General features: G+C 39.9%; 5 protein-coding genes across 11 annotated transcripts; 3 read left to right on the top strand and 2 right to left on the bottom strand.

The window, feature by feature from the left end:
• The first annotated feature begins 27,043 nt into the window (after nucleotides 1-27,043).
• cct8 (chaperonin containing TCP1 subunit 8) lies at nucleotides 27,044-41,001 on the top strand. 2 transcript variants are annotated; one of them, XM_008107624.3, is made up of 16 exons: nucleotides 27,044-27,222; nucleotides 29,517-29,607; nucleotides 29,886-29,965; nucleotides 32,509-32,658; nucleotides 34,152-34,332; nucleotides 34,721-34,782; nucleotides 35,431-35,568; nucleotides 35,840-36,018; nucleotides 36,619-36,685; nucleotides 36,764-36,851; nucleotides 36,953-37,068; nucleotides 37,614-37,685; nucleotides 38,944-39,108; nucleotides 39,373-39,492; nucleotides 39,774-39,873; nucleotides 40,796-41,001. In XM_008107624.3, the coding sequence occupies exons 1-15, from the start codon at nucleotides 27,163-27,165 to the stop codon at nucleotides 39,858-39,860; spliced, it is 1,656 nt and encodes a 551-aa protein (XP_008105831.1). In that variant the 5' UTR covers nucleotides 27,044-27,162; the 3' UTR covers nucleotides 39,861-39,873; nucleotides 40,796-41,001. The 2 variants fall into 2 exon arrangements, with proteins under 2 accessions (XP_008105831.1, XP_003219112.1); XM_003219064.4 differs by lacking the exon at nucleotides 39,774-39,873 and having other exon boundaries at nucleotides 27,046-27,222.
• A 1,810-nt stretch (nucleotides 41,002-42,811) lies between these two features.
• Nucleotides 42,812-63,964, bottom strand: usp16 (ubiquitin specific peptidase 16). 2 transcript variants are annotated; one of them, XM_008107626.3, is made up of 18 exons: nucleotides 63,828-63,964; nucleotides 59,754-59,856; nucleotides 58,835-59,016; nucleotides 57,819-57,922; nucleotides 56,580-56,683; nucleotides 55,703-55,908; nucleotides 55,041-55,136; nucleotides 54,151-54,281; nucleotides 52,615-52,702; nucleotides 51,550-51,628; nucleotides 50,501-50,592; nucleotides 49,756-49,812; nucleotides 48,922-49,095; nucleotides 46,914-47,604; nucleotides 44,491-44,585; nucleotides 43,970-44,056; nucleotides 43,170-43,326; nucleotides 42,812-43,085 (listed from the first exon to the last, which is right to left on the bottom strand). In XM_008107626.3, exons 2-18 carry the CDS (start codon nucleotides 59,812-59,814, stop codon nucleotides 42,958-42,960), a joined length of 2,532 nt encoding a protein of 843 aa, XP_008105833.1. In that variant the 5' UTR covers nucleotides 59,815-59,856; nucleotides 63,828-63,964; the 3' UTR covers nucleotides 42,812-42,957. The 2 variants fall into 2 exon arrangements, with proteins under 2 accessions (XP_008105833.1, XP_016847994.1); XM_016992505.2 differs by having other exon boundaries at nucleotides 42,812-43,082.
• rwdd2b (RWD domain containing 2B) lies at nucleotides 63,846-72,848 on the top strand. 3 transcript variants are annotated; one of them, XM_008107627.3, is made up of 5 exons: nucleotides 63,846-63,984; nucleotides 66,825-67,044; nucleotides 67,142-67,209; nucleotides 68,914-69,276; nucleotides 72,546-72,848. In XM_008107627.3, exons 2-5 carry the CDS (start codon nucleotides 66,838-66,840, stop codon nucleotides 72,778-72,780), a joined length of 873 nt encoding a protein of 290 aa, XP_008105834.1. In that variant the 5' UTR covers nucleotides 63,846-63,984; nucleotides 66,825-66,837; the 3' UTR covers nucleotides 72,781-72,848. The 3 variants fall into 3 exon arrangements, with proteins under 3 accessions (XP_008105834.1, XP_003219116.2, XP_016847995.1); XM_003219068.4 differs by lacking the exon at nucleotides 63,846-63,984 and adding an exon at nucleotides 64,008-64,114; XM_016992506.2 differs by lacking the exon at nucleotides 63,846-63,984 and adding an exon at nucleotides 64,024-64,110.
• Nucleotides 72,849-80,786: 7,938 nt separating this feature from the next.
• Nucleotides 80,787-113,283, top strand: ltn1 (listerin E3 ubiquitin protein ligase 1). Its single transcript, XM_003219069.4, has 30 exons — nucleotides 80,787-80,937; nucleotides 83,689-83,892; nucleotides 84,710-84,808; nucleotides 85,111-85,341; nucleotides 86,254-86,306; nucleotides 87,233-87,413; nucleotides 89,244-89,417; nucleotides 90,094-90,284; nucleotides 91,066-91,213; nucleotides 91,970-92,743; nucleotides 93,230-93,271; nucleotides 94,661-94,853; nucleotides 95,104-95,343; nucleotides 95,745-95,898; nucleotides 97,606-97,756; nucleotides 98,613-98,814; nucleotides 99,987-100,146; nucleotides 100,524-100,628; nucleotides 100,963-101,105; nucleotides 102,034-102,169; nucleotides 102,915-103,056; nucleotides 103,709-103,922; nucleotides 104,261-104,498; nucleotides 106,041-106,115; nucleotides 108,210-108,396; nucleotides 109,474-109,645; nucleotides 109,895-110,115; nucleotides 111,321-111,515; nucleotides 112,412-112,579; nucleotides 113,099-113,283. Exons 1-30 carry the CDS (start codon nucleotides 80,896-80,898, stop codon nucleotides 113,159-113,161), a joined length of 5,298 nt encoding a protein of 1,765 aa, XP_003219117.1. The 5' UTR covers nucleotides 80,787-80,895; the 3' UTR covers nucleotides 113,162-113,283.
• On the bottom strand, nucleotides 112,735-123,109 carry n6amt1 (N-6 adenine-specific DNA methyltransferase 1). Of its 3 annotated transcripts, none has more exons than XM_062975037.1 (6): nucleotides 122,852-123,109; nucleotides 120,622-120,708; nucleotides 118,169-118,259; nucleotides 116,522-116,605; nucleotides 116,177-116,318; nucleotides 112,735-114,788 (listed from the first exon to the last, which is right to left on the bottom strand). In XM_062975037.1, the coding sequence occupies exons 1-6, from the start codon at nucleotides 122,980-122,982 to the stop codon at nucleotides 114,682-114,684; spliced, it is 642 nt and encodes a 213-aa protein (XP_062831107.1). In that variant the 5' UTR covers nucleotides 122,983-123,109; the 3' UTR covers nucleotides 112,735-114,681. The 3 variants fall into 3 exon arrangements, with proteins under 3 accessions (XP_062831107.1, XP_062831110.1, XP_062831109.1); XM_062975040.1 differs by lacking the exon at nucleotides 122,852-123,109 and adding an exon at nucleotides 122,612-122,795; XM_062975039.1 differs by lacking the exon at nucleotides 120,622-120,708 and having other exon boundaries at nucleotides 122,852-123,106.
• Nucleotides 123,110-144,179: the final 21,070 nt, after the last annotated feature.

Genomic DNA, 144,179 nt, shown 5'->3' with positions numbered 1-144,179 from the left:
GCGCACCACTTTGCAGGCAAAGTTGCTCAGATACGCCATGAGTTGGACTCCAGCTTAATTGTAGTTCCAGCGGAGGTAACCGAGGCACCTGTCTGTCCGATTTTGTGGGATTCTTTCCGGCTTGTTCTTCCGGATGACGTGGAGGGGATTCTTGGGTCTGTGAGGGCGACCACTTGTGCTCTGGATCCTTGTCCCTCTTGGCTGGTTAAGCAGGCCAAAGAGGGGTTGTTGGATTGGTTTGTGGCTATAATAAATGCCTCCCTGGGTCAGGGGTCATTTCCATCTTGTTTTAAGCAAGCGGTGGTAAAACCGTTACTAAAAAAGACCTCGCTAGACCCATCTGTATGTAACAACTACAGACCAATTTCCAACCTCCCGTTTTTGGGCAAGGTTCTGGAGCGGGTGGTGGCCACGCAGCTCCAGGAGTTCCTCGATGACACTGATTTTCTGGACCGCTCGCAGTCTGGCTTCAGGCCTGGGCACAGCACTGAGACGGCTTTGGTCGCCTTGGTGGATGACCTCCGCAGGGAACTGGACAGGGGGAGTGTGACCCTGCTGGTTCTCCTGGACATCTCTGCGGCTTTCGATACCATCGACCATGGTATCCTTCTGGGGAGGCTCTCCGGGATGGGACTCGGTGGCACTGTTTTGCAGTGGCTCCAGTCCTTCCTGGAGGGCCGTTCCCAGATGGTGAAGCTGGGGGACACCTGCTCGGACCCCTGGCCTTTGACCTGTGGGGTCCCGCAAGGGTCTATTTTATCCCCCATGCTTTTTAACATCTACATGAAACCGCTGGGAGAGGTCATCCGGAGTTTTGGAGGGTGTTGCCATCTCTACGCAGATGACACACAAATCCACTACTCGTTCCCACCTGACTCCAAGGAAGCCCCTCGGGTGCTGATCCAGTGCCTGGCCGCTGTGGCGGACTGGATGAGGAGGAACAAGCTGAGGATCAATCCTGAGAAGACAGAGGCCCTCCTGGTCAGTCGCTCGTCGGATCGGGGTATTGGGTGGCAACCTGTGCTGGACGGGGTTGCACTCCCCCTGAAATCACAGGTCCGCAGTTTGGGGATCCTCCTGGATTCAGCGCTGACGCTTGAAGCGCAGGTGTCGGCGGTGGCCGGGAGGGCTTTTGCACAACTCAAACTTGTGCGCCAACTGCGACCATACCTCGTGAAGTCTGACTTGACCACGGTGGTGCATGCATTAGTTACCTCTAGACTGGACTACTGTAATGCGCTCTACGTGGGGCTTCCCTTGAAGACGGCCCGGAAGTTACAGCTGGTCCAACGTTCGGCCGCCAGACTAATAACGGGGGCGAGTTACAGGGAGAGATCTACTCCCCTGTTTAAGGAGCTCCACTGGCTGCCGTTCATCTTCCGGTCCCAATTCAAGGTGCAGACCATCATTTATAAAGCCCTAAACGGTTTGGGACCCGCCTACCTTCGTGACCGTATCTCCTATCATAAACCTGCCCGACCTCTCCGATCATCGGGGGAGGCCCTCCTGTCGCCACTACCTATATCTCAGGCTCGCCTTGTAGGAACAAGGGAGAGGGCCTTCTCTGCGGTGGCCCCTCGCTTGTGGAACTCGCTGCCCATTGAAATCAGGCAAGCCCCCACCCTTTTAGCCTTCAGGAAAGATTTAAAAACATGGCTCTTCCGGTGTGCTTTCGGAGAGTAAATGTTCTATGCTACTCCCCCCCGATATTTATCCTCTAGACTGGTTCACTATCTGATGTCCCGTCCCTCGAGGTTTTATTCTGATCCCTTTCTCACCCAGAGTTTTAATTTTTAATCTAGTTTTTAAATGTAGTATTCATGCGGCCCACTCGTGTTATATTGCTGTTTTGATCTTATGTTGTACTGTTTATTTTATGTAATGTATTATTTAATTGTATTATGTTATGGTTTATTGTATTGTCTTGGGCATGGCCCCATGTAAGCCGCCCCGAGTCCCCGTTGGGGAGATGGTGGCGGGGTATAAATAAAGTTTTATTATTATTATTATTATTATTTTAGTATGTAACAGTCGTAAGGTAACCTAATTATAGTAAAAAAAGGATTACTGTAATTGGGAAATTCGCAATTTTGTAAAGAACAACTTCCAAGCTCTGTTTGAGGGTAGTAGGGTGGTAACATGGCACACACAGCCCTGTCTTCTATCACCACATTGTTGTTTAACCCCTATTATCTACTGCCTGACAACCCACCCACAGTACAGAATTATAGTAGTTTGACATGACTTTAACTGCCTTGGCTCCATCCTATGGAATCCTAGCATTTGTAGTTTGTTGTGGAATTTGATCTATCTGTCAGAGAAGGGTAAATATGTCACAAAACTACAAATCCCAGAATAGAATAGCATTGAGCAATGGCAATTAATGTAGTGTCAAAATGCTGTAGTGTGAATACAGCCTGAGATAGTTTCCCATTTTCATTCTGACTATATTATTCATTAATAGTACCTTGTGATCAGAGCTTTGAAACAATACTTTTAGGGACTACACCTCTCCAAATCCTCAGCCAGCATGATTTGGAGATTCTGAGACTTGCATTAAAAGGAGAGCAATGTTTCCGAGCTCCGATTTTCAGTTTAGGGGGAATCCTTGAATGTATTGTAGAAAGCTTTCCTGGCCGGAATCACTGGAGTGTTGTGTGGCTGTGTTCTAGCAGCATCCTTTAATGTATTTTAATATAGTCACAGTTGTGGGGGATGGACTGTGTTCATCTATCAGTATTGCAAACATTTAAATAGAAAAGCACATGATGTTCTCTGCAGTTCCTCATCTGGATGTTTAACATGAGCTACATACTTCCTTATAAACAGCTTTCCATCAGGGTCCTTCCTCAGTACTATGAGAAGGGCAGAATGCTGATAATTGCCTTTGTTTTGCCTTTCGAAATAAGGGCACCAGTACTGTGTCCTGTTTCCTGCCAAAATGATCCAGTCATCCAACGCTTGGTACCCAAGCAATTTTTTAAAAAGTCAGGGATCATATTATGAAATGTAAGCTCATCTTCAAGGATGACATACAACCTATCATGTTTTGGTCATAATCCATTCTGAAGTTATCATCTCCTAAATTAGAAACATTACAACATATTGACACTGGGACTTAAGCAAGCTTGTAATTTTATTCATTTATTAATTTAGCCTGAAGGATTCGATGTCTTGCATATGTACATAAAGGCTAGAATCTTCTCACTAACAGAACACCTGTCCCCTTCTATTTTTTCACTGCATTACTTTCACCTCATTAGAGTCTCTTCGCAGGAATATCATCTGGGTAGTGTATGACTTCACTGAAGCTGAAATGGTGTCTGCGGGTTTTAGTCAGCCTATAAAAATAACTTTTTAGAAGTAGTCTGACACATGGATGATAACGTTTCAAGGAAACAGGAGAAAACACTCGCCCAGAGCCTGGAGAAATAACTTCTTGGACTACAAGTCCTAGAACTCTTCAGGCCAGTGTGGCTAGCTGGCTGGGGAAGTCTGGGATCTGTTCTCAAATTTAGTTTTTCCGGATTGTATTATTCATAGTCATACACATTAAAAAAGAGTATGTACTCAAGAGTCTGATAGATGTTTATGTGGAAGTGCCTCCTATAAGCACTATTCACATGTACATTTTGTATGCATATGAAGCAATGGAATGGGCCAAGGGGCAAGTCCTCATGTGGAACATCATTTCACACATGCACAAGACTACAAAAATGGACAGGGTCTGTCCTACTATTAGGCAGAGTAAGACATCTATCTTAGGGTGCATCTACACTATAGAATAATGCGGTTTGGCACCTTTTTAACTGCCATGGCTCGATGTTATGGAATCAAGGGAGCCATAGTTTTACAAGGCCTTTTGACTTCTCTGATAAATAGTGCTGGCATCTCACCAAACTACCTACAAATACCATGATTCCATAGCATTGAGTCATGCCAATTAAAGTGGTGTCAAATTGGATTAATTCTAAGGATAGATGCATTCTTAGGTAACAAACACTGCATTACACAGAAGGGCAAAAATTCTTAGTTACTTCCTTTGTTGCAATTGCACTTTATTGCCAGACAAGGAGAAAAGTGCTTTGTGGGATTTTCTACCTTGTGTGCCTTGGCTGTTTTGGGGTACTTTGCGTCTTGACTAGGTGACTGGGGAATGCCATTTACTGGTCTGCCTCAGACACCAAAAATGTTGGACTGGCCTCAGAAATCTATAAGTCACTGGCAGGAATGGTAATTCAGACTGTTATAGGGAATAATGTTGAGGCCTTCATTGAAGATCCTTAACATCTAAATGGTGGCACATGAGGCATATGTGTTTCTGTGTGTGTGTGTGTGTGTGTGTGTGTGTGTAATGTGCACCACCATTCCTCAATCTTAAGCCAAACACTATTTTCTGCACATGGAGAATCTTTATGAGAGAGTGGGGCTATAAAGCTCCTCCTCTACACATACTTTATTCCTATTCCAAATGCCTGAACAAGGTGAAGGTGCATCTAAATAATCCAATTTATGTGTAAAATAATAATCTTCATACAGTGAGATCCTAACAATGTAGTATCATATTTTAGATTGCAGTTGAGCGGACAGAATCCCACACAAAGGGTGCATCTACACTATGTAATTAATGTAGTTTGACACCAAATCAACTGCCATAGCTGAATGCTATGGAATCAAGAAAGAGTTTGGTGAGGTACCAACACTCTGTGGCAGAGAAGGCTAAAGACCTTGTACAACTACAGCTCCCATGATTCCATAGCATTGAACCATGGCAGTTTAGTGGTGTCAAATGGCATTAATTCTATAGTGTACATACCCCAAATTACATTTGGCTTAAACACATTAACATGATATAATTTTTTAAAAGCGTCACATAAAAGGATATATAAACAAATTGTATCTGTTCTGCATAGGTCATAACAGCCATATTTCATTGTTGCCATGTCTATTTGTGTTGTACTTCTCTATGGTATAAGCACATTCAAAGTCGCTTATAGCTGTATTTGAGAAATTACAAAATGAAAACAAGATTTTCAAATTAATAGAACAATTATTGCAACTCACACCCTAAAGTCATACAAGCTAGATAGCCCACAGTGATATAAAAACTTGTATATTAAAATTTAAAAGTCCACTAAGGATTCATACTGTCAGGACCCAGGCTGCAGAGCACCAATAACCATGCGCAGAGACCAGAATCTATCTAATATCTTTATTAAAGGAATATATAAAGTCAATAAAAACAAGTGAAGAATATAGTTCAGAAGTAGACCTTTCAGGAAAGGTCAAATATAGTCCAGGAAAACAATGTCCAATATGTGATATTAGAATCCAAAGTTATAATCCAATAACCGAAACACACACTTTGCCAGGCAAAGTGTGGGAAAATGACAGGGTCCTTTAGTCCAATGAAGCTTGACAACAAGGCTGGAAGCAAACTAGATTCTTGGCAACAAGGCTTGATACGTGGCAACAAGAGACAAGAAACAAGGACAAGGTCCGTGGCGAGGTCCGTGGAAACAAGGAAAGCTGGATGCAAGAACGAGGTCCGTGAAACAAGGCTTAGAACTTGGTCCTGGAGGCAAGGGACTGGAGTAGCGTAGTCCACACACGATCTCACTCCACAAGGTGACGAATTGACTCCGCAAGGATTTCTTTGCGGGTAAACACCTATATAGGATCTTGTTTTCCCGCCAAGGAACACTTTCCCTGGGGAACAAGAAACGAAACCCATACTGTGTCCAGATGCATGACTCCTTAAGATTTCCCAAGGGAAACAGGCTTAATCAGCTAATTGTCTGGCAGCAATCCTGGCGCTTCTGCGAATCGCCTCCCTAGCGCCTCTATCTCGATTATAATAATCCCGGCGAGAAAAAGGGGGAGATTTCTGCTCAAGGCTTGTTTGGCTGACTTCTTGTGGGCAAACATCTTGCAGGTGCAAGGGCTCCAATTCAGGCTGAAACGGTGGGAAACCCAAGTTTTCCTCTTCATCTGCCACAATAGTACTAGGAACGGGACTACATGGCCCATGAGTCATCACACTATCCCCCTCCTCAAGGCCCCTCTCCAAAATGGGCCCTCTTCCCGAGGTGTGGGGCCGCGGCTTGGCAGGGTAGGCCTGATGGAAGCGGCGGACTAAATCGGGGGCATGGACTGTGGAAGCGTCTTCCCAAGAGCGTTCTTCGGGGCCAAAACCCACCCAGTCAATGAGATACTGAAGGCGGCGGCGGTGGAAGCGAGAATCCAAAATGTCCTGAACCTCGAATTCCTCCTCCCCATCCACCAAAACAGGAGTGGGTGCCGGCCGGTCTGCATCGGGGCGGACACCATCCGCCGGAAGGAGCAGGGAGCGATGAAACACTGGATGGATACGCATAGAGCGCGGAAGTTGGAGTTTGAAAGTCACGGGGTTAAGTTGCGCCACCACTGGGTAGGGACCAATGAAACGGGCATCTAGCTTCCGGCAGGGACGGTGGGAGGGCAAAAAGCGAGTGGACAGCAGAACCCGATCTCCTACCTTGATTTCGGGGCCCAGCTGGCGATGGCTGTCAGCGTGGCGTTTATAGTCCTCCTTGGCTTGGTCCAGTTGCTGGAGCAATAGTTGTTGCACCGCTGTGAGTTCCTGCAGCCAGTCCTCCGCTGCAGGGACTTCTGAGGTTTCAATGACAGGAGGAAAGAAACGTGGATGGAAGCCGTAGTTTGCAAAGAACGGGGTTTCCTTGGTTGAACACCGTTGTTGTAGGCAAACTCTGACAGAGGTAATAGGGAAGCCCAATTGTCCTGTTGATAGTTTACATAACAGCGAAGGTATTGTTCCAAAGTGGCATTGGTGCGCTCCGTTTGCCCATCTGTTTGGGGATGATGAGCTGAGGATAAACGAGAGTCTATGCCCAATAGTTTTTGTAGTGCCTTCCAGAATCGAGAGGTGAATTGAGATCCACGGTCAGTGACTAAACTCTTGGGCAATCCATGTAGTCGGAAAACATGCTGAAGGAATAAATCTGCAGTCTCTTTGGCCGTGGGAAGGCCATCACAAGGAATGAAGTGGGCCAACTTGGTGAAAAGGTCCACCACCACTATCCAAGGGAGGGTGGTAGGTCGGTGATAAAATCCGCAGAAATTATCTCCCATGGACGAGATGGAGTAGGAAGGGGATGCAGTAGCCCTGAGGGCTTCTCCCTTCTTGTCTTGGAACGCTGGCATACCGGGCAGGTATTGACGTATTTTTCTACATCCTTGCGGATCTTGGGCCACCAAAAATCTCGTAGGATCAAATGCATGGTTTTAAATAGTCCAAAATGCCCTGCTGGCTTGCAGTCATGACATAGGTGAAGTGCCTTTTCTCTGCCTGGTCCTGGAGGGATGTAGACATGGTTTCTGTAGCATAGTAACCCATCCTTAAGTGAGAAAGGGAAACGTAGTCCTTGGCATGGTTTTAAATAGTCCAAAATGCCCCGCTGGCTTGCAGTCATGACATAGGTGAAGTGCCTTTTCTCTGCCTGGTCCTGGAGGGATGTAGACATGGTTTCTGTAGCATAGTAACCCATCCTTAAGTGAGAAAGGGAAACGTAGTCCTTGGCGAATTTGGTCTTGAGCCCAGGCATTCACCTGTTGACTGGCTCTAATTTCTTGAGCACAAAGGGGTCCTGGAGTAGAGGGAGTTGGTTCAACTGCAGTGGATTTGGTGTTTCCCACTGTGAGCGTGGCAAAGTTCTCGGGCTGCAGCAATTGGGATTCGAAGGTCTCTCTGCGCCCTGCAGCATACTCTGGTTTCCGTGATAGAGCATCTGCTTGCTTGGTCTGAGCTGGGGTTACATAATGGATCTGGAAGTCAAAGCGCTCAAAAAATAAAGCCCAGCGCTGCTGCCTCTGATTTAACTTGCGGGCAGTTCTTAGGTGTTCCAAATTACGATGGTCAGTATGGACCTCAATGGGAAATTTGGCCCCTTCTAACCAATGTCTCCAATTTTCAAAGGCTGCCTTTATGGCCAAAAGTTCCTTCTCCCAAATAGTGTAATTTCTCTCTGGGGCTGTTAGTTGACGGGAATAAAAGGCACAAGGATGAAGATGTTCTCCCACTGGTTGCATGAGTACAGCCCCAATTGCCACATCGGAGGCGTCAGCCTGCACAACAAAAGGGGTTTTAGGATCAGGGTGCTGTAGAATTGGCTGGGACGTGAATAACTTCTTTAGTTGCTGGAACCCTTTCTCTGCTTGCTCCGTCCAGCGGAAAGGCTGTTTTCCACGGATGCAGCTGGTGATTGGGTCAGACCAGCGGGCAAAGTATGGAATGAACTTGCGGTAGTAGTTCGCGAACCCCAAGAAACGTTGCACCTCTTTCTTGTTGGTTGGCGCCCGCCATTCCAATACTGCTGAAACCTTTGCCGGGTCCATGGAGAGCCCTAGTGGCGAGACACGGTATCCCAGGAAATCTACCTCTTGTAGATCAAAAGCGCATTTTTCCAACTTGGCATATAGTCCATGATCCCGCAATCGTTGTAACACCATTCTGACGTGTTTCTCATGTTCTGATTGTGATCTAGAAAACACCAAAAAATCGTCCAGGTATATGATCAAGAACCGATCTAGATAATCCTGAAAAATATCATTGACAAAGTGCTGGAACGTTGCGGGAGCTCCGGATAAACCGAAATTCATGACTAGGGACTCGAATAATCCGAATTTAGTCTGGAAGGTGGTTTTCCACTCGTCCCCCTCCCTGATGCGAACTAGATTGTAAGCCCCCCGAAGATCCAGCTTGGTGTAAACCTTGGCCCCTCGAAGCCGGTCTAATAGGTCCGAGATCAAAGGCAGGGGGTAGCAGTTCCGCTTCGTGATATTGTTCAATGCTCTATAGTCCACAACCAAGCGTAGGTCCCCTGACTTCTTTTTCACAAACATCACTGGGGAAGCGGCTGGGGATTGAGAGGGTCTGATGAACCCCTTGCGAAGGTTTGACTCTATGAACTCCCTGAGAGCTTCTTGCTCTGGTTCAGTCAGGGAGTAGAGATGTCCTCGCGGGATCGGGGCCCCCTCCACCAGGTCAATGGCACAATCGTAGGGTCTATGCGGGGGTAGTTTCTCGGCTTCCTTTTCATTGAACACATCCCAAAAGTCTGAGTATTTCTTGGGCAAGGTGATGATGGGTTCAGCGTCTGTGGCATGACAGACCTTGGCTACAAGACAATGGTTTTGGCAATATTTAGAAGCAAACTGCAGTTCTCTGTTGGTCCAGGAGATGTTGGGGTCGTGGAGTGTCAGCCATGGAATTCCCAAAATCACAGGCAAGTGAGGGACCTCGGTAACAAAGAAGGAAATCTCTTCCATGTGTTCCCTTATCCACATTCTGGTGGGTTCAGTCCATTGGCTTACTGGACCTGTCTTTAGGGGACGGCCATCTATGGCTTGCACCACCCGGGCGTTCTTGAAATCGTGATATTGTAATCCCAGAGAGTCGGCATACTCCCTGTCGATGAAATTGTTTGTTGCTCCTGAGTCTATCATGGCATGGATCATGACGGGTCCTTTTTTCGCTGACCACAAAGTGACCACTAGGAGGAATAGGACCCCGGTTTGCGGCTCTTGAGTGGGGTTTTTGACCGGGTTGGCGAGCCTCTCTACGCCCGGTCGCTGGCTTCCCCCGCCGGCTTTGCGCCAGCAGCCTCGGCCGTCTCCGTCTCCGCGGAGGACGCCGCCGCCAAGCGAGCGGCGGGCTTTCTTTTGGCTGGACATTCTCTGGCAAAGTGGCCCCCATTCCCGCAGTACCAACAGAGGTTTAGACGTTGGCGGCGGGCCTTCTCGGCAACATCTAATCTGGGACGCATATTGCCCAACTGCATCGGCTCCAATAATCCAATAACCGAAACACACACTTTGCCAGGCAAAGTGTGGGAAAATGACAGGGTCCTTTAGTCCAATGAAGCTTGACAACAAGGCTGGAAGCAAACTAGATTCTTGGCAACAAGGCTTGATACGTGGCAACAAGAGACAAGAAACAAGGACAAGGTCCATGGCGAGGTCCGTGGAAACAAGGAAAGCTGGATGCAAGAACGAGGTCCGTGAAACAAGGCTTAGAACTTGGTCCTGGAGGCAAGGGACTGGAGTAGCGTAGTCCACACACGATCTCACTCCACTCCAGAAAAGTGTGAGAACTCTATCTTTCACTGTCGCTAATAAATTGCCTCTTTGTGTTAAGCAGATGGGCAATTTTTGGTCCTTTTAGCAGCAACTGAAGTTGATTAGGTCTCCTCAATGGCAGGCAGATGAGTTTACACTAGAGATATAATTCTTCGTTAAATTTCTTCCTGAAGGAAGTGATGAGTAATTTTACCAATTTTCTTCCTGCTGCGATAAAGTTTTCAAAACCGGTGCAGTTTACAAAGCTTCTCTGCAATTTGGAACTCAGTATGCACAATATTTGAATAGGGATGTTTTGGGGCAGGAAATGTATTTTCTGACTTTAGCAGGAGTGTTAATAATATAGTTTTCTGGAGGTCTCTTATTCATAGAGCCACCATAAATTGAAGCTCATTTGATGGGAAATAACAAGAAATCATAAGATGCAAGAGAGTGAAAACAGGATTCCCACCTTCCCTGTAAAACGAAAGGCAATGAGAAAATAAGCATTTCTCTGCCCAGGGTGAAAGGTAGTGTGAACATGAATCAAGCATAAACACATTTTTTAAATCAAGAGCATATTAAACTTTCCACTCAGGACCCCTTTTGGTTTGAGATTTTTTTATGTGACTCTGGGTATACAGATATATAAAAAAATATAAAAATCAAACATTTACTGATAACAGATCAGCATTTGCAAGGCTTGCTAAATATGCTGATTTTCCTTTTTATGAAGTACAACTAAAGTATCTTCTACAGAGTCTGCTGTAAACACTGCACAACAGATTCCTGTAAATGTCTAAAACAGCCACTAGTTGATGTTCAGAAAACTTTTACTGTTGCTAAATTTTTCGGGACCCCAATATGAGCTATAGGGACCTCATTTGGGGTTAGAACCCATAGTTTAAGAAGCAGTATTTTAGAAAAGTTAGCTGTCCTTGAACAACAACAACAACAACAACAACAACAACAACTTTATTTTTCTATCCTGCTTCCATCTTTCCATAGGGACTCAGAGGGGCTAACACAGGGTGAAACCCAAAAACAATAGAACAGAGTAAAACAGATAAAAACAGTATCTTCAAATAAGTAAAACAACATAAAATCAGGCATAAATACAAATGCAAAACAGTAACAGTAAGAATACTGTTTCAGAATGTCATAGGGCCCTTCCACACAGCCATATAATCCAGAATATCAAGGCAGAAAATCCCACAATATTTGCTTTGAACTGGGTTATCTAACTCCACACTGCCATATATTCCAGTTCAAAGCAGATAATGTGGGATTTTATTCGGCTGTGTGGAAGGGGCCTTATTCTAGTCTTGTTATCCTTGCTGTAATTTGGGGAGAAGCAAAGTGTCTCCATGTGACCTCCAAGGCTGCTTTTGTTACCCTGGCTCCCAAGAGTGACATTTTTTTTCTGGCAAAAATAGTGAAGTACACCTCTTGAAAGTATCTGGGAGTGGCAATTTACCTTTGAAATTGAATGCAAGATTACTCGGCCGTGTTTAATTGCTGAAAACAATGCTTTGCACTGAAGAGTGAGGAATGCTTCACTGTGTGCAGTAGTAATAGGTTAGATAGTTGAAGTGTATTCTAACATTAATATCAGAAATACCCATTATTTTCAAAACCAAAAGTGAACTTCTGGACATTTTAGTCCCTCACCCCCACTACATTTTCACCAGTTCTGTTAGCCTGTACAGGGACAAAAGGTTCAACTCTGGATCTACAGTTTTTGCCCATCCCTTCTCTGTGAATGCCTACACAATTTGGAAGTGTTATTCCTGTTTAATTGTGTGGTACTTATTTTGAAAGTAGTTGCTATACTCCAGAAACTTCATTTTTTTGGCTGCCACAAACTATGTTGAATTGGTTGAGACTCTATGAGATACTCATTGAAAAACTATAGCAAAATGTGCTGCAGGATGTCTTGCAAAATTGTTTTTTCAGTTTAATACACTTTTTCCTTGGACCGCAAAAAGATCCAACCAGTCCATCCTCCAGGAAATAATGCCCAGCTGCTCACTGGAGGGAAGAATACTAGAGGCAAAGTTGAAGTATTTTGGCCACATTATGAGAAGACAGGAAAGCTTGGAAAAGATCACGATGCTGGGGGAAATGGAAGGAAAAAGGAAGAGAGGCCGACCAAGGGCAAGATGGATGGACGGTATCCTTGAAGGGACTGGCTTGACCTTGAAGGAACTGGGGGCGGCGACGGCCGACAGGGATCTCTGTCGTGGACTGATCCATGAGGTCACAAAGAGTCGGAAATGACTATGCGACTGAGCAGCAGCAGCAGCAAACTTTTTCCATATTTTATGACAGAACCAATTACGAAATAACATTTATAACCCATGAACAAAAATCGTATTATATAGTGTTTATTTATTTATTATTTAATATGCTGCCACTCCCCTAGGGCTTGGGGCGGCTTACAAGAAAGGCTAAAATCTAACAATTTAAAAACATCTTTAAAATATCTTTAAAGAAAAAAAATCTTAAAAACATGTTGTAAGAGGTGAAGGCAGCATGATTTGCTCAGAAATATACTACTGTTTTCATTGTGTATTCCTGCATGGCAAAGTGACCCTTGTGGTCTCTTCCAACTCTGTTTCTATACTTCTACTAATTTAAGGTCTTGTTCTTCCAGGCAGAAAACCAAGACTTCATTTCAATCTTTACTGTTATAGCTTAAAGCAAATTATATTTCCCCTCAAATGACATTTGAAACTGCATTTATAAATTCATTAAAATACATTTTTAAATAAAATTCTACAGTAAGCATTTATAATACTAGATGTAAAGTTCTGAGCTTTAATAGGAAAGGGGTGTCAGAATTATGACTATTGGAATCACATGAAGCTTGGACCAGAAGCTCAGGCCAAAGTGATGATTGGAGGTGCTCAAAGGTGGGCTGTTATTTCATTTTCAAGTTCTCGTACCAGAAGCTGGAATCACAAACACTGCTCAATGGCAATATGTATTAACCATCTGGTAGTAGTCAAGCATATAAAGCTACTCTCATAAATAGTTTTCAAGAGGACATTGGTGCTGCCAGGCCAGGATACATCACAGTTTGGTCAAGATAGAAAAATGTATTAAGGAGTTAGAAAACACAAGCTAGGAGAATCTAGCCATTTGCTTTAACTGGGGGCCTCCGTGGTGAATCAGCAAGGCAGTGGGGCAATCCTGGCATCCTGCCCAGCCAGCCAGCAGTAACATTTCTTCAACACACTTGAGGAAGCTTCGCTAAGCGGCTTGTCCCTGCATTAGCTGTTCCAAATTTGGAATGTGTTGCTCCAAATGGAACACAGGGAGGTTCCTGTGTTGGCAGGGCAGGGTCCTACCATGCTACTGTCCCAGGTGAGCAATGGAGCATCACTAGAAGTGAGGCTATGTTGTTTGGTAGCTGTCACTCAGCTGGGGCAGCTGCATCCTAGGATATTGTCCTTGGTAAATGGGGACAGTTGGAAGATAAGCAAATTGACCAACCACAGTACAGTCCTTTTCCATGTACAGTAGAGTCTCACTCATCCAACCTTCACTCATCCAACATTCTGTATTCTCCAATGCAGTCTGCCTCCTGCCCAGGTCCACAGCTGTTTCTATAGGCAACAACTCACAGGCCTCTCCATGCACCAGGCGCCCACCAGGAGGGGTGAGACGCAGCGGGCGCAGCCTTTTCTCATCAGGCACAGTGTCCGGCCTGCACTGGCTGTATCTCGCTCTTCGCAGTGAATGGCTGGCGACAGGAGAGGCCCGCTGCTGCCTAGAAAAATAGCTGTTTCTTTAGGCAGCATGCACTGCGGGCCTCTCCTCACCCCAGGTATCTGCTGGGAGGGGCGAGACGCGGCCAGTGCAGATTTTTCCTATTGGACACAGCATCCGGCTTGCTAGGAGAGATTAAGGAAAATAGGCTTTTCCTTAATCCCTTTTTATTATCCAACATATTTGCTTATTCAATGTTCTTCCGGCCCGTTTATGTTGGATAAGTGAGACTCTACTGTATGTTGGATGTTCATTCTCCTGAGCAGAAACACCTCCATTTTTATATGTTCCAAAGCAAAATAAAATCCCAAAGAAGATCCCTTTTAAAACATATTTACTTAGATAATATAGTAGTCTGTTTAGCACCACCAAAGGAAAGATATCATACAGAAGTAAAGTTTGTATTGCATCTGTTCTCCAATACTGCCACCAAGGGAGTACATTTGAAAAATTCTTTCCACAAAATTTGTGACATACCTCTAGACAAGCTGATACATTTTGAGACTGCTTAAATGTTTATTGTTGTTTTTGGGGTTTTGAAAACATTTATATTTTTGGTTTAAAATACTGACCAGTATTATTTGTCAATTAATATGATTAAGGGGGCCCCTGGTGGCACAGTGTGTTAAAGCGCTGAGCTGCTGAACTTGCGGACCAAAAGGTCCCAGGTTCATATCCCGGGAGCGGAATGAGCACCCGCTGTTAGCCCCAGCTCCTGCCAACCTAGCAGTTCAAAAACATGCCAATGTGAGTAGATCAATAGGTACCGCTCCGGTGGGAAGGTAACAGCGCTCCATGCAGTCCTGCCAGTCAAATGACCTTGGAGGTGTCTATGGACAATGCCGGCTCTTTGGCTTAGAAATGGAGATGAGCACCAACCCCCAGAGTAGGTCACGACTGTACTTAACATCAGGGGAAAACCTTAATATGATTAATCTAACAAATGGATTTCCACTGGTTCACAAGGCTTCCCACATGTTCCATCTCCTGCATTCTCCAAATATACTCTTGGGACCCTGTAATACTTCCAAGGCTGTGTGATCAGTGGAGCAATTGGAGCAAATGCACCAGGACCCTTCTGCATGCTTGGTCATAGCCTGCCTTATCATTTAGGGTTAACTTTCCTCATCTTTCCTTAGCCAATATCCCAAAAGAAATGGGAAGATTTACCACCATCTAGCATTAGTTGTATTCTGACAGTCCCTGTTATTTCACAAGATTCTCCCCTTCTCCAAAGAGGGGGCAAGAGGGTGCAAAAAGCCAAATCAAAACAAATCAACCATCCATCACACAGAAAAGAAAATGTACTCTATATTAATCTATTTATAGGCTCCATTCCTTTTTTATTAGTCATTGATTAGCTATGGCAGATTCACTCTAGCAGAATCTTGAGTGTATTTCTTTGGTTCAACCAACATGGCTGAAGAACAGTTGAACAAATCATACCAATTATAGTGTGTATAACATTTTCTTCACCAAACCATATGCTATACTCTTAAGACATATGGTCCATGTTTCATGGTCTCATAACTGGTTCAGATTCCAATTTATGCACTGCTGTAATTTATTTCACATTCTTACAGTTAAATGTGTCTCTCTGGTGAAGAAATGGCTTAAGTTCATTACAGAAAAAGACATGTGCTCACTTAATTCTGAGTAAAAGAACCAGTTTTTGCTACATTAAAAAACCAGTTGATGAAGGTAAAATTGATGAATGGATCAAGACATGTTCATTAGAGCAGACCTTTTTAAATTGTTGTGGTTAGGTCTGCTCTAATGAACATGGTATACTTGCATCTTTTTATTTTAGTTGTTCTACTCCAGGGATGAGAAATCTTTGGTGGTCTCGAGATTTTAGACATCAGCTTCCAGGACCCATAGGTACCATGATCAATGGCAAGGACTGTGGGAATCTGTCCAAAATATCTGTGGGATCAACAGGATGGCATTTATCTACACTACATATGTCTAAGTGGGTGATAGTAGGGGGATTTGCCAGGCAACATGTGGCACAGTGGATTAAACTGCTGAGCTGCTAAACTTGCTGACCAAAAGGTCAGCAGTTCAAATTCGGTAAGCAGGGTGAGTTCCCACTGTTAGTCCCAGATTCTGCCAACTTAGCAGTTCGAAAAAATGCAAATTAGAGTAGATCAACAGGTACCGCTCTCATGGGAAGGTAACAGCATTCCATGCAGTCATTACCTAGGAGACATCTACGGACAATGCTGGCTCTTCGGCTTAGAAATGGAGATGAGCACCAACCCCCAGAGTCGGACACGACTAGACTTAATGTTAGGGGGAAACCTTTACTATGGCAAATCTGGCAGGCAGTAGGAAACCATCACATCCTACATTGCCCAAATCAGTGCTTTGCCCATCCCATGCAGGAAAGCATCATCACCCAGCTCACCTCTGTGCTGGCCCTGTTCTTGTCAATGAGAACATGGGAGGCAGGCAAGAAATACATTTTATCATTATTATTATCATTATTGGACAATGGGAGGAGCCAGATGGAGCCCGTCACATGACACAGGGCTACTTCTGGCGGGGCTCCGTCCTCCCTGTGTCTTAGGACACTGCCAAGAGAACACGGGAGGCTATTTCTTAAGGGATTTTTGCTCAGGTTCTAACAACCAATGTGGATTCAGGCAAATATAGCTAAAAGCTATTCAGATGTCTCTGCTCAATGCAAGAAAATCTAAGAGGGGAAAGAGGCTTTTGTGTCTGCACATGTTCCTTGACACTTTTGTATCTCTGTGAGCAGCTGATAGTCTTCTTAGACAGCCATCTGTGAAATGATTGGTAATCATGGGGAAAACCTTCCTGTTAGTTTCCAGGATACCAGAAACTCATACTTGCATCATATTGTTAGATGTGTTCAGTTAAGTTCAGCATGACCTTGATCTTTCTACAGTGCACTGACATTCTATGGAAGAAATATAAGAGTTCATTTTAGAAAATTCATGTAGAAAATGCTCCAAAGTTAAAAGGCAGGGAAAGACTGGCTTAAATCACCGACTGCATTTATGTTAATGATCTCAGCAATTATCCTGTATTGTGTGAGAGTCATGCATACGTGCTGAAAGCTCTCTTGATTCAACATTATGCATATAAGAGCCATTCAATAATTAGATTTCATGGCTTGTTATTTAGGCCTCTACAAAGAAAAGATATTTTCATCTGAGTGGGTCAGGAATGCTTATTCTGAGCTAGTACCTGCCATCTCAGATTTTTTCAAAATCATTCTTTTTAAGCACTTGAATTAAACATAACCATTAAAAAATCAATCACCCAATTATTCAGAATATTTTTTATTTTCAACAAATATGCTTTAATTATTTAATTGGATAGATTGTCTAAAGGTGCCATTCTATCCTCAATTCTGTTTAACATCTACATGAAATCACTGGGAGAAATTATCTGGAACCACTGGGCAGGATGCTATCAGTATGCTGGTGAGACTCAATATATTTTTCCATACCTTTAGTAATAGCAACTAAGGATAATGCATGTCCTCTGGAGGAATGCCTGAAGAGATAATGGGCCAGCTGAGGAAAAACAATTGAAACTGAATCCAAACTAGACAGAAGTGCTTACTGTCAAGGGTCCTAGCATGGGTCTGGAGATGTGTGAATCATCCCCCAAATGTCAGACCACATAGATGTGATGGTTAGGAGTGCTTATTACGAGTTTCAGCAGTTACACAAGCTGCACCCTTTCCTAGAATTGGACAACCAAAATATGGCTGTGTATATGTTGGTAACCACAACATTGGACTTTCTTTAATATGGACCTCCATATGAAAAACTTGCCCCCAAAAAGTCACAAAGAGATCTTGTAGCACCTTTGAGACTAAGAGAAAGAAGTATGTAATATAACATGTTTTCCTAGATTAAATTTACTGTGTCTGATGAAGCAGACTAAGTCTATGAAAGCAAATACAAGAGCTCTTTCTCATCATTGGCCTCAAAGGTGTTAGTCTCCAAGGATCCCTTTGTATATCAACCCAGTAAAATGTCTAGTGTCACTATAGTTTTTTATTCTGTGCAGTCAAAACAGTCTCTAACCCTACCATCTTCTTGAAAGATTGCCATTCATTGGCCTCTGTTTTTTGTTTTTTTTTGATGTACTTTTTTCCTGGTCAGAGAATATGTGAGGCAATCAGTTTCCTGAGCACCTTCGGTTAATGACACACTGAAGATTCTTTTGCTTGACCAGCTTTGGATCAAGTCCAAGATCTATGTCTACATCTAGCATTTCTGTGGTCTTTGGCATTGAAGTAGGTCTTCTGATTCTTGTCTGAAGCCCATCTACATGGACCACATATGTCGATGCTGATCTGGAGTGGGGTACTCTGGATCAGTATCATGGAAATCCTCATGGCCAGCCACCGAGCCGGATTGATGGCTGGGGAGTGACAATACTCCATGGCACTGATCCACTTCTACAGCCAATGGTCATTGTTCATCACATTCACTAATGCTGGTCAGAGTGATGGAGCAACATGAAAGAGGAAAAATGGAAAGGAGAAATCGCTCCCTCCTTTTTGCTTCACCTTTTCTGATTGCTCTGTTGCTCTGTCCAGCTTCTGTGGATATATGTGACAACCACTAGAAGTTTTGCATCTAGTGGTCGCTACTAAACCAAAGATGGGTGGGGGGAGGTGCTATCACATGTACTCAGGCTGCCCGAGCCCCGAGAAAGCAAGATGGCCATATGAACAGCTGTGGCCATTTCTGAATAGGAAGTAGGCCAACTGTTCCCACCAGCACAAAGCGTGGGGAAGCTCCAGAGCATTCTGTGACAGTATAAGGCTGTGTTAAGAGGCCTTGGTAGGCGTTAAGACAAATGGACTGCATGTGTCATATGGATGCTTGACTAATTTGTTCAGTGTAAATGGGCCCACATTCAAGCTGTTGTTTGTATGGGGTTCATGACATCAACACTGACTGCATTGTATCTGAATATAATGTAATGCCTTATTTATTTTTTAAAAAAGAAAATTTAATTGTCTCATTACTTGTCTAGATTTAGATTGGACATCCCTAACTTGGAATTCCAAAGTTCAAAAAAATCCAAGATACAACGTTGTCTACATGGTTGACTGAGTTACGGATATCTTTGCTTTCTGTTGCTTTCGTGTATATAAACTTAGTCATACATACAATTTTTTTGTGTCAGGAGTGACTTGAGAAACTACAAGTCACTTCTGGTGTGAGATAAATGGCCCTCTGCAAGGATGTCGCCCAGGGAATGCCCGGATGTTTGATGTTTTACCATCCTTGAGGGAGGCTTCTCATGTCTCCAAATGGGGAGCTGGAGCTGACAGAGGGAGCTCACCCGCTCTCCCCAGATTTGAACAGTTGACCAAAAGTCCTGCTGGCACATGGGTTTAAGCCATTGCGCCACCACTTTTTTTTTTACCTTCTACCTTTTTTAAAGAATATGATATTTAGTTAGTTAGCCCCAAGACTTTTCTATCAAGATTGTATTTCTTATTTCTCTTGAACCTAAAGATTGACTCTGAAATCCTTAGCCATCCTAAAGGTTAAAAGGCTACCACACATAAGTTTCTGTGGTTATGGAATTTACTCCTGGAACTCTGCTATATTTTGGTGGAATTACCCTAACTGAGGGTTATTTTTGACCCTAACAGCTCAAATTCCCCAACATTCATTCTCATCTCCAAGATATCTTATGTACATATATACAAACATTCTACATTTTTTTAAATATCTGAAATCCAAAATACTGGTAATACCAAGCATTTTGGGTAATGGATACACAACCTATAAAACACATTATAGATGCAATTAATGGCACATTTACAGTGCTAACCCTTTAATTACAGTATATAACATTTTATGCTTCCATTTCTTATTTTTTTCAAACAATATTTTCCTGTTCTATTTCTTTTAGATTGGTATATCTGGTTATTTTAAACCTGGTTGAAATTGTTTTCCTTTTCTATACTTTCTCTTAAATCTTTTCACACGTTTCTGCAAATTGCTGCAAATTGTGTAAACTGCACAGATCACTGTGATGAGAGGGCTTCTCTATCTGATGCAAGGGAACCAGCAATTTTTTTCAATGTGTCAGAATTGGTCCTGTATGTGTGTTTGTTGGGTACAACTGTTTCTTTCATTCCTGGAAACTCGCCAGGGATTAGCATTGGTCCAGGGATTGTCACTTTGAGCAGCACTGATGTGAGGCATTTGCAGCATTTTATCATTCCTGAAATTTTGCAAATTTTAGTTGAAATATTAGCGAACACTCATGAAAGTTGTCCAACTGTGTGTGAAGATAAACTGGGGATTTCCATCTGTACAGTAATAGATTCTGGCTGGTAAAAGGAGGACAACTGCCAACAGCCAAGTCTGTGACCTTTGGATGGTCTTCTCTCAAGGCCAACCACCCAGCAGAATATAAACTGTGAGGCTAAATAAAGATCAAGGCCAACTCAAAGTCATGACCAGGCAATGCGCCCCAAATAAGTATTCAAGACACATTCCAAGTTTGTGGGAACATATGCTTTTCAGTTATTTTAGTCGAATGTTATTAGAAAGGTATTTTAAGAAGACACCTTAATATTTGAATAAGACACTGGAAACCTAGCACACCTGTCCAACATAGCTGACCTGCACTACAATGCAATAATTTCTGACAGAGGCCAATGGAGAACCCTTAGAATATTCAAAATGTTCATTTGGTACAAAATTTTATTAGAAACAGTAAACTAAAGCTTGGGAATATCTCTGAATTATTTATTTCCTTAAATGGTTGTTAACATTTCCATCTCCATCCAGGATGGAGTGACTGAAAAGTCTCTCTCTCTCTCTCCCCCCCCCCCCCCCCCCGCTTCCAAAAATGTTCCATGAAGATAGAATTAGTAATTTAAATGATACTTTGGCTATTAGGGTTGTTTGTGTAATTTTGTTATAAGGCTTTACATTTGTCCCGCCTTTCCTCATCACTAACCCTGTGTATATATGCCGGAAGCTCTCATCACTGGATGTGTTTAGATGTAAGAACAATCCAGTTACTTGATTTATTTTTTAAGATGCACGTCAGTCCTAAAATAAGTTTGCTAAAATTACCCACCATTGCATTGCCTTTCCCTGGTGGTGGGCTTGCAATATCATCGTCATCATCATCATCATCATCATCATCATTTAATTACTTATTAATCACCCTCCATCCACGATGCTCTAGGCGATTTACAAGATAAAATTGTAAAGGATAAAAATACATACATACAAATATTAATAAAATTAACATAGATTAAAAGCTCTAGTAAAGAGCCAGGTCTTGAGTGCTAGGGTAAAAGGCCCTAACTCATGCATGGCTCTCATATAGGGCGGCAAGGCATTCCATAAGGCAGGGGCAGAAATAGAAAAAGCTCTGCGTCTGGTCCTTTCCAAGTGCACTTCTCTAGGACCCGGTATATAAAGTAAGTCTCGTTGGGATGGTCGTTGCGACCTCCGATGATGGGAGAAGGAGAGACGGTCCCTAAGGTACAATGGGCCCTGGCCATAAAGAGTTTTAAAGGTCAGAACTAGCATCTTATATAGACCACGGTAATCAGTTGGGAGCCAATGCAGATGCTGCAGCACTGGTGTTATGTGGCATTTCATGGGTGTTCTTGTGAGTAGCCTGGCTGCCGCATTCTGAACAATACGGAGCTTTCGGGTCGTGGACATCGGAAGGCCAACATACAGGGCGTTGCAATAGTCCAGCCTAGATGTGACCATGGCAAGGGACTATGTGGCTGGTGGGGGATTTCTCAGAGACAACAGCAGGGGCCCTTTCACTAAAACTTGTTAGTATGGTGTAGAAGGATGCACTGGAAAACCACTTCTGAATGTATTTTACTATGATTAGATGATCCAAAATGAAACTGGAGGTAATGCTTGAATACGAAACTCCCAAGTTGGAAAAATCTCAACCAGCTACAGGGGAAGAGCAGAGGACAAATCCAAGAAGAGCTATGGGTAATGACACAACTGGACTCAATCCAAAAGGACAGGCAGCTGCTAATATGCACAGATGTAAAGGGAAGTTGAATAAGTATATAATAAGAGCATGGATTATGAGAAGAATAAATCAAGGGAAGTTAGAAATTGCAAAACAAAAATTTGAACATAAAAGTATTGCAATACTTTGGTGGGTAAACGAAAATGGATAGGGATGAAACACTTCAAGTCAGATAACTATAGTGTTTTAACTCAGGAAATGAAAATCTAAGAAGGGATGGGGTGGCCTTAATAGAGGGGAGAGATGCAGCAAAAGCAAAAGCAATCAGGGGATATACTTGGTCTGACTCAATAGCGTCAGTAAGATTTCAGGGAAATTCTATCAATATAACCATAATCTGAGTTTATTTTCCAGCTACATAAACAAAAGAGGAAGAAATGCAACTGAAAGATTTGGTGTTGGAGTCGAATAAAAAAATGCATATAAATGCATAACAGATGACTAGAATGCAAAAGCAGGAAACAGACAAAATCAAATATAATATTTTCACCTAGGATTAAGAAACGAAGCAGGATAGTGACTGATTATAAAGCAGGAAGCAGATGAAAAGGTTATGCAGATTGTGGCACAGGCCATGAACTGCTGGTATTAAACCAGAATAAGATGAAAACCCTGTATAGCTTGGAAACTTAAAATAAAGCATTGTAAAATAAACAAGAGAGATCTGTTAGTGTCCCTGGTCTACACGAGGAGCATTATGTTCAAATCTTTACAAATCCATACAGCTAACTAGATTGTTAATGGCCAGGCATTGTCTACGAGACAAATTACCTAGCAGGATCGTTAGGAAAACTAAAGTAAGAAGAGTAAACATTTGAGAGTTAGGATATAAACAAACAAACAAATGAACAGAAACAAAAATAAACTATAGTACACTATATGCAAGGAGGAGAGAGGGAGAGAACAAAAGAGAGAGGAAACGAGTACTATATAGATTCTCTTCACAACCAGTTGGTATTCATTGTATTGCTGAAACTTCTATGTGAATTTTATGCATTCCATGTTGCCATATTTTTTTTATCTGATGTGGGTTGTAGTTTAATCATATGCTGAAAAAAGCCAATGAGGAAATATTTAAGCAAATTATCTGTGCCCATCACTCTTCTGATTAGTTGCCATCTGGCCAAGTTGCTTGGGTTTTTATAGAAAAACCTTGAAAGGGAAAAATGACATGTAGCATATAGGTTGAATCTACCATTGCTTCCTTCTACTGTACTTTATCAGCAACGTAACGGATACTTGATGGGAAGTCATGTCTGGAAATGTTAAAACACTTTCCCTTCCCCAAAAGTCAACCACGGTCACTTGATTTTTTTTTTTTTTGCATTTGCTGACTTTAAAAAAATTATTTCTAAAAATAAATGTGCAGTTGGGGTACATTGGGGTTTTCTTCTTCATTCACACAGTCGTTTCCAACTCTTCGTGACCTCATGAACCAGTCCACACCAGAGCTCCCTGTCGGCCGTCGCTGCCCCCAGTTCCTTCAAGGTCAAGCCTCCAAGGATACCGTCCATCCATCTTGCCCTTGGTCGGCCTCTCTTCCTTTTTCCTTCCATTTTCCCCAGCATCACGATCTTTTCCAAGCTTTCCTGTCTTCTCATGATGTGGCCAAAGTACTTCATCTTTGCCTCTAATATCCTTCCCTCCAGTGAGCAGCCGGGCATTATTTCCTGGAGGATGGACTGGTTGGATCTTCTTGCGGTTCAAGGCACTCTCAGGATTTTCCTCCAGCACCAGAATTCAAAAGCGTCTATCTTTCTTCACTCAGCCTTCCTTATGGTCCAGCTCTCGCAACCATAGATTACTATGGGGAATACCATTGCTTTCACTATGCGGGCCTTCGTTGCCAGTGTGATGTCTCTGCTTTTCACTATTTTATCGAGGTTGGCTATTGCTCTCTTCCCAAGAAGTAGACGTCTTCTGATTTCCTGGCTGCAGTCTGCATCTGCAGTGATCTTTGTGCCTAGAAATATAAAGTCTGTCACTGCCTCCATGTTTTCTCCCTCTATTTGCCAGTTATCAATCAGTCTGGTTGCCATAATCTTGGTTTTCTTGACTGCAGCCCCGCTTTTGCACTTTCTTCTTTGACCTTCTTTCATTGGGGTACTTCCCTTCATAAACAATGCTTTTGAGCAGTTTAACAAAAATGGAGTCCTGAAATATGAAAAATATTTTTATTGATAAAAAAAATTCACTTGTTATCTCGCCCTGCAAAGAGAAAACCTTTGTTGTTGCCTGCAGGAATGAACTAAATGAAGAGTGACATTCCTACACTTTGCAGATAGAAGGATGTGTACTAGCTGGAACTCAACAATGAATAAATAGAGTAGGTACAATGTTGCCCTCTTGTGGCCACTTGAGTATTTTATATTCAATATTATAGTACAATAGTGTCCAAGAACACACCCTTCAATCAGGCCATTCAAAATCTTAATCTATTTTACCATCCCATACCAACTCACCCGTAGACCCATTGAACTCAAAGTGACTAATGTGAAAATGCATATTATCTAGTACTGCATTAAAATAAAATTCTTCACTGAGTAGCAGAAATGCCTTTATTCTGTATTACAAGATTGAGTAAATTACAATAACCCATTATTAAATGGCACATATATTTAAGAATCACTTTTAAAAAAGTTAGTTTAAATATGTAACTAAAGTTTAACTTTGAATATTCTTTGAATATGTTTCAATGGTTTTTAACTGTGAATTTTTAAACACTGTTCATATTCCCCTGAGTCCCCTGATGGGTGAGAAGGGCGGGGCAGAAGTGATGTAATAAATAAATAATAAATATTGAGTCCCCTCCGGGAGAGATAAAGTGGGGATAAATAATAATATAATAATAATAATAATAATAATAATAATAATTAAGGCCAAGATCGAAAAATCAGCTGATGACCCAAAATGCAGACTGTGCAAGGAAGCTGACGAAACCATTGATCATATCCTCAGCTGCTGTAAGAAAATCGCACAGATAGACTACAAACAGAGGCACAACTATGTGGCCCAAATGATTCATTGGAACTTATGCCTCAAGTGCCACCTGCCAGCAGTAAAGAACTGGTGGGATCACAAACCTGCAAAAGTGTTGGAAAATGAGCACGCAAAGATACTGTGGGACTTCCGAATCCAGACTGACAAAGTTCTGGAACACAACACACCAGACATCACAGTTGTGGAAAGAAAAAAGGTTTGGATCATTGATGTTGCCATCCCAGGTGACAGTCGCATTGATGAAAAACAACAGGAAAAACTCAGCCGCTATCAGGACCTCAAGATTGAACTTCAAAGACTCTGGCAGAAACCAGTGCAGGTGGTCCCGGTGGTGATGGGTACACTGGGTGCCATGCCAAAAGATCTCAGCCGGCATTTGGAAACAACAGACATTGACAAAATTATGATCTGCCAACTGCAAAAGGCCATCCTACTGGGATTTGCATGCATCATCCGAAAATACATCACACAGTCCTAGACACTTGGGAAGTGTTCGACTTGTGATTTTGTGATACGAAATCCAACATGTCTATCTTGTTTGCTGTGTCATAATAAAACAACAACAACAACAACAACAACAAACAACAACAATACAGCTTTTGAGGTAGCTGTTCATCTCAAAACTATTATTTACCTAGATTTAAATGCTACAAGTCTAGATTAATTTATCTGGGAAGTTTTGAAACCATTAGCCATATTAATCTCTTGCAGAATAAAAATGAGGGAGGGAGAGAAGAAAATGTGGCAGCACCTTTGTTTTAGTATGAGTTTTCATGAACATTAGCTCACTTCTTTGGATTTAATATAGAGTGATACTAAAGCCTTAGGTTATAAAGCACAGCCATATAACCCAGAATATCAAGGCAGAAAATCCCACTGGGTGATCTAAGTACACAGTGCCATATATTCCAGTTCAAAACAGGAAATGTGAGATTTTATTCAGCTGTGTGGAAGGAGCTTTAGGTGTGGGAGTGGGATGTAATGTAATAGGATTCAGAAAGATGCCATTCATGTCCTTTATCTGGGGCTGGATATACACTGCCATATAATGCAGTTTAGCTGCATTGAACTGGATATGAGTCTGTATTGCCATTTAACCCAGTTCAATGCAGTTAAACTGCATTTTGAAATTGCATTATTTGACAGTGTAGGTCCAGCCTGGGAGTAATGAAATTTACTTTTGAGTAGGCTCAGCTACATTTTGATTTTATTTCATTTACAACCCATCTATCTCCCAGTATGGAACTTGACATAGCTTACAATTGAGTTAAAATAAAATACATCTGAAACAATGGATAGTACAAAGGTAAAACAAAACAAAACCCCAGACGTATTGTCTGCGTAGGATTGCACTGTGCGTGCAATACATTTATTTATTTTCAAATAGCACATTACTGATTTGCTTTTTCATGTTTTTAGGCCCTTGTTCTATTAATTCTCTAATAAACTGACACAAATTGCATATATATACAAATAGCCTAAAAGATCAAGACTGGTTAAGGAAATGGACGGTTCTAATCGACAAAATAGATGGAGACGAAAGATACTGCACCTTGAACCAGGCGTTCCACACGATTAAACTGATGTATTGACAATTTTGAATGGCTGTTCCAGGGGGGTGGGGGGTATGGGGGGAGGGTGGGGGTGGAGGGTGATACATTTCTAAGGACTGTTTATAATGTCATTTAAGAAATAGTTACCTTTGGAACAATGTATACTGAAATAAGTTATGTATGGCAAAAATAGTTAATTGTTATGATGTGTCAAAAAGAAATAAAAAAATTTAAAACAAAAAACAAAAAAAAACAAATTGCATAGAGAGGACAAACCTGTTCTTTTCTATATAGACTTGCTTTGAGAAAAATAATTGCTGAATCTTATATTCCATGTTCAGTCTAAAACACCTGGAAAATCAGAGTTTGCCCATGCCTGCTATGGAATCTTGGGATTTGTAGTTCAGTGAGGGAGGGAAGGCTAAAAACCGTCCAAAACTACACCTCCCATGATCCCATAACATTGAGCCACAAAGTGGAGCCAAAGGCAGGCTCTTCTCCAGCGGCGCATGCGCAACGCCTCCCTCGTTTTGGGTCGCTCCCCCACCCGCTCCCTTTCCATCGCCTCCTTTCTCTCTGCGCCTGCGCGCGAAGGGGACGACGGGAGGCCTCAGCTCGCGCACGCCGCTCCAGCCCTTCCCTGGTCTTCAGAAGCAGCCGAGAAAGAAAAAGAGAGAGAGAGAAGATGGCGCTGCACGTCCCGAAAGCCCCGGGCTTCGCTCAGATGCTGAAGGATGGCGCGAAGGTGAGAGCGCCGGACCGGGGAAGGAGGGAGGCGAACACGGAAGGTTCCAGAAGCCGTGGCCTGGGCCGTTGAGTTCTGAGGGAACACGCGCTGCTCAGGGGCGGAGCCAAAGGGACCATTGAGAGTGAGCGCCGCTGGCCTCCTTCCCGTGCCTTCCCTTCCCCCGAGGTGGGTCGGGTGAGCCAGGCGGTGGATTCCCCACTTTTCCTGCCGCCTTACGTGCTGGGCCCGTTGCTTACCAACCCGGGGGGGGGGGGCACGTGCGCCAAAGAGGCGTTGACCGTAGCAAATAACTCCCTCGTGCTGACGTAAGAGGTACGCGCCTGGCTTGGGGCAGGGAGGAAAAGACCCCACCCACGCCTCTTTTAATTATAAGTTTGTGATTCAGAAGCACGAGTTGTCCAAAAATGGCAGACCGGCCTCTCCAGGTGGCTTGGATGCTCCAATTCATGCCTCCGTTTACAACTCATGCTCTCCCTTGGTGAGTTAGAAACCTAGTGATGCTTTTGGGAGGTTCCTGCATGCCTCTTGTGCCACCCTCCTGTTCTGACAGCAGTCTCGAAGTCACTTTATAGCAGGCATGGGCAAACTTCGGCCCTCCAGGTGTTTTGGACTTCACCTCCCAGAAATCCCAGCCAGCTTACCAGCTGTTAGGAACTGTGGCAGTTGAAGTATTTGGAGGGATAGCCAATCCTCCAGAAAACAGGAGTAGAATTCGAAATGATCGTAACAGATTAGAAAGATGGGCCAAAACTAACAAAATTAATTGTAACAGAGACAATTGCAAGATACTTCACTTAGGCAGAAAAAATGAAATGCACAGGTGCACAATGGGATATGCCTGGCTCGATAGCAGTACAAGTAAAAAAGATCTTGGAGTCTTCATGGACAACAAGTTCAATGTGAGCTAAGAATGTCATGCAGCTGCTAAAAAAGCCAATGGGATTTTGGTCTGCATAAATAGGAGTCTATTGTCTAGATCAGGGGTCCCCAAACTAAGGCCCGGGGGCCGGATGCGGCCCTCCGAAGTCATTTACCTGGCCCCCGCCCTCAGTTTTAGAATATAATATATTGTATATACATATAATATTGATAATATTATAATGTAATACAATATAACACTAATAATAATACCACATAATAATATTAATTATATATTCTATATTACATATAATATTACTAATAATATTATAGTATAGTGGTATAGTTCAATATAGTAATATATAATGCTAATATTGTGCTGTGCTAATAATATAATATATTGTATGTACATATAATTTGTAAGCCACTCTGAGTCCCCTTTGGGGTGAGAAGGGTGTGATACAAATGTAGTAAATAAATGCAGTAAATAAATAAATAAATAGATTTTAGACTTAGGCTCGCCCAAAGTCTGAAATGACTTGAAGGCACACAACAACAACAACCCTAATTAACTTGACTATCTCATTGGCCAGAAGCAGGACCACACTTCCCATTGAAATCCTGATAAATGTTGGTTAAAATTGTTTTTATTTTTAAATATTGTATTGTTCTTTCATTGTTGTTGTTGCTGCTGTTGTTGTTTTTGCACTACAAATAAGACATATTCAGTGTGCATCGGAATTTGTTTGTATTTTTTTCCAAATGACAATCCGGCCCCTCAACAGTCTGAAGGATTGTGGACCGGCCCTTGGCTTAAAAAGTTTGAGAACCCCTGGTCTAGATCCAGGGAAGTCATGCTACCCCTCTATTCTGCCTTGATCAGGCCACACCTGGAATTACACTGCGTCTAATTCTGGGCACCACAATTTAAGGGAGATGTTGACAAGCTGGAATGTGTCCAGAGAACTGCAACTAAAATGATCAAGAGTCTGGAGAACAAGCCCTATGAGGAGTGGCTTAAAGAACTGGGCATGTTTCCGCCTGCAGAAGAGAAGGCTGAGAGGAGACATGCTAGCCATGTACAAATATGTGAGGGGAAGCCATAGGGAGGAGGGAGCAAGCTTGTTTTCTGCTGCCCTGGAAATTAGGACGCGGAACAATGGCTTCCACCTGAACATTAGGAAGAACTTCCTCACTGTTACAGCTGTTCAGCAGTGGAGCTCTCTCAGATGTTGGATGGCCATCTGTCGGGGGTGCCTTGAATGCGATTTTCCTGCTTGGCAGGGGGTTGGACTGGATGGCCCATGAGGTCTCTTCCAACTCTATGATTCTATGAATGGGAATGAAGTGGCAATACCATAGATGTTAGGTATAGGAGGTTATCATGTTGTATACTATTCTGTGTCTAATTCTGAGGGCCTTTTTGTCTGCAGCATTATTCAGGATTGGAGGAAGCTGTGTATCGAAACATTAATGCATGTAAAGAACTTGCCCAAACAACTCGCACAGCATATGGACCAAATGGTAAGTTTTAAAAAGTGTGTAAATATATTTCAGTTTCATTTCTGTGTAACTATAATTAGGAAACTAGAAGGTATAAACATTCAGTCAAGTATAAACCTGGGAAATCCATTATTTTTTGGGATAATTAATTAGAACTTAGAATTTGTCATTTCTGAGACAGATTCTCACATATCAGTACCATTTTATTAGCATGCTTAGCATATTAAAAAAACAAATCTGCATATTAAATTGACTTCTGATGTGATGAATTATATTTAAGTCATTCTGTTTTATTTCAGGGATGAACAAAATGGTTATCAATCATTTGGAAAAACTTTTTGTTACTAATGATGCAGCTACAATCTTAAGGGAATTGGAAGTAAGTTCTCTTTCATTCATACTCTGTTTAAAATAGTTATTTACATAAAATATTTCACTGAGTGTTTTGCATGTTATTTGTTACAGAAATCTTTGATTCCTTTGTAGTAGGAAGACAGAAATGGTTATGCGCTGAACTTGGCTTTGAAGTAGAGGCAGTTGAATGATCAGCAGAATTGCATAGAGGCCTATATGAGAAATGTGGGCATTTTGCTGTAGGGAACCACAAAAATGAAAAACTTTTAGCATATTACGTTTTATAATGTGTACAGTGCATTACCTTTTAAAATTAGGAGTAGTTTATCTATCTATATATATAAAAGAGTGATGGCATCACGGCGATTCACAAAACAACAAAAGTACAGGCCCCCCAACCTCAAAATTTGACAACACAACCCATCATCCACGCCTCAAGGTTGATACAACAAAAAGAAAAGAAAAATAAAGTCCTAATTAGAGGGAGAGCAATAATTTTTTTTATCCAATTGCTGCCAGTTTAGAGGGCTAATCTTTGCCCACTTGGTTGCCTAGCAACCAAGGGACAGCCAGGTTTCAGTTAGGGGACAGGCAGATTTAGGCCTCACTTAGACTTCTTCCACAGATTATCTAATTTGCACTGGATTATATGGCAGTGTAGACTCAAGGCCCTTCAACACAGCTATATAACCCATTTATAATCTTATATTATCTGCTTTGCACTGGATTATCTTGACTCCACACTACCATATAATCCACTTCAGTGTGCATTTTATACAGCTGTGAAGAAGGGTCCTCATATAATCCAGTTCTGAGCAGATAATATAAGATTAGAAATATACAGTAGAGTCTCACTTATCCAACGTAAACAGGCCGGCAGGATAAGTGAATATGTTGGATAATAAGAAGGGATTCAGGAAAAGCCAATTAAACATCAAATTAGGTAATCGTTATACAAATTAAGCACCAAAACATATACAACAAATTTGACAGAAAAAGTAGTTCCATGCGCAGTAATGCTATGTAGTATTTACAGTAGAGTCTCACTTATCCAACACTCGCTTATCCAGCGTTCTGGATTATCCAACGCATTTTTGTAGTCAATGCTTTCAATATATCGTGATATTTTGGTGCTAAATTCATAAATACAGTAATTAACATATAGCATTACTGTGTACTGAACTACTTTTTCTGACAAATTTGTTGTCTAACATGATGTTTTGGTGCTTAATTTGTAAAATCATAACTTAATTTGATGTTTAATAGGGTTATCCTTAATTCCTCATTATCCAACATATACGCTTATCCAACGTTCTGCCGGCCCGTTTATGTTGGATAAGTGAGACTCTACTGTACTGTATTTACAAATTTACCACTAAAATATCACAATGAATTTAAAACACTGACTACAAAAACATTGATTATGAAAAGGCAGACTGCGTTGGATAATCCAGAACATTGTATAAGCGAATGTTGGATAAGTGAGATTCTTCTTTAATATGAAATAATTACTGGGATAGAATAATGCAGAACAATATAATCTCTAAAACCAGGACAGTAAATAAACAGGGGAATTCCACACAGGAAATAATCAGGGCCAGCTAACACCTCCCAACAAAGTATTCCCATCATCAAAGTCTGGCAAATCCTGTTTTCTCAGGGCCACAGACAGTAGAAGCACATAAAATATCGCAAACAACACCACTCTGAAAACAAGGGAATTCCAGACAGGAAACAATCAGGGCCAGCTAACACCTCCCAACAAAGTATTCCCATCATCAAAGTCTGGAAAATCCTGTTTTCTCAGGGCCACAGACAGTAGAAGCACATAAAATATCGCAAACAACACCACTCTGAAAACAAGACAGGAAACAATCAGGGCCAGCTAATACCTCCCAACAAAAAATTCACTCAGGGAGGAAACAGCCAGGCTTTAAAGCTGCAAGGCCATTACATCGTTTTTCCTAATTGCAGCATTCATACTTGCCTCCAATCAACAAAAAAAAACCAATCAGAAATATTGTATATTCACAACCTTTAGGAAATAATATCCCCTGATGGCGCAGCGTGTCAAAGCGCTGAGCTGCTGAACTTCTGGACCGAAAGGCCACAGGTTTGAATTGGGGGAGCGGAGAGAGCCCCCACTGTTAGCCCCAGCTTCTGCCAACCCAGAAGTTCGAAAACATGCAAATGTGAGTGCATCAATAGGTACTGCTCCGGTAGGAAGGTAACGCCGCTCCATGTAGTCATCCCACATGACCTTGGAGGAGTCTACGGACAACGCCGGCTCTTCGGCTTAGAAATGGAGATGAGCACCAACCTCCAGAGTAAGACACGACTGGACTTAATGTCTGGGGAAAACCTTTACCCTTGACCTTAACTACCACCAATTCCTCAATACTTTATTTCCCATACCACCATACTTCGCCACAGCAACGCGTGGCCGGGCACAGCTAGTGAGCTATATATCTTGTATGTGTGGTGTAGGTTAATACACAATAAAGTTTACTGTTATGTTATTTTTATATTGAACTTAAAATGTTTTCTCTGATATACAATCTTGAATAGGTTCAGCATCCTGCTGCAAAAATGATTGTCATGGCTTCTCACATGCAAGAGCAAGAGGTTGGTGATGGAACAAATTTTGTTCTTGTTTTTGCTGGAGCCCTCCTGGAACATGCAGAGGAGCTACTAAGAATGGGACTTTCTGTTTCAGAGGTAATTTTTTTATCTTGCTTCAGTGATTACAGTTCATATTAATATTTCAAAACAATTTGACCTTGAATAGCCCCAAGTTAAAATTAATCCCATTAAACCAAAGTACTTTTGCGTAGAGCTTTCCTTAATAGTCAAGGAGCCAGATCTTGTAAGCTAAGCAGAATCCATCTTAGTTAATACTTTAATTGGAAACTACCAACAAATGCCAGGTTCTCTAAACTAATTTCTGAGGAAGAAATTGATAAATTCAGATGGTGACTGGAAGATAACATATGTTCTGTATATCAAAAACTAGAGCTGATAGTGGAAACATGGTGCCATTTTTGGAACCAGCAGGTCATATACCCAGAAAAAGGGCTAACATTTGAGGCACCAAATGTGAGTTGGCCAGTGTAATTCACAAATATCTTCATTACTTAGGACCAAACTTAAATCCTCCCTGTTTAAGGAGCTCCATTGGCTGCCGTTCATTTTCCGGACCCAATTCAAGGTGCAGGTGATCACCTACAAAACCCTAAACGATTTGGGACCCACCTACCTTCGTGACCGCATTTCTCCCTACAAACCTACACGATCTCTTCGTTCATCACGGGAGACCCTCCTTTCGCTCCCACCTCTGTCGCAAGCGCGGTTGGTGGGGACGAGGGAGAGGGCCTTCTCTCTGGTGGCCCCCCAGCTCTGGAACTTGCTCTCCAGGGAAATTAGGCAAGCTACCACCTTGGCTGCGTTTAGGAAGAGCCTTAAAACCTGGCTCTTCACACAGGCCTTTGGATAAGAACTGCCCATCTGTATGATAAATACTGGTTTGGTGTCCACTTTCTGATTGGTTGCACTTTTGCTTTGTTAATTTTCTGATATACCTCAGGGTCTACCCCAGTCCAAATCCCCCACGATTTTGCAGCACTTTATCAACTATCTCATGTTAACAAGACTCACTTAGTGCAATTTTTCCCAGTTCGTTTTTTATTATCTTATTGCTGTACTTACTGTCTTTTAAAATTTATGTTGTTTACCAATGTTTTGCTATTTTATGTTAATGTTGATTTTCATGCGCACGTTTTTTGCTATTTGATGTTTTAGGTTTTTTAGGGTATTGGTCTGGGCTTTCGCCCCATGTAAGCCGCCCCAAGTCCCTTCGGGGAGATGGAGGTGGGGTATAAGAATAAATATTTATTTATTTATTGCCTAACAAGAAGCTATGCAGTTCATAGGTTTGTTGTAAGTTGACTGGTGGCTTGAAAGCACATACCTACATAAATATTGTTGTGTAAACAAATATAAGATTGGGGTTGTTGTATGTCTTTCGTGCTGTATATAAGATTGTAGTTTCATTCTAATTTTTCTGGGTTTTTTTCCAGATTATCTTTGAACTGTGTTAATGCATTTTGAACATCTCCAATTGTAATTTGTAGATAATTCTTTACAGATTTTTGATAAGTTTATTCATATTTAGTTGAGCAACAATGACATGATTTTGATGTATTTAATTACAGGTGATTGAAGGCTATGAAAAAGCTTCCAAGAAAGCCTTAGAAATTCTACCTGATCTAGTATGTTGCTCTGCAAAAAATCTTCGGGATGTTGAAGAAGTGGCATCTCTGTTGCAGACTTCGATAATGAGTAAACAGTGTGGCAGTGAAGCCTTTCTAACTAAACTTATTTCTGAAGCATGTGGTAAGTACTGTAAAGGTTAACATAGGTGTATCCGAAGTTACTGGGAATTGCTTCAATAACACCCTTTATATGTCATTTTTATGCAAGTATTACTACAGCTTGGGTTTTGTAATGGAAACAGGTTTCAGTCGCACACTAATTCAAAATTATTGTTACTGGATTTTGTTTTTATTGTGGGCTTTCTGTCCCTGTACTGCAAGGTTGATTTTACAATTCCTGTAAAGGAAGAATAACACTTAACTTGTTTATAACATATGTTGTAACATTTTTACTTACTCAGTTCTCATATGTTGAAGATTCTCTTCAGTAACTCAAGATTTGAAAAAATAGATTTCATATAATAATATTTACAAAAGTCGTGTAATTTTGGTTTTTAATTCATTTTCAGTATCTGTTTTTCCTGATTCGGGCCACTTCAATGTTGACAACATTAGAGTGTGCAAAATCTTAGTAAGTAATCATTGGAATTTATTATCACTACTAAATGAGTAGCCTTTAAAGATGATTATACAAGGAAATTGTTTTAATTAGGCTATATCAAAACTTACTTGGTGCTACACTTAAAGATGCCAGCATTGTTTTGGTATGCTTAATGTTTTAGGAATATAACTTCTTAGGGGAAAAAATATTACCAGGCAAACTTTAGTTGGAGTAAGGTAGATGGCAAAGTGTTAAGAAATATACCTTCTGCCACATGTAAGTCTGTAGCAGATATTGTTTCTACGCAGCCAAAGTTTTCCTTTGTATCCAAAGTTTTCCAGAAATATTAGATCGTGAATGATTTTATAAAAAGATTGAGATTCTTAAGCAGAATGCACAGAAAAAGATGAATTATTGTTTGAGTAATGTCAGTGTAATGTTGAATCATGATAACAGCAGATTATTTTTGCACAAGTAGGAGAGAGTAGACTGGACTTGGAGTAGTTAATTTTTGGGTGTTCAGAGACAGGAAGATGGGGAAAATCAGTCTGAAAAATCAGATATATTGTAAAGTTTGTAGTAGCAAATTTTTAAATACAAGAACAAAGGTAATCTTAAATTTAAAATACGTTTTTCTTAACTAGGATAGGATAATAACTGTTACCTTTTTTTCTTCAGGGATCTGGCATTTGCGCATCAACAGTTTTGCATGGCATGGTTTTTAAAAAAGAAACTGAAGGGGATATTACTTCTGTCAAAAATGCTAAAATAGCTGTGTATTCTTGTCCTTTTGATGGTATGATAACAGAAACAAAGGTACAATCTTATTGACAGTATTATTGCTTTTCAGTAGTTGTTTATACCATGTTCTTCATCTTGAAAGAATTCTAGTGTTTACAGATCAGTAGAAACAAGCCTGGCATTGGGCTAACAATCTGTTAACTAATTAATTAATTTTCTGTTAATGAGTTGAACTTTGATGCCATGTGGGCGCCTTCCAGCTCTGTAATTCTATAAAAAATATGCAAATACAGACGCTTGGTATGTAGCTTTTGTGAGTAATTGGGAACACATGTTCTGTCTACAGGGAACTGTGCTAATCAAGAATGCTGAGGAGCTGACAACTTTCAGTAAAGGAGAAGAAAACTTAATGGAGTTACAAGTGAAGGCCATTGCTGATGCTGGTGCAAATGTTGTAATTACAGGCGGGAAAGTGGCAGACATGGCCCTACATTATGCTAATAAGTACAAACTTATGGTGATCAGGTAAGATTAAAAAGATGAAAATGCACTAAATGTTCTAGATACTGACATTATTGAGGAGATAATGTGCTAATTCTTCATGCATTTTCACCTTGTACTTTGCTGCAGCTTTTGCTCTTAATTTTAAGGATGTGGTTTGTTAGTTTCAATTGAGGGTGGTCTTATCCATTAAGTTCAGTTTACAAATGCCTGAAAATCCATTAATGTGATGTATTGTAGTAGTTTACTACTACTCTAGTATATTGAGGTACTATTGGTCTAATACAGAAATGTGATACAGCTGTTCTTAAAAGTATGTATTTTGGATTGCTTAGCACATAAGTGTCTGTTGTCATGTGTGCCGAGGGGAATGGATGTCAGTATTTTAGATGCAATGGGAATGCTTTGGTTGTATCTTTCTGCATGGTAGGGGATTGGATTGGATGGCCCTTGTGGTTTCTTTCAGTACTATGATTCTATTATTTTCTTGCTAACACTAGTTTTAAGGTAGCATCAGTTAAGTGTTTTAGTGAACATTCCTGATAATTGTGATTTCATTGTATTAACAAGAATTTCTAGGTTTTAGAATGGATGTTATTCTGAACACTATGTATTTTCTTAAAGGCTGAACTCTAAGTGGGATCTGAGGAGATTGTGTAAAACAGTTGGTGCCACAGCCCTACCCAGACTGGTAGGTAAATAGCCACAGAGTTTCTTTTAATGGAGATTCATTTCTTGGTGGAGCTATAATTCCTTTTCTACTTTCCAGACACCACCAAATCTAGAGGAATTGGGACACTGTGACAGTGTGTATTTATCAGAAGTTGGAGAAACACAAGTAGTTGTGTTTAAACATGGTATGTTTTGGTATTATTTTAGTAAATTACATTGTATTGTTTTTGCTACACACATACCTGAATCGTGCTTCATGATTTAATTTTTTCACTCTACTCCACAGACAAGGAAGATGGTGCTATTTCCACAATAGTAATTCGTGGCTCAACAGACAATCTCATGGATGATGTAGAAAGAGCAGTTGATGATGGTGTCAACACTTTCAAAGTCCTTACTCGGGTGAGTAAAGCCCTGTGAATAAATCATGTGGTTTTGATACATTATTTCATTTCATACCTCCCTAAGTGCAACCCCATTGTGCTTTAAGGGTGACTCTGACTATGGTAAACCTGTTGTAGGATTTTCTTGGCAGATTTTCAAAGGAGGTGTGCCAGTGCTTTTCTCTAAGATTGAGAGAAAGTGGTTTGGTTAGGGTTGTCATGTGGGTTTTCATGTCTGCACAGGGATTTGAACCCTGGTTTCCCTAAATCCTAGTCCAACATCAGTACAGAAGAAGAAATGATGGCATATCAGTATATCATATATAAAGGAATGTAAATTAAATGTAAATGAATACATCAATAGTATATGTATGTGAATATGTATGCACTCACTGACAATAACACACATATTATATAAACAATATTCTTAACTGTGACTGTAGCCATTTAAGTTTGTATATTTGTATACAAGATAGCAAACTCAATTTATAGTAAGTTCATGCTTCAGTTAGCACTTGTTGTCATGGCCTTTGAAATTAATGGTAACTTCTGCACTCTTTGTAGGATAAACGACTTGTTCCAGGTGGGGGTGCAACAGAAATTGAATTGGCGAAGCAGATCACTTCATATGGAGAAGTAAGCTATGAACTTCATTTCCCTTAATAAACTTAAGTTATCTGCTAGGATTGGGGTTAGAGTCCCCTCCTTCTGACGGTTCAACACTTGAGGAAGTTCTTGGAAGTGCTCCTGATGTGCTAGAGGGCTTGCATTTCCTCAGCTTTAGCTGATGCACCAACTGCATGCCATCTTAAGGAAGGTGGACCTGACCACAGTAATGATTGTTTTAATTAACTTTTGATTAGACTACTCTAAATTCCAGTGTTGTGGACTGCTCTTAAAGTGTTCAAAAACTGCAGCTTCTGCCAGGAATCATAGAATCATAAGTTGGAAGAGACCTTATGGGCCATCCAGTCCAACCCCCTGCCAAGAAGCAGGAAATCGCATTCAAAGAACCCCCGACAGATGGCCATCCAGCCTCTGCTTTAAAAGCCTCCAAAGAAGGCACCTCCACCATAGTCCGGTGCAGAGAGTTCCACTGCCGAACAGCTCTCACAGGAAGTTCTTCCTGATGTGGTCTATTAAATGCTTTAGAGATTTTATATCACTGGTTCTGCATCAACTGCATTGATTTCTAGTTTCTTTATCTGCCACAAATATAAATGGCTGGTGGTCAACATATGTGAAAAGTTGCTTCTTTTTGTATGGCCTTGCCCATAATTTGAGATACTCCTCATTGTGTCTTTTTCTTTAAAATGACACTAGCTTGGTAGATACATAACATGTGTTGTTTCATAACAACCCCTTGATTGTGGTTGTGATTGTACCTCACCTCCATCTCCCCGAAGGGACTCGGGCGGCTAACATGGGGCCACGCCCAGGCAATTACAATAAAACAAAATAAAATACATACATGACACACGTCATCAACAGGTAAAAATACTAACCCAGTAACATAATAAAACAGTATAAAAAACAGGCCAAGAATTAAACAAGGGCGAACGACCAAAGTACGAGGGGTGAAAATTATAAACTCTATGGGTGAGTAAGGTAGGCTTCTCCAAAAGAGGGTCAGGTAGGATTATATTAGTGGCTGGCCAGTGATCTACAGGAAGCTTTCAAGCAAGACATGAATTCAACTTCATCCTCCATCTTACACTTCCTGGCAACTAAATATTACAGTGCAATACTGCTTCTGAACAGGAAGTAATACATAGCCATCCCAATTAACAGCTATTGGTTTGAGAGCCCTACTGGGCAGAAGAAAGATACAGGTGCTAATACTGCAAATACTCTGTGTCTTAATGTTTTTTTTCCCTTCACATTTGTTCTTTAGACATGTCCAGGTCTTGATCAATATGCTATCAAGAAATTTGCTGAGGCATTTGAAGCCATTCCCCGAGCCCTGGCAGAAAATTCTGGAGTGAAGGGGAACGAACTTATTTCTAAGCTCTATGCAGTACATCAGGAAGGCAACAAAAATGTTGGCTTTGATATTGAGGTACGATTTTGTATGATGCTCCATTGTTGTGCCTTGGGAATGAACTTTGTCCAGGAAGAAGATTGCAAGGAAATGCCAGGAAGCCTTGTTTACCCTTTGACAGAAAAATAAGTCAAATGTATTCCAGCAAAGCCATTGAAATAAAATAGTTATTGAAAATGATAAGTTGTGACACTATTTCCCAGTTCTTTAAAACTGTCTTTATTCAGGTGAGGACTTTAAAAAGTAATAGCCATGAAATTTGTGTGCCCATGTTTTTGACAGGCTGAAGCTGCAGCTGTGAAAGATATGTTGGAAGGTGGTATATTAGACACATACCTTGGGAAATACTGGGCAATCAAGCTGGCAACAAATGCTGCGGTGACTGTGCTAAGAGTTGATCAAGTAAGTGGACATAATTGACTCAATATATTATGCAAATCATACATTCATTTCAGAGTTAAGTTACTGTTTGAAGCTCTGCTTTATGGGTAACTAATGTTCAGTTATTGTATAGAATGAGTGGGGAACATGTGCCCCTCCAGATGTCAGCTTTAGAGCCAGTGATGAGAGTGCATATTGTTATCAGCTGTATACAAACAATATTCAAAATTAATATGATATGTTGTGACTTGTTTAAAGATGAAAGTTGTGGAAATTTGTATTTCAATATGCGATTTCTGTAGATTATTATGGCAAAAGCAGCAGGTGGTCCAAAAGCCCCTAAAGCACCAGAAAATTGGGACAAAGATGACTGGCATGAAGGCCCCTGAACAGTAGGATTTAGTAAGATTTAGCATCATGTCTTCTGTTGACAAAAAACCGTGACTGCATGAGTACTTGACACTTTGCCTGGATTGGATGAGTGCTTACTTCCAAAGAATCACGTGTTGGCTATATCACCATCTAACAATCTGCTTGAGACATTTAAAAGAGTGAAACATATGGTATTAAATTTTCATTAAAATAGGCTAAAATGTTATTCAGGATCTTAATGTGCATGATCCAACCTTAGAGTGCCACAAGAATACTACACTAACCTTTTTTACCTTTTTGGCCTAGTTGGCTGTCAGTTGTTAACATCCAATACATCAAAAGCATATCTGGGGACATTCATGCTAATACATATGTAGGGAGTTAAATGATATAGTTGTTGTGGCAGAAAAGTAGTGGCCTTACCCAAAGACCAAGGATCCTCCTTTAGGTCGATCGGCAAATATAGTGGGACACTTTCAGAGTATTGGATGTAGATCAACCTTGACCATGGCAACTGGTTCTTAAAATTTTTTGTGAACATTTTGTAAAAATGTATTCTGAATGAGACTATTTCACATTGCATGTTTTTTAAAAAACAAAACTTTTAGAAGGCATTTATTTTCCTTCTAAGGAGGTATGTCCTGAAACACACTTAGATGTCTTAACCTAGAACAAGTAATTACTTGCCTGTTTTGAAGCACTCCCATTTCTGTTTTGCGATGGCTGTTATTAATAAATGGGTTTTCTGTTTTATAAAACTGAAAGAATTAACTACCATGACATGAAAGATACAACATAAATTACTGTAGTTGTTTCTAGTATTCACTAATAGAAAGTGCACAGAATGATAAAGGCACATACCAAATAAAGGATAAAATCTAATTTTGCCATACTTCAATTGCTTGCTACATAACTTGGAGGTATCAAATCTAATAATGACTTCTTCTTGTAGATCATCATGGCAAAACCAGCTGGTGGCCCTAAACCGCCATCAGGAAAGAAGGACTTGGATGGTGACCAAAGTGACTGAGACAATTCAGTGTACTACTTCTGAAGAGCTGTGTATCTTGTCATGTGTGTTACTTACCTTTAAATTATGAGACTAATCTCTGCTAGATGCTTGTCTTCTACCATTTCAATAAAACAGTTTCAGTACAAGTTGTTTTCACCTGTTCTATTAGACATACTTTAGCTATTTAAAAGGTTTCAAAATACTACATAGATATGGAATGTAACCTGCTGTATATAAAATCCATTTGACATTACTAGAACATATAAATTCACAGTTCTGAGCTATCACAATATTCATTTCTATTATTTATACTCTGTGTGCACATTTAAGAATCTTAGGTTGGTAGATTATGCTTCAGCAGGTGATGTTCACTCCCTGTTATGATCTCCTTAAGATGGAAAAGGGGCAATTGCCTTTGTAGCCTTAAAGAACCCTTCTGGAAAGATGGGTTGTTTAGGTTGGAAAATCTATACGAGAACTTTAATTCTAGCATTTTTTCTGGAAAGATTCATCTCTTCTGCTTTAATCTGAAATGGATTGTATTAGCAACAATAAGGTTTGCTGGTGAAATGTAGAACAGAATTGTTCTAAATTATTTAAGCTGTGCTGCGAAATCTGTGTAGCAATAATAAGGAATTCTCAAGGAAACAAGACATACTTAATTTGCCACTTGGTTTCCCCCCAAAATACAGTTTGAGCACCCCCATGAAAATAGTAAAAATTGCATGTATCCATTTGTATTTCAAAGTAGAGATTGGGTATCTCTAATTCAGAATTCCGAAATCTATAATGCTACACAACCTGAATTTTTGCTTACTTCTGCCTTTAAGATAGCGGTGGGTCCCTATATAGTAGTGCATTCCTCCCATCCCAAATATCAGCTCCCTTATGTCCCCCATCTCCAGCTTTATGTTTAGTTTGTTCATTGTGTTGTGTAGGAGGCATGAGGCTGGAGAGTATGCAAATCTATACCTGCCACTTCACACATCTTCATGTCTCTTTGGCCGCAGGTCCCATCTCCAAGATCTCTTTATATATTGTTCCAAACAGCCTGTATGTATTTCTGCAGAAATATTTTCTGGACTGACATGTATGTGAAAAGGCCTACTGCTCCTGCTAGCAAGCACACCTTCCTTTGGTGCTGTCAACAGTAGAGATTTTGCCAGAGGAAGACAGGCGAATTTACGTTAGTGAGGTTTTAGTGTGATAGTCATTCCAGAGTACAACCTTGTACAGTGTCGGGGATTAGATGCAGCCGTCTAATCCCTAAAAGGAGTGAGGTTTTTTTTTTTTTTTTTTTTTGCAATTTAAAGTTAGGATCCAGCAGAATTTATAAAAGTACTTTTGACTCATGGTACTTTAGGATACTCTAAGCCATTAATATAGGCTTTCTTGTTACATGCCTTTTAAATCCATTCCAATTTGGAGCATCCGGTGAGTTTCTAAGGCTAAATTGCAATTTAAACCTAGGGTCCAGAAGTGCTAGTTCAACCCTCTATCCATTATACTATGGGCTCCTGTATGCTTCCTACTATTTAATTATCTAAAGCTAGAAATGTTTCTAAAAGAAGGAAAAGTTCTAAATTAAATGGCAAGGAAACCTATGTGCTACATAAAAGGACACTAACACAATTTGAAAAAAAAAATCAGTTCCTGGTTTGAAAGCTATTTCCTGTTTAATTGTGCAGTACAGTACTTACTTTGAAAGTAGTAGTTATACAGTACTCCAGAAATTTTATTTTTGTGGCTGCCACAAACTGTTGAATTGGTTAAGACTGAGATCATTGAAAAACTAGCAAAATGTGCTACAAGATGTCCCACAAAAACAAAGTTTTTGCAGTTTAATAAAGGTTTTCCATGCTTTTATGTTAGAACCAATTAGGAAATGACATTTATAACCCAAAACAAAAATTGTATCATAGAGTTATATAGAAAATTCATGTTAGCTACCATGAGTGAGTTTTAAGGATGTATTTTTTATTTAAAACAAAAAATATGTTCAAAATACACATTAAAGTAGGTTGGATATATTCAATATATATATTTTTGAAACCAACTTGTGTTCTGATCGATCCGCTGTAGAGCAGGACTCCTTTGGTAATTTATAGTAGTCGTTCATAGAACAGGAGATATGCTTGTGCATTCAGTACTTTGGATACAGGAACTGCTTGCACTCGGGTGTCACTGATATGAAACCATTGTCCTTTGGATGATTCAGTCTCTGCATCTGCTGAACGGGGGAAAGGTGAATAATTTCGCTGTTATTACATTCTGGCCATTAGTCAGCAAATTAGTTTTATATTGTTCTACTTACTATGCTGAATCCTGCCATGGAGGACAAGATCAGAAAGTTGGTTGGTAGTAGCTCTCGTCTTCACATATGCAGTGTAGTGGCCAGATCTCATTGTACCACTGTGTTCAACAATTCCATATAAAGAATACAGGACTCTTGAACTCCCTTCTGCAACATTCTGTAAAAACAGTAAACCCCAAGAGCATTTCAAGCAGCTTGATTTCATTTTTGATTTATTAGCCAAAAAGTTAACATTGTATGTATATGGAAAGAAACTATAATAATTTTCTGCTGTCACTTGATCTAGACTAAAAGGTATCAGTAGCGATGTTTCCTGTAGAAGAATTTAAAAATATTAAGATCCCTAGTTTTTGCTTAAAACTTTGCAAATAAACTGCACCAAGGCAGAACTTCATTAAACACATCAAATAATTCATGGTCGGTAAACTATGACCCTGAATTTCCCGAGATTCAAAAATAGTACAACCAAGGACGCCATTATAACAGCTTTTAATCTCCCTATTATGCTTAGGACAAGTGAAAAGAAAACACGATACAGAAATGCTCGCTAGGCCTGAAGAGTACAATACATAGAGAGAAATAATAATTTAGAGAAATTGAAGGCAAGTCACCAGATATATGAAGAAATTAAATGGCACAAAGCCCACAATCAAACTCCAGCTCCATGATTTGTGTGCCTACACTATGTATATAAGTTATACTTCTAACACTTAGAGTAATTCTTTTTAAAACCCCTTCTTCTACTGAGAAAAAGTGGGTTATTGAGAAATAAAGGAAATTAAATGAACTTTCTTCTTTACCTTGCACTTAATTGAGCAGAAAGGAGCCAAATCTATGACTTCGGGAAATTTTATATGTTTGTTCACTTTTTGGAGATTATATCCAGTCTAGGAAAGAACCACAGAAAGAGAGGTAGAAATAAAATGCATACAATGACAGAATAATCAGCAATACATTTGAAATATTGTTTCTATAATTCAAATTTAAATGTATTAAGCCAGTACAGCTCAATTTGTGACATTTTTCTAAATAGATGTTAACCAATACTGCCAATAGTGCAGACACAGCACTACAATTCTATCAGCGAGTAGATAGTAAGTGATGTGAATGAAACAGCCAACTTGCCAAAGCCTCACCTATTCTACACACACTGCACCTTTGTTAGTTGCCCCTGAGCTGAGATGGGGATAATCTCAAGTATTTAATTAAGTTTCAGGCATGTTATTCTCTGTATGCGGGATGAGGTAAAGGTTATACAAAGTGTCATCTTAGTACAGCAACAATAGTAACAGCAGTAGCAGTAGTATGAGGTTAACAATACCTGTTGAAATCTTTTTAAATGAAGAGTTAAAATTGGAGGAGCAAGAGAAATTAACATTTGTTTTTTGGCATTAGTGTATACAGGTTTCTTGACATCTGGAAAAAAGAAAAAAAACTGTTGACATAATTGTTTAAATGATGTCTATACTATTTCCCATACTTATTGCTATGATCAAGAGACACAAAAAAGAAGATTGCTGTGTGTTATTAGATTCTTCTTAATTTTGCATATAAGTGTTAACAGAACTAGGAACAATCCATTTACATGAAGAATCAATTCCCCTGGTTTCTACATTAAAAGAGGAGAGGGAGGTGTCTTTCAGACGCTTTGGACTACTACTCCCATAAATAGTAAGGAACATGTAAATCGATAGGAATTATAAGTCAAAAATATCTGAAAGACATTGTGTTGCCTATCCCCTAATGCTTTTGAACTGTGGTGTTAGAGGAAAATTCTGAGAGTGCCTTGGACCGCAAGAAGATCCTATCAGTCCATACTTGAAGGAACTGGGGGTGGTGACGGCCGACAGGAAGCTTTGCCGTGGGCTGGTCCATGAGGTCACAAAGAGTTGGAAGCGACTGAACGAATAAACAACAATCCCCTAATGTAAGGTTGATTTATCCACAATACTCCCAAGGAAATCAAATAAATTGAATTTGTTTCAATTGAATTGAAAGCATCACTAAGCTATTCTGAATTTATGATAATTGACAAGCAGTGTCTCTGAACACAAGAACCAGTTCTGTATTTTCTTTCACTGTCCTGAGAACTGACTTCTGAGATTACATTCTTCACCTGAGTCTAAGATAGAAGTACAGGAACAGAATGCTTCCAATACTTCTCAGTTAGAGCGAAGTATCCAGTTCTATGAAGCATACTTTGAGATAAATACAAGCTCATGTGCAACACTTGAACCATTGTGTGTTTGCTTCTCTATGATGAAAACATACACTTGGAGTTCTACTTGCTATTACAAAACTACTGCTGACTACCATCCAGTATTTAAATGTATATTTTTCATTGTGAAATCTACTAGAGCACTACCTAGTCTTCAGTAACATACCAAGCATCATCATTGTTTTACCATGGGGGGGTGTATAAAGAAATGCCTAGAAGAAATGGCCAGCAATGGCATTACAGCCAGGATTTAATATTATGTAGCTTCTGAGCAGCTGTCACTACCTGGAAACTAAGCCATATGGGGAAGCAATGTTTATTATTCCATACCCTACTCTAGTTGATCTCCTGATGTTTCACCCTGCAACTCCCTGAAGCCCTAGTCAGTGATCAATGGTCAAGGATTCAGTGAGTTGAAATCCTAAACACCCAGAGGGACTAAAGGTTGAGACTGTCCTACTCCCATCTGATAGTTTGTCTAAACAAATGGTATATAGAAAAACAAAAACAAAAGCATGTATTGATTTGTTAAAATTGCTATTCTCCTTCAGCTCTGACTAAATTACACCTTCAACTAAATCACAATCACTTGAAAACTAGCAACGATGCTCTAGACCAGGGGTCCCCAAACTAAGGCCCGGGGGCCGGATGCGGCCCTCCAAGGTCATTTACCTGGCCCCCGCCCTCAGTTTTATAATATAATATATTGTATATACATATAATATTGATAATAATATTATAATGTAATGCAATATAACCTAATAATAATACCATATAATAATATTAATTATATATTCTATATTACATATAATATTACTAATAATATTACAGTATAGTGGTATAGTTCAATATAGTAATATATAATGCTAATATTGTGCTATGCTAATAATATAATATATTGTATGTACATATAATTTGTAACCCACTCTGAGTCCCCTTTGGGGTGAGAAGGGTGTGATACAAATGTAGTAAATAAATGCAGTAAATAAATAATAAATAAATTTTAGACTTAGGCTCACCCAAAGTCTGAAATGACTTGAAGGCACACAACAACAACAACAACAACAACAACAACAACCCTAATTAACTTGACTATCTCATTGGCCAGAAGCAGGACCACACTTCCCATTGAAATCCTGATAAATGTATGTTGGTTAAAATTGTTTTTATTTTTAAATATTGTATTGTTATTTTATTGTTGTTGTTGTTGTTGTTTTGCACTACAAATAAGACATATGCAGTGTGCATTGGAATTTGTTTGTATTTTTTTTCAAATGATAATCCAGCCCCTCAACAGTCTGAAGGATTGTGGACCGACCCTCGGCTTAAAAAGTTTGAGGACCCCTGCTCTAGACTAACTTATGCCAAGGCTGCATGAAAATGACCTCATATTTTCATACAAACAAACCACAAACTTCCTTCCATACACTACTAAAATAAGTGTTCTGTGATGTTCTACATATATATCAGGCTGTCCTGCTAATGGGAAAATAAGATTGCTCTTAGAAGGAAACAATTGGCCTTACTTTTTCCAGTAGTCTTTGGTCCACAAAGTTGTTTGTGTGTGCAAACGTCACAGAGCAGCTTATTGTTCTCACAAAGTTTCTCATTATGAGTGAACTGATATAAACAATGAAGGACTGAACTTTCTTCTGTATTTATTTCTTCCCTGTTTGCAAGAGTGCAAAATGCGGTTTCCGGGTCCTCATTCACTACTTGGTACAATTTTGAATTATGAAGTTCACTGAAGCTGTCTGTATCATCTTCAGGTTCTTCATCCAAGGACAATTTGTGAAAGCCATTGGCAGCACAATCCTCATCCTCATCATCATCTTCATCCTCTACTGGCAGTGTACTATCTTCTTCGAGAGACAGATTGTCAAATTTATTGACACACTCTACAACAGAAACTAAGCCTTCTGAGGGAATGCCCGTACCAACTTCGTTATTTTCCAGTTGGCCAGAATCCTCTGCATTTACATTATTATTATGGGTATCAGTTATATCATGCCCGTTTATATTGTCTCTTTGATCCACACAAGACTGTTCATATGAATTCAATGACTTTTCTTCTTGCTTCAGAGAAGCCACCTCAGAGTTAATCTCAGCCTTTTCTATTCCATTGCTACTAATATGGTCAGTTTCATTTTTTTCAGTGGCACAGCTGTCTGTTAGTGGGATCACCTTTTCTTGAAATTTTTGCTGACGACGATGGTTCTGCGAAGTGAAGTACACCACACATTAAGAATGGACACGCAAGGAAAATTTAAATGAACTTGTGCCAGATAGCCATACATAAAAGACATGGCTTTTTACACCATATAGTTGTTAAAAACAAAGCATTTTAATTTAATAGTGTAGGAACAGTCTTACTAGTTATGCAAGCGATATGACTACATACAGGTCAAACCATAGTTTGCTGTTACTGTGATTAACTCATGGTTAGCCTTGAGTTTTCACTCCCCATTCCCAATATACTGGAATCTATTGTTTCTTAAAACAGTTTCTTAAAACACTGTGGCACTAAATATTTTAATTTATTTTAATGATTTAATGGCTTTAACTATTTGTTAAACTCCAATTTTTAATTCTATTTCAATGTTTATTTGTTTTTGGTTTTAAATTGTACATTTTTTATTTTACTTTTATCTTTTAACATTGTTGCTTTGAGTCTAGTGAGTAAAAAAATAAATAAATGCTTGTTAATGGAGCCAACTATGGTATTCTAAAACTATTCTTTTACTAAAATGCAAGTGAACAAACTATAATCAAATCCATTTTAATGGCACATAACAGTTTGAGCAAAGAGTGCTGCAAAATTATGCAACTATAAACTAGTTGCAACTATGAACTACGGACAGGATTCAATAGAGCACAAAAGGGGTATTGCAGTTTCACCTCTGTCCACTCAAATCTGATAGGAAACTCTCTAAAGCAGTGGTTCTCAGCCTGTGGGTCCCCAGGTCTTTTGGCCTATAACTCACAGAAATCCCAGCCAGTTTATCAGCTGTTAGGCTTCTGGAAGTTGAAGACCAAAATATCAGGGGACCCACCGGTCAAGAACCACTGCTCTAAAGAACTTATAGTGATGCAGATGGCTGCAAGGCAAAGGGGGTACACGAGAACAACAGTCACAGTATTAGGCATAGGCTTATGGCTTATCACAAACTTAGAAATTTATTCAAAATATTTAGCATCCAAGGGGAGAGAGAGGACATGAGCTCTAAGCCCATTTACACAATTCTAAACCAGGAGTGGAACAATGTGAGACACCATGAATCTTGTTTTGTGGCCTCTGGAGCACTGTAGAACCGAAAAAGAAAGTTTGGTCTTCTCCATTCCAACAGCCTTTGAAAATGCCCAAGGGATATTTGTGAGCAAATATATACATATACATATGTGCGTGCTTTGCACAGGGGGGTGGAGCAGTGAGATACAGTGCTTCAAGATCTGCAGGAGAGAGAAACCCCTCTAGCTTCCGACTGTTACACACCCACCACTTGTTTATACATTTCTGCTCACTTCATTACTAACCTTTGCTTGCTTTTTGGCAATTTTCTTTGCCTTTTTCTGAAGATGCTTGCTTGTCCCAGGAGTCTCCTCTCGATCCTTCAAATAAGAGTCATTTTCAATGTTGTCTGCATCATCTTCCATCTCATTTTCCTGTAACTTTTTAACTCTTTTCTCAACTGTTTTTTTCTTAGCACCCTTAGAAATAAAAACATTAGCAGTTTAGACAGGTATGTGTGGTAATATAAGAGTACAGTTCAATTCAGACATTCCTAATAAAAGGAAAAGGAGACCCCCTCTTCTTCTCAAGAAGAGAAATCGTTGTTGTTTACAATCATTTACCTGGAAAGGGAATGTGGACTGTTTTCTTAGCTTTGTTACAAGTCCTGATATAATTTCTTTTCACAATTTCACAAAAATGTATTTTTGTGTGCTGTTACGCTTAACTGTAATTGGTTCATCCCACTGTCTTTGACCCTCATATATGGTAGACTTGGGAGCAGGCACCCTCAATGTGTAAAGAATAACCAGTGTACCTGTTTTGTACATTTCTCACTTTTAGTTTTTTTTTACATATATTAATCCCACCTTCATATCAATATAGGGACTGAAAGAGGTTACTTTTGCTTCTTTCTTTAACTTCCTTTAAAACTTTTCACAATCCAGGAGTGATTTCTTTTGGCTAGATAAATTTTCAGATATGAAGAAATTATAGGTGTCTTTATACCTTTCCTCACAACATACTAACAAATTCTATATTTTTTGCACTCTTCTTCCTCTATTTTTGTTAATTTTAGAATCCTAACAACATAACCCAGATGTACAATCTAAAAACAAAGCACATATCTTCATGCTTACCTGATCATTTAAAACTGGGAGTGAAAGATCAAGGAATGACTCATGCACTAATGAAACCTGAAATAAAGATGTTAGCCTATTATTAGAGCCAAAAGAATATTAAGGGATTTTATACATTGGAATCAGACTACATAAGCTTAGATGTACTGTAAAACCACCCTTGTTTGCAGCTCCTGGGGGGGGGGGGGGGACCCAAACTCCAATGTCTTTGGGAAAGCTAAAATCAAGCATTTAAGAATAATTAGCTTAATATGAGAGAATATAGTTAAGCAAACTACCAGTAGTGACTGGTCTGTTTTGGGTCTTTTAGCTGAATGTTAAAAAAAAAAACCCAGAAACTACTGAAAATAAATTAGTTCCAAATATCCCTCTGTCAAGAAGCTGTCATTTTATTCCATTGTACACACATTTCTAAAGAGCAGGAAATTTTGCTTTGTAAATTGAGAGCACATTCAGATCTTTTTCATGTTTCTTTGTGAATTTACAGTCTTTATTCATTCCCCATTTCCAAACCAGAAAGAGTATCATTTGAGCGAAGACTCTGTGTTACTCCACTGGCTACCAAACATACTTTTATGGACTAAGGTGGGAGATGACCCTAAACATTATTGAACTCTATAATTTACAAGGTATAGGTCAATACAACCAATAGTGAGGAATGCCAAGAAATAAAATGCATAACTTCTGTAGGGTTGCACAATTTGCACTCCTATTTTGGACTATAACAAAAATCAGAGACACTCACAGTTTGGCATTCCTCACACATAATTGTGCTTGTTAGCTCGCCTCCAAAAATGCGATCCACAAAGGTCTGTGTTATCTTCCTCTTTTCATATTCTGAAATGTCAGATAATATATTAATAAAGCAATCAAACATTTTAATCTTAAAAATTGCAGTTGTTTTATTATAATGCTGAAGTAGTTATATTTACATGTTATACTAAATTCTGATTATGTTTTGTTTTAGTTGTGAATTGACCTGCAAATGGCCAAACAAATCACAATTTATTTTTTCCCATTTTTATCTTGTTTTTTCTCCATTTTGTCAGTGTTTGTTTCAGGGAAATTGTTGGGAAAACAACCCAGGTACAAACCACAGCTAAGACAAATCAAAAGTCAGGTTTTAAAATGCAGGGGTGGGCGTAACTGTGGCTCTAAATATTGATTCACTGCAAGTCCCACAATCCCTACCATTAGCCATATTGACTAGAATTGATTCAAGCTGAAGTCCAGCAATATTTGGAGGGGCACTGTGGTGCAATTCTAGCTTACAACCTAGAGTTCATAAGCCAACAATAAGCCATGGGTTATACTGTTGGTTGTGACTGGGTATTAGTAACATTTAGTTTGCAGAGATGAGTTCAGATACAAGTCAAAATTCAACAAATCACACTTGTGTTGTTACACGTGAGCCTAACTACCAAATTAGAAAAGAGGCAGCATATTCTATGTAAGAGAACAGAATGAAGACACCACTTAGCTCCTTATTAGAAGAGATGTGATTAATGAAGCTCCCAAATAGACTCAAAGAAACATGGCGAACATTTAGGATATTGCCTGTTCCTTTCTTTCAAATCTATTAAGCTGTGTTAGTTATACCAAAGAAATGATTCCACGCTTACATGGGATGGGAAAATAAACAGAATAATTGATCCCTTCACTCAGTCACATATTCTTCCTGAGAGAACCTTGGCCACATAGAATGGGTTTTGTGGGAAATGTGCAAACATTTCTCATGAAGTATTTAGATCCATGACATAATCCAAAAAATGGTCAACATATAGCAACAGTTACCTTTGATCTTCTTTTTTAGCTCTTCATTTTCTTTGTCAGCTGAATTATTCAGTGCCTTAAAGATTCCGGCACAGATTCGCTAGATAATAGAATTATGTTTTGCAAAAGTAAGTAGTCATGCTTTTTTGTTCTACCACCATAATAACCTTAAAACACAAAGGATTTTATCAATGAATACATTGTTCCTGTTCCTGTCTTAAATGTAAATGATCTCCCCGCCATTTGAAAGAACTGTATCTTCAATTCAACCGAGGCTTCCATGGACACAACAAAAAGGAGGTTTTTTTTTTTACAATTTCAATGGCCACTGAAGCCCAGGATCACTTCCCTGCAGATTCAAGAAGTTTCTCAATCCTTCTAAGCAGAGGATGCAGGAGGTTAGGGGAAAAAAAAAACTAAGAATGATATCCCTCCCTATTCCAGATGGATGCCTATGCTGGGAAGGAAAGCTACTAATTGAAACCCATGAATATAAACTTGGTACAGTGCATCTCATTTCTATGTGTGTGTGTGTGTGTGTGTGTGCGCGCGCGCGATCCAAAATGACTGTGCTTGTATTCCAATGAAATCAAGGGTAATAATATTAGTTTGGTTACATTCTTGCATCTGTAAAAAAAATCTAGTTTGCTGTGAAACATTGCCTTTTGAAATCCTTTAAGATGATAGTTTTCCTATTTTGTTACAGAACACTTGCCTTTTGAAAATGTTAAAGATGATGTACTGTTCCTTCCACAATTGAATTAGACAATTCATAAATTTCTGATGCTGTGGCAGCCTACTTTGCATGCAGCATGTTGAAGTTCAACAAAATTATTAAATAGGAATCATACCCCAATTCTAAATTGGTTAATAATTCAGACTTAAGCATGTATTAAGCATTATTTACTTTCTTGTAGGGGTATATAGGAATGCATGCTAATTCTCCTCCACTGCTTCCATGAGAAGTCACAACTACATTTTGTAATATTAACTTATCAATGAACTCACTCTCCTCAATGCTGATAGTTGACAAAAGAGGAACTGAAATTTCAGCAGCCATCATATCAGTCCTGATCAGATACCTACTTGAACTTCTTCTGTCCGCATTCCATCCAGTAAGTAACGAAGCAGCTCCTGGCTGTCCTGTTGCTGATACCCTTTAAACCGTATGGCTCTACGTATGAATGAAAAATAAATTGACACAGCTTAAAGTGTGTAGAATACATAATTTGTGGAGGAACAGTTGAAACACAGAGCAAAATAGATTGAGAATGAGGAATGAATTCTGACACCACTTTGAAATGTCCATTTTATGTTTTACGTTATGGTCCCAAGAAATTGTAAACAACATTCTGGAAATATTGAAGGTACTTGTTTCATTTGACAGTTCCCATAATATTTTGGTATGTAATGAAAAAGAGCAGAAGGTGGTTTCTTTTAGAGTTTTACAGCATCAATGTATGTAAATTTGTTTTAAAATACCACATACTCCCTATTAAGTTTGTACAGGATCTCAGGCTCCAAATTCTAGAATCCTCTGATGCCTGAATTGTCAGAGAGCCAGATCCAGCAATGGACTTCTCCTAGCAGAGATCTGACATCCACTGACATTAAGTATTATTATTATTAAGCCGAACACAGATTGGCTCTGACTTTGGCTTGAAACTTTCCCTGTTGTAATAGTCACATGGTTTTAATTTGATTTGGATACTGGCTTTTATTTGTGTTTTATGTTTAGTTTTTACTACATGTTGTATTATATGTGGCATTTAATTCTGCCATTGTGTAAGACCGCTCTGAATCCCCCTGGAAGAGAAGAGCGGCAAATAAATAAATAAATAAATAAATAAATAAATAAATAAAGTGAATGCCAGTCCCTGCTTTTCACTGCACCTCCTGTAAACCCACAGATACAGTTCTGGAAAGTTGGAGAGGGTTTCCAAAGCAAAGAGAGCTGCACAACTAGGGAAAAGGAAGAAAAGTCTAAAGATTCAGTGCAGTTTTGGATTTAGTTCCATTAATGTTCACAACAGAATAGCAATTAAGTAAGTTTTTAATATTAAGATCAATTCTAATTCAGTATAAATCAGTGGTTCCCAACCTTTTTTTGTCCAGAGACCACTTGACAAGGGACTACTTGACGAGGGACCACTCTCCAACATTAGTAGCAAAAGGATTACAAATCAGTTTTTGGGTTAACTTTAGATTCGGTTTGGTTGTTTGGGCTGCTGATTCTGAAAATTGCATTGGATAGACCACACCAACTCTAGCTTCTGATAAGGAAGATATACCATCCAGTACTCGCCATCTAATTGCCCACAGAAAACCATATTTAATAATCTAGAGCTGGTGTGGTCCATCCAATGCAATTTTCAGAATCAGCACCCCAAATAACCCCAGGAACAGGCCTGAAAATGAAGCCACCAAGAAAACATTTTTTAAACTGGGTTGCGTTATTATCCATAGTAGTATCAGAGAGGCCGCAGACCATATTTTAGTTCTTGCGGAACAATGGTGGTCCACGGACCACAGGTTGGGAACCACTGGTATAAAGCAACCAAAACATGTACTAAGTCAGCTTTTCAATACTATAGGAAGATACTTTACAGGGGAGGTACTCACTTTTTACAGACCTGGGAGAAGAGCTCTTTAGGAGTCACGGTTCCCTTTTTTGTCTCTTGCATGTCTGTCAGAAAATCGCACATTGCTAAAGTAAGAGGTCTTGGTTGATCAAGTGTAATTACCACAGGTTCCTTAACAACACACAAAGAAAGTGCCAACATTAAATATTTTAATAATACGAACAGAGACACAGATAACTTCACTCCCTTAAGCAAAGTCATTTTGTTAATTTGTATATTTGATTAATTGCATCTATTGTTGTGTTCACTAGAAAATACATTTTCCCAGAAGAAATTCTGTTTCCTCTCTACAGCACAGACCACTCATCCCCACCAAAAATTAGGAAGCTATGACGAAAGGATTAAGAGCCAAGGCAGGGGATAGTAGCAGAAGGACTGAACTGAAAACGAAATACCGTGGGAATTTGCCAGTTTGGCTCAGAAAAGAACATCAGGAGTGCTAGAGGGGGAATGTGTGTCTCATAAGGAAATCCAAGCCCCAGACAGCCTTTCATGTTCAAATTACAATCAAAATGCTCAGAGGGGAAGTTCAAGCTCCTGGACTCCTCATCTTCACTGCCTCCTCTCATATTCAAAAGGTACCATGATTTCTCTGAACGCAGCTATAACATAAAAATACGATTCATTAAAAATAGATCCAAAAGGTTCCTGATCTCCTTGTGGCCACACAAGAAAATGAGAGAATTCCTTAGCCTTGTGTGCATTCTTCATGCAATTCTAAAGCAGGACCATGGTGTTATTGCTCTGCCCACTTTTAAATCTAGAGACCCATCACAGAATCTGCAAAGTTATAATTTGAACTGGAAAGGAAAAGTACTTAAATTCACCTTTTAATTATTTTAATGCATCACAAAATAGCAGTGTACATACTGTTATTGAAAATTCTGGAGGTTCAATTGTAATTGTATAATCAGCCATTTTAACCTCTTTCAAGAGTTCTCTTAGAACTGGGGTCTGTGACAGGTTCTGTAAGGGAAAATGAGCCAATATTGATCAGTTTTGTGTGAAAAGAGCACAATGCCACTGAATTTTCAAAATTTCCCAATCCTGTTGCACTTCCACAGTTTCCTCCATGAGATGTTTGAACCAAGAAGAGTGACTTGGAAAGAGTCAGAAAGGGGATGTTTATCTATTGATCCAATCCAAGCCTGATTCACTTCTATCACACACAGCTACATATATATATATATATATATATATATATATATATATATATATATATAGTTTTAACTGTCCATCTCAAGAGAATCTGACAAATCAGGATTGAGTTAGGTATTAGGCTACAACATAGAACTCTCTACTACATGCCAAATGCACCGCAACTCTTGAAGAAAAAAACACATATACCAGTTTTATTAATGACCATAAAAATTCAGAAAGTATATAAATGTATTTAATGTACTTAGAAGCAAGTTTACAGTCTTAAAAACAGTAATTTAGTCAGAAACAGAACTAATAAGTAACCGCAGTTCCAATGACTTTTCAGTACAAACCTGGAAAATAGATGGTAACCTCAGCTATTTCCCCCTTACCTGTAAAACGGCGTTAAAGAAACAGGTGTTTCCAAGATTGCTGAGACCCTTCACTGTCACTTCTGTATGACCATTTAAATGAATCTTATTCTCTTTGAGCAAAAGCTCCTTTTTCTCCTTCTCTTCCTCATTTTTGTGATCTTTTACTTTTTTGTTTTCTACTGGTTTGGTTTCTTCATCTTTAGATACTGAAATGGCACCGTCTGCTTTGAATTTTAAAATAAAACACTCAAGATGTGATAAAAGCACAATGGCAATCCAATCATGAGATCTAGCAATTTTAAATACCTCTTAAGACAGGAATAATATTATGAAACAAAGCTTGAGTCCTGAGTTTACACGTTCGTGTTTTGGCAGTAACCAGGGGTGCATTTGCACCATTAAAACTAATGCATCAACAGTACTTGTGGCCACAGTGACACATGTCTTAGTTACATCTCACTTCTATGGGAGGCTGCCTTTGAAAAGTGCTTGAAAACATCTACTGGTCCAAAGATGTTGAACTAGATTGTTAACTGGGACTGTCTACATGGTCTGTCCTTATTGGAACAGCTCCACTGATAACCGTCTGTTTCTAGGCACAATTCAACTAGCTCTGTAAGCTATCTGAAAGACTCCCACTGTTCTGGTTTGCTCAGCATATATGAGGTTAGTTACTAATGCAAATGCCTGTAGGATTTACTTATGTATATGATCTATGGATAAAATTTGGCATTTCTGATTAGTTTGGAAGCTAGCAATTAGAAATGTATTTAGAATCAGAAATGCAGTAATGTAATTATTTAAAGCTGTAAGCATATTCACCAACTCCTCAAAAGGGAGTCAATAGCTAATACACACTATGAGTAGATTCAAGTCTCTTGTCCTAGGAACTCACCTTTATTTTGGACATTTGTACAAGTTTGCTTTCTAACATAATCTACAAGTTGGCCCAACCGACTGGAAGTACTGTACTGGACCTCATTATCACACAAGTAGCACCTATTTGAACCAAAAAAGAGCACAAATTATCATTGTTGTTAAGCTAAACCACAGCAGTATCACACTATGGCATGGAATACATTTAAAATAAATATATATAACTCATTGTAATATGATTTTTAATGAAACTTTCTTTCAGAGATAATGATATGTTGGTAGTGGGTACTTTAGTTTTAACTTTTGTATACTTACAATGCTTTTATATTATTTACTATATGCATTTTAAAATTGTGATATTTTCATTGTTTCAGTTCTTTTACTATATTTTAAGCTAATGTTCTTATATTGTTTGTGAACTATTTTGAGTCTCACATCAGAAGAAATACAATAAAGAAATAGGTTTTATGTTGGTGTGCAACCGAACACTGAAGAATTTCCAGGTTCCTTTCAGGTTTTCAGAGTAACATGTTTGATGTCCAGGGGATAAAGCTATGAAAAAGTGATAGCTATTACTTGCCTTTTCTGGTAGAGTAAAATGATGGACAGTAGGCATTCCTTGCTAAATTATGTGTTTTGAAGGAAGGCTATCCTAAACCTGATCTATTTTTAATGTTCAGTAATTAGAACTATATTGGGCAGTTAATTTTATTTCAAAGTCCAAAATATGCAAGAACAGGCCTCCTTATTGTGCTGGAGATATCCACAGCACCTTCCCAAAAGTAGTCAATGGAACCCACAGAAAATTAATGTATTTCAAGTCCTAGGCCAATATCGCAAGCCAGTATGTGCAGCAAAATATGCATTTATACCAGTAGAGATTGAGCATATGCAACTAAATTCTATTGTGCTGAGAGTAACTGCAGAATAATTAATGGCACAATAACCTTTACATTAGCTTTTGTAGTGCATAGGACATTGAAAACAAACTCCATATGTAATCTATGTATACAGAAATGGCAATTCAAGTATACTGGACAAAAGATTACAGAATACATCAATAGCCTTGTAGCACATGTCCATGCAAGGGTTTATTTCTGTAACTCACCACGGATACAAAATTGTACACTATCACATCTATATAGTATTAAATGGTGAATGTGCACACTCAAGATATCGAATAAATCAGTTGCTGAAAACTGCGGATCCAGGAGGCCTGCAATACTTATACCTGATATTATAAAAATGAGAAACTCACCACACACTCCAGTTATCCACATTAAGAACTAAACAGTGAGGTTCTGATCTTGGGGTTTCGTAATGCTTTAAAGCATGTTTTTCTTGAGAATTTCTGCCACAGCCCTGTAACATTAACAATAGAAATATGAAGCACCCATGCCTCAATTCTTCTTACTCAGCAATTGATTCAAAGTGTCTACTGTAATTGAGACAAACCACAATTTAGGCCACAGTTAACCACTATCCCATTTGTAAGATTGCTAGTTAGAACAAAATTTGCTTTGTCCAGGGAGAACATCCTAAGAGCACAAGTCTGCTCATAATAACCCTAAGTTAAACAATACATATTTTTGAAGTTAGCAGGAAAATTAATTATCAGCAGTAAGAAAGATGTGATAAAGATGAAAAGGTCTCTACAGGTACTCAATCTGAAGACTCTTAAATGTATATGTTTGATCTCTCAAGCATCTAATAGAAAAGACAGTTGGTATTATCATTAAAATACCTGTGTATCAAATGTAATACTAAGTATCAAATGTAATACTAAGCATTAATCACAGTTAGGAAAAGCTACTTTTTGAGTTACAATTCCCAGAATCCCCAATCAACATGATCACTGATCATATTTGATTATAGCCTGAAAACGTAGCATTCCCAAGATTTTTGTACTACAGTAGTCTCACTTATCCAACATAAATGGGCGAGCAGAACGTTGGATAAGTGAATATGTTGAATAATAAGGAGGGATTAAGGAAAAGTCTATTAAACATCAAATTAGGTTATGATTTTACAAATTAAGCACCAAAACATCATGTTATACAACAAATCTGGCAGAAAAAGTAGTTCAATACGCAGTAATGCTACATAGTAATTACAGTATTTACGAATTTCACACCCAAATATTATGATATATTGGAAACATTGACTACAAAAATGTGTTGGATAATCCAGAACGTTGGATAAGCGAGTGTTGGATAAGTGAGACTCTACTGCATTGAAATCTTAACACGTTTTATTATAGGGGAAAAGTTATACCCTGTGGCCACATTTTAGACATAACCATATCGATGGTTTGTCTTCTGCTTCATCTTCAGATTTCTCCGGTGTCCCATTGTCAGATATTCGGCAATCCTGGCAGGAGCCCCAGTCTACATTTTGCAAGACTTTTTTCAGGTGGCCTTGTTCCAAGCCTTTGCGAAGGTGTTTGCACACAGGTTCTGTCAAGAGGTTTAAACAAAGTGAGACTCACAACTAGAGTGGGTGAAGGTACATGATTTATACCAGCGGCCTATAATATGTAGTAAATATGAAAACATTTGCTTGATTTGATTCTTAAGGCCCACTATAGTTTTTAAAAAGAGGCATTTCTAATTTTAAAAAGCATGCACAGAAGAAAACTAATATAATTACCTCTTGTTTCCTATTTTCATCCTAAGCCCACATTAATGTATGCACAACACAGACATGGATTCTTCATAAATAATTAAATAAATGTTTTTCTTCATTTAGTAATTTTTATAGCCTTTAGGCTACAAGTAACTTCCATTAATCTCACATTTTACTTCTAAATTGGCCTACTCCTGAGTAAACATGAGCAGGACTGCACCATCAGAACTGTATCCAATGGCATCACTCTGCTAGCACATAGTATTTGCCACTTGTGGACACCCTATTTTCATGTGCAAGCATCAAAAATCTTAAAGTAACTGTCCAAAACCATCTTTTCCCTAATTTGATCTGCACAAGTTAAAAGTTAAAGCAGTAACATCAAAGATGTATTGGGAGAATTGTGTTTACTGGTATATGAGGCTGTTATATACAAGTTAGAGTATAGCCATTTATTTATGAGCATAATTGCAATAGGACTGACTCCTTAATAATGCCAAGTATTAAAAAAACACTTCCAATAGGAGCTATACAACTGACTGATACTGTTTGCACTTACAAGGCATACCTGATATGTCTGTTAAGTCATCCGACTGTACATTTTTCCCTTTTGTTCGTTTCTTTCCCATGTTGGAAACCCAAGGTTGTATTCTACATCAAACAATTTTGACCTGGGTGGGGAGAGAAGAAGCAAGAGAGAGGGAGAAAGGCTCACTCTTTACTTCCAAAGAAACTTCAAAAACTAAGAGCAGCTCCTTTTAGCACACACTAAGACATAATGCTTAGGTTTACAGATCCTAACCACAATGAAATTCCATGGAACAAGTTTTAATAGAAGGTAGGAATGAAATCTTTTGCCAAACATTTTTTCCTCCTTTATATTTTAGACATCTAGAGAAGAAGGATCAAAGGACCATGAAGTCTAACCTCTGGTTGAAAGGTTTATAGAAAGACCCTACACAAGCCAGAGTATAACCATTCATTCAGCAGCAAAATGTACATTAGGAACATACTGAGGGCAGAAAAGTGTATGACAGCACTCATACCTCTAGCTGTCAATAATATCAAACTTTGACTACAAAGATCCGAGTTCAAAAAATGGCTCAGCTAAGAAATTAAAGTGCATTCTAAAAAGAAAAGGACAAATTTACAGTATAATAATTACACTATGTAACATGACTTTTGTGTCTGGGTTATAAATGTCATTTCCTAATTGGTTCAACGAGGAAAAGATTTATTGAACTGCAAAAACTTTGGTTTTGTGGGACATCCTGCAGCACATGTTGCTATATCTGATGTTTCAACGAATATCTGATAAGAGTATCAACCAATTCAACATAGTTTGTGGCAGTTACAAAAATAAAACTTTTGGGGTATAACAACTACTTTCAAAGTAAGTACTATACTATTAAACTTTCAAACCAGGAATAGAATCTTTTTTCAGATTTTGCTACATAGTATTACAATCTATTCTTAAGAGATTTTGTTTAGATAAAACAGGGTAACTTCAGGTGTATTACCCAAGTATTACAGGTGATAAGTGGGATACACATGCAATGAAATAAAGAAAACACAGCAATGTGCATTCATGAAAAACTTGCATTTAGCCTTATTACACTAGGATCTAAAAGTGACTGTAGAAGTTCATGGTAGGTTTATTTTGTTCAAGTAACGTACAAAAGGGTAAATGTTTCCTCTCCTGCCCCAGATACAACCAGGTTACCAGATCCATATAGACTGCCATCTGATGGTTTATAGCAGGCATAGGCAAACGTCAGCCCTCCAGGTATTTGGACTTCAACTCCCACAATTCCCAATAGCTAGTGGACTGTTAGGAGTTGAATTCCCAAACACCTGGAGAGCTGAAGTTTACCCATGCCTGGTGTATAGTGTAGGAAGCATTTTTATTACTTTCCACTTTTCTTACAATATGGGACTAGGATTTGTCCCAACTAGAGTGGATCAATGCACAGTTGAACAGTGAGTCAACACATAGGTAAGCCCTACTAAATCAATTGTTTTACTTTAATTGAAACTTACTAGGCAACTTTCAGCAAGACACATACTCTAAGCCACAGAAATCCCAGTAATAGGTTCACCGTAGGGCTGCTGTAAGTTGATAATGACTTGAAGAGACACAATATGGGCCTTTATGTGTAGGAATATATCCTGGTAAATATAACACTGTATTCAAAAGAACATAAACAAACTATTCTTCCACAAGGATAATCAAGAGTAAGCACCTTAACCTTTTTGAAACATATTTTGCAAGAGTATACTAATAACAGATGGAAACCACATCAAGCAAAGCCATATAAAAATGCAAGCATATCACTTTCATCTTCTTTTAATATTATATTCTACTTTGCTTTTGTTATTACATTTATATAAATGTAATGGCATCTTTTGGAACAGTGCTGTTTTTATTCTAAGAAGCTCCTTTCACTGCTGCTTTTTACAATACTTTCCATTAGGGTCAAGGAAGAACATTCATTGCAGTTTATACCCCTCATATACTCCACTTTTAGTATGAAGGCATTAAAAACAATTTACTTAAATTAGCCAGTTTTTTAGTTTTTATTTTGTGTCAAAAGCATTGCATAAATATGAGTTTAAAACTGATAAAAGCTGCTAAATAGTTTTAGACCAAAAAACGGGCAACAGCATCTGCTTTATACAGTGCATAAGGGCATTGCATGAGGCAGGGCATTGTGCATGAGGCAGGGCATTGTGGGCAAGCATCCAGATGCTGAGTTGTTTGTTCTGCTCCACAGTCGCAGGAAGTAGTGCCATTTTGCCAGGTTGTCTTTTAATCTGCCCACTCCACTTCTGAGTCTGTTCAGGGACTTCCAAGTTGCCCGTTCTTGGATTGCCCCTGGAGGAAAATTCGGGGGGGGGGGGGGGGGTACCCAGTTGGAATTGCCTGATTTTGCTGCTCACAGGGATATTCTTGATGTTGCTGGAGGAACATTTAGAGGAGTGATGGTTCTCATGAAACTTACTTGGCTGAAGCAAAGCATTGCTTAGGTAGGTGAAACAGATCTGACCCATCCCCTGGTTCCCAACCAATAATTTGGCAAAGGAAACAAAAGGGGGAGAAAATAGCCAAGAAATAGTCTTGGCTATTGTCTTCCCCTTTTGTTTCCTTTGCCAAATTATTGGTTGGGAACCAGGGGATGGGTCAGATCTGTTCTTGTATTAGATGGTTAACTCATTAATTAACTAACCACCTATGACCTTAGCAACTGCATGGCTTATGCAATTGAACAGTTCTCTATAGGTTGCTGTGAGTTTTCTGGGTTGTATAGCCATGTTCCAGTAACCCAGTGATTCTGGCCATGAAAGTCTTTGACAACACAGTTCTTTCTAGGTTTTGCCAACATACCAAAAAGAGGTTTCTCAGTTTTGTCAACATACCTTGGCATACACTGGGTTTGGTTACAGGACCTTTCCATGGATGTACAAGTTCCATTATATACAATGGTGTAAAACAGTGTCTCTTATATAAAATGGTGAAATAAAGGGGTATGCTGTGTGTTTTTCAGGCTGTATGGCCATGTTCCAGAATGAGCCTGAAAGACTCACAGCAACCCAGTGATTCCGGCCATTGAAAGCCTTTGACAATACATTGAACATCTCTACGTGGAGAAACTGTTCCAAGATACAAGGAAACTGGAAAAATTAAGGACCAGGAAAGCACATCTACTGTGCTCCCTAACTTTCCTTCATTCTGGAACATGGCCATACAGCCCGAAAGACTCAAAGCAACCCAGTGATTCCAGCCATGAAAGCCTTGGACAATTCATAATGCGGTATATTTCCAAGCTGTGAATGTTGAATCTGTGGATACAGAGGTCAGAGTGTAGTGTCTGCTCTCTAAGGGTGCAGCTACAGTTGCATTTGGTGAGTGCTGGGGCCTCACCAAACTACAACACCTGGGATTCGATCTGACACTCCTTGAACTGCCTTGGCTCGATGCTATGGGATTGTGAGAGATCTCATTTGGCGGGGCACCCGCCCTCTTTGGTGGAGAAGGCTGAGGAGCTTGTAGAACTACAACTCACATGAACCATAACATTTAGAGCAGGCTGGGGGTGGGGTGGGGGGAGGAAAGGGCCTGAGGCTGTTAGGAATGGTGAGAGTTGAAGTCCAAAACACCTGCGGGGCCCAAGTTTGCCCCTGCCTGGTTTAGAAGGATATCAAACTGCAGTCATTCTGCAGTGTAGATGCAGCCCAAGTACTCCCCCATGACTTAAAGAGTTTGGAAAAGTTACTTTTTTAAAACTACAACTCCCAGCCCCAAGGCACCCATGCCTCGAGATATACATTTCTCAATACATCAATAGGTTCCTGCGGCAGTTCCTATAAGAATGTCTCGAAACTATGAGAAATATATATATATTCAGAATTGCCTTTTCTTCCGCACGCTAGGGAAAGAAGCATTAGAACGCTGAAGAACCAGCCCTTTGATTGGCCAACTCTCCAGTACGTAACCCGCCTATCTGACCTGACTGACAGCGGCCCTCACCAATAGAAAGGCGTTCCCGCGTTTTGCCCCGGCGAAGAAGACTGGAGTGACTGGTAGAGTTCACACCGCATGTGGAGACGCCTCGACACGGCCCTGTGCTGTGGCGGCCCTTACCTGGAGCGAAGTCCTGGATGCGAGTATTTTACGACACATCTGTGAGCCCGACGAGGGCCTTTACGGCGGTCTGGCGCAGCACTCGGCAAGAGGTTGGCGGTCCACGATCATAGAGATCATATGATAGAAGGGCCACTTGACTCGACCGGAATTTCCGGTATGTTGGCTGTTGGGAAGGAACTCTAATAGACGTAGACGGAAGCGGAGAGGCTATAGACTCCGAAATTTTAAAGTGTCGAGGTGGCCGTACTTCCGGGTGTAGTTATCCGATTTATTAATACCTGTATGTAAGTCTCATTAAATCTAGCAGGCTTTACCTCTAAAATCTATAAACACGAGTTACCAATAAAAGAGATAATGGCAATCGATGTACATAGTCAAATCAGGCGCATAATTAATTGAAAATTAACATGCTATTGTGAAATCACTTGTCACTTCAAATGCATAGGAAATCTGCTACAAAACAGGAGCTTTTAAATAATAATAATAATAATAATAATAAAAAAAACTTTATTTATATACCGCCCTATCTCCCGGATGGGACGCAGGGCAGTTTACAGTCATAAAAGCAACACAAACATTACATAACAACATAATACACATTATTAAACAAAGTAAAGTAATACAATTATAACAATAAATCACACTTACATGACCAGATCAAGGGGACGGGAACCATAAACCTAATATATTAAAATGTATCATTTTAGGCTAGGGAAATCTTGTGCAATATATTCAGGCTCAGAAATCGGCGGTAGTCCAATATAATTACTCAAAAACCTGCTGACACCACCAGGTCTTCAATTCCTTACGGAAATTGGATAACGTAGGGGATTGCCTGATCTCTTTTGGCAGTGCATTCCAGAGCCGGGGGGCCACTGCCGAGAAGGCTCGTTCCCTCGTCCCCACCAGCCGCACTTGAGACGGTGGTGGGAGCGCGAGAAGAGCCTCCCCGGAAGATCTCAAGGTCCGCACTGGCTCATAGGAGGAGATGCGATCACGGAGATAGGTAGGGCCCGAGCCGTATAGGGCTCTATAGGTCAAAACCTGCACCTTGAATTGGGCCCGGCAGTTTATCGGCAGCCAGTGGAGCTGCTTTAATAGGGGCATTGTGTGCTCCCTATAGCCGGCTCCCGTTAGAAATCTGGCTGCCGATCTTTGAACCAGTTGGAGTTTCCGGGCCGTCTTCAGGGGCAGCCCCACGTAGAGAGCATTGCAGTAATCCAGTCTGGATGTAACTAAGTCATGGACCACCGTGGCCAAATCAGACTTCTCGAGGTATGGTCGCAGCTGGTGCACAAGTTTTAAATGTGCAAAGGCCCTCCCGGCCACCGCCGACACCTGGGCATCAAGCGTCATAGATGAATCCAGGAAGACCCCCAGACTGCGGACCTGCGCCTTCAGGGGGAGTGCAACCCCGTCGAGCACAGGTTGCCACCCAATACCCCGATTGTTCCCACGACTGACCAGGAGGGCCTCTGTCTTGTCTGGATTAAGCTTCAACTTGTTAGCCCTCATCCAGTTCGACACAGCTGCCAGGCACCGGTTTAGGGTCTGAGCGGCTTCCTTGGAGTTTGGTGGAAAATAGTAGTAGAGTTGGGTGTCATCTGCGTAGAGATGGCACCAAACTCCAAAACCCCGAATGACCTCTCCCAGCGGTTTCATGTAGATGTTGAAAAGCATGGGGGAGAGTTGAATTCCAGGGCCAGAGAAGCAGGTGGCAAAAACAGAAGAACGGCCTGCCTCAGGGGAGCATGCTTGCTCCATCAGTGTTTAACATTTACACAAATGATCAGCCACTGCCAGAAGTGACAGAGAGTTTCATCTTTGCAGACGATCGTGCCATCACCACCCAAGTAGGGAGCTTTGAAATGGTTGAACAGAAGCTCTCCAAAGCGTGAGAGCTCTCATTGCCTATTATAGGGAAAAGTAGCTGATTCCTAATCCATCTAAAACACAGGCATGTGCTTTTCACCTTAAAAACAGATAAAAATATTGAGCTCTGAGAATCACCTGGGAAGGAATCCCACTGGAGCATTGCAGCACACCAAAATACCTAGGAGTTACTCTGGACCGTGCTCTGACTTGCAAGAAGCATGGCTTGACTATCAAGCCAAAAATGGGTACTTGAAATAATATACGAAAACTGACTGGCACAACCTGGGGATCACAACCAAACACATTGAAGACATCTGGCTTTGCGCTTCGCTACTCTGCTGCTGAGTACCCATGCCTAGTGTGGAATACATCTCACCACGTTAAAATTGGGTGTGGCCCTTAATGAGACATGCTGCATTATCATAGGATGTCTGTGCCCCACACCACGGGAGAAATTATACTGTTTAACTGGTATTGCATCACCAGACATCTGTTGGGAAGTAGCAGCCTGTAATGAAAGGACCCCAAGGCATTGACATTTCCGCCTATCCTCCGTTTGGATATCAGCCAGCATGCCAATACCTTAAATCAAGAAGTAGCTTTCTACAGAGATACTTGCATGAACACTTCAGCAAGTGAGAGTCCAAAAGTGGCTGGCAAAAACCCAGAATCTCAATCAGTGACTGATATTGGATGAGAAACTCCCTCCTGGGCACACAGAAGACTGGGCAACTTGGAAGGCACTGAACAGACTGCGCTCTGGCACCACGAGATGCAGAGCTAGTCTTAAGAAATGGGGCTACAAAGTGTGTCCACTACATACGAATGTGGAGAAGAGTCACATACCACTTACTACAATGCAGCCTGAGCCCTGCCACATGCACAAGGGAGGATCTTCTCACAGTGACACCAGAGGAACTTTAAGTTGCCAGCTTCTGGTCAAAGGACATTTAGTATAATGCCAAGATTTTAAATTTGTGTTTTTAAATACATTATAAATGTATCCTCAATTCGCTTCTGACACGATAAATAAATACTTCAAATGTAGCCATTTATACTAGAATTAGAAGCAGTGCTACTCGTAAATGTTACATTTATTTTCTCCTTTATTTCTTTTAGGAATTTAATCAAAATGATCAATTTGGAAGAAGCTGAACAACAACTTTCTGAATTAGATTTGCTTTCTAGTATGTTTCCCAGTGAGGATGAATTTAAGGTGACTGACCAACTGGCTTTAGCAGAACTGAAAGATCGTGTGGAAAAGTGCACTAAAGAAGAGCCATCTTCAAAAATACAGTTTATGCTTAATTTAGAAATAGAGACCCCTGATGGAAGTGAGGTAATGATACTGTTGTCTGAAAGTAAATGAACATGGCTTTTGAATTTAGATTTTTAAATATAATATATAGACATATATTTTAAAAATCTCTTTCTAGGTTCCCTTTTCTTTGTTCTGTGCTTTCCCATTGGAATATCCCACTGTGCTTCCAGAAATCACTATCAGGTACTACGTGTTATATTCCACAGGGGGAGACTAAATATATTTATTATGTTATGGTTGATCTTGTGTCTTCAAATCATTTCCAAGTTATGGCAACCCTAAAGCAAACCTACCACAGGGTTTTCTGGAGCCGAGAGAGTGACCGATCCAGGATCACTCTGTAGGATTTTGTGATCAAGCAGGGAATTAGACCTGGTCTCTGCAGTCATAGGCTGCAACTGCACTGTAGAAGAGGCATGGCAAACATTGCCTCTCCAGGTGTTTTGGACTTCAACTCTTACCATTCCTAACAGCTGGTAGGCTGTTAGAAATTGTGGGAGTTAAAGTCCAAAACACCTGGAGGGCCCAGGTTTGCCCATGTCTGGGTTAGATCCTTGTGTTGGCAGGACTGCTGACATGAAGGTTGGGTTGCTGACCTGAAGGCTGCTAGTTCAAATTAGGGAGACCACGGATGAGCTCCTTCTATCAGCTCCAGTTCCCCATGCAGGAACATGAGAGAAACCTCCCACAAGGAGAGTAAAAACACCAAAACATCTGAGCATCCCCTAGGCAACATCTTTGCAGAAGGCCAATTCTCTCACACCAGAAGCAACTTGCAGTTTTGACTTGCAGTTTCTCAAGTCGCTCCTAACATGGAAAAAAAGTTGGGCTCTGCCCTCAAGAGTTTTCATTAGGTACCTACATGCAAATACAGGCATTCCAAATCCAAAACACCAAGCATTTCAGTTCAGGAAAACTCGTGAAGCCTTTAGTCTTGGGTATCACCAGACATAATACCTCATCGTGTTCTTATATTGCAAATAAAGGTATTCCAAAATCTAAAAAATAATAATTCCCAAATCTAAAACACTTCATAGAATCCTAGAGTTGGAAGAGACTTCGTGGGCCATTCAGTCCAACCCCATTCTTCCAAGAAGCAGGAAAATTGCATTCAAAGCACCCCCGACAGATGGCCATTCAGCTATGCCTGCTCTAGAATGAATGCTATTGAATCCTAGGAGTTATAGTTTTATGAGGTACCAGTAGTCCTTAGCAGAGAAAGCTAAGGACCTTGTAAAAGTATAAATCTCAAGATTCCATTGCATTCAATTATAGTGTCAAACCGCATTCATTCTACACCGATAGTTGAATGCACAAACCACTACATCACAGTATACTTGTTGATCTTCAGTGTTTTACAATTCTCATTAAAACACTTTTTAAATGCTACTTTAATTTTACAAATGGAGAGCCGAATAATATGAATTTGTATTATAATGCTCATTTAAAAAAAAAAAAGAAGATGACTGACAAAAAAAGCCGTGTCCCAGGCTGTTACACAAGTTGAAAGCTTAAACAGTCTAAAATGTAACCGAAACCATTTTTTAAAAATTGACATTGCCATGCACCTGTCCTTCCTAGAACCAGAACTGAAAATAACTGGCCTCAGACTTGTGCCTTTTCACTTACATTCCTTCCATCTTGTGTTAAGGCAGGAAGACTGCCTTCACTACAATTTCTTGTTATGTTTTACTTTATGACATTGCAGTTTGTGTCACCTTTTACTACTGCCACATTTTTCAGGACCCCAACACTGAGCTAAGGGAACCCCATTTGGGGTCGGGACCCACAGTTGAAGCAGTGATCTAGAGCATCTTTTGGATTTTTTATGCAATTAATTTTTATTGTTGGTGTCTTTCAAACTGTGCCATCTTTCCCCATTTATAGGTCTCATTTCATAAGCCGATCCCAACAGGCTCAGCTAAATACAGATCTCATAACACACTTGCAGAAGCACTGTGCTGGTGAAATGTGCATTTTAAGTGCAAGAGAATGGATTAAAGATCATGCTGCTGCTTACATCAACAAGGAGCAATTGTCTTCCACTTTACAGAAATCAAATGTTCAAAGGTCTGAGGATATCTTCACCAGACTTTGGATTTACAGCCATCACATTTATAACAAGCAAAAAAGAAAGAATATAATTGACTGGTCTAAAGAACTTTCTCTCTCTGGATTCAGCATGCCTGGGAAACCAGGTATCATTTGTGTTGAAGGCCCACAGAGCATGTGCGAGGAGTTCTGGGCAAGGTGGGTATTCATATATCTTTTATTTGTGAGACTTTTCTTTTGACTGGTAACATTAGTAATAGTAAATTACTAAGACTATATTCCTAAGATTATACCCTGTGGCGCAGCGGGTTAAACTGTTGAACTGCTGAACTTGCTGACTGAAATGTCGGCGGTTCAAATCCATGGAGCAGGGTGAGCTCCCGCCGTTAGCCCCAGCTTCTGCCAACCTAGCAGTTTGAAAATGTGCAAATGTGAGATCAATAGGTACCGCTCTGGTGGGAAGGTAGCGACACTCCATGCAGTCATGCTGGCCACATGACATTGGAGGTGTCTACAGCCAACACAGGCTCTTCGGCTTAGAAATGGGGATGAACACCACCCCCCAGAGTCAGACACAATTAGACTTAATGTCAAGGGGAAACCTTTACCTTTTACTAAGACTATACTAATGTTTTTTTTCCCTTGCAGATCAGATGTTTACAAATGATTTAAGTTTAACCCTCTTGAATCCAAATTCACACACTATAGTTAATGTAGAAAGTAACTTTCTTATTGAATTCTATTTTGAAAAGTATATAATATAATCCCAACTAGTTATATGTAAAGGTAAAATATTCACAGTTAGTCATAAAATATTTTTTCCTCTAAACAATGGAGTTGATTTGCCAAAAATGTAAGGGTCCATCTGTAGAACTAATGCAGTTTGAGAGCATTTTAACTGCCATGACTCTTATATGAACCACGGGAGCTGTAGTTTTATGAAGTCTTTAGCCTTCTCTGCAAATAGTGTAGGTGCCTAAAGAAACTACAATTTCTATGATTTGGTAGCATAGAATAATGGCAGTTAAAGTGGTGTAAAACTGCATTAATTCTACAGTGCATAATTAGTATCTTAATTCTTTAAATCCATACAGACATATCAGTTGTTCCAGTTTTTCCATAGTACCAATGATATAGTAAAGCTAATAATAACTTAGAATATATTGCTAGATTAGGAGTTCTAGCTTCAAAGAAACATATGGCGAGAATAATTTGCTGAAGCCAAAAGCCATGCATAATAGTATAAACACGCATTCCTTTGTGTCTAGCCTTCACTGTGTGATTTTACAAATCTTAATGATAGAACAAACCTGTTGTTACATTAGAAGGCTTTTTTGTGGCATGGCAAAGAGAACATAAATACAGTAATCTTAGGAGTTGCAATTCATCAGTGGATGGCTTCTAGTCCTTACAGCTTCTATTCATGCAGTAGGACTATCCAGAAGTTGCTTCATCTCCATAGTGACTTAAGAGCCTGTCCACATTCTACAGGTGTAATAAGTTGACTTCTGCCACTGGATGGATTTTGCTGCAGTTGTTGGTAGCATAGCCAAATGTTAACAGCTGCCCAGTGGCTTACAAAAGATTAATGATTGCATTGATTTGGCAGTTTGAAGCTGGGAAAAGATATGAAGGTGGAGGATGGACAGGATATGTGAATTTCGTTATATTTCTAACCTATGGAGAGATGCAACCGTTGTGCGCTCTCATTTTCTTTGCTTTTCAACTAAACTCCAGTTTAAACCCTGCATGATGGGCCAAACTGTTTTGTTCTGGAATTAGGGGTAGTTTCAGGTATCCCCATTTGGTGCCAAACTGTCATAGCACAAGCTATATTAGTAACACAGCAGATGGTATACTGCAGAGAAACTTTTCTACCCTTTTATGATGAGATCCAACATCCCTTCACAACTACCCACACTAAATCTGGCTGCAGTCCAGTTTCCCAAAATATATAAACATGACCCATTTCTGCCCCAAAAGCTATGAGAACTATACCAGCAGGTTAGAAACAGCAAACTTCACTTGATCTTAATATATTTTCCCATCCTTGAACTACAAAGTTATACAAAAAAAATCAACCAAAGTTGCTAAAACAAATTAACATTTTCTGTGCTACTCAGTAACTGTTAATGTTTGGTGATGATACTGGTAAATACTTCAAAAGCCATCTTCCTAGTGGCAGAGACCCAACTCACTAAAGCAGTGGTTCCCAACCTTTGGGCCTCCAGGTATTTTGGACTTCCGCTCCCACACTTCCTAACAGCTGGTAAGCTGGCTGGGATTTCTGGGAGTTGATGTCCAAAACACCTGGAGGTCCAAAGGTTGGGATCTACTGTACTACACCCCCCCCCCCCCCCATGTCTACAATGGGAACAATATTACTGTGGCCAAGAGCATAAGGCATAATACTGGAGGTACATTTACTTGCTCTTCCTCCAGTGTGTATATGCCATCCCATCTACATTCTGCACTGGGCACATAGGACAGTCTCTACATAAGATGATTAGTGGACATAAATCTGACATTAGAAATGGCAATATCAAAAGACAGCTGCAGAAAATTTCCATCTTCCTGATCACATAATTGATTTACAGGTTGCAGTCCTTGGACAAGGAAATCACAACAGAAGACTAGAAAGGCTGAATTGAATTATTCCAATCCATTAGCAGAGCTATGAATAGGAGTGGCTCTATAGCACACGACATATATTAATACAATAATTCTCACTACTGCACATATAACAAAAAGTATCTTCTCATAGAAGGTTTGGAACTCTAGGAAAGTGAGTTTTCATTAGCAGATTTATTGCATTGAAACATCAATATTAGTTCACCACTGTAAAGATTTTTTTTTAAAACCCACCCTGCCCATGTCATGATTTGCATCATTCTGGACCCTATTATATCTACATTATACTCTCAAAACTGTGGAAAATATGCTTCATGCCTGAAGTCTTAATACTGCTCGATACTGCATATGAAGTGGGTTTATTTTAAAGTTTGTGCAAAAATTGTAAAAAAATCAATTAGTCTGGCATATCTCCCCTTTCCCTTTTATGCTGCAAGAGACAAATATGTCTAGCTCTTTAAAAACCACTACAAGAAGTGATACTTTCAGGTATTGAGAAGGTATGCTTTTCTTTTGGTTTATCAATTTGCAATCTGAGAATTTTAATTGTATACAGATTTAGGAGAATTGTAATAGGATAGTAAGCAATGACAAAGTAACAAAAGTATTTCTAGGAATATATGTCACGATTTAAAATACAGATAAATGCCAAATAGCAGTCATGGACTGAATTGTATAATGATAATAATCTCTGACATAATTTCAGTTCCACTGAAATTTAGATTAATCACAACTAACATTTTGCACTGGTTTTGACAGAATGTTGTTAGGAGTAACTTTAGTTGGATTAGATATTGTTGCATTTTCTGATTGTGAAATACTCTCATTTTATCTAGACTTCGAAGATTATCGTGGCAACGGATTTTAATTCGGCACAGGGAAGATACTTGCTTAGAGGGAACAGAAGGGCAAATTGAGAAACAAAGGAAATTCACAGGTTTTGAAGAAAAAATATTTGATGCACATGGTGCCAGAGGAAATCACATGGATTTGGGACAGTTGTATCATTTTTTACTTGACAGTGGTTGTGGTGATATATTTCAGTTGTACTTTGGAGTTGAAGGACAGTAGACAACCACAACATTTTCTTTCTTTTTAAAAAAAACACAACAACAAATAAATGATGACTAAAGATTTTATTTATGGCTACTTAATAAATCTTAGATGCACCAATAAGGTTGCTTTGAAGAGGATAGTTTATTTAATTACAAAGATTTAAAATAGCTTAGTTCTGTTCTTATTTATTTATTTATTTATTTATTTCAAATATTTCTATCCCGCCCTTCTCACCCGGAGGGACTCAGGGCGGCGTACAATTGGCAACAATTCGATGCCGATACATCATTAAAAACAACAACATATAAAAAATACAACCAATTAAATCTAGATATATATAAGAGTGATGGCATCACGGCAATTCACAAAACAACAAAAGTACAGGCCCCCCAACCTCAAAATTTGACAACACAACCCATCATCCACGCCTCAAGGTTGATACAACAAAAAGAAAAGAAAAATAAAGTCCTAATTAGAGGGAAAGGAATAATTTTTTTTATCCAATTGCGGCCAGTTTAGAGGGCTAATCTCTGCCCACTTGGTTGCCTAGCAACCAAGGGACAGCCAGGCTTCAGTTAGGGGACAGGCAGATTTAGGCCTCACTTAGACTTCTTCCACAGATTATCTGATTTGCACTGGATTATATGGCAGTGTAGACTCAAGGCCCTTCAACACAGCTATATTACCCATTTATAATCTTATATTATCTGCTTTGCACTGGATTATCTTGACTCCACACTGCCATATAATCCACTTCAGTGTGCATTTTATCCTGTGTAGAAGGAGCCTGATATAATCCAGTTCTGAGCAGATAATATAAGATTAGAAATATACAGTAAAGTCTCACTTATCCAACGTAAACAGGCCGGCAGGATAAGTGAATATGTTGGATAATAAGAAGGGATTCAGGAAAAACCAATTAAACATCAAATTAGGTAAGTGTTATACAAATTAAGAACCAAAACATATACAACAAATTTGACAGAAAAAGTAGTTCCATGAGCAGTAATGCTATGTTGTAATTACAGTAGAGTCTCACTTATCCAACACTTGCTTATCCAACGTTCTGGATTATCCAACGCATTTTTGTAGTCAATGCTTTCAATATATCGTGATATTTTGGTGCTAAATTCATAAATACAGTAATTACTATATAGCATTACTGTGTATTGAACTACTTTTTCTGACAAATTTGTTGTCTAACATGATGTTTTGGTGCTTAATTTGTAAAATCAAAACTTAATTTGATGTTTAATAGGGTTATCCTTAATTCCTCATTATCCAACATATTCGCTTATCCAACGTTCTGCCGGCCCGTTTATGTTGGATAAGTGAGACTCTACTGTACTGTATTTACAAATTTACCACTAAAATATCACAATGAATTTAAAACACTGACTACAAAAACATTGATTATGAAAAGGCAGACTGCGTTGGATAATCCAGAACATTGTATAAGCGAATGTTGGATAAGTGAGATTCTTCTTTAATATGAAATAATTACTGGGATAGAATAATGCAGAACAATATAATCTCTAAAACCAGGACAGTAAATAAGCAGGGGAATCCCACACAGGAAACAATCAGGGCCAGCTAACACCTCCCAACAAAGTATTCCCATCATCAAAATCAGGCAAATCCTCTGTTTTCTCAGGGCCACAGACAGTAGAAGCACATAAAATATCGCAAACAACACCACTCTGAAAACAAGGGAATTCCAGACAGGAAACAATCAGGGCCAGTTAACACCTCCCAACAAAAAATTCACTCAGGGAGGAAACAGCCAGGCTTTAAAGCTGCAAGGCCATTACATCCTAATCATTTTTCCTAATTGCAGCATTCATACTTGCCTCCAACAAACAAAAAAAAAACAATCAGAAATATTGTATATTCACAACCTTTAGGAAATAATATCCCCTGATGGCGCAGCGTGTTAAAGCGCTGAGCTGCTGAACTTCTGGACCAAAAGGCCACAGGTTTGAATTGGGGGAGCGGAGAGAGCTCCCACTGTTAGCCTCAGCTTCTGCCAACCCAGAAGTTCGAAAACATGCAAATGTGAATGCATCAATAGGTACTGCTCCGGCAGGAAGGTAACGCCGCTCCATGTAGTCATCCCACATGACCTTGGAGGAGTCTACGGACAACGCCGGCTCTTCGGCTTAGAAATGGAGATGAGCACCAACCTCCAGAGTCAGACACGACTGGACTTAATGTCTGGGGAAAACCTTTACCCTTGACCTTAACTACCACCAATTCCTCAATACTTTATTTCCCATACCACCATACTTCGCCACAGCAACGCGTGGCCGGGCACAGCTAGTACAGTATAAAATATAAAACATGAAACGTGTTTAAAATCCGTTCGTCCAATATCCTCCAACTTTATCCATATAACAATCTGGGTCGTCTTTATCATTTATTCATTAAAAGCCTGGGCACAAAGCCATGTTTTTAAGGCTTTTCTAAAACTCAAAAGGGTTGGGGCTTGCCGTATATCTCTGGGGAGGGTGTTCCACAGCCGGGGAGCCACCACCGAGAAGGCCCTGTCCCTCGTTCCCACCAGCCGCGCCTGTGAGGCAGGCGGGACCGAGAGCAGGGCCTCTCCAGATGACCTCAGGGATCTTCTTGGCTCATAGGAGGAGATACGTTCGGACAAGTAGATTGGGCCAGAACCGTTTAGGGCTTTATAGGTCAAAACCAGCACTTTGAATTGGGCTCGGTAGCATATCGGCAGCCAGTGGAGCTGGCTTAACAAGGGGGTGGTACGCTCCCTGTAAGCCGCCCCAGTTATTAGTCTGGCTGCCGCCCGTTGTACTAGTTGGAGCTTCCGGGCCGTCTTCAGAGGCAACCCCACGTAGAGAGCGTTCCAGTAGTCCAAACGGGATGTAACCAGAGCATGGACCACCGTGGCCAAGTCAGACCTCCCAAGGAACGGGCGCAGCTGGCGCACAAGTCTTAGTTGTGCGAAGGCTCCCCTGGCCACCGCCGAGACCTGGGGTTCCAGGCTCAGCGTTGAGTCCAGGAGAACCCCCAGACTGCGAACCTGCGTCTTCAGGGGGAGTGTGACCCCATCCAGCACAGGCTGTAACCCTATTCCCTGTTCAGCCTTGCGACTGACCAGGAGGACCTCTGTCTTGTCTGGATTAAGTTTCAATTTGTTCGCCCTCATCCAGTCCGATACAGCGGCCAGACACCGGTCCAGGACCTGAACAGCCTTCTTAGTGACAGGTGGGAAGGAGTGACAGAACTGGACATCATCTGCGTACAGATGACACCTCACCCCGAAACTCCGGATGATCTCTCCCAGCGGCTTCATGTAAATGTTAAACAACATGGGGGACAGTACTGAACCCTGCGGGACCCCACAAGTCAATGGTTGTGGGGCTGAGCAGGTGTCCCCCAAGGACACCATCTGGGACCGACCTTCCAGGAAGGACCGGAGCCACTGCAAAACAGTACCTCCGAGCCCCATCCCGGCAAGGCGCCCCAGAAGGATACCGTGATCGACGGTATCGAAGGCCGCTGAGAGGTCCAGCAGAACCAGCAGGGACACACTCCCCCTGTCCAGCTCGCGGCGTAGATCATCGACTAAGGCGACCAAGGCTGTCTCGGTACCATGTCCTGGCCTGAAGCCAGACTGTGCTGTATCCAGATAATCGGTATCTACCAAGAATGCCTGGAGTTGTGCGGCCACCACACGTTCCACGACCTTGCCCAAAAAGGGGAGATTGGAAATAGGCCGAAAGTTCTCCAATTGAGTGGGGTCCAGTGATGGCTTCTTCAACAGTGGTTTGATCACAGCCAATTTAAGGCTCGCTGGAAATATGCCTTCCCGAAGGGAGGCATTCACCACCACCTTCACCCACTCGGCCAACCCCCCTCTGGCTTCTCTCACCAGCCAGGATGGGCAGGGGTCTAGGATGCATGTGGTCGCCCTCACCTCTCCAAGCACCTTGTCCATGTCTTCAGGCTGAACCAATTGAAACGAATCCATCAAAATGGGACAAGCAGGTGCTCTTGCTACATCCTCGGAGACTGCCGTTAATATGGTGTCAAAGCTAGAACGGATCAAAGCGACTTTGTCCACAAAGAACTGAGCAAATGCTTCACAGCGGGCTGCCGAGTTGTCAGGGATCCCGTCTTGGGGGGTGGGATATAACAAACCTCTGACAACTCGGAACAGCTCCGCCGGACGGTTCTTTGCGGACGCAATATTAGCTGCAAAGAAAACATTCTTTGCAGCATCTATTGCCGCGGCATATGCCCTGAGATAGAGACATAGCCGTGTTCGGTTTGGCTCGCTCGGCTTCGAACACCACACGCCCTCTAGTTCCCTCTTCTTTCGCTTCATTGCTGCCAGCTCCTCAGTGAACCAAGGAGATGGTTTAGCTCGGGTACTCGAAAGGGGACGTTCCGGAGCAACATATGATTGACTACTGTTGACTAAAGCTTATTCATAGTTAGGCAAACCTAAATCTTTCAAGGGATTGGATTGTAGAAATGCTACCAGCTTCTTTAGCCCATGTTGTTATTTGTCTTTACGTTGTTTCCAAGTGATAGTGACTCTAAGGTGAAACTATAATTGGCTTTTCTGGGCAAGATTTATTCAGAGAGGGTTTGCCTTTGCCCCCCTCTGAGGTTAAGAGACTGTATGTGAATCTACACTGGAAATAATGCAATAGCACTTTAACTGACGTACTATGGAACCATGAGAGTGGTAGTTTTACAGGTTCCTCCTCTGCCAAAGAATTAAAGTGCAGTTGTCCAACACTGAAACCACGTTTCAGAATAAGCATCCATCCTAGTGATGTTCAATCTTCCTGCCATCTAGGTAAACTGCCATCATTCAGTTCTCTGCTGAGAACATTCTGCTTTGCAGAAGACATTGGAACATATCATTTTATGTGGGTCACTAGCCAGACCTCTTCAGCTTTATCGTTGCTTATGCATTATATCAAGGGGAACTAGCCATTAACTCTTGTATCAATATATTACTGGGGAATGTGATGGGAGTACAAACTGTTTAAATGCCACTCTCCTAAAAAATTTTTTTGTCAGGTTCTAGGAATTGCAACATAGGACTGCTTGTTTCAGAAATACTTCGTAGTAGCCCCAGTAAGTATTTGAGGACCCTAGAACAGATATAGAAATAATGCCTATCTATCTATCTATCTATCTATCTATCTATCTATCTATCTATCTATCAAGTCAAAGTATGTTTATTTATATGTATGTAAATACATATAAACTACGTTGGTCTGCCTTTTAAGATAGTTCGGAAGCTCCAACTGGTCCAGAGATCGGCAGCCGGGTAACTGGAGAGCCGTACAGGGAGCGGACAACTCTCAGGTTATGGCAGCTCCACTGACTGCTGGTCTGCTTCCAGGCTAAATACAAAGTGCTGGTTATTACTTATAAAGCACTAAATGGTTTGGGCCCAGACAATTTGACAACCCGCATCCCCGTCTACAAACCTGTTTTGACTCTGCGATCATTGGAGGGGATCCTCCTCTTGGTCCCACCCCATCTCAAGTGTGGCTGGTGGGAATGAGAAGGGGGGGGGGGCTTCTCCATGGTCATCCCCCTCCTTCTGGAACTCCACCCCAAAAGAAATTAGAACAGCCCCCTCACTCCTCTCCTTCAAGAAAGACTTAAAAACCTATTTCTGTTCATTAGTGAATGGAGAGGAGGAATAATATAATCAATTCCATCCCGGTGGACGCTGCTTACAATGATTATGTAACTTATTGAAGAGCTTTATTTTAATACTTTTATAAAGTTTTTAACTGTTTGATTGTACCATCTGTGATGCTTGATTGACTGACTTATACCTTTTAGACAAAGTCATTTAAATTTTTTAATAGTATGTGTGATGTTTTATTGTTTTCTTATTGAATCGGCATTGAATGTTTGCCTTTTTCCTTTTTTGGAAGCTGCACTGAGTCCCTCCAAGGATCCTGTCCATATCCTCAGGCTGCACAAACTGAAAGGCTACTCAGTAACATGGGACAAGCAGGAGCCAAAGTTGCATCCATTGGAACTGTATCAACTACAATAGGATCTGACCAATGTTATCTACAAAGTGCTATGCGAATTCTTCATGGCAGGCTGGCAAATGGTCTATCAGAGACCTTCTCTTACTAATTTATCAGCTGCACACTGCACATTGACTTCATATTCACAACCCTTTATTCTTACAGTTATCCAACTTAAAAGTATTGGTGTTTTGGAAGGGTAGGGTGGGGTATAGATGATGGGAACTGTAGTCCACCTACATCAAGATAGCTGTGTGAATCCCATCAAAGATAGATTGGACCAAACTTGGTACATAAACCCTTCATGATCCAATTTAAAACACTGGCGGGGTTTGCTGGAGGTGGTAATGGAGGTTTTATAGAGCAGGCATGGGCAAACATTTTTTGTCTTGGGGCCACATAGTGGGCCCAGCAAGGAGGGCTGGGCACACTGGGTGGGCAGGGCCCGGGTCATCCTCAGGTTGTCCTCCCATCCATATGTTGGGAGGAAGTCGGGACACATGGTGACTGCCCTGATCCTTCTTCCCATCCTCCTCTCCTGATCCTCGGGCTGTCCTTTTAGCATTATGTCAGGAGGATGGGACAGATTGCGGCTGAGTATGCTCCGGAGGCCTCTCAGCTACCACGTGCCTTCCTTGAGCCATCCTCCCAGCATAAGGATGCTGTCGTTTGTACCGTCCTTATGGTGGGGGGGGGGGGGGGAGAGCGAGACACACAGTGGCTGAGAGTGCTTCAGAGGGCTCTCGGCTGCTAAGTGCCTTCCTCCTTCTTTTTGGCATAAGGACACAGCAGGCCACTGTGCCAAGGGGACGGAAAATGAGGAGGGCCTGAAATAAGCACCCAGGGGGCCGCATCCGGCCCCTGGGCCTTAGTTTGCCCATGTCTGTAGTAGAGTGTGATGCAAGTTGGAGACCACCCACATCCATGTTGGGGATTGTGGATGATAGATAGAAGCTCTTATGTGTGCTCATTAACCCAGAATCACCCTGCACAATGATGCTCCACTCAGCTTTGCAGAACAAATAACACAGGAACTTTTACCAAGTCCATGAGATCAACAGAATAATGATATTTACAATAGTCCCTCTGACTGCTTACAGAAATCAGCAGTCATAAGCAGTCCTTTCTTAGGCCATAAATCTGCTTCTGTGAAGATCAGCAGCAAACAAGGCCTCAGAAATAGTCAGGCCTCCCTGAGTACAGAGCCATCTTTGGCAGAGAAAGCTGAAGACCTTGTAGAACTATAACTCCCATGAGTCCATATCACTGAGCCCTAACATTTAGAGCAGGCATGGCCAAACTTCAGCCTTCTCTCCAGGTGTTTTGGACTTGAACTCCCACAAATTCCTAACAGCCTCAGCCCCCTTCCTTTTTCCCCTCAGCCGCTTAAGCGGGCCTGAGGCTGTTGGGAATTTGTGGGAGTTCAAGTCCAAAACACCTGGCGAGAAGGCCGAAGTTTGGCCATGCCTGCTCTAAATATATAGAAAATTGCAAACCGGTACCCTTTGCCAGGCCTGTAGCGAGGGGGCGGTTTTAGGGGTTCAACCCCCCCCCCCCGAAATTTTTCAGGTTATAAAAAAACCCTGGTTTACTCATGAATTTTAACTGGTTAACCAAATCCCCATGCTAAGTCTATGAGACACAAAACATTAAGAGTCCCTCCAGGCACTATCTCAAGCAGATATTGACAGGTGTGTAGCGGGGAGGGGTGTATGCTAGGGGTTAACCCCCCCCCCCCGAAATTTTCACACACACCCCCCCCCCCCGAAATTTTTTTCTGGCTACGGCCCTGCCCTTTGCCTACTTGCGTATGGGCCCAGCTGACCTAATCTACAGAAACCCTGCATTGTAAGGAACGCTTCCCATGATACTTTCCCCATTATCTCAGGACCAAAAGAACTCCGGCGGGATAATGGGCGGGAGAGAATCCCCTCGCACCGCCGTCTGCGGAGGAGCTTTTTCCGGTCAGCTCCTTTCCTTCCTCTGGGTGGGGCGGAAGAGCCTCGACTTCCTTCTTCCGCCCGGAAGCACGGCTTCCCCTTAATTCCTCCCTCGCGGCTTCCCCGGGGTTTCCTCGGCGGTTGAGGCGCCAGCCATGGGAGACAGGCCCAAGCAGCGGACTAAGGGCAACGTGAGGGTGAGGTGGCCTGGGGTTTTGCGGGTGTAGAAAGGGATCGGGCAACTCCCTTCCCGGCCAAGCCAGGTTATGGCACGAAGGTCGTGGGAAGGCAAGCCCACAACGACTCCCTTTCGCCAGAGCAGGTTTAGGGTGCGTCTACACCAGGCATGGGCCAACTTCGGCCTTCTCTCCAGGCCCACAATTCCTAACAGCCTGTTGAAGTCCAGAACACCTGGAGGGAAGGCCGAAGTTGGCCCATGCCTGGTCTACACTATAGAATTAATGCACTTCGATACCACTTTCAACTGTCATGTCTCAAAGCTATGGAATTCTGGCAGTTGTAGTTAGGACAGGCATCTGTATTTGACAAACAAAGGTGAAAAACTTTTTAAAGCTACAACTCCTCTGATTACACAGCATTGAGCCATGACAGGTAAAGTGGTGTCAAACTACATCAATTGTACAGTATAGATGCATCCTCAAATGGGATGGCTTGCAGAGGGGGTGCAAACAGCTGTTTTATTGTTTTGTTCGAGGTCTCATGGCTGGAATCACTGGGTTGCTGTGAGTTTTCTGGGCGGTGTGGCCATGTTCCAGAAGCACTCTCTTCTGACGTTTCGCCCACATCCCCGGCAGGCATCCTTAGAGGTTGTGAGGTTTGTTGGAAATTAGGCAATTGGGATTTATATACCACTCTAACAACCACCATGTCAGACTACACAGAGAAGCCACTGAAATCCACAAGCATGTGGGCAATTTCAACAGAAAAGAGGAAACCATGAAAATGAACAAAATCTGGCTACCAGTATTTTAAAAACTCTAAAATCATTAAAGTAAATAAAGTGCAACACACTGGAAACGGGAATCCTACACATGAAACAATCAGGGCCAACTAATACCTCCCAATAAATGATTCCCCCAGGCAGTAAACAGCTAGACCTTGAAGCTACAAGGCTTTTCGATGCTAATCAAGGTGATTAATTGCAACATTCACACTTGCCTCCAACAGACAAGAGTTCTTTCTCCCACCCTGGACTTTCCACAGATATATAAAGCCCACTTACTTAGTTTCTAACAGACCTCACACCTCTGAGGTTGCCTGCCATAGATGTGAGAGAAATGTCAGGAGAGAATGTTTCTGGAATATGGCCATACAGCCCGGAAAACTCACAGCAACCCAGCTGCCTTATTTCTTAGCCTCTTCCTTCAAGGGCCCAGATCTAAGCAGGGTCAGCCCTGGTTAGCAGATGGAGGGGACACTAACAAAGTCCAGGTGTTGGATCTACATTTTGAAGCAAGGAACTGGCAGAACTATCTCTGAGGATTCCTTGCCTAAGAAAACCCTGTGAAGTTTATGGTATTGCCATAAGTTGGTTCGCAACTTGAAGTCACAGGCACTGAAGTATTATTATTACATTATTATTATTATTATGTTTTTTATATCCTGCTTTTTCTCTCTACAACAGGGACTCAAAGCGAATTATAATAAAACCAATGCAATTCAATTTAAAACCTAAAAACATACAAACCTTAAAATAGAATTTAATATTAATAGCATTAAAAACAAAGTTAAAATCAGTGTGTTGTCGAAGGCTTTCATGGCCGGAATCCCTGGGTTGCGTGAGTTTTTGGACTGCATGGCCATGTTCCAGAAGCATTATCTCCTGATATTTCACTCACATCTATGGCAGGTCTCCTCAGAGGTGTGAGGTCTGTTGGAAACTATGCAAGTGAAGTTTATATATCTGTGGAAGGTCCAGGTTGGGAGAAAGAACTCTTGTCTTCCTGAGGCAAGTGTGAATGTTGCAATTGATCATCTTAATCAGCCTTTAATGGCCTTGCAGATTCCAAGTCTGTCTGCTTCCTGCCTGAGGGACTCCTTTGTTGGGAGGTGTTAGTTGGCCCTGATTGCTTCATGTCTGAATTCCCCCGTTTTCAGAGTGTTGTTATTTATTTACTGTTTTGATTTTAGAGTTTTTAATACTGGTTGTTAGAGTGGTTCAACATTTCTGTGTTCTCAAATAATATGCTGTGTACGTTCAGCAAAGGACAAGAGGGATCCTCTCACCTCTGCAGGAGTCTACTGTATACCATGCAGCTGTGAACAAGTCTACATAGGGACCACCAAACGCAGCATTGCCCAAACACAAATCAACATATATGAAAGGCACTGCAGACTAACTCAACCAGAGAAGTAACCCATAGCAGAGCATAGCATATTATTGGAGAACAGAGAAATGCTGGACCACTCTAACAACCACCATGTCAGACTACGCAGAGAAGCCATATCCACAAGCATGTGGACAGTTGCAGCAGAAAGGAGGAAACCATGAAAATGAACAAAATCTGGTTACCAGTATTAAGAAACTCTAAAACCAGGCAAGAAGCAGTAGAACATGGCCACACCACCCAGAAAACACAGCAACCCAAAGTTAAAATCCTTAAAACTGATTAAAAACATATTCAGACCTAAGACCACAGCACCCCCTGATTTAACCTGAGTATATGTGTGTGTGTGTGTGTGTGTGTATATATATATATATATATATAAATAATGTAGTGTCTCTTATTTGAAATGCTGGAGACCAGAAGTTTCTTATTGGGGGGGGGGGGGGGGGCTGTCAATAGGACAGCAGTTTTTGTATGCAATGTGATAGTTGTCAAAGCAGGCATGGGTAATTAAAGCAAGGACATTAATAAATATTAAACATTTTCCCTTTTTTCGCTTTTAAACATTTTTTAAACTAATCCTGTTTCTTTCCAAAACAGCCCTCTAGTAGCGGTAGAGCAGCAGAACTTCTTGCCAAAGAGCGAGGAACTGTTCCAGGGTTCATTGGGTTTGGGACGTCTTCCAACGACCCAGGATATGTTCCTGCAATTCAAGGCGCTGAGGAAATAGATAGTTTAGTAGATGCAGATTTTCGAATGGTGCTCAGGAAACTTTCCAAAAGAGATGTTATCACGAAATTAAAGGTTGGTTTGTTTTATTTATATTAAAATAGTATGTAGATGCTACGAATTAATATCTACTGTGCCACAACTCTCAAAACATCTTTAAATAGATTACATATATCCAGAAACACTTTGAGGAAAAATAGTTAGGTTATGTAGTACAAATATTGTTGTACACTATTGTAGTATATTATTTAGTTTGGTTGAAATGATTTTCTTGAAATAGTTGCTGAACTTTCAGGGCATTTTTGACAGCCTGTGTGCCCTTGGTCCTGGGTGATTGTGAGGCCATCAGGACAGAATATCTGACAGGTAGAGGGGATGGGTTGATAGTCTTTAGGATACAATCCGGAGAAAGTCAAGGTACACCAAAGTGATATCAATGCATAGAAATCACCTAAAGTAACATAGCAGTGAAACTTTTTTTGGGGATTATATCATTGAATTTGGTGAGATTGAATTTGGTGAGATTTAGTTATGTAAAACAAGACTAATATTGTGCTCCAAGGGGTAACGATTTCAATGCGATTTCAGTAGGACATGCAGCCCGATCTGCTGTTTTTAGTGATTTAACTAAATCCCAGTGGTATTCAGTTGGATAGAATGTACTGACTGTGCACTTTGTATTTCAATTACCAAGTAATTGATGAGGAGCTAGAGTCCAAAGGGTAGAGTTTGTGTTATCATTTGATGACCTTATTTTTATATGGTTAAGTGTTTTTAACACAACATTCAAAATTGTTATCCAGCAAATACTGCATACAAAGAATTAATAGCAATGTCTGTATATGTGTGTGTTTAAAAAAATCATGTTCGTTTTTCCTGTCTTTAATTTTAGGCTATGCAGGAATTTGGAACAATGTGTAAGGAGAGAGAAGCAGAGATTGTTAAAGGAGTTCTACCCTATTGGCCTAGAATTTATTGTAAAATATCTGTTGTGAGTATTGAAACTCTTGGATTATATAAAAATCAACAAATGATCTCTCTATGAATATGCTACAGTAGTTAAAGAAATGTGAAAACTGTACTTCTGGAGTGAGTGAGATTAATTTGTTCTGAAGAATATTTTGGTATAAGGCTATATTGTGCTTTATGTTTAAGTTATATACATGAATACCAATAAAAATATTGGATTCATTTTTGGGTGCAAATATATTTTTAAAATAGAGAAACAAAGAGCTTTTATTTGTATTGTCCCCATATTATAAGAAGTATCTTTTCTTTTCAATGTTATTGTAGGATCATGACCGCCGGGTCCGGGAAGCAACACAAGAAGCTTTTGAGCAGCTTATTTTGAAAGTTAAGAAACATTTGGCACCTCATTTAAAAAGTCTTATGGGGCACTGGCTGATAGCTCAGTGTGATACTTACTCTCCTGCAGCATCTGCAGCAAAAGTAGCCTTTGAAAAAGCCTTTCCACCGAGTAAACAGCCGGAAGCTTTAGTGTTTTGTAAAGAGGAAATTCTAACTGTAAGTTTTCCAATTTTTTTAAATTAAAAAAGGAAATATTATTTTATATATTTTTTTAAAATGGAAATATTGTATTGAACAGAAATACATTTCATTAGAAGCCTTTTAATTACTCTTTTATTTATAATTGTCAAATATGTTATTGTTTGCCTGTTCTACAAAAGTGTACGTTTAAAATATTTTATAATCAAAACCAATGGTACTGATGCAGCAGATGCCAGTAGTTTAGTAAACCATTTCTAATTCCTGGTCTTTTTAATTATTTTTAAATATTTATTACTCTTTTTATTAGCTGATACTGACAGTAGAAGGAAACAAGTAGCTTATTTGTGAATGCTTTGAATAGCTAGTTAATCATTCACACATGTGAGTTCTGTGTTTCTTTGCACTATCAGTAATAAAGCTGTCGATTTATTTAGTTTAGAAAATACACTACTACTGATATCACAAATGATATGGTGCATTGTGTGTATTTCAAAACAATTTAAAATGATTTATAGTGGGTCAGGGTGATTAGATAGTTTATTGAGGTTTATACATCTCTGGTTTGCATTAGTCTTACTGTGTTTAGCTATAAAACAACACTGACTTTCTGCTGTAAATTATGTCATAAAAGTAAATAGGAGTGGATTTTTCTGTGACAAGCAAACGCCATTCAGTTGTATTCAAATTTCTGGGCTTAGAATTTCAAGTATGCATACTTTACATCAACATCTTTTAATGGATCTCAAGGTTTTATCAAAAATCAAATGACTCTTGCAGAAGCCCTCCACATCTACAATCTGAAAATAATAAAATAAGATGACAGTGTTATCCTTTTTCTTCTGATTAATAATGTTAACATGTTTTTATAAGAATGATGGCATTCTCCCCCTCACCCCATTTAAGGACATCTGATTGTGTTTGATCCAGGTGCTACAAGATCATCTTTTGAAAGAAACACCTGATACATTAAGTGATCTTCAGTATGTATTTTTAAATATACACACATTGTTTTTTAGCTTAAAATACAAATTTAGTTTGTATTAATTTTGTTTATTGCATGTAAGAATAAGATATAAAGCATGTCTGAAATATGTCAGATCTGCCAGGAAATTTTTCTCCCACTTCAGAGCTTTCTGCATTTATAATATAACCACTATTAGAGTGACTTCAGTGGGAAGAGCATGTCGGCTCACAGCCTTCGGCCCGTGGATTTAGTTGGGCTTCAATAGTTACTTGTATGTGGTCTGTAGCCTAGATTTTAAATGGGTAAATTATTCAATTTTATAATGGTTTTTAAATTTTTTATTATTTTTTATTTATTTTTATTTTTTATTATTATTAATGAAGTCTGACATGGATGTACGGAACTGGGTACCCCTGTTACGAACTGGTCATTGACTGTAATAAAAGTTTACATTTATGTATCCTGTGCTTCCTATTCATTCTACTAGTTGCATGTGTGGCCTTTGCATATATAATTGTTCTTTATGTGCCTCACATTATCAGAGAACTCCTGAGTTAGTGTACTCTAGAAGGTGGTTATTTTGCTATGTCTGAGTGACGACAATGTGTTTGAGTACTTTAAGGTCCTACTCAGAGAATTTCTGCTTGGATAATTTTATTTCTATTCAGAGTTACTGCAAGGTGCACAATATATCTGGAGTGAGTTAGAAGATGTACAGTTATTGACAGTGGAATATTAATGGTGAAGACAATTATGTCATTTCTCAGTTTGTAGCAGTAATATAAGTACAGTTCATAATCAAAAGTTGAACATTGTCTTGGTTTCTGGAGCAAGATTGTGTTGTCTTTTTTAAAGATGAGAATTTAAATCATACATAAAATGTACTAGTGGTTGAACTACGTATTTACACAGCTTATATCTAAATTTTCCCTTTCTTTCCAGAACTGTGCCAGAAGAAGAAAGGGAGGCAAAATTCTTTCGAATTCTAACCTGTTCTTTGTTAGCTTTAAAGAAATTGCTTTGCACATTGCCCAGTAATGAGAATAAGTTATTGGAGGAGAAGCTTAAGTGTCTATTGTCTCAAAACAAATTTTGGAAATATGGGAAACACAACATGCCTCAGGTATTACAGCTGTTATCAGTATTTCCCCACAAAACAGGAAACCGAGAAGAGAAAATAAAAAACAGTTTCAGCAACTCTATTGTATATACTCATGTATAAGTCCAGATGTTAATAAAAAATCAACCCAAAAGACCTGGGTTGACTTATAAATACAGTATCTTGATTCTTACCAAAACATTCCCTTGTTTGAGTAGAGTGGCAAAAGGCGAGATCTTAGCCTTTCCCAGGAAATCCTAAAAGAAGCAGCAATTCCCTCTACTCTCTCTACTGTGGCATTGCTTTTGGCCTTGAAGGCCTGAGTGGAAATGTTGACTGTAGACCTTTGGTGCTTTCTCTCAAGAGGATGGTTTCTTTTTTATAAGAATACTGCACATTAACTGTTGTTAACTTTTATTTTTTTAAAGTAGCTATTCCCTTCTCTTAATGGAAAAGGGCCTTTCCCCTGAGTGGGAAATGGTTGTTGCTCCTCTCAGACAGTGCTGGTCTCTTTGCTTTTCTGCTAAGTGACCCTTGATTTGTCCATAAGTTATATCAAAATCCATAAATTTTGCTTCCAAAAGGTGTTCTCAGCCTATACCTATAATTGCTGCTCTGTTTCTTGAGGTGTGTCATCTTATTACAGGCAGTCCCCAAGTTATGAACATCTGACTTACTTACAACTCATAGATATGAATGGGGCGGAGCTGGGGGGTGGTGGAGCTAGCCGTTACTCCCCAGGCACAGTGAAGGAGGCTGGTGAAGGAAGCTGGTGAAGGAAGCTGGCAACGGGCTCCTTCTCAAGCTATGGCTGGAAAGCCAACTTCCCTTATATCTCACCTCAGCGTTGGCTGTTGAGGAAAGGAGGGAGTTTGCTTTTTTTCGTGTCAGGAGTCACTTGAGAAACTGCAAGCCACTTCTGGTGTGAGAGAATTGGCCATCTGTAAGGACGTTGCCCAGGGGGTTTACTGACAGGCGCCCTCGCGAAGGAGCCTGTTGCCAGCCTCCCTTGCACCTCGCCCCAATGTTGGCTGAGGAGGAATGCAAGGAAGCCTGTCAGCAAGCTCCCTCCCTTTCTCCTCAGCCAACTGGCTCGAGTTTCATTTTTAAAATTTACCCATTCTGACTTAAAAACATATTCAACTTAAGAACAAACCTACATAACCTATCTGGTTTGTAAGTTGGGGACTGCCTTTATGTTTGGAATTTGGTAGAGTAACTCTTGAAAGCCCTTAAAAACATGAACCACCTAAACATAGCAATCCCAATTTACTCACGCTTTTTTATTTATAAGACTCTGCATACTCCAGTTTTTAAAATCTTTGTGAACAAAATTAATTAGCAAGATTAATTAATTACTAGAGCACTCCTGACCACATTTTGACTCTTGTGTTTTTGCTGTTAGAGTTTCAAAATGATCCACAAAGTAGTTCATCTGGAATACCTCTACTGATGTCAAAGTGTTGGCCTCAGATTAAATGCTATGTGAACTGTAGTTGTAGTAAGAATGATAAATGTTACAGAAGAAGCAGTTGTTCTTTTAGAAAAGTTTTCTTAGAAATTAAATCTCTTGTCAACATTCTTGTTGAACTAGTTTTGAACATGGTTGTGTCACATGTTTTTGTTCTAAGACAAATTTTGGATCCGAATTATTGTTCCCTTTATGCAACATTGTTTGATAACTCAGATTTTAAATTTCAAAACATTTCCAAGTCTTTCAACTTTAATAAGGGAAAAAAACAAGATTTAAAATGTTGCTGGATATGCATCATACACACATTTTTGGTGAATTTTTAAAAACAAAAATGTCACTTCTCAAAAAGATCTAATTTTCTTTTTTTTCCTCTACTTTAGGTTCGTTCAGCTTTTTTTGAGCTGATTTCTGCTTTTTGTTTTCACATTCCTGATTCAATGAATGCTGAAGCATCCAGACTTTGCCTGGCAGTTCTTCTTAGCATCGATGACAGTGATGCTGTTGTATGCCCTGCTCTTTGGGAAGCTGTACTCCATGTTCTTACTACCATTGAGGTAATGCACCTTTCACACTGTGCTCCTGGTATCAAGAACTGTCAGTACGTCTACACAGAATTGAGGGACGTTATATATGCCAAATTATCTGTTTCTGGACAACTGTTAAAAGTAGAGGAGGCCTGCATTCTGCTTTATCTCTTTAATCTTCCCTCTCAAGGATTAAACAAAAGGGTGGCAATGACATTGCTCAATTTAGCTTAAGTTGGAACACAATCCACTACTGAGTGCTTATCCATCAGTTAAATAAATATTTCAAATGTGTAGTCTTGCAGAAATGAGAAGAGATTATTGTTTACTTTAGATTAATGTTGTTTTGGCAGTTTGATTGTTAAGCTGATAATCTATGTATAAATCTTTCTAAATTCTGACAATTATACCTTAATTCACTCACTGTGATATAGAAGTAGTATATCTTATAATATCTTGAAAAGATGTAAGTTGTTCTTCTCTAAGGGAAGTATTTGAGCATAGTCTGTGATTTCTTAAAAACATTCAGATTCACTAATTATGAACTGAACAGGTAATTTATGATTTGATCAAGGTAAAAGGGTGCATGTTTCTATTGCAGTGTCACAAGTGGGTGGGACATGAAATAGATGTCTGTGTTAGAAAGTACTGCCCAAGCACTCTGAATATTCTTTATTGTATTTCTGCATTTTGTGGTGTTCTTTAGGATTGCTGGAGTCACGTGAATGCAAAAAAGGGAGTCCTGCCGAAATTGTGGACAGTGCTTCGAGAAGGAGGACGAGGGCTTGCTACTGTTATATATCCAAATCTTTTGCCATTTATTAGCAAGATACCACATGGTATTATAGAACCAAAGCTGGACTATTTTAGAACATTTTTCACCTCTATAACTCAAGGGTAGGCATAAATGAGCTCTTGTGGTTCGAAATAGAAAACAAATGGATTTTGATATAACCAGTGGAAAAGACGAGGGTTTTTATATGCAGAGATGCCACTCAAGGAGCCAGCTGCCACTTCCTGTCACTGCCATGCCCAGACTCGGGTGTTTAAAAAGACCAGAGGTGGCACCACAACAAAGAGAGTAAAGGGGGTCAGTGTTTGTGTTAGCTTCTCCCAGGATGGACTCAACTCTTACTTTTCATCACTCCACTTAGGGAAGAGGTGGCCCTTTTTATAAGAGTTAAAGTACAGCACTTACATTGACCTGTGATAAATTGACCCAGTTTAACTATATATGTTAGTACTGATACTGTCTAATAATTACTACTTACAACACTATGTAAAATTTAAAGACATAAATTTAGCATGGATTAGAATGGGATTAGAAAGGAAAGGGATATTGTAGCTCCTTTAAGAACAACTGTTGTAGGGGAAACTTTTGTAGAGAGAATCTATTTCATCCAATGTGTGGAGTGAAGTGCCCGTAGACAGACATTTGTACCCATGAGTGAGTAGGTATTGAATATATAATGAGTAGATATTACCTAAAGCCCAGAGAAGTAGATAACTATATAAATGATGGAAGAGGATCTGGGATTATAGTAGGATGTTGGCTAGGAAGCAGAAAGAAGTTGTGATAAAATGACAGTATAAAAGCAGTCATGGAAACATTTACTATTATTTGAAAGTAAAAGCAATAACAGTGATGGTCTTGTTTCTTAATTTTGTATTTGCTTAGGTTATTAACCGAAAGAGCTATGGCTTGCAATTCAGAATGTTCAGCAATCATATCAGCATTTATGGAATGTTTACGATTTACAGTACTACAGAATGTAGGGAATGAAAAAGAACAAATTGACATCCAAGAAATGCTTATAAATGAACAGGTATTTTATTATGGAAAATTTAAAATGTCATTTATACATGATCCCATTTTAATAAATGACTCAGATATAGTCAACTGTCTGAAAGTCTGTGGTGAAATAGTTGAAAAAAGTCCTCCCTAGGCAAGAATTGTGAAATGGAAGGAGCCACAACCAGAATGACTCTTTTCAGCTGCACAATTTCCTAAGACTAAACAAACAAATTTCTTGAATATTTTCTCATATATATATTGAGAATGAAAGCTAACCTTTTAAATGAGAAAATACGCTCTAGGGTACAGTAAGAAGAATCATTACTTTTAAGAATGTATATTTGTGGTGTACTTTTTATCTCCTCATTTTAGTTGGGGCCTTCTTCTCCCTAGTTTACATAATACTGTACATAATCTTCAAATGTACAGTACCATGATACTGCATGATAAATTAAATCAGTATGTTATCACATTAGAGTAAGACAAATTAAATAAAATAGGATAGATGGTGTGAGTAAACACATACTGAGGGAGCCTGACAACTATTTCCTTTTGTGCTTTGCTCTGACATTTTCATTATTTACTACTGCAGAATTGTGAGTCAGAGATCAAAAGTGTGATTGCTTCAGTAACATACATTTTGACTTGTAAAAATGGGTTAGTGGCCTTGCCATGCTTTCACAAAAAAAATATAATCAGTAAGCTTTATAATTTATACAGAGGGAAAAATTGCAAAAAAATTCAATATCAGCTCAGCACTAAAAATACTGTGTTTTTCTTCTGATAGTTAATTCCCCTCATCAACGTGGTGATTAAAGAGCCGAGGTTACAAAATGGACCTTTGTTTTATGAGGTAGCAGAAGTTTTATATTTTTGGAAAACAAGAGCAGAGATTGCAAATGGTGACCTAGCAGCTCTCACTTACCAGAGGATGATGCTGAGCTTTTGGGATGCCTTTTCAAGCATCTGTGTGGGATATGTTGATGTCATGGATGCAGATGAGAAATCTTTGGCTGCCATGTCTTCGTTGCTACAAATACTCCAGAATCCAGAAAACAAGATGAAACCAAACAAGAAAAAAGCTGTGAAGGTCAGATTTGCAGAAGACACTCAACCTGAAAGTAACACTGAACATGGAAATTATGTTGATTTGAGAAGTAACAACGAACCCAGCATTCCTACTCCTGGAATTCATGAACAATGTCTTTCCTCTTTACAGAAGGAGCCTTTAGAAGATTTAGTTTGTAAAGTGGCTGAACTAAGTCTTGTGTATGCTAATGAACAAAAGTCTGATAGACACTTAAAGTTCCTTTCTGCGTTACTTAGAAACTTCTCTTCTCGTAGAGTTTTTCATGTACTGTTGGAAGATGGAAGCAATCTGGAAGCTGGAAAGGTTCAGTATGAAAATCCATCTGTCCAGTTTCTGTATGAGAATGTAATTGATTGGCTGAAGGAAGATGGCAGAAAAGAGACTGACTTCTTGGTGGATATTTTATATAGCGTCCTATATTGCTGCAGCAGTGCCACAGAGAGAGAGAACATTCTTAATGACCTGACTAAGGTAAAAGACTCAAAATCCATTTCATGTACTTTGATATTGTGTTAGTTTGGAAGCCGATGAAGTGAATAAAATAATCCAGGTTTGTGGTAGGCAGTTTGGATGAGGATGAAATATCTTCACTATTTAGGATAGGAAAAGATTTTTGACTGACATTAAATATAGCTATTACTAACCATTGTTATTAATTTAATATTACAGTGTTTCATATTTTTTCTACCCCAAAATATCCTCAAAGTGTAATGTACATGAAGCAAGGTTGTTTTTTAAAAAAAAAATTAAGAGATTAAAACAACATCCTCAAAAGCACTAGAGTAGCATTATGCACCCAGAGCTTTAACAAAATTATGCTAGTTGTAATTAGTACTGATTCATAATTAGTATTGAAAGCCCATTTAAGTAAGGCTAAGTGAAAATTAAAAGATTAGATTATTCAGAATTTTTTTGCAGATTCTACTTGTCACACTATTGACACTCCTTTTGTTTCAGATGGAGCTGAAGTGGAATATTATTCTTCAGATAATTCAGAAGGTATGTACAAAGTATTTTTCTCCAAAACTTTTCTGCTTAATACTTTTTTGGTAGCTGAAAAGTAGAAAGTTGTTTCAGAGTGCACAAGCTTTCCAGCTTTCTTCTTCTGGTTCCAGTTCCTTCAGGCAACAACCTGTGTGAAATTTATGAGGAACAACTGCTTCTTCATTTCCCAATAAAACTTCATCCCCAGTTGTCTCTTACTCCCTGCCATGCTTTATAAGTGAAATCAGAAGAACTGGATTGACCCTGGTAATCAGATTGCATCCTGGGACAGGCCCCTTTTTTAAACACCTGCCTTATTATATCATCTATTTTCCATCCCTGATGCACATATTGCACTGCAGTTTGTATGAATTTGTCTGTACGCTTTATAGGTAACTAAAGTTTGTAAGTTTTAGAGATAACTAAAAAGTATCACTTGTGTAATGTTAGTGTAGGTTTTAAAAATAAAACAGAAAGGCCTTGGAATCTGAATTTTGACACTTGTTGTTCCTTCTTCTCAGTATAATAGCCATCCACAAGGTTAAAATGGGTGCTTTGCATCATTGTGAGAGGAAGGCTTGGGAATTAAAGGAGAGAAAGCAGACAGGAGCAGTGAAGAGTTTCTTGTATAACTTTCTGCAAATGTGAATCAGGGTAATTTCTTCCTTCACTCAGCTCTTAAAACAGAGCATGGCAGGAAGGGAAATAAGAGGAAAAGATGGAGGCTCAAGTTTTTGAGACGAAGTTAAGGAGCTGTTTTTTTTTATTATTATACTGCCTTTGTCACATATGGGTCCCAAACCTTATGTACTTATATATAGGAATCCTTTACATGCTGATTCCTCATCTCTTTGCCAGAGCTTTATATGCAAAACTCTTCTCAATAAAGTTTTATAGCAATAGATAGGTACTCCCTATCTATTGGTGAGAGTGAGCATACATAGGCTGTGAACCTTATATAGGTGTTTATAGTACACTACAGAGTGTATTAAGAAAACTAGAGCACATTTCCAATTGGTCAGGATGGCCAAAGACAAACTTAGTTAACAAAAGGTTGTCTAAACTTATGCTGAACCCAAATGTGTCTCAGTCTAGGGCTTTTTGAAGGTACTTAAGACTATACATACCATAGCTTAAAGTTGTGTCAGTACAGTAGCTGTATCCTTGGTTTGGAACTGGCATAATTTTGCTCCTCTGCCCATTTTTAGCTCTTCTAGTACTTCTGCCAGGAGATTGTGGTATCTGCAGTTCTGTGAGATCAGCTGACAAAAGGACATTTCTGTTAGCCAAAGAGACATGTGCCCAATACTAACCTCCTACAGGCAGGACATACCTGAGTCAGGAATACATTGTTAATTCAATCAGAAACTAATATATACATATGGATATGCTTTCTTGATGTAGGCATGTTCAAGCTCAGAGAGACATTCTCTAAGTTCTACTTGGCTAAAAGGAGATGTGTTAGGTGAGAGGCTTGTCACTCTGGCTGATGATCTATGCAACACTAGCCTGAAAACGACTGTAGTTTCAATGGAATCCTTTCATTCAGAAAGATGGACTCTACTAAGTTTGGTATTATCTCAGCCAATTAAAAATGGTAGGTGACTTTACCTTTCCTGATGAATAATAAATGTGTGCTATGAGTGGGAAATGTGAGACACTGTATGTGGAACAATGTATCCTTGATAACTATCCCAATAAATAGGTTTCATAAGTTATGAAATGTAATTCCATAGAAGAATTCTTGATTGCTTCATGTCATTTTGTTTTGGGCTTAAGATTCTGTGATTGAAGAATGCATGTATTGACTCGGGAATAACTTGCACTGTTTCTCTTTTAATTCGTAGACTCCTTGATTGGTGAAATGTATGTTAAAAGGATTATTGATAAACTACAAACAGCACTGGCTAAAGCAAAGGATCTTTCAGAAGCTGGAAATACAGAACCATCTGTGTCTTTCATTTGTGACATAGCTTCTAACTTTTTCATCTCAGTTAAAGGATGCTTGTTGATGCCATCATCAGAAGACCTGTTGTTCACTATTTTCCAGTTATGTGCACAAAACCAGGATACAACACGTTTATCAGGTATTGCATAATAACTAGAGCAGTTGCATAGTCATTCTTTTGCATGTATTTATTCAGATGATAGGTGCAGTTCTTGAAACTTACAAAAGAAAAAATAAAGTAAGAATGAATGTGTAAACAATACTATCAATTTCAAAAACAATAGGCCTATCAGAATAAGATATCCTGTTCTTCTGTGTAACATTGCAACTTATCTCAACAAAATGATTAATTGCCAGCATTCCTATATGCCACAATGTTTGGCAGTTCATCTGAGAGCTTATATACATTTTGAAATTAGAACAACATAAAAGAACTTGCAGATACAGGAATCTGTTCTAAAGCTTTCAGTTTTAACAGTACAATAAATTCTTGGCATTATGTTAAAACATTAAGGGTTCTTGCTGTGTTTTGCTGTATAGATTTCCTTGTCAACAAGCTGAAGCACACTTGGTTGTGTGGCTTAACTTCACTGGTGCATCAGCTTAGTGATACACATAAAGAGAGCACCTTCCTGCAGAGATCTGCATTCTGGGTCAAGAACCAGCTTCTGTCTTCAGCGTTAGATCTCAAAAGGTAACAATATATTAAACTGTATTTATGGATGTTTAATTGAGTTCCATCTTGGGAGTTCATTTCAGGGATTACACTGGCTCTGTGTTGTGAATGAGTCTTCTGAGGCTGTTAGTGATAATGGTAGGATCAGGAGGGGAAGGAAGAATCCTCGCGAGGAGGGCTCGTTGGAAGATTTACATAGGAAAAGAGTCAGGGAGTTAGATGAGGAATCCTCAGATGAGGATTCATTAGGGGATTTGGAAGGGGATCCTGAGGTGGAAATGGATGCTGAGGAACCGGTGGTGGCGGAAGAAGTTGGCATAGACTGGGCATGGGCTCCGGAGGATCTTGGGGAGGAAACTGGGCCCATGGATGCTGTGGACACAGGAGAGGCTTGGGTTTCTTCAGAAGCCGACCCCACGTGGTCTGCCTGGAGGAATGAGGGCAATTCTGCAGGTGTGGACAGGGTTGGGCGTAGGCAGTGCAATTCTGACTCTGATGAGGAACGTGGGACGCCTGATCCTAAGGCGTTGGCTGTTTGGAGCTCGGACTCTGATGAGGAGCTTAGGACACCTGATCCTAAGGCGTTGGTTTTTTGGACGCCCAAGGAAACCTAAATAAATTGGGGGGTTTTGGTCATTGTAACTTGCGTGTGGCAAGGTGTTGTTGGGTGTCATTGGGTTTCCTGTACTTGACTCCGAAGACTGGCTTGGGACTTTGCAACCGATCTGCCGCTCACCTTGGTTTTATTCCGGATTATATCTCCGGATAATCCGGATTATACGCCGGTTCGTTCTTTTGGCATTTTCTTCGTTTTGAGTGCTTATTTACACTGAAGTTTAGTGTTATAAGCTCCTTGGACAGTTTATTGAGCCGTTTTGAGTTGTTTGCTTGCTTGCGCCGTTTTTGGCGAAGAACTTTAACCCGGTTTGGGCTTTCTCTTGAGTTTTGGGGTTTTTTCTGTACTTTTGCATTTTGGGGAAGTTTTGAGCTTCTGGGATTATTTGTCTTTGTTTGTTTTGTCGTTTTGAATCTGCCTTGCAATTATATCTCCGGATAATCTGGATTATACGCCGGTTCGTTCTTTTGGCATTTTCTTCGTTTTGAATGCTTATTTACACTGAAGTTTAAGTGTTATAAGCTCCTTGGACAGTTTATTGAGCCATTTTGAGTTGTTTGTTAAATAAACTGCATTTATCTAACTGGCTGGCATCTGACCTTAGACACTCTGACTTGCACCAAACATAGCTGAAAGAAACTAGTGTTCATATGTGTTCTAGTTTGCCCTGTAGAAAGTCTGTCCTGGTTTGATATCCTGTTTGCCAACCAAACTGCACTTCTGATTTCTCTTGCAACTGCTGCCTGACACAGCCTTCCTCACCGTACCACCCTCCAGATGATGGTACTACATCTCCCATCAGACACAATCATGACTAATGATGCTGGGATCTATATTCTAAGCATCCGGGGACCACTAGCCTAGCCTGCATATGATATAAGTGTTTGGATGAAAACAGAAATTGAATCTCATAGCAATAGTTGAGGGAGATATGCTGAAACTAATTCCTGCAATACAAAATCATACTTCTTCTTGTTCTTGGCTGTTTTAAACTATGTACAAATTTGGAAATACAAGGTTTAGAATCATCAATATGTTTGTGTGTGGAAAATTAGTTTGTGATTTTTGTGTTTTTTTCTTCTTCAAGTTAAATATTACGTTCTTCTTAGTTTACAGGTTTTGATTTCTGCGGTCAACGACTTGTTGACTCAGCTATTACAAACTGATGAAGTTTCTGCTTCTGTTCTGAAAGATTATATTGAATGGCTCACTCCAAACAAGACTGAATGGGAAAAGATGCGAGAATGTCTGTCTAATGAGGTAATGTAACAAAGTCATTGTAGAATGAATATTAATTGTTTTCCTATCCAGATGTGTGTGTTTGGGGGATTCTGTATAAATGTGTCTAAGAAGTAAAGTCAGTGCAAGATGTATACACATCTTTGTTCTCAATACAAAGTACACATTTTAATCATTAAAGTTTGCACACCTGCTAGACATTGTAATCAGCTAATTTTCAGTGATTGATGATATGGCTACCAATTATCTGGTCTGTGAATGAAATAAGAGTTACAGTTATGGAAGACTCCTTTCTAATATGCAATGTCCATTCTATTAATAAAATCTCCTTACTTAAAAGTTAGAATGTAAACTTCTTTTAGTTTTAAAACCAACACTGGTCTTGAAAAATCATGGTGTATGTTTGTATATGTGTGCATGTGTTTGATAAATGTATTTTCATAAAGTTTGTTTTTCAAATTCAAAATATCATTTCAGTACATATGTATCCACTCAATATACTCTTTAAGATTTATAAGCTCACTTGGTTTGTAAGAATCTCCTAGGACTAGTTCATACTTTATGCATCTGCAAAAATACTTCACGAGTTCTTGTTCTTGATGTAACACAAGCATATAAATAGACATGTGTGTGTGTGTGTGTGTGTGTGTGTGTAGCCTACAGTGTGAGAAAGCAGGACATCAAGTGCTGCATGGCATACTTTCACATGTGTGTGACAAATGTGTTAGTTCTTGTGCTAGTTTTGATTGTGCAGTTTTGATGCGATACTTCTGTAATGTGCATGACACTGAAATAATGAAAACATTGCATGACCAAATAATTGTTTTAACTACTTAACTAACTTTTTCCTCCCCCCCCCCCCTCCTTTTTTTTATAGTGGATCAGGAAGCCCCTTTTGGAAGGAAGACTGAGCATGAATTGTGAGATAACAGGAACAGATCAAAAACATTGTGCCATGGCTAAACTCCCAAGCCATTTGTGTACTGCAGCTCTGTTAAGCAAAATGGTGCAGTTAATATTGGAAAAAGAGGTGGTGTTTGAAAACCCGGAAGCGGATAGAAATAAATTTGAAAATATCAGTAAGTTCCAGGATTTTTTTTACAAAACTGTAATGACTACTTCAGAAATCTGGTGTCAAGCAGAAATGGGGCACATAAATATCTTAACGCAAATCAATAAGAACTTATTTTTCAATTACTAAAGGATTTAATAAAGAGCTTAACTTGGAAAGCTTAAAATAGTTATTCTTCCAGTCCACCCCTATTAATTTCTCTTGTGCTTCCTTTTTAACCAATGCAACTGCTCTTTATGTTCCTGTTCCCCAGCATCTATTAAAAGGTTGCCTTTATTAAAAAAGTAAGCTTCTGCTTTTTGGTTCAAGGTATTCTTTTAATCCCCTTGCTTCATCACTTGGAGACTCATAGCAGAATGAGGTGGTTATACAACATACAACTTGGGCTAGTACTTGGACCATATGATATTCCTCCATCACCATGTAGTGAGCCCCCTCTAGGAGACAATAAAAGTAAAAATTTAGTTACACTGTAAAAGTGGTGAGGTTATACTTAGGGAAACTGTAGTAGTAATGTCATTACACTTTCATTATTGGAAAATATATTTGCATTTAACTATTTATTTATGTCCAAGTTCTGATAAGGCAGTTGGGATTATGACTCTATAGATGTTTTAGGCAATTTTTGTGTTATGACTCACACTGTGATCTCTTTTACTTAGTGCAAGTTTTGATAACATGTATTTCTCAAAATTCACCCTACACACAAAAGCCCCCTATTTTTTTCCAAGGCAAGGCAGACAGCAAATTTGTCTATACAGAAATGCTTTCTGTCTGGAAATAAATGTGTCAGTAATACTACCATATAAATAAAAAAACCTTTGGTCCGGTGCTGCCTTTTCTATCCCAATGCAGTTCTGAATCTAGAAGTGAGGCACAAATGAGTATCAATTTGTTTTCTGTCTCTGATATTTGCTCCTCAATCTATAAGATCATTGATATATGAAATTATTGCAGGAATGCAAAGCATCACATACATACACGTTCTACATAAATATAAAAAAACAACATATAAAAATAACAATTTGTTTACATTTTCTCGTTATATATACATATATATGTGTGTGTGTGTGTGTATGGGTGTGTTTTGGATTGCACATGTAGTAAATGTCATGATGATATAAAGATTAATGGATATGCTGTATTATGCTAAACAGACATGGTCCTGACTTTTTCTAGTTGCAGAATATCTGTATGCTTTACAGTGGATTGAAGAACTAGCAAATCCACCGTGCCAACTCCTTGAATTTCTCTACCACCTCCAAGTACTGAATGTTTCATGTGGGAAGTTACACACACTCAGTAATATCCCTTGCCTCTTACAGATATTATTTGAAAGGTAAGTGTATGCTGGTTTGAATCCCTTCTCAGCTATGGAAACCTACGGGAGACCTTGGTTAAGTCATTACTGTCTCAGCCCCAGAGGGAAAACAAAGGCAACTCCCTTTTGTACAAGTCTTGCCAAGAAAACCCTGTGAAAGGTTTACCCTAGGGTTGCCATAAATTGGTAATGACTGGAAGGCATACAACATCAAATAGTATTTCTCAAATAATTGTCTGAGGGTTTTTTGTGTGCTTGGGTATTACTTTGGTTATTTTTTGTATCTAAGGATTGCCTTATCAATTTTTCACAATTGTAATAACTGTTGAGTGAATTTATTTTGTGTAGAGATAAACTACATCAATCACATTAAAGCTGTCTTTATTGTTTCATAGATCGAAAGAGAACGGAAGACTTTGGGCTTTGACCATGGCTAAATTGTTAAATACAGAGAGCATTTCGTTTTCTGAGATAAAAGCACTTTTTGTTACAGCAGAAAGGTATGCTAATGGCCTAGTACTTCTTCTTAAACTACATCGTAGTAGATCACATCGTATTGCAGAGACAGATCAAATAAGCCATCTTAAAATTAATTGCTTTTTGTCAAATCTTTTTACATTTATTTTGGTTCCTTGTGTTCTGCATTCTTTTTGGTTCCTTTTCTCCTGCATTTTGTTTAACAAATCTCTTGTTTGATTTGGTGAATCCTGTTCTTTATAAAATTCTGCAAATATAACACAAAATGAATGCTGCTGCTGTACATCGGTTTTTTATATTGATGGCCAATATGTTGATTCTCAGATTTCTTTCTTGATGTCTTCATTTCATGGGCAGGTTTATTCCATTAACGGAGGGAAGGCTACACACACTGCAGAATCTGTCTCCATTTTTACCTGAGGAAGATAACAAAGAGCTTGCTGTTTACTGCACTTCTAAATTAAAGGAATGCGACGGAAGTGGACTTCTTAGTATTGATGGTCAGTGTCTTGTATATTATCTCCAGTGCTACCTTGGCTTTAGGGAGGTAGGGTTTTCAGTATTAAACGTTTAATAGAAATCACCGCTTTTGTTCTTGAGCCATTGTAATTCTGTCACGTTGTGTTTAATCCACACAAATGTTTTATTCTAAGTTGCAGGTTTCAAGAGGTATCGTATCTGTTATATTGCAACAGTGCCTGCTGTATAAATAAGATAAACCTAAGTTTCATTTTAAAATGCCCCAATTTTAAAAGGAAGGGAATATTTAACAATATTAGAAATTTTTCTTTAACGTTATGTGACAACATGAATTTTGACTGCTTGTGGTGTTTTCCTCTCTTTTTTAAGGAAGAAAAAATCCTTCATTTCAACTACTCTATTTAAATTAGAATCTGTCTCCCTGGGATAGCAGACAAGAAAGGATATATAACAATAAAAACATGAGACTTCATGTTTCTGCAAAATGAAAAAGCTATAGATGGGCAAATGTATATTTACTTCAGGCATTATTTTACAATATACTGTAATAAATAGATTGTTTATTATAGCCCAGTGGTTCTTCAACCTTTGGTCCTACTGGTGGTTTGGACTTCAGATCCCACAATTTTTAACATCTTAACATCTGGTAAGTTGGCTGGGATTTTTGGGAGCTGAAGTCTAAAACATTTGGAGGACCAAAAATTGAGAACCACTGCAGGGAGTTCATCCTTAATCCAATAGAAACCAGGTGTAGAAATGCAAGACTTTTACAAAGTGGAGCAGGAGGAATTTCAGAGTTTTTCTGAACTTTAACCAGCTGCCAAGGTTCAGTCCTTGTCACTGTTTTAATCTATTTTTATGTTCAATGACATTCCATGTGGTCCTTTGATTGCACTATATAAATAAAAATAACAATATCAATAGCAATCATATTTGGCTTTGTTTTAGGAGCGTTTGTAAATCTTGCTATTTTAAATTCTTGTTTGAATTCTGGAAGCGTTGATTATGGAGAACAAATTTCCGAGATAATAAAAATCATCATATCTTGGCGAAATGACTACGAGGACAATTTTCTTTTCAGCTGGTGGGTAATTCTGTTGTATATTTTAAATACTGGTTTGTACTAATTTCTTCAAACAGTTATATTCGCAGTGAGGCTGTATGAAAAGAAAATTATTTTCACTGACCGAATGAGTTTTTATACATTTATTAGCTTGAAGATGTGTAAAGGCAAAACAATATTTCTGAAGCAGGAAATATATTTTTTAACTTTCTTCTTTTTCCTTTGATGATGCATGCTTTTTTTAAAGTATGGTATATGTTACAAGTATTTTTATATGAGAAAAGAAAGAGCTTAAAGGTATTATTCCCAGCCACAATCTTTATGAACACATGCATTTTAAATGATTGGCATTGAAAGAGTAAGCTAATTTTCAGAGATAATTTTCTAGTGAGATCAATGTTCAAAAATTGATTTTTCTATCACAACTGGTTGTTCTGAGCAGTTTAGTTCAATTAATGTTGCACGCCTGTTTTACAAGATTTAGGATTTTCAGTGTAGCAGTGTAGGCTATCAGAATAAACAAGCTGGGCTCCTTGATAGTGCTGGTTATTTGTAAAATGAATAATTATAAGTTCACAAAATCAAATAATTTGCATATATGAACACTTTTTATTTATGTTTACATATTCATATCTCTTGTACTTTGGTCTATATTTTTCCAGCTTGTAGATGTAATTATTTTTTACCTGAAGTGGTTCCTCTTTTGTTGTTATACATGAGTTAATATTAAACTATAATTTTTAACCTCTTCTCATTTTTTCCCAAGCAATCTACAAGAAGAAAAGCCACAGTTGCTTGGTTTTAATATCGAGGTGATCCGTTTTATATCTCTGTTGCTGAATAATCCTCCTTCCTTGCTTGAGAGTGAGTGGGATTTTGTCATGTGTTCCATGCTGGCATGGTTAGAGGTAAGAAACACCAAAACATAAAACTCTATTGAGGTGTTTTTCTTTTTAAATCCACTGGGTGGCAGTTCTTTCCTTTTCAAAATCTGAGATATTTTGCAATGATCTCTGATGTAAGCTTAAGATGTTTTTATGATTGTTCAGGGTTACTGGTTTCAGTAAATGTTTCACATCTTTTTCTGGTACAAATTTTTGGAGCAGGCGTTATATGCTCCACTTAATCTTTTTTACCAGTGCTTCTACACTTGAGCATACTTCATTGGCATTTAATTTTACCAGTATATACAGGTCTTTAACTAACTAATTAGGTGTCTGGTCCTGTACACAAAGAATGATTGGTAAAAATGTAAAACAAGTCATTAAACTCAAATAAGGGTAAAATAAGAGATAGAGAAAAATGATATGTATTGAGAAAGAGAGAGAGAAGCTGTTTTGACTAGAGGAATTTATTTTTGGAGCATATACTTAAAGAGCTTACTTTGTTTTGTTATAGAAGGGTTAATTATTACATTTAAAAAAAGAGTATATGTAAGTTTGAAAAGACAAGAGTTATTTGTTCTTTGAGTAGGGAATACAAGTTAGTCAAATTCTATAACTCGGGGGGGGGGGGGGGGGAAGCAAAGACTTTCGTGATGCTTTTGCTTTTTCTCTTCAGACAGTGAGTGAAAGCCAGGCATTGTTTCCCCGGGCACTCATGCAAGTGTTTGCCTGTGCCAGCTGTGACTTGAGTGTTGCCTTGAGTGCCTATTTCCAGGAAGCAACTCCTGAAATCATCGAAAAACTTCCAACAAACCTCATGACTGAATGGCAGGAATTCTTTTCTGAAGGCATCCATAGTTTACTTTTACCATTGCTGGTTAAAATAACAAGTAAGTCTGTGGAAATTACGTTTAGTTAATATAAATATTTTAGTTAATCAAAATTAACTGACATGATACAATAAAATCAATCTAATTCCCTGCTTATTTACTTAATGCAGTATCACACATGTTGTTCATACTTTCACCTACCTAAGCCTTTCAAGAAGATGATAACAGATTAAGTTCTGAAAATATGTCACCAAGGATATGATAGATGTGTGTAATATTTTAAATGCTTTTGCCAGGTGGAAATAACAATTTAACTTCTGTTTTATGCTTGCTAAACTGAATGAAAAATGTGAGTGGTTTTGTAATGACAGTTAAAAATATAAACTATCTCTCAATAGGGAAGGAAAAAGATACACTGGAAACATCATTTCAGAGCTCCATGTTGAAATCCTTGGGTAAAGCTTTAACTTATATATCAAAGGATCAGTTATTGAACAACAAACTTCCTGCCAAATTTGTTGCTGGGCAGAAGACCAACCTCCCTGACAAACTACAAACTTTGTTAAATACACTTTTTCCACTACTGCTGTTTAGATCTAGACCTGTTCAAATCACAATATACCAGATGTTAAATAAGTAAGTTATCTCACTGTCTACTACCAAATGTTTTATATCTATTTTCACTTGTATCTGTAGAATTTTAATTTGGAAAAAAACTTATTAGCATAATGAACATTACTATTCAGTGTGATGTGCAAATGTGGTGGCACATTATCTACACCATGGGTGAGCAACTATGGAATGAAGGGGGTGGGTTGCCCCACTGCACTAGTCCTGGAGAAAACAAAACAAAAGTTTGCTATGGAAATGCCCTCCACATCCCCAGAGACCATTTGGGGAGCATTCTCAATATATTTTTTTGCAGAAAGAATTTGACCTCCTCTGGGGAGACACAAAATGGCCTGTTTTGTGTGCCACTCGGGATCTACATGTTAGTTGCAATCTTGGCCAAAGCTAATCTCATTCCTAAGTGCTCAACTTCCATTCTAAGTAGAGCTTCTTGATTTTGATAACTGCTTTGAAAATGTAATAACAGAGTCATCAGCTGTTGCTTTTGTCCCATGTTCTGATACCTAGAGTTTCTGGGCTGAATAAGGTGATGTAAAGGCATTTTCTGGCCAACCTCCTTATATAGAGTATAGGAACCATTGTTGTTTTATTATTTATTATTTATTAGCGACATTTATATCCCGCCCTTCTCACCCCGAAGGGGACTAAGGGCGGTTTACAAGTATGTGTAAAGGTAAAGGTAAAGGTTTCCCCTGACGTTAAGTCCAGTCGTGACCGACTCTGGGGGTTGGTGCTCATCTCCATTTCTAAGCCGAAGAGCCAGCGTTGTCCATAGACATCTCCAGGTCATGTGGCCGGCATGATTGCATGGAGCGCTGTTACCTTCCCGCCGGAGCGGTACCTTTTGATCTACTCACATTGGCATGTTTTCGAACTGCTAGGTTGGCAGGATCTGGGGCTAACAGCGGGCGCTCATTCCGCTCCCGGGATTTGAACCTGGGACCTTTCGGTCTGCAAGTTCAGCAGCTTAGCGCTTTAACACACTTTGCCACCGGGGCTCCACACAAATATATATATACATACAATATATTATTATATATACATACAATATAATATATTTTGGGAGACTTGCTAGATTTCTACAGATTGCTTCCTTAAAAATGACTTATAGAAATCTCAGTTGCTGTGAGCATATAAAGAAAATACAAGAGCTAAAGCAAAATAAATATTAGTGCTGAATATGAGAAATGCCAGTGCAAACTCAGAGGGTGAAGGCCTTGGCCTCCTAGCCATCTGTCCAGCATGGAAACATGCTTTAAAAATTTCAAAGGCTTTAAAGCAGATTTTGAGGGCAGACAGCAAGGTGTGGAATCTTTTCCTGGTTTTACTGACAGAAACAAGTCCTGAGCAGAATAATGTGATAGGATCTAAATGTATGGTGCTGTGCATATGGCAATCCATATGTTTAGGACTGAGATGGTACCTACTTTCCTTAGCACTTCTGTAAAGGGGTGATTAAAATACATAATACTGTCTTCAATACTCAGTAATAACATCTTAAAGATATTTTAATTACCCCCCCCCCCCCGGCTTTCTTTCAAATCTTAGGTTGATGTGTGAGTTACCTAAATTTGACGATGTGGACCTCAAATCCTATGGAGATGAAGAGGAGGAACTGTTATTGTATGTTTTATTTTATTTATTTTTGGGTTAATGGTGCTGTTTATTTTTTAGGATATTTAAAATGTTTCAAACACTTAACTAATCTTGTAGTACATTTGAAAATACTACGATTGACATCTTGCATTGCTGTGTGCTACTGTTCCATATTCAGTTGTGCTCCATATTCATAATTGTGGCATTATTACCATGATTGTAAATGCTCCCAAAACCTACCTTAATCTCCAGGAAGTGATAAAAGTGTGTCCTACAGTTGATTGGGGTGCTTCAGGATGATACAACACCCTCCTGTTTCTGAGCTCCAAAGCAGTGAGGAATAGCAGATCACACTGTAGCTCAACATTGGGAAAGATTAGCCAGTAGGCTTTAAAGATCATATAACTCCCTGCTAAAGTACCTGTACTGACTGTTGAACTGTTTTAAGACAGCATTCAAAGTGTTGGCCATTACCTATAACCCCCCAAATGGTTTGGGTCCAAACTGTTGAAAACGGCACTTAATATGAACCTGCCAATGTCTATAGGGGAAACCTTTCTCTCTGTCCCACATCATTCTTGACATGTTGGTGAGGACATGAGAGGGAGTCTTCTTAATGGTTGTTCTAAAGTTATAGAACTTCCTTTCCTAGGAGATCCAATTGTTCCCTTATTACCTGTCTTTCTAACAGCAAGTAAAGACTTTTTGATTTAAAGAAGCTTTGGGGTTTTAGCGTATGTGGCAGGCAAAGCTTTTAATTAGGGAATGTAGTGTTATTTATTTGCTTGCTTATCAAATTTATGTCATTCCTTTCTCACAAGATGAAAGTCAACACAGCTTTTAAAGTATATTTAAATGGTATTCTTAAATCTAGTTTAATTGTGTTATAACTTTTATATCAACGGTTTTTAAATGTTGCAGGTTCCTTGAGTCCCCTTGGGGAGAGAGGACGGAATATAAATAAAGTATTATTATTACTATTATTATTGGATCCTGTGTTGGGAGATAGGTGGAATCTAAGATCTATCGATCAATTGATAGGAGTGGCTATCTGAGTTTAAGAAGGTTAGTCCCTTACTGGGGTGTTGTGTGGTTTCTAGCAGCATCTTCTGCATCTGAAGATGCCAGCCACAGATGCAGACAAAACTTTAGGAGAAAATGCTGCCAAAACATGGACATACAGCCCAAAAACCACAGAATACCCCAGTGATACAGGCTGTGAAAGCCTTTGGCAATATATTAGTTCCTTACATTTATGTAGTGTCTATGGGCTGTGGCACCTCTAGCTATAACAGTTAAGAATAGAATATTCTTCTCAATTCATTGTAAGTTTTGTCTGAAAGTGTTTCAGCTTGAATATCGGTGTGCTTTACAAGCATGCAGAAGGAAGTATCCAACAACACTTTATCCAAATTGTTCCTAATTCACCCAAAGAGCAATGGAGCAACTTTGTACAGATTGCTAGATGAGCACAACTTGGTCCCTACAACCAGTTATGGCTATTGTCTGTGGGATATACTGGAAAGCTACCAGGCAATATGTATGCTGGCAGAGCTTTTCACTCCATTGGTTTCAAATTGGATCTTGGTCTTATGTCATAGTACTTTTATTTATAAAGCTCTATCAAAAGGTATATAGTGTTATTCTGAAAGACAAGTGAGAAGATGTACCCATGATGCTTGCTTGGTGCAATAACCAAGCCAGCCATATCAGTTGCAGAAACGTATCCCTAAAGGGAGCAATCTTAGTGTTGAGTGTGTGCTAATCACCTTCTGATGGCCTCCACATTCTAACTAGTGTGTAAGCTGAATATCATTCACTAATTCAGTCCCTGATTCTGTCTTCAGGCAGCCAAACTGATGTCTCACTATTTGTTTTAGATGATATCTCATCCCAGAGTAGTATATGGTTTTGCTTACTCCCAGTTCTGGGCACAACCAGTAGAGTTGACTGAATGTCTAGGTCATGCAATTAGACTTTGATAGTGGTCTGTTTCTCACTGACAGCACTATGGTTCTTGAAAAATGGGTATAGAAAGTTAAAATAAATATTGTTTTTTACATTTAATTTTTCAAGAGAAGACTGAATTTATTATGTTGGCATGCCTTGCCTTTGTTTTAGATCCCCACCAGCAGCTCTTATGAATGTTCTTACCACTCAGGAAGACTTACTAGAAAACATCCTAGATTGCATCCCAGTTGGAGAGTTTGCCGTTATTCAGCCACTGAGTGAAGAATTTTGCCTTGTTTTAGGATATCTCCTCACCTGGAAATTACTTCTAACTTTCTTCAAAGCAGCATCTTCTCAGGTAAAAAACCCCCTCACTTTTACACAATGTTTTAGTAACAAACCAGTTCAGTTTGCTTAAAGTAACAAACCAGTTCAGTTCCTCTTCCTAAATCTAACTTCAAGACACAGAAAATCAAGAAATTTCTTTTGTAAAATTATGAATAATATTTATGCATACATTACCCTTTGTCCACAATTCTGATTTCAAACTATATTACTGTAATTATGGTAATTCGATCACCTTTAACAAGTATGGAACAGTTTATTTAGGGTCTGTATTAGAAAAAGAGTGGCGATTCTTCCCATGTGTATTTGGGTAAATGTCTATTGTCATGTGCATTCTCCATTCATGTTACTCACGTTCTTTTGTCTGTGAAAAGGTTTATAAGTGCAGATACAGTTTTCCTTTCCTTTTTTCACATCTCAGTCTTGCATAAATGAATACATAAACAAGATTCTTTCTCATGGTTGCTTTAAAGATGGCTATGATTATTATTGTTTATTATTTTTATTTATACCCCACTTTTTCCTTCCATAAAGGAGACTCAAAGCAGCTAAAGCCTCTGATTAAGCTTTTAAACACATAAGCAATGTGAGTGAATTCACTCAGTTTTGTAAACATTGAGCATAACCTTCATGTGTTTATAATAATGTGAAAAAATGCTAGTTTTCTTTGCGAATTAAAGAAGATATACAGTATTCCTATTTGTCAACCTGTGTGTGCCTAGGCCATTCTGACTGGGAGATTCTGGTATTTGTAAAAAGTTAACATTTCAAGCTCTGTCCTTCTTATGTCCTTTTTCCCTTCATGATCCATAGTATATGGATTGATGTTGCCTTTTCATATAACTTGACTTAGTTTGACTTTGGTAAATTGTTTCAGATAAATACTTGAATTTTTGATCTTCTCTTTAAACAGCTTAACAATGTGTTAACATTACTTCACTTGCAAGTATGTAGCATAGTTTCATACAAGAACATTCTCATCTAATCTGTGAATCTCATTTAAATCCATGGTGGACATTCCTTCGGGTCATTTCCTTCATGGCACAAGTTTTATATGAACTCATTTTTTTACTTTTTTCTTGACAACCAGCTGCGGGCTCTCTATTCACAATACCTTCGAAGAACCAAGAGTTTGAATAAATTGTTATATCACCTGTTCAGGCTTATGCCAGAAAACCCAACCCTACCACCATCAACAGCTGAACTTCCAAATAAGGATGTAAAAACATACTTTACAGAAGAGCTTGATTTAGACATTAAAGGTTGGTCCAAATGTTTTAGTTTTGATGATAGCTATTTCAGTCTTTAAAAGCAGATATATTTTATATTGGAATACCATTTAAAAAAAAACCACTGTTCAACTTAGCTAGTGTTAAGAAAGGTCTATCTTTAGGGCGGCCACAGATTTCCAGTGTCACATTATCAAGAGATAAAAGTAATTTTAAGTATGGCACATTTATGGAAGAAATATGCTTTAAATACTGTTCTTTCTGCACACATTTTGTCTCCAGATTCATCAGGACTGTCATCACACATCCCACATTTAGCTTGCTCTGTTTACTGCATGACACTGAAAGATTTGCCAGCCATGGTTCGTCTTTGGTGGAATAGCTGTGAGAAACGAGTCTTCCAAGTTGTTGATAAATTTACAAGCAAATATGTCAGCAATGTACTTTCATCACAAGAAATATCTTCTGTGCAGACTAGTACGCAATTGTTTAATGGCATGACGGTTTGTATTTTTATCTTATTTTGTTTCATTATGTGGTACATTTCAATTCTAGGAAGTACACTATGAATGACTATTGAATCTAGGAACTGATAGGATGCACAGACATATGAAGTGATATTGGAGGTCACATGCAGAAAAACGGGTTCGGTTAGGATTAGTACTCTAAGAGCATTTATTATCTGGAATCCATGTGTTTTTCTATGTACTACTACTATGACCATTTGTCATTGAACAGATTTAATGTTTGAGAAGGCCTTGTGGGAGGACATATGGACATGACTGCTTCAGGGGTGCGCTACTCTTGTGCTAACACAAAAATAACATACATCTAAATTTTATGTATAGACCTATTCTGTAAAAATGTGTAATATTTGTGTGAGTATTGTCCTCTGCTTAAGACTTATCAGATAATGTCTGCAGTGAACTATTTTAATTCCTGCCTTCTGGTTAATGTTGCACAAGTCAGAGTAGTAAGCAATCTATATATATAAAAGAGTGATGGCATCACGGCAACCCACAAAACAACAAAAATACAAGCCCCCCAACCTCGAAATTTGACAACACAGCCCATCATCCACGCCTCTAGGTTGATACAACAAAAAGCAAAGAAAAATAAAGTCCTAATTAGAGGGAGAGAAATAATTGTTTTTATCCAATTGCTTCCACTTAGAAGGCTAAGCTCCGCCCACTTGGTCTCCTAGCAACCCACTCAGCCCAGTGTTAATAAAAGAATAAAAAAATTAAATAAATACAAATAATACAATAAATAATAATAAAAAACACTAAAAATTAATACAATAAAATACTATAACAAAATAACTAAAAATAATACAACAAAATAATAAAATATAATAAATAGAAAAGATAAGTTACAATAAAATTAATTAAAAAAATACAAATAACGTCAAATAAAAATTCCACAACAACTTTTAACCAATACCACCACCACTTTGCCACAGCAACGCGTGGCCGGGAACAGCTAGTATTTTTATAAAATGTAAGGTACATCTAGGGATATTTTTTGTTACTACCACTTCGGAACTATTTTAATTTTATTCTCGCTAGTATTAATCCATTCTTATCTGGACTATTGTTTGACTTGGTTGCAATGATGCTACTATAAATTTAGTTTTTGTGTGTTTAAAATTATTAGTTTGACATCTCTCTTGAAAACACGTTGTTTCCTGTTCATTGTTTTTTCATAGGTCAAAGCTCGATCAGCTACTCGAGAAGTCATTGCTACCTACTCAGTTGATGATATATTCATTGAACTGATCATACAGTTGCCCCCTAACTACCCTTTGGGCTCCATCGCCGTTGAGAGTGGAAAGAGAGTTGGGGTAGCAGTTCAGCAGTGGCGCAACTGGATGCTGCAGCTGAGCACATATCTCACTCACCAAGTGCGTTTTCTACATTAAAAAATCTTGTTCTTGAAAACACCATGCATTTTAGTTCTTGCTATATAATATTACCTGCAGTTAGATTAATTAGATCTGCTGTGGGGAATAAAGGAGACCTGGAGTAGTTATTTTTTTCAAATTTGGCCAGACCTCCTATATGAAGTTACTTTTTGGATTCAGACACCAAGAATGTATGGCTGGAACAGTACTAGGACTGATCCTTTGCATCTCATTGTCACCAAGAACTTTTGCTGACGTGTTCAGCCAAAATAGAGTATTCCGTTGAGTGACTAAGAGCTTTGGGCTCTACACTTCCCATTGCATGCCAGCCCTGCTTTTCTTAGTTCCAGTCTTGATGTACTGCTTGCTAGTTAGAGCACCCCTGTGAAAGTGAAAAACTGCAAATAAAGAAATTGCTATTTTTTTTAATCTGAAAGAATATAGGAGTTTCTAGATCTTCCAATACAACTGTTCCTAGAGATTCCTAGAAAGGAGTTCTCTAGAAATCTCCAGCATGATTGGAGGAAGTTGACCATAGAATCACACAGAAGCACTTTGATACTCCTAGGGGAATTTTAAAAAATGAAATCTGTGCATAATTAAATATACAAAGTCAAAACCACAAATGTGGAGGGATAACTGTAGCACTTGCTGCTCAACCCATTTGGAAAGTGATGGGACAATGGGCTGTATTGGCAGAATCTGTGTGTGTCCCCCTGTTCTCACGTTAGCCCAGTGCATATGCAGAGCTAATGCAATTCTGCATGTCTTAAGATACTTTAAAGTTGTAGTATAACTGAAAAAATATGTGTAAATAGCATGAACCAGTTTGAATGGACTACAGAATAATACATCATTTTTGAACCAATATATTATGAATATTTTTTCTTTTTTAGAATGGAAGCATTATGGAAGGTTTAGCATTATGGAAAAATAATGTGGATAAACGTTTTGAGGGAGTTGAAGACTGTATGATTTGTTTCTCTGTCATCCATGGCTCTAACTATTCACTCCCTAAAACAGCTTGCAGAACATGCAAGAAAAAGTTCCATTCAGCTTGTCTGGTAAGTACCTAGAGTAGGAAGACATTGAACTTTCAAGTGGAAAAACCCTAATACTCTCAAGGTTTTGGTGGTGCCAGAAATAGGTCAAAATAATTGCCCAAGTTGAATCACTTTAGCAAAATGGAAATGGTCCTTATTTATCACTGAAAAAACAATTTCCTTCATACTAATCCATACTTTTAATGAATGCTCAGCAAATTATGCAGATTTCATTCACATAAAACAAAGCTGTGAGTAATGTCAGTTCTTTTAAAACACATAATGAGAAGATACAGTAGATCAGCCTTCCTTAAAATGCTTTCTGGATGTGTTGGCATGAATGCTACCATATCCAGCCAACATGGACATAGAAAACCTATCCCTACAGTTAAGAACATATTTGTAAGCTAATGTCTTTATAAATGGGTTGTTTTAATTTCAAAAGTTCACTAGACTATGTTTTTGCATAGTTTAATCAAGTCAAATTAACTGCTAAATGCCAAACAAAACTGATTAATCCCTGTTTTCTTCTTCTTCTAGTACAAATGGTTTACATCTAGTAACAAGTCCACGTGTCCACTCTGCCGAGAAACCTTCTTCTGAAATACTATCTTCTCTGTTTCAGAGAGCAGACAATTACAGCAAGATTTAGCTGTGAAAGAAGCTAATTTAGGTTTAGCTGTATTTACAAATAAAATTCTTAAGTTGATAAGTCTGATTTAAAATATTGTATATGGCAATTCTTACATCAAGATTACTTATTTATTCAAACAGTTTTCTGACATTTCTGATGAAAATTGATGGGTTTGTAAAAAGTGTGCACTACTGCAGCAGTAAAGGGTTCTACAGCCATCTGGAGCTGGTTTTTGCAGAGCAGGAAGGAGGCCAATTGCCCCCTTCTGATTCCATTTGTAGAAGGAAACCAAGTAAATACGGCTTGGCCAAGCAACATTGTGTACGGTTTACACATAACCACCTGAGTTCAGCAAAATTTAATTCCATTTTAAATTGTATACTTGATTCCATCTGATGTGTTCAGCAGCATTTCTTCAAATAAAATATTAAGAACATGCTAGCTTATGATGAAAAAATGTGATTGAAATAAATATTTAACGTAAAAAAGGGAATATAAAGAGCTTTCTTAAAATACACCATGGAATAGACTTGGATTGGATTTACAGTCATATAATACAGCTCAGTGCAGTTCAAACTACATTATATGAATATACACTGACCATATAACTGTATTATATGACTTTAGATCCAGCCATAATTCATAATGAACTGGGCATTATACAAATTTAAGTCTGATTCTAGTGGAGTTATTTATTGCATTTTAAGCAATGACATCTTGATTCCGACAAACCCTTGTCCTATGCCCACGTTCTTGTGAAATTTCAGCATTTAATAATAACTTTATGTGCAAACATAGGATCTTCCTTTGATGTCCACTGGCCTGTTCTGCCTGCATTCCCACTTGGATTCTGCTAGCATAGATTTAGTGGATTGGTCTTTGTTTCATTTAATTTTTTAAAAGCAATAAAACAAACCTCTATTTCAATTTAGGATCACAGTAGGTTATTAGGAAATAATTTCCTTCCCTTATGGGCTATACCAATTATATTATACAAACATCTTCACATAATAGAACTTACATAAGCCTGTCACTTTAATTCACGGTTAGTTTAAAACAGTTAGACTTAACTTTCTAATTGAGAATCATCTGTGGGTTCCATTCCAGTCATTAGTGTTACAAACCCACCATACTCATTAGCTTAGTTAAGGCAGTAGAAGGCAGTGATCTGGGTCAGGGCTTAGAGTAGCAAATGCTACCATATCAAGTATAGTCTGTCATCAGCAGGTGGAGTAGAAAAGATGGAAAGCTAGAGAATAAATTCCATGATGGGAGAGGAGCATGTGTATCTGGGATAGGGAAAAATTAGCAGTGTCTTGTGCACTGTGTGCAGCTTTTCCATCTATCACCCAGATGACAACAGCAAGATTCTGCAGATGTTGCGATAGGCCACAAAACCTGCAGCAAGTATCTTCTCATCCTTCTTTCCTCTGGATACTGCACCAAATGCCCTTTCACTTTGCAAGACAGTAGGCATCAGGACTCATCTTCAGGATCTGCAGAATTTGAGTATTGAAAGGTTTTCTCTTCCTGCTTGTCTGCAAAGTACTTTGGTACCTTTTAAGCCACGCCTCTCCAATATTTTAATAATTTCATCTGCAATTAAAAATAAAAAACTATAGTAATGTTGAAAGTAGCAGCAGGCTAAAGTATTTCTGAAATTGTCAAAAGTACTTATTTCTCGCCCAGTCTAAATTGCTTATTTTGCAAATGGGAATACTGAAACAATGACATGTGATGATTGTCATTGACAGGCGAGCTGCTATAAAAGGGAATAGAATTGCCTCACTTAAATTTTCAATAGTCTGCTTATAAGAGCCAGCATACTTGAACATAAAATGTGTGTGTGTGTGTGTGTGTGTGGGGGGGGGGGGGGGGTTGAGATCATTAACATAATCTTATCTGCATTATTCACTTTTCTTCAACTGATTGTTCCTGTGTTTCATTTATAAGATAAGAGACTAGTGATATTGTGGTTCCTAAGAGAGGTGGTGTCATTTAGGGCTGTAATACTGTTTGGTATTTACAGAGACTCCACCCACACTACAGAATGAATGTGGTTGGACACTACTGTAACTGCAATGCTATGAAATTATGGGAGTTGCAGTTTTACAAGGCTTTTAGCCTCTGTTAAATAGTGCTGGACCATTACCAAACCACAACTTCCATCATTGCATAGTATTAAGCTGTGGCAGTTAAAGTGGTGTCAAACTATTCATTCCAGTGTAGAAGCACTCAGAATGGAATTAAGAGAGTGAAAGAGGAAAAACAGAACACACTGCATCTCATCACCCCCATACAGGCTTGTTCTACACTACAAAATATGAGTTATTTCATACTAGAACCAACCACAAAGAAAAACAGAGTGCTTTTACGTTATACATTGTGGAAGGTTTCTTGAGTAAAAAAGGCAAACCATTTAGCTCATCTTCCAGAACATCTTAAAATGGAAAGAAGGGACTATTTTAATTGCATAGCACACATCCCTCTGGCCCAAAGCATACCTATATTACAGTAAATAAGATGGTAATTTAATATTGTTCGCAATGAAAGTCTGTATAATACAAATAATCTGCATTTTATTTAAAAATTAGTCATTACCTGGATATCATAAGAAATAATTTCTTCTAAACACAGGGAATTTTAACAGTTTTTTTTCCAACAGCATTTCCAAACCTTGGTAAATGCACGTAAAGCCAGCTACATTCTTTATAAGGGCTTTTGATGGTTGCCTTATCACTAGCTGTCTGAATGCCTTATATCTTTCACAGGATATTATAGCTCACCATGCATACAAGAGTGACAAGCCAATTCGGCATGAAGTCACTTCTAAAACTAATTTTATAGGGATTACCTGTTTCATTTGGAAGGCTTCCTTTGAATACTCAAATTTAGCGCTATAAATGGTGACTTGTTTTGGGGAATTTTTCAAAGAGGTTCAAAGGTATCCATATATGTAAAAGCAAAAAAACTTTCTTTCCTACCTGGATTATTCTCTTGGATTGTAACTATGTAAAACAATCCTTTTTCTGAAAGTATGGTGGGCACTAGTGGGATGAGTCTGTTCATAACTTCTCTGCCATTTTTACCTCCAGCCCAGGCTGCCTCTATTCCATGATTTTGAATCTAAAATAAAAAAGTTGCAGTTTGACCACACAGTATTTTACAATGATGACATTTTCAGTGACTTGACTTACATCAGATTTAAGCAGTCAAGTTTCACTTTAACATTTTCAGACCAGTAAAATACTGCAAGTTATAACGTGCTATCACAACATACAGTAGATTGATAAATGATTTTCTCAAATGCATTTGCATTCAGTTCTTACCTCAGCAGATGGTGTTACCACATAGGGTGGATTAAACAGCAGTAGGTCAACTTTCCCATGTAATCGTGGCAACAATCCTACTGTCTAGACATAGGGTGAAATAAATAATACTATAAAAATATTCCAGTAAAACATCAATGTTATGCATCCAGTTTCAGTTTGAGTTGAGGAAAAATGTAAAGATAAATATCCTTTGCTTGAGAACATGACTTCAATTCCTATGAAATATTATTTAAACATTATAAATCTGAAGTATCATGTGGCATTTATTGTCCAAGAAATGCACAAAAATGCCAGATATAAAGATGCATTGAGCACGTTTTCAATAAATTTGCCAAAACAAGATAAAGCCATCCTTCCACATTTATGGTTTTGCTGTGACTATACTGAACTCTGTAGCTTCACACTGTTGTGGCTTTAGGTAGGGGTTGTGTAATAGTGACTAGAATGGAAGGATGGGTGATTTGTTTTGTAATTTGTACATATATGTGATTGGAGATGGCATTTAATTTTGTTGTACGATGTACAGTGACGATAAACAGATTGTACGATATACAATGACAACAAAGTTATTCTATTTGTCTTTAACTGATTTTATTAGTCACTGATTTGGTTTAAAATGTTCTCTCTATGGTCAATTTCCTCCAGTCATGTTGGAAGACCTAGAGATTTCTAAAGAAAACACCTCTAGGGACCTCTAGGCCCTCCAATGCAAGACTATTGTCAGTTTCCAGCAGAAATGGACAATAGAGTTATGCTGGAAGGCCTGGATGTTCCTAGAGATATGTTCTCAGGTTTAAAAAAACCAACAATTTCTTTATCTCAGATTTTTCCATTTTGTGGGGGTCCTGTGCCCCTAACCCCAGCGAATGTGGAGGACTGACTATAGTTCTGCTACTACTATTCTCCAAAGGCAGTGAATGTAAAGGGTACCTCCCAGCAGAAACGGATAATACATGCAGAACATTTCAATGGGCAATACTAATAATTATCAGGTTTTCTGAAATGGTGAACTGTTTTACATAGCAGGTGTAGTTAGCATTCATTGAGTCCAACTGAAATAACTGTCCTTTCACAGGTGAAACTCTTCTAAACATCCCCCTTTCACCCTGTTCTATTAGCTCCAACGACTTCTTTCCAGCCTCTTTAGGCAAAGATTGAACAAAATGAACTTTCTAATGTAAAGCTCCCCAATTCAGCTAACTTTTTTTTTATTCTAGAAGCATTGAGGAATGCCTTGGCTTGAATATGAACAAGATCTAGCTCTCTTGTCTCTGTGCCTTGACTCACACAAAGAAACTCAAAGTGGAGTTCTGAGCAGTTCCGTTTTTTATCCCCCCCCCCGGTCCTGTATTGTCAGGATTGATGTGGCCAACATTCAAAATTTCTGGGGCTAGAAAATTGACCCTGATTTAGGACACTCTTCTGCTGAGATTTGCTGTCCAACAATCTAATTTCCACTCCATAGTACAAAGATAGTATAGGAAATCTGCATTACAAGGTGAGTTTGCATGAACTGAGATTAAAGCACTGCAGTATTGTTGGGGCACGACCAACCTAAATGACATCATGTTGTTATCTGGACCCTCTGCTACCCCACCATAAAAACTGCTGACATAATCAGGATTGTGATAATTTGAGTCTCACCAGATCAGTAATTATGGGTTGAATATTAACATTATTACAGAGAGCTGTCTCCACTGTGCACAGAGCTGCCAAAGGATTGATATCAGTGCACCTGTAAGAGATAAAGGACATTTTACATTTCAATTAATACAACTTGGCAAACTGAAAAAAAAGATTTGGTTTATTTTTAAAATTTATATCCTGCCTTTCTCCACAGCAAAGATAAAAAATGGCGCACAGCATAGTTATAAACAGAAACAGACCAATGGCAATTGAAACCATTGTAATAAGGGAAGTTTCACTCGCAATAAAGGGGAATATAAATAAATACAGTAATAACAATAAAGTATATATTTTCTGCAAAAACGATAGTATTAAAACTGTCATAAGGCATATACACCTGCAATTTGAATTTCCTAGTAAGGAACGGTTTTTCTCTTCTATAAAACGGAGTTATGCTAGCCCTCACTTTCTGCAGAATTTAGTAGCAAAAGTGTTTTCTTTCTGTATACATTTTTTTGTGGTATTTAAGAAAAAACAACACGCAATCTTCGAAATTCAGCACTCAAAATACAAGTATTATTTCCCCTACCCCACCACCTCCCCATTCCCCCATGTGAGCCACCACCTATGACGTCCGAAACCACACCAAATGAAACTAGTATCTAACAAAAATCTGTACTTGTCATTACACTGATTAATCCCCTGTTCGGCTATTTCAAAATCTATTTGTGTTCTCTTTTTTAAATATCCAAAGGCAGTCTCCATTTCCTAGCAAATTCATCTCTGTTTCCTCCACTTATGCTATTGGAGATCTTGGCCATTTGGATATATTCTACTACTTTTTAGCAAACCCAATTTTATTGTCTTTCCTGAATGTATCCTGCAATTGGTGATAATGAAACCAGTCATTTATCCCTAACTCTTCTCTCCCTTTTAGCTTCCATTGCCCTTTTCCTTCAATTAAATATTCCCTATAAGTTCTCAGTTCCTCCTTGTATGTTAGTTTTAACACTACTTCCAAAGGGCGCAGCCATAAAGTAATTTCCTGCTCCATCCCTTCCTTGTATCTTTTCCACACCCCTAGAAGGCTAGCTCTTTTGGGATGCCTACTAAAATCTTTATTAGCTTTCTCTTTTCCATACCATAGGTAGGTATGCCAACCAAATCTCAGATAGTACCCTTCTAAGACTGAGTAAAGCTTAATTTTCTAATTTGATTCAGTCCTTTAGCCAGCTAAAGCCTGCAGCCAATCCTCCTCTATCTTCTGCATCTATTAGATTTCTATCTGCAATTCATGCCTTTTCCCCATTCCATATAAATTTAACCAATTCCTTTCTTAATTTTTCCGGAATTTTCACTCCCTTAATTATTTGTAAATTTTGAAATAGAAACAGCATTTTCAGAAAAATCATCATTTTAGCATTGTAACAGAAGTAACCCATCTCCAGCTTTCTGGTGTTAATAAACTCATTAGGAAATTTTGTTCATGTATCTTTGTTTCAAATTGTGTGAAAGCAAAAGTTTCCAAAGTGGTTTGGTTGCCGTACCTTTGAAGTTCATATATACATACAGGTATGGAATCATGGGAGTTGTAGTTTTACAAGGCCTCTAACCTCTGCCAGAGGCAGCTGGTGCCTCACCAAACTACAAACTCTAGGATCCCATAGCACTGAGCCATGGCAGTCAAAGTAGTGTTTAAGGTAAAGGTTTCCCTTGATACAAGTCTTGTGTCCGACTCTAGGGGGAGGTGCTCATCTCCATTTCTAAGACAAGGAGCTGGCGTTGTCCCTAGACACCTCCTAAGTCATGTGGTCAGCATGACTGCATGGAGCGCTGTTACCTTCCCGTTGAAGCGGTACCTATTGAGCTACTCACATTTGCATGTTTTCGAACTGCTAGGTTGGCAGAAGCTGCGCCTAACAGCAAGAGTTCACCCCACTCCCCACATTCGAAAAGCCAACTTTTTGGTCAGCAAGTTCAACTGATCAGTGGTTTAACCCACTGCGTCACCAGGGGGCCCAGTAGTGTTAAACCCCACAGTATACCAGGGATGATGTGGTAAGTTGGAATGGCGATTGTGTGACTTTGTTATAAATTTCGTTATACTGCAAATCAACCCTGGCGATCAATGGGGTGACAGATGTCACAGCCCGATAGCCCTCACATTGGCACCAAGCTGGCAAATTCCTGTATATCTATATTTTATTTTAAGTGAACATAATGTTGTATGTTGTGTTTGTACTGTCTGTTCTTGATAAGGCCAACTGGCTAATCAATAAATTGTTGTTGTTGTTGTTGTTGTTGCTATATTGCAAATCTTTTGCATGTATAATGATGGCTAGGGCTGCTTGGGGTTGCAGTCTAATGTCTGGAGTGCTGCATCATTATGTCCTGTGTTTTAAATAGTCAAATGAAAAGGCACCCTTCTTTCAATAATTGCACATTACTCACTAGTACTGGATCATACTTACAAGTATAATGCTTTGGGTCCAATAACTGAAGCCACAAAAGTTGACACAACTCCAGATCCACATCCTACTTCAAGGCAGATGCCAATGCTAAAATTTTGGCATTAAAAACAAGGGTGGGAGTTGATTAAAATGACAGTTACAGATATTGCATATGTTGGAAATAGCAACCTTCTACAAGCCTCCTATGCTGGTTATTTGCTATATAGTTGAGATTGCTGACTATATTGTATGTATGTATTGGTGTGCATTTTCCCTTAACTCTATGTTGTTAGAGGTTGTGGGAGGGACTACAGACCATGTGACCCTGATCTTAGACTGTTCAGAGTGAGACCCCATTTTAGAGTGCGTGTGAATCCGAAATCGGTTGGAGTCATTTAAGCCAGTTAAGGCTTGAATCAGTTTGAGTTAGAAGTCAGTTGGTGTCAGTTAGAGGAGGAGTATAGTCAGTATGCTGCAGTGAGATGTTTGCAGCAGAGGTATAGTACAGTATAGTACAATTTTAAGTATAATTCAGTTAACATGAAACCAATAAGTAATGTACCTGTATGCTAATACATGAAATTTGTAAGTAAATCAGCTATGTTAACTTTTAACTAAGACTACAGTAGAGTCTCACTAATCCAAGCCTCGCTTATCCAAGCCTCTGGATAATCCAAGCCATTTTTGTAGTCAATGTTTTCAATATATCGTGATACTTTGGTGCTAAATTCGTAAATACAGTAATTACAACATAACATTACTGCGTATTGAACTACTTTTTCTGTCAAATTTGTTGTATAACATGTTTTGGTGCTTAATTTGTAAAATCATAACCTAATTTGATGTTTAATAGGCTTTTCCTTAATCCCTCCTTATTATCCAAGATATTTGCTTATCCAAGCTTCTGCTGGCCCGTTTAGCTTGGATAAGTGAGACTCTACTGTACTTATTTTTGGTCTCTTGAAAGCATGATTTAAAAGCAATATATTTAATGGGGGAGTAAATATGTTTGGGCAACTGACATAACACTTCCGAAGATCTGCTATATATTTTGTGCATTGGCATATCTTTGTCCCTAACAGTTCAAAGAGATAACCTGGCATATCAGTCTAACAACGGAGAAACCTAAATTGCCTTGCATGAATACTAGTAGATATTTACCACTAAAGAGAAGATTGACTCAAGCTAGTGTTTAACTCTTCTCAGGATGATCACACGTTATGATCTCTAACAAGGTCATGCTTTTCAAAAGGTTATGATTATTTCAAATACTGTGAATGCCAATTGATCTCCAAAAGGGTCATGCTTTCAAAAGCCTATGGAGATTCCTGGTTTTCCCAATAATATACAGCTCAGATAAGGTTCTTAGGGGCCACAAATCAGAAATGACTTAAAATCAGCGAACATGCCATTTCCCCTTTAACTTTATATTAAATTATCTCCAGGGGGAAAAGGGTATTTGAATATACAATATAAGCTGTTCTTCAAGAGAGTCATTACTACCTTTAGGAATCTTGTATTTTAGATCATGCAACTCTACAACCCCACTTTTAAAAGGGGTTAAATTCATTCTTACTGGCTGTTAGGAATGGTGGGAATTGAAGTCCAGAACACCTGGAGGGCCGGAATTTACCCATGCCTGCTTTAAAGTAATTGTTTTTCCACACTGGCCAAACCATCTTGATGCCTAATGATGGGTGCATCTACATGGCAGAACTAATACAGTTTAATACCACTTAAAATGCCATGGCGCAGTGCTACAGAATCCTGGGATTTGTAGTTTTTCAAGGTCTTTAGCCTTCTCTGCCAAAGAGTGCTAGTGCCTCACCAGACTATGAACCCCATTGGTGTCGATCTGCAATGATAACACATACATGCACCCTTAAATCCTAAGAACATCTAAGCCAGGCATGGGCAAACTTCGGCCTTCCAGGTGTTTTGGACTTCAACTCGCACAATTCCTAACAGCCTACCGGCTGTTAGGAATTGTGGGAGTTGAAGTCCAAAACACCTGGAAGGCCGAAGTTTGTCCATGCCTGATGTATGCAGTAAAAGGCCAGTCAACTGGAACAAAAATACAGTTGGCCATCCTTATCCACGGATTCTGTATCCACAAATCCAAACATCCACGGCTAGAAAATAGTAAAACTAAAACAAAACCAAAACAAAAAGACTAAACCCCATCCCACCAATCAACCACCCCTTGCCTTCTCTAGCCTCTTCCTATTGGCTCCCCCAAGCCACGCCTCACCCGCCGCTCCGCAGCTCCGGTGCGTCCGCCTCGAGGGCGTCCAGGAGCAGGAAGGTGTCCTCGGCGGGCTCGTAGACCTCGCTGAAGGGTCCCTCTGGCCCTAAGTGCGGGTGCCGCGGCGTGGGGATCATCCTCGGCCTGGCTATTAATGTGGCGCCGCCGAAGATGCCTTCTTTTTCTATCTCTATGGCGGACCAGCTTGGCTGAGGCGAAAAGAGGGAAGGTCCGCCCCAGTGCGCCTGCGCATTCCATGGACAGTCCGCAGGGACGGCGAGTTAAGCCACGCCTACCTGCCTTCTTTAGCGTTCTGATTGTGCGCTCAGTTGAGGGACGGCAGGAGCGGCCTATAGAGCGAAGGCATCAAGTCCGGAAGTCGTTATGAAAGAATTAGCTTTGCTCACAGAGATAGGCGGTGTAGAGGTGCGTGTCATTGTAACGACTGGGTTACTGTGAGTTTTCCGGGCTGTATGGCCATGTCCCAGAAGTAGTCTCTCACGACGTTTTACCCACATCTGTGGCAGGCATCCTCAGAAGTTGTGAGGTCTGTGGGAAACTAGACAAGTGGGGTTGGTTTATATATCTGTGGAATATCCAGGGTGGGAGAAAGAACTTTTGTCTGTTTGAGACAAGTGTAAATGTTGTAATTGGCCACCTTGATTGGCATTGAAAAGCCTTGCAGCTTCAAAGTTTGTCTGCTTCCTGCCTGGGGAATCCTTTGTTGGGAGGTGTTAGCTGGTCCTGATAGTTTGATATCTGTAATTTCTCTGTTTTCAGAGTGTTGTTCTTTATTTACTATTCTGATTTTAGAGTATTTTAATACTGGCAGCCAGATTTTGTTTATTTTCATTGTTTCCTCCTTTCTGTTGAAATTGTTCACGTTTGTGGATTTCTATGGCTTCTCTGTGTACCAAATCTGGCAACCAGTATTTTATTTATTTTTTAAAAAACAACAACCAAAATCAAGACCGTAAATAAAGAACAACACTAAAAAAACTCCAGGGGAATTCCAGACAAGAAACAATCAGGACCAGTTAACACCTCCCAACAAATGATTCCCCCAGACTTTGAAGCTGCAACGCTTTTCAATGCTAATCAAGGTGGCCAATTGCAACATTCACATTTGCCTCAAACAGACAAGAGTTCTTTCTTCCACCCTGGACTTTCCATAGATATATAAACCCCACTTGCCTAGTTTCCAATAGACCTCTCAACCTTTGAGGATGCCTGCCATAGAGGTGGGTGAAACATTAGGAAAGAATGCTTCTGGAACATAGCCATACAGCCCGGAAAACTCACAGCGATTCTGACCATGAAAGCCTTCGACAACACATTGTAGCGACTGTTTGGGACTTGTTTATTGGAACATTCAATTCAAACAATTCACGATAAAGGCATAACAAAAGAGAATTGTGGCCACAGTTTCCCAATTTAGTAATCCATTTGTGTTCTGCGTTCCAATAACTGAAGCCACAAAAGTTGACACGACTCCAGATCCACATCCATATGATGATTCGGCCCAGAAGGCTGTTAACTGTAATAATAACTCAAGAATGTATTTAAGCAACTAAGTAGATACTAGGCTTGAGCGATCCATGAAAAAATTGATTCTAAACTCGTTTCAAAAGTAGGGGGCGCCAGCGCTTCGTTTCTGATGTCATTTCCGAATTTTGCCCCCCAAAAAATTCGAAATTAACGAAAATTCGTTATTTTCGAAATTAATTCGTTAATGGCGGACGCGCATGCAAAGGGGCCAAAAAAAACCAGCACGAGGGGAGATTTTACAGGACTCTCCCGCCCTCATTTTTTGAGTGATCTTCTTCAAACTTGGTACAGTGGTAGAACACATTTAACACTGATAGCTCCCCAAAATGTGGAACGTTTCCCTTATCCTCTGATTTTTGGCGAATTTTCATAGCTTTTATAATAAACCATTTTTTAATAATTGCAGAAATCTGTTCCTGGTTTGAAAGTCTTATTTCTTGTTAAATTGGGTTGTCTTTACTGTGAAAGTCATTGTTCTACTTCAGAAACTTTGTTTTTGTGGCTGAAACTTTGTTAAATTGGTGTGTGTGTGATATATACTGTATCTATATATAATAGATGATAAAGTTTTTTGCGCAGTGACTATAACAACAAAACTAAACATCCCAGAAATACGAAATTTGGCAACACAATGCAAAAGCCTTGCCTCCAGGTTACAACAACACAACCACACCACAAAACCACAATCCAGACCCACAAAACTCACAACAACGCATCATGCAATAACTACACAACTAAACGCCCCAGAAATACAAAACTTGGCAACACAATGCAAAAGCCTTGCCTCCCAGTTGTAACAACACAACCACACCACAAAACCACACAGGACCCACAAAACTCACAACCACGCATCGTGACTATAACAACACAACTAAACACCCCAGAAATACGAAACTTGGCAACACAACGCAAAAGCCTTCCCTCCAGGTTGTAACAACACAGCCACACCACAAAACCACAATCCGGACCCATAAAACTCACAACAACGCATCGTGACTATAACAACACAACTAAACGCCCCAGAAATACAAAACTTGGCACACAACTAAACGCCCCAGAAATATAAAACATAACAACACAACGCAAAAGCCTTGCCTCCCGGTTGTAACAACACAACCACACCACAAAACCACAATCCGGACCCACAAAACTCACAACACTGCATCGTGACTATAACAACACAACTAAACGTCCCAGAAATACGAAACTTGGCACACAACTAAACACTCCAGAAACATAAAACTTGACAACACAATGCAAAAACCTTGCCTCCCGGTTGTAACAACACAACCACACCACAAAACCACAATCCGGACCCACAAAACTCACAACAATGCATCGTGACTATAACAACACAACTAAACACCCCAGAAATACGAAACTTGGCACACAACTAAACGCCCCAGAAATACAAAACTTGACAACACAACACAAAAGCCTTTTCTCCTGGTTGTAACAACACAACCACACCACAAAACCACAATCTGTACCCACAAAACTCACAACAACGCATCATGACTATAACACAACTAAACGCCCCAGAAATACAAAATTTGGCAACACAATGCAAAAGCCTTGCCTCCCAGTTTGTAAGAACACAACCACAACACAAAACCACAATCCGGACGTACAAAACTCACAACAACGCATCATGACTATAACAACACAACTAAAGGCCCCAAAAATACGAAACTTGGCAACACAACACAAAAGCATTCCCTCCCGATTGTAACAACACAACCACACCACAAAACCACAATCCGGACCCACAAAACTCACGACAATGCATAGTGACTATAACAACACAACTAAACGCCCCAGAAATACAAAACTTGGCATACAACTAAATGCCCCAGAAATACAAAACTTGACAACACAACACAAAAGCCTTGCCTCTCAGTTGTAACAACACAACCACACCACAAAACCACAATCCGGACCCACAATACTTACAACAACGCATTGTGACTATAACAAATACAAAATTTGACAACACAACTCATCCACCTCCCCAATCCCTACATTCACACTTGGCCTCCAAAAAAACAATTACAATAATAACAATAACAACAACAATAAGAATCAACACCATCACAGGCAAGAAACAGCCAGGCACTGAGGCTGAGAGGCCAGTCAGTGCTACAGTGGGCCTCCAAAAAACAATACAGTAGCATCTAACTTATCCAACTTTCATGACCACAACAACAACAATAATAATAAACACCTACACAGGCAAAAAAAAAGACTATTGTACCGCAATAAAAATATAAACCGCACTCACCAGAATCAGACATTACAATTAACAACAAACCAAAGACAACAGGGATCTCAAGCAATTATCAATCAACACAAAAATTGAAGAAGATCACAGACTTCAAATACTACTACTAATGTGAGTATAAAGAAGGGTGGAGGTCACAGCATAAATACAACCTAATGTAGACTGACCAACACCACCAGACTAAGCCACAGCAACGCGTGGCCGGGCACAGCTAGTCCCTGCATATGTGTGTGTGTGTGTGTGTGTGTGTGTGTATAGGTAAAGGTAAAGGTATCCCTTGACGTTAAGTTCAGTCATGTCTGACTCTGGGGGTTGGTGCTCATCTCCATTTCTAAGCCCAAGAGCCAGTGTTGTCCATAGACACCTCCAAGGTCATGTGGCCGGCATGACTACATGGAGTGCCATTACCTTCCCGCCAGAGCGGTACCTATTGATCTACTCACATTGGCATGTTTTCAAGCTGCTAGGTTGGCAGAAGCTGGAGCTAACAGCGGGCACTCACTCTGCTCCCGGGATTTGAACCTGGGACCTTTCGGTCTGCAAGTTCAGCAGCTCAGTGCTTTAACACACTTCACCATCGGGGCTCATGTATATATAATATACATACACATACACACAATGTGGAGAATATGTGGAAAGGTAGATAAGTTGGGAGCCACAGCGAAGGCACCTTCCTGGGAGCAAGGTCTAATAATAACAATAATAATAATAATAATAATAATAATAATAATAATAATAATAATAATAAAATCCCTTACAATATCCAAGATGGCTCACTGCTACAGAATCTTGGGAGCTTTAGTTTGGTATGGTACCATTATTGGCAGAGAAAGCTAAGCTGTAGGAGTTGAAATCCAATCATTTATCCTCCCTATAGAATCAATTTTATATGCATTTTTAGCTACAGAAAAGCTAAAATCAGGACAGTAAAAGAACAACACCCAGAAAATGGGAATTCCAGACAGGAAACAATCAGGGCCAGCTAATACCTCCCAACAAAGGATTCCCCCAGGTAGGAAGCAGCCAGGCTTTGAAGCTGCAAGGCTATTCAATGCTAATCAAGGTGACCAATTGCAACATTCACACTTGCCTCCCACAGACAAGAGTTCTTTCTCCCACTGTGGACCTTCCACAGATATATAAACCCCACTTGCTTAGCTTCGCACAGACATCAAAACCTCTGAGTATGTCTGCCACAGATGTGGGTGAAACGTTAGGAGAGAATGCTTCTGGCACATGCCCATAGAGCCCGGAATACATACCACAACAGTGTGATCCCGGCCATGAAAGCTTTCGACAACACAACCACAGTATCCATTCAAGTTCATGTAGCGTCGTATGGAGACCTGTATTGGGGGAGGGAGGGTGCGAATCTGGGCCCCTGGGAGTCGTAGTCCTCCCTCCCTCCCTCCCCGGGAGCAGCCGAGGACGGGCCTGGCCCACACCCCTTCACATCCCGGGCCTCTTCCTCCTCACCGCCGGGCCCCGCGCCAGCCTCCATCTCTGCGTGTCTCTGTCTCTCTCGGTCTCTCCATTCCCGGCTCCATCCGCCGCCTTCCCGCCTCACAGAGAGACACCAGGCCTGAGCTGAGGCGAGGCGGCGGCGGCGATTTCCCCCCTCCGTCTTCCTCCTCCTCCTCGGCCTCCTTCCCCCTCGCCCCCTCCCATTGGCTGAGCCCGTGACGCCCCTTTTGCTGAGGGGCAAAAGGAAAGGGCCTGAGGCTGTTAGGAATGGTGGGAGTTTGGGTGATTTGCAAAACGAAAAAAAACGACGACATAACAAAAAACGGCCAGTCGCGGTTCGAAACCACGATATCCAGGCGTGTGGACAATCAAGGTCGTATATTGCTTCAAAATTAACGAAAATAACGAATTAATAACGGGTAACGGGGAAATCGAATTATTTGAGCAAGCCTAGTAGATACTCTTTTAATACTTGTGTTGGAGTCCCATGTCAGCAGTGATCCCAGTCTAATACAGACTGGGGCCCCATCTGCACTGCCATATAATGTAGTTTGGCACTGCTTATATAGTCAGTCAGTGTAAACTTACATAATGCAGTTAAACTGCATTGTATGACTACACTGACTATATAAGTAATGTCAAGTTACATTATATTATAAATTACATTATAGCTGGTGCCTGGGAAGTTTTTAATTTGATGTATAACATGTTCCTCTATTTGAGCAAAACACTAATTTGAGTTGTGTCCATGTGACATTGCTGCCAATCTTAATAGGTTTCAATAAAATGAAATTAGGTGCTGTGAACATCCCCAACTTTTCCTTTGCTTTTAAATTTCTCGTGACAAGTAGAAATTCAGCTTATATTAATAGAGTAATAGGAGAGGATTTGCCATTTAAATCCTTTGTAAAGAGGAATCGCACTGGAATTCAGCAGCATCCATTAAAACATACCAATGAAAGTGGCAGGTAAAGAAGTTGTGCAGCATAACAACGTATTATACATATTTACTCTGAAAAACTTCCAAGTCTCCCTCCAATGAGCAATGTAACTGGCCATTTCACAGCTTGTCAAAGAAAAGGAACCCCCTTTCTTTGACATCAAATCCCTTTAAATTATCTTTGCAGTACATGTGTGACAATGGGAATAAAAATATTTTCTGCAATAAAGCACCTTAACAACAACAACAACAATTTTATTTATATCCCAATGTTACTGAACCCAAAATGAACCCCTCTCTTTTATTTGATGCACCAACGCAACTGGGACCTACAGCAGGGAGTTCCGCAGATCCCATCAAACTGTCAGGATTGAGAGTGGCTGTCCTCCTCTACACAGACCCAGCAGCAGCTGATGCCCATTCAGTTACTCCATTAATAAAATACAAAAGACCAAGATTTCCATCTGCTTTCTATACCTTGTCCCTATTTCCGCCATAACATTCAAACCACTTCCAGGTTCTCACACCAGCTGTATATGTTTCCCCTCCACCCAGTATTGCTTACCTTTTGCTAGTTTTCTTCCCCCACAAGAGGCCTGAGGGAGGTAGGAGCCCCTCAAGACCCTCGTGGATTCTGATCTGTGTGTAATCCCAAACCCATGGGAACCAGGCAGGGCCATAGCCAGAAAAAAAATTCAGGAGGGGATTTGAAATTTGGGGGGGGGGGGGTTGAACTCCTGACCCACCCTCCCCCCAGGTTTAGACCTGTCAATATCTGCTTGAGATAGTGCCTGGAGGGACTCTTAATTTTTTGCGTCTCATAGACTTAGCATGGGGATTTGGTTAACCAGCTAAAATTCATGAGTAAACCAGGTTTTTTTTTAACTTGAAAAATGGGGGGGGGGGGGGAGGTTTGAACAGGCCTGGAACCAGGCTTCCAGTAGAGGATCCCACTGTGACTGTGCCCCCTCATGTGTGTATATGTATAATCTTGTTATGTTTTTGTATCACTTTATATAAATTATTGGAGAAGTCACCAACTGAAGTCTTGTGATGACCTTTGCCTGCATTTTCCTGTCCTGGGAAGGTCTGCCAAGGCCTTGCCAGGCTTCATTTACATCATTGGATTAATCAGCTACCTTGAATGGAAGCCATACAAACAAGGTGGCACAGAGAATAACCAGAGCCAGGTGGACCACTCTTCCTTTGTGTTACTGCTTGGACAATACATAACATTTACCAACCCAGCATGGAGTTTCCGGTCATGGGATACCGTGCCATTGTCTTGGAAAGGCTATTTTCCCAGCCACTGAACATTGAAATGAACAATGTTTCCTGTTGGACTTGTTTGGGAGCCTGGTGTCAGACATCAAGGGCAATAAAAAGGCTTTGGCAAACCCATCAGGGGCATTGTGTCGCCCATCAGGGATATTTAATCCCATCATCAGCCACCACCACATCCATTGTCCTGGATTCACCCAGCCCCCTCCAGATGTAGAGGAAAATCTACATCTGAGATGGCCAGCGCCCTCTTATTGGAAGAGGCACGCCAAACTCCCACCTCTCCAGGGAGCGCCCCCCCCTCCCCGCTAACGTCATGCTGACTCAGCCAATCAACGTGAAGCCGGATCCAGCTGGGGGCAGCAGGAAGTTGGAATTTGACATGTATAAGAGTGCTTGTTTTTGCTGTGTAAAGTATCTCAGCTACCTTTGGCAGGCTATCGCTAGCTGTTAACACTTCAGCTGATTTTAATAAAATCTTCAGTTACTTCTCTCCATCTTGGTGAGCATTCTTTCGTCGGATTGGGCTTCCTTTGCTCACCAAGTGCACAGATCCACAGCTGGCTGGGCACCAGGGCCACTTGCCGCCTGATGGGCTTGGCTCTCGGTCCTGGGTTCTGGCTAACCATGGCATGGATCTCACTATCTATGGCCACTCCAAATTGCTCCATTTCATCCACCACCATCTTCTGAAAAGGACTCGGGACAGCTTACAAGCACATGGTAATGCAGTGGAAAATACAATATAACAAAACACAGTAAACACATAACAAAATGCAGTAATACACATACTGTAACTAAGCCTCAGGGCATGTCATTGAAGTAATACACATTCATCTGTGTTTAATCTTGTGCCCCAATGTTCTCCCCTCTAGGCTCCCTCTAGGCCTTTTGCAGTTCCTCTACCATAAATCTATGGCAAGATTGTCAAAACCCATTTTCATCAAGGGTCACATCAGCCTTATGGTTGCCTTCAGAGGACAATTGAATCCATGGATGGAGAATCCGTGGATACAGAGGATCTTTCGTTTTACCCAGTTTGGGTACCCAAAAGTGACAACTCCCATCATTTTTGGTTACCCGCTGTGTGGACTAGGAATAATGGGAGTGGCAACTCAACACTTGTGCCTCTGAGATTGAGGAAAAGTTAAAGAACATCATATCCACGAACATTATATCTAAATTCAACCCCCACTCTCCTCACTAAACACAACAAACTTCAGCCTTCCGGGTGTTACTGTATCACAAATCCCATAAGATCCAGTCATAATGTCTAATGATGAAGAATACAGGAGTTGTAGTCCAGTATCTGGAGGGCCACATAAAATGACATGGCAGGTCAAATTTGGGGTGTGGTCCTTGGGTTTGACACATGTGATCTATGATATTCTTCAGCAAGAGATGTTTCATTCAGGTTTGCTGTTATCTGCAGGTTTGTGTATCCACACAAAAACTGGAAATGCATCTTCCATGGATATGCGGGGCGTACAGTAATTCATTAATTCTAATGACAACCATCTAGAATTTTTAAAAAAGGTTCAAAAGAATCTAAAACTGTGTGTAAATAACCACTGCTGTAGCCTGATGGAATGCATGGCTGTGGTCCAGTGACAACTGATAGAGGGAGGATTGTGGTGGAATTTATTTCTAAGTTGAGCTAATGATCTGATCTTGCTTCCCACCTCCCCTCTTGTAGCTTGATGGAATATCTCCTGATAGTGCTTTACAGTTAATAATAATAGTTATAACCCATTATTTATGCAACCTTCAAAATACCAGTATGTCTTTAGAATGTGCACATTATTTATTGAAACCTCATAGCAACTGTTGCTGCTATGCTGAGTACTTTTGTGGGCCAATACATGGTTGTTGTCAAGGCCAAAAATCATATCCAATCCTTCAGCTTGCATTTGGGTGGCCAGGAAAAATTAGCCTCAATGAAGATCCATGAGCGCTGGTTTAAAATTAACTCAGGTCCTTTGCAGAGGAACATTGGAAAGCTGTACTGGCTGACAACAGACTCAGATTTGTGAAGTTTTTTTGCTCATGGATTTTCTGGAGGTGAATCACAATTATTCAAAAATTGTCAGATTACATCTAATAGAATACATCAAGTGTGTTTCATGAGATCAAGAAGCAAAACACATTTATCTCTTAAGAAGATGGAACAAAGAAATTTTGGTTTTTGGAGAGATAGTGCTAGTGTTCATATAGGTTATTCTCAGCCATATAGACAAATAGAAAAGTGAGGTGAGGTGTTAGCATATACTTAGCTTCTTTTACATTGGATTTCTTGGAATTGAGACTAATTGCAAACCCATTCTGAACAAATCTTGCAAAGCAAACCCTGTGATAGGTTCACCATAGGATTGCCATAAGTCAGAAACAACTTCAACTCACAACAACAACAACAACAACGTGTATTTATTTGCAAAACATATCTTACACTAGTGTTGTTGATTGCTTGCAGAGGTATTTTTCCATTATCACTTCTCATGTAATTGAATACTAGCAATCAAACTCTGTCAATTACTCCAGTAGCTTTGGAAAGTCTCCCAGGCAAGTTTCAAATAAGAATTGTTTAAAGGTCATCAGTATAGTTCATTGAAAGCTTGGAAGGTAGTTGTTTCAGGACAAAAACCAAAGATTTGTCTAAGATGGGATATAGACTCTGATGATATTCTGGAGCAATTTTGAAAGAGAAACATTCTGTTCATTTTCTTCTGAGCAATGCTCTTCCTGCCTACTCTGTATAAAAGAATTGAGCCTTGCTACAATGTATTTGCATTGTGTGCCTACCTGCGCACAGGGCATATGTGGACAAGCTTATAGTCTTTTATTAAAGTTGCGCTTGGAACAAAGAAATATTACGTTTAATCATTCTGAAGGATTTTTTTTATCTATAGTGGTGAACTTTTTGATTGATTTGCAAGAATTGAAATAATCATCTTCCACATTAGCAAATATTAGTCTTGGCCACTGTAATGATCAAGATAAATTATATATATATGTAAAAAGGCCTCTAAATCTTGCTTGGTACAATTTTGTCAACTTTTATTTTTGGTCCTTATATAACTAAATGTGACAGGGTGTTGCTGCCAGAAGAACATTTATTTCATTTTCTAGAAATTGCTGGCAAGTTAACTATGTTTTTGTTTTGGCGATATGTCTTTCATGTTAGCAAACTATTTTCGATGGATATTGTAACTTGTAATACATACTGCTGAACTGCTTTTTGGTGTTGGCGGACATCAGTTAGCTGAAACATATTCAACAACCCAGGCATTTGTAATATTTTTCCACAGAAAATGTTTCACTATAACAGAACCTCATGAAAATTGAGAGGCACATGATGCACATGATTAAATATACTATATATAGTGACAGGGTAAACAGATAGTCCCCTATTACTCTGACCTGGTTATCTGGCTTTAAATGGAAATTCTGCACCCAATGGATTTGTTGACTCAAATTGAAGCTGGATAGATGGAATTTCTATGTCCTAAAATGCAATGCTCGCTATTGCATTGTAGGGCATTTAAATTGCGGTCCCCAAGTACTATTTTGACTTCTATTCAGACAATTGCCTGTTATGTGTAATCCTGGTAGTTGACCTTGTGTAATCCTGGTAGTTGACCATGAAAAGGGAGAGCCTGAGGTGGCATCCATACAGTGCCCAAAATGTGGGCCCTCTTGGACTTTTATTTGAGGCATCCAAATGGCAGCCGGGTAAGTTATTTTCTCTTTTGGGGGGGGGGGGGTAAAGGGTATTGGGGAGGGGGTGTGGGTAAAGGTTCTGGGAGGGCATGTAGACACGCTCTGCCAAAAGTGAGGATTTTTCAACCCACTTTGGGGACGGAAGTCCGCCCCGATCCAGGTTTTTTAAACTCAGGTTGTAGCTGACCTTTCCCCTGTGTGAAACCAGCCTGAGGGAGATAAAACTGGCAAGTTCAGGCCAGTGAACTCTGTGAAAGCTGATGGGTCATGGCAGTCAACCGCCTATAGCAGATGTTGGACTTGCTTCTGATCTTCACTTTTAAAAAATAAAATAAAGTGAGGTGATATATGGGTTCTTCAGGATACCAGAGAATAAATGTCATTTGTAATCCATCTTTCCTTATTAGTGGAAGAACCCATGACCCACTTTTGAAGAAGCCTCAAAATGTCTCTCTTTACACATGCAAGGATTATGTAACCTGATCCATATTACTTCTAGCCCCAAATCTTTTGGACAAGGGACACTCAACCTATAATACAACTTATTTAGAAATATTAGTTAATATTTCTCCTTCTTGGTTTTTTAAAAAGTAAAAGATAGTGTAGAAATCTAAAGGTAGGGATAAAGACCTCTTCACATGGCGTCCAGCGCGCCCTCCCTCATCACATAGTGGGGACAGGAAAGGGTGCTTTGACACCTACCCCCATCAGATGCTAGAAAGGGCAGCAATGCACCGCAACACACTTTGTCTCTCCGTCCTTTCTACCATAACACGCTTTATCTCTCCGCCTTTTCTGCCCATAGTGGAGGAGAAAGCACCTTTTGGTGCTTCCCCTACGCTTTAAGGGGAATGTGTGCGTCGTGTGATGGCGCGCGGCAGGCCCCATCCTTGCTTTTACTCGTATGTAGGCTTGTATTCTTATATGTAAACTGCACTGAATTCAAGAGAGCATGCTCTTGTGTAATAATAATAAACTTTATTTCCATCCTGCTCTTCTCCCAGAGGGGACTTGGAGTAGACATGAACAGGATGATTTCCTCCTCTCTATAAACAGCACATTTGGACATCATCCTGGTTCTTCTAGACCAGTGGTTCTTAACCTGTGGGTCCCCAGATGTTTTGGCCTTCAACTCCAAGAAATCCTAACAGCTGGTAAACTGGCTGGAATTTCTGCGAATTGTAGGCCAAAACACCAGGGGACCCACAGGTTGAGAACCATTGCTCTAGACCAGGGGTCCCCAAACCTTTTAACCGTTGGAGGGCCGAACTATAGTTTGTTTGTTTTTTAAAAAACTGAACAAATTGCTATGCACATTGCACATATCTTATGAAGTAAAACAAAAAACAAAAAACAAAACAAAAAGGGAACAAATACAGCCTCAATGTTAATCATCATCATCATCATCATCATCATCATCATAAAAATAATAAAGAGGGTTGGAAGAGACCCCTTGGGCCATCTAGTCCAAACCCCTTCTGCTTTTGTGCATCAAAACATAATCAAAGCACCCCTGACAGATAGCCACCCAATAATAATAATAATAATAATAATAATAATAATAATAATAATAATAATAATAAGGTTTGGATCATTGATGTTGCCATCCCAGGTGACAGTCGCATTGACGAAAAACAACAGGAAAAACTCAGCCTCTATCAGGACCTCAAGATTGAACTTCAAAGACTCTGGCAGAAACCAGTACAGGTGGTCCTGGTGGTGATCGGCACATTGGGTGCCGTGCCAAAAGATCTCAGCCAGCATTTGGAAACAATAGACATTGACAAAATTACGATCTGCCAACTGCAAAAGGCCACCCTACTGGGATCTGCGCGCACCATCCGAAAATTCATCACACAGTCCTAAACACTTGGGAAGTGTTCAACTTGTGCTTTTGTGATACGAAATCCAGCATATCTATCTTGTTTGCTGTGCCATACTCTGTCTTTGTGTCAATAACAACAACAACAACAACAACAACAACAACAACAACACTGTAATAAAAATGGTTGGAAGAGCCCCCTTGGGCCATCTAGTCCAACGCCCTTCTGCCTTTGGGCACCAAAACAATCAAAGCACCCCTGACCACCACCACCAACAACAAATAATCAGGGTTCGAAGAGACCTCTAGCTTTCAAGAAGAATGAATCCACGACAGGACTGCAGAGTTTTCTTTCAGTCATTCCTTGGCGGCAGCAATTTAACAATTTGAGGTGTCTTATATTTTTTAAAAACCTAAATGTTATAAGAAATGAAAATACTAATTTGACACTAAATGCCTACACTATTTCACAGTATGTGGGCAAATTAAACCTATTTTGTAACTGTATTGCATTGCAATGGCTGGAAATTTGGTCGGCTAGCACTGATTTCCAGTCTCCAGAAAAAGGCATGCACAGTGAAGCAATTTGAAAACAAAAGGCAATTCAAATGGTAAAAAAAACCAAGATGATGGCCTGACAAGTTCTGACTATCTACTGATTTTTGATAGTGCAGCAGTAGCAAAGAGAACTGGAAACTAAGCTGAACAAACACACACACTTGCACACATACACTGACCAAAGAGTCAATGGGAAAGGCTCTTCCCGTCATCCATAATTCAACTGCCTACTAACACAGTTAACCTATTTCTATAAGATGTGCCTCTGTATTAATTTTGGAAACTGTCACTGGATACATTCTGTGCAATACAAAGCTAAGTGTGCCATTTCCCCAATGTACAGTTAATGTGGTACCTCAAGCCTGAACTTTAAGCAAGGTCTTAAGTTCCTTGTTGGCAGGGCTAGCGAGGAGGCGGGGAAGGTGAGTGCCTTTCTCTCCTCACTCGCCCCGTGCACGCATTCCTCGGCAACAGTGGCAGCGAGAAAGGAGCACGTGAGGCAAGTGAGGAGGCGGGAAAGATGAGCGCCTTTCTCTCCTCGCTCGCCCCGTGCGTGCGTTCCTCGGCAACAGCAGCAGTGGGAAAGGAGCACGTGGGGCAAGCGAGGAGGCGGGGAAGGTGAGTATCTTTCTCTCCTCACTTACCCCGTGCGCACATTCCTCAGCAGCTAAAAAGGAGCGTGCAAGGTGAGCGAGGACAGAAAGGTGTTAGCGAGTGTGTATAGCGGAATCCAGCAGCGTCCAGTTAACACCATGTGCAAAAGACTCACACCAGGCAGAGGAATTGGAAGAACAAAAGAAACTTTACTTGTTGAGTTGAAGTTAAATAAACAGTTCAGCAATCGCACAATGTCCTTGTAGTTGCATAGGATCAATAACTAATCAATCAGCATTCAATATACCCAGCATAGCATATTTAAACTGCTACTTGACCGTAGCTAGAGAGCCTGTCTTTTCTGTGCTCTCTCTGCAAGCGCAGATTCTCAACTGACAAACCCAGTCATCTGCCAGCAAACCGATACATTGTTTGAGGTGTGGCTTGCATCTGCAAAGCTCAGCTCCCTTTTTGCAGAGATCTTTTGCAAGCAACTTTGCAAGGATTTCTTTACACACACACATTTGGCGCAATAAAAGGCACTCACCTTCCCCACCTCCTCGCTTGCCCTGCACGCTCTTTCCTTGGCGGCAGCGGCGGGAAAGGAGCACGTGGGACGAGCGAGGAGAGAAGGCACTTATCTTTCCCGCCTCCTCGCTCGCCCCACACGTTCCTTCCTCAGCGGCAGCGGTGGCGGAAAAGGTGCACGCAGGGTGAGGGAGAAGATAAAAGCTCTTGCCTTTCCCTCTTTCTCCTCGCCACACACACCTTCCTTGGCGGAGGAGGGAGGAGCTACCGCCTCGGGGGCCGGATAAATGGCTCCGATGGGCCGCATGTGGCCCGCGGGCCATAGTTTGGGACTCCTGTTCTAGACCTTCATTTAACCTCAATTAAATAATTTCAAGGGTACTATGTAATGCTCTCAAACACAGATCCTTTCAATTGATAAACAAAATAATCAAAAAGCACCTAGCAACATTTTAATCTCTGCAAAAATGTTTCCAGGAAAAATACTGTTTATTCCATTTTGAAGCTCTGAACATTGTGTTTGAAAAAGAAGCACTGACAGAGGAGCTAATAATTGAAAAACAGGAGTGTTTCTGAAATGAATTGTCCTTGAATTCTCTGCCAAACTGCTTTCTAAGGATTAAGGTGTTTATCCTCAGTACATTTTACTGTATATCCGTATGTCTGAGACAAGTCTATACTGGCAACTAATGATGGTTTGATTAATCATTGTTGTAGATATACTTTCCGGAGAAGTCAACGTGTTATGCAATTCGTTGGCAACAATGGCTCCATAAAGATAGTTTAAAAAGGTGTAATATGCCAATGTCTTGAATTTAACTATTTTAATGGGGGCTATTCACAGAACTATAAAATAAATTATTGAAACATTAGCGTAGCTTTGGAGATTTGGCATATAATAGTAAGCAAACAGGATATAAGGAATTCAATCAAACTGTTGTCAAAATGTGCGAATTTAAGTTATAGCAGTTGTGAAATGGCAGTTGTGAGAATATTTGGTGGTTTTGACAAGCTCTTTTTTAAAAAAAATCAGAGCAGGTGTGGTGAAGATGTGTTCCTTCAGATGTTTGAGGAATGCAGTTTTATATCAGTCTTGTCTACTTGAGATGATGTTCAGGATGATGGGTAGACAAGGTGATTGTAATAAGCAACTTATTCAGGAATTACAAATGGTTCCTGGAGCAGCTTGTAAATATATTTCAGGACACAAAGCCTAAACATTTTGACAGATTTTATTTACAACCATTCAAAAATACTGTATTGGAAATTTCCTCCTGTTGGTGTATTAACGGCATTGTAAATCCAGTTATCTTAAGTTTTGTTTTGTGGCAAAGCACATGCTTTGTGTGTTGGCCATCTCAGGCTCAATATCTGGTATTTCGTGTTTCAGGGCTAGAAAACAACTACCTGTGAGTCTTTGAAAAGTTGTTACTAGAGTGACAACACTGAACTAGACAGACCAATGGTCTGAGTGAGTAGCAAGAAATTTTAGGAGCATTGAATGTTCACATGAAATCTATCTGATATGTGCAAACTGAAAGGAGATGGCTAATGTGGCCAGTGACTGTAAGGTTCTTTGTTATAAACAGGCTGAGTTGCCAGTACAGCTTTTAGTAGGAAAAACACAGGAAAATGGCCTAAATTACTAGGAAGTCATCTGGAGATATTCTATAATGTGAAAGCCATCTTGGCAAAAAGTTTGTCTTCCCATTCTTCCACAGCTAAGGATTATATTAAGCAATCACATCTTATTATAAAGGCAGTCTTTGTAAAACTGTGGATTATGAATGGGACATAGAGCTAGAGAGCAGAATACTACCTTTGAGCTTTAGGAAGCACCTGAAACAGGATTGCTTCATTGGAGGATTGGTGTAGATTTCTTGTTAGGGTAATAAAACTGTGCCTTTGTCTATCCATGCAATTAATCTGTATGTTCATAAATGAATTCTAACTTTATGAAATGGTTTGAGTATCCAGTGGTTTCTCTTTCCAAAGGAAACCAAACCCAGGTAAGCTTTGCACCCTTCAAGCGTTCTACTACTTGGGAATGTACAATATGGTACAATGTGCTTTTAAAGGGCAAGTAGTTTATTTGTGATTATTTTGCCAGGAAATTTTATAATTAGGACAGGAGAGGGTTCACAAAGTATTTCGTAATCAGAATATTTCCCTTTGTTTGCATGGAAGTGCCAGCTCACTATGTGATAAGTACTAATAAAATTGCATGTGATTTAAAACACATTGTGTATTTCAATTCATAGGATGGTTATTGACTTTTCAACAGCAGCTGTAATGTACAAGAGTCTGAAGTTCTTCACTTTCTCTATAAGCTCAATAATGTAGTGTTCTTGCCTTCAACAAGATGGCAGGTAATGACCTCCTCCTTTATTTAAAATGTGTGTTGTCAAGAGAAAGATGTCTCATAAGAGTTTGTCCATTAGGGATGAAGGAAGCCATGGGAAAGGATTTAAGGGTAGAGCATCTTTTGAAGAGAATTCTGATGGGATCCTGGATAATCCCTGTCAACCAACTAATAATAATAATAATAAAACTTTATTTATACCCCGCCACCATCTCCCCAACGGGGACTCGGGGCGGCTTACATGGGGCCATGCCCAAGACAATACAATAAACCATAACATAATACAATTAAATAATACATTACATAAAATAAACAGTACAACATAAGATCAAAACAGCAATATAACACGAGCGGGCCGCATGAATACTACATTTAAAAACTAGATTAAAAATTAAAACTCTGGGTGAGAAAGGGATCAGAATAAAACCTCGAGGGACGGGACATCAGATAGTGAACCAGTCTAGAGGATAAATATCGGGGGGGAGTAGCATAGAACATTTACTCTCCGAAAGCACACCGGAAGAGCCATGTTTTTAAATCTTTCCTGAAGGCTAAAAGGGTGGGGGCTTGCCTGATTTCAATGGGCAGCGAGTTCCACAAGCGAGGGGCCACCGCAGAGAAGGCCCTCTCCCTTGTTCCTACAAGGCGAGCCTGAGATATAGGTAGTGGCGACAGGAGGGCCTCCCCTGATGATCGGAGAGGTCGGGCAGGTTTATGATAGGAGATACGGTCACGAAGGTAGGCGGGTCCCAAACCGTTTAGGGCTTTATAAATGATGGTCTGCACCTTGAATTGGGACCGGAAGATGAACGGCAGCCAGTGGAGCTCCTTAAACAGGGGAGTAGATCTCTCCCTGTAACTCGCCCCCGTTATTAGTCTGGCGGCCGAACGTTGGACCAGCTGTAACTTCCGGGCCGTCTTCAAGGGAAGCCCCACGTAGAGCGCATTACAGTAGTCCAGTCTAGAGGTAACTAATGCATGCACCACCGTGGTCAAGTCAGACTTCACGAGGTATGGTCGCAGTTGGCGCACAAGTTTGAGTTGTGCAAAAGCCCTCCCGGCCACCGCCGACACCTGTGCTTCAAGCGTCAGCGCTGAATCCAGGAGGACCCCCAAACTGCGGACCTGTGATTTCAGGGGGAGTGCAACCCCGTCCAGCACAGGTTGCCACCCAATACCCCGATCCGACGAGCGACTGACCAGGAGGGCCTCTGTCTTGTCAGGATTGATCCTCAGCTTGTTCCTCCTCATCCAGTCCGCCACAGCGGCCAGGCACTGGTTCAGCACCCGAGGGGCTTCCTTGGAGTCAGGTGGGAACGGGTAGTGGATTTGTGTGTCATCTGCGTAGAGATGGCAACACCCTCCAAAACTCCGGATGACCTCTCCTAGCGGTTTCATGTAGATGTTAAAAAGCATGGGGGATAAAATAGACCCTTGCGGGACCCCACAGGTCAAAGGCCAGGGGTCCGAGCAGGTGTCCCCCAGCTTCACCATCTGGGAACGGCCCTCCAGGAAGGACTGGAGCCACTGCAAAACAGTGCCACCGAGTCCCATCCCGGAGAGCCTCCCCAGAAGGATACCATGGTCGATGGTATCGAAAGCCGCAGAGATGTCCAGGAGAACCAGCAGGGTCACACTCCCCCTGTCCAGTTCCCTGCGGAGGTCATCCACCAAGGCGACCAAAGCCGTCTCAGTGCTGTGCCCAGGCCTGAAGCCAGACTGCGAGCGGTCCAGAAAATCAGTGTCATCGAGGAACTCCTGGAGCTGCGTGGCCACCACCCGCTCCAGAACCTTGCCCAAAAACGGGAGGTTGGAAATTGGTCTGTAGTTGTTACATACAGATGGGTCTAGCGAGGTCTTTTTTAGTAACGGTTTTACCACCGCTTGCTTAAAACAAGATGGAAATGACCCCTGACCCAGGGAGGCATTTATTATAGCCACAAACCAATCCAACAACCCCTCTTTGGCCTGCTTAACCAGCCAAGAGGGACAAGGATCCAGAGCACAAGTGGTCGCCCTCACAGACCCAAGAATCCCCTCCACGTCATCCGGAAGAACAAGCCGGAAAGAATCCCACAAAATCGGACAGACAGGTGCCTCGGTTACCTCCGCTGGAACTACAATTAAGCTGGAGTCCAACTCATGGCGTATCTGAGCAACTTTGCCTGCAAAGTGGTGCGCAAAATCGCTGCACCTAGTTGCCAAGTCATCAGGAAGCCCCTGGGTCTCAGGAGGCCGCAGGAGCTCCCCAACAACTCGGAACAACTCCGATGGCCTGTTGGCCGCAGACGCTATGCGGGCAGTCGTGAAAGCTTTCCTGGCTGCTCGCAGAGCCACGGAGTAAGCCTTAATAGCGGCTTTAGCCCGTGCTTGGTCAGACACATCCCGAGATTTCCTCCAGATGCACTCTAGTCCCCTCCTCGCACGCTTCATCACAGCCAGCTCCTCAGTGAACCAAGGAATCGACATGACTCTACGCAGCGAAAGAGGACGTTCGGGAGCGATCGTGTCAAGTGCCCTTGTCAGCTCACTATTATAGCGATCAGCCAGGACATCGACAGGATCGCCAGTCTCCAGAACAGGAAGATCCCCAAGAGACCTCAGGAGTCCATCCGGATCCATCAGCCTCCTGGGGCGGACCATCTTAATGGGTCCACCACCCCTGCGGAGGTTAGAAGACACGGCGAAACTCAAACAGATCAGATGATGGTCAGACCATGACAATGGAAGAATATTTTGCTCTTCCACTCTGACTGTCCCACCGTCCACAATGAAGACGAGGTCCAGCGTGTGTCCCGCCTGATGTGTGGGCCCAGATATAACTTGAGTCAGCCCCATGGTCGTCATGGCAACCATGAAATCCTGAGCTGCACCTGTCAAAGAGGTCTCGGCATGAATATTAAAGTCCCCCAAAACTATGAGTTGTTGGGAGACCAGGGCCGAATTGGAGACCACTTCTGCTAGCTCGGACAGAGAGACTGCTGGGTCGCGGGGTGGACGGTACACCAGCAGAATCCCCAAGCTGTCTCGGGCTCCCACCTTCAGGAAGACACACTCAAACCTCGAAGACTGCGGAACGGCGCATCTGATCAGGGCGATGGACTGCCGAGCAATCACCGCGACTCCTCCTCCCCGCCCCCCAGCCCTGGCCTGCTGATGCACCCCGAAACCTGGTGGGCACAGCTGAGTGAGATTCACACCACCCTGCTCGTCCAACCACGTCTCGGTGATGCATGCCAGATCCGCCCCCTCATCCAGGATCAAATCCTGGATAACAGCTGTTTTACCGTTGACGGATCTGGCGTTCAAAAGCAGGACCTTAAGGCTGGGAGGTCTGTCCTGAAGACTACCACACCTATTCCTCTCCAGGGTCGCAAAAACTCTGTTGCGCTTCTCCCTGGGTCGAAAGTGACCGTTCTTCCTTCTCCCCCAAACCACCTCAATGAGACCCTGCCCGTGGAAACCCTCTCCCCCCTGGAGAGATGACTGATTGAGGTTGCCCATTGAAGGGGATAGTCAGCTGTCCTGAGATAGAAAATCACCAGCAATACTTGGTTGTTTAAAGGAGGGGCCTATCTCCGCTGGTGTAGGAGGAAAGGAGTCATCTAACAGATCATCATCTAGCGTGGGAAGGGGGCTAGGCACTAATGATGTCTGAGAACGGGACTGAGAGGTAACATAGACATGGCCTAAACCTGGGGGATCTTGTCTACCAAGATTCCGCCTGATGTCCAGGGGGCGAATCAATGGGTCTACTAGTACCCTCCTGAGAGTAATGCCCCACTGTTGAAGTTTGGGCCTATACAAAAACAATTCCTCCATCAGTGTTCTGTCTTCCAATCCAATGAGAAGACAAATGGAGCGGTTCCAGGACTGATAGTCTCTACGAAGCCAGTCGATAGTCTTGATCTTCACTTTCGACCAGCTTAAAGATAGAATTTGTGAGAGAGATGTCCGGACCGCTCGCTTAGATGTCCATCTTCCTCTGTTCAATAGTGAGTCTTGCACTTCCACTGCCACCTTATTAGTTCGCAACAGATGTTGGGAATTGCAGTAAGTGTCCAGGGAGTGTCCAAACAGTTCTGGGGACAGCGTGTTGTTTGTCCTCTGAGAGACTCTATTAGTTTCCTTCCGGCCGTCCCTCCCCTGACTCTGACTCTCTTCCCCAGATAAAGACTCCACCCCATCCCTGGCCCCTTCCAAGCCTGACCTATTGCCTTCCTTCTGCTCCTCTAGCTT

The sequence above is a fragment of the Anolis carolinensis genome, chromosome 3 (genome assembly GCF_035594765.1).
Source record: "Anolis carolinensis isolate JA03-04 chromosome 3, rAnoCar3.1.pri, whole genome shotgun sequence".
In the NCBI taxonomy this organism is placed as follows: Eukaryota; Metazoa; Chordata; class Lepidosauria; order Squamata; family Dactyloidae; genus Anolis; species Anolis carolinensis.
This window is presented reverse-complemented; position numbering and strand designations above follow the sequence as displayed.

Excerpts from the sequence above, each read along its gene's own strand:
- cct8 (XM_008107624.3), top strand. The coding sequence starts at position 27,163 with ATGGCGCTGCACGTCCCGAAAGCCCCGGGCTTCGCTCAGATGCTGAAG. Across the intron at positions 35,569-35,839 it reads GTATGATAACAGAAACAAAG|GGAACTGTGCTAATCAAGAA; the intron begins GTACAATCTTAT and ends TTCTGTCTACAG. Across the intron at positions 37,069-37,613 it reads CTTTCAAAGTCCTTACTCGG|GATAAACGACTTGTTCCAGG; the intron begins GTGAGTAAAGCC and ends CACTCTTTGTAG.
- usp16 (XM_008107626.3), bottom strand. The coding sequence starts at position 59,814 with ATGGGAAAGAAACGAACAAAAGGGAAAAATGTACAGTCGGATGACTTA. Across the intron at positions 49,096-49,755 it reads TCCCAGTTTTAAATGATCAG|GGTGCTAAGAAAAAAACAGT; the intron begins GTAAGCATGAAG and ends TTTATTTCTAAG. Across the intron at positions 44,057-44,490 it reads ATTTAAAAAGATTTCAACAG|ACTGGATATAATCTCCAAAA; the intron begins GTATTGTTAACC and ends GTTCTTTCCTAG.
- rwdd2b (XM_003219068.4), top strand. Across the intron at positions 67,045-67,141 it reads AGACCCCTGATGGAAGTGAG|GTTCCCTTTTCTTTGTTCTG; the intron begins GTAATGATACTG and ends ATCTCTTTCTAG. Across the intron at positions 69,277-72,545 it reads TGCGAGGAGTTCTGGGCAAG|ACTTCGAAGATTATCGTGGC; the intron begins GTGGGTATTCAT and ends CATTTTATCTAG.
- ltn1 (XM_003219069.4), top strand. The coding sequence starts at position 80,896 with ATGGGAGACAGGCCCAAGCAGCGGACTAAGGGCAACGTGAGG. Across the intron at positions 85,342-86,253 it reads GTAAAGAGGAAATTCTAACT|GTGCTACAAGATCATCTTTT; the intron begins GTAAGTTTTCCA and ends TGTTTGATCCAG. Across the intron at positions 94,854-95,103 it reads ATCTCAGCCAATTAAAAATG|ACTCCTTGATTGGTGAAATG; the intron begins GTAGGTGACTTT and ends TTTAATTCGTAG.
- n6amt1 (XM_062975037.1), bottom strand. The coding sequence starts at position 122,982 with ATGATCCCCACGCCGCGGCACCCGCACTTAGGGCCAGAGGGACCCTTC. Across the intron at positions 118,260-120,621 it reads GGACCCAAAGCATTATACTT|GTGCACTGATATCAATCCTT; the intron begins GTAAGTATGATC and ends TATCTCTTACAG. Across the intron at positions 116,606-118,168 it reads AACCCATAATTACTGATCTG|ACAGTAGGATTGTTGCCACG; the intron begins GTGAGACTCAAA and ends CCCTATGTCTAG.